We start from the raw sequence: 144,179 nt of genomic DNA, 5'->3' as shown, positions 1-144,179 counted from the left end.
ATATTTTTGTTCAAACCTTCAAATTAAACGTTACAATCTGCACTTGAATTCTGTTGTAGAGGTTTCATTTCAAATCCAATGTGGTGGCATGCAGAGCCCAACTCGCGAAAATTGTGTCACTGTCCAAATATTTCTGGATCTAACTGTATATATCAGGTCGATCGAAACACGTCCTCTCATCTATGGGTTTCCTGACCATGTTATGGACTTTTTAATATGTCTTAAATAAAGAATACTGGATTTTAAGAAAAATTTTGCGTGGACCAATTGCTGGAAAAACTCTTCTCCTTCTACTTCCAGGATTTGCCGACCTTCCTTCCTTGCAATATCCACTGCATTTGGGTCTCCTACTAAGCAGGTGAGCTGGACACAACTTTTTTGAATAGTGTAAGAAGGTATTCTTCATATGAAACAGATTATTTTTGCATGCTCCCCGGTATGTCCTGTTAGAGGAAGTCTTCCCTCGAAGCATTTTGTGTCGCACCATACTGGCTCTACCGGTCTGTGTGAAACTGCTTAATATCATCGGAAACCTGCTATCTAGGAAACATTGACCTACTCCTACAGTAAAAGTACATTCATATACTTGCACTCGCCGCGGGGGTAAAGTTAAACAAAGACTTGTTAAGACACAGGTAAGTATTGTACTTGGGTGAAGAAGTCGAGGGTCATATGACCCTATAGGCCTCGTCACACACAACGAGATTGCTAACGAGATCGTTGCTGAGTCACAGTTTTGGTGACGCAGTAGCGATCCCGTTAGCGATCTCGTTATGTGTGACACCTACCAGCGATCAGGCCCCTGCTGTGAGATCTCTAGTCGTTGCCGAATAGTCCGGACCATATTCTTCAAAGGCGATGTCCTGCTGGGCAGGACGCATCGCTGTGTTTGACACTGTGTGACAGGGTCCCAGTATCGTTACTGCGTCGTTGGTAAGATCTGACTGTGTGACATCTCACAAGCGACCTCCCAGCGACTTACCAGCGATCCTTATCAGGTGGAATCGTTGTCGGGATTGCTGGTAAGTCGTTGTGTGTGACTGAGCCTTTAGTAGTAATAGGTTTTGTTTGTTGTTTTTTTTCCCTTAAAGTCTGAGTTGTTTAACACTTTTCTTGGCCTTGGAGATATAATCGAAAAGATCTAAAGACGTCACATCCATGATTATTGTGCAGTAGAAAAGGCAGAATATGCTGACCTATTATGGAGCGTTGCACAGATTGTCACCATCAACTCTAATCTCTCCACTGGAGATGGAGGCGCCTATAGACACTAGACTAATTCTGGCCATATTGACGGGTTAAGACCAGTTTAATGTGCATAGGGGAGCCTACCGACCATTAGAGGAGATGTCGAATGGGCATGTCAGATTTTGGACTGACTATCGTGTTCACTGGCAACGTAAGGTTTGGAGGAGATTGCTGTTCGATCAATAATCAGTCGACACCACATTAATCAGACAGATATGGGGGCTTTCCAATGTAATTATCCCAGGCACAGAATCCTGGAAACCAATTAACCGATGAGCATGATTTTTAGAGTCTTATAGGAAACCTTTGCTCAGAAGTTTCCATTGGCTAAATTTGTATCTAGGATTAGTATTGCAAGGTAACAGCTGAGCCATCATACTGCCTAAAGAGCCAAAATCATCACATGGGGTTTGCTACAAGAAAAGTTACCAAAAGTGCTTTCATGTAAAATCTTAGAACTTTCATGTTTTCTATAATGGAGAAAACAATTGTAGTTCTCAGGTTTCCTGAATACAGGCCGCTTTACACGCTGAGACATCGCTCAAGCGATCTCGTTGGGGGTCATGGAATTTGTGACGCACATCCGGTCGTTTTAGCGATGTCTTTGCGTGTGACACCTATGAGCGATTTTGAATCATCATAAAAACGTATGTAAGGGGGTAATACCAATATAAGAAGTTGTGTATAGCACTGGTATTTAAAATTTAACCTTTATTAAATTCTCTATTAAAATTATATTAGGACCAATCAGGTGATACCACAAGGTAAAAAAACACAAAGTACAGATTGGATGTATACAATATATCCACAGGAGTTATGTCCAATTCCCTCACGGTCCTCCCGGTTCAGATATATACATCCAAATGATTAAAGTGACATTGTGAGGTCCTCTGCAGGCGCACTTTGATCTGCTCTGCTCAGGGCAGATCGAAGTATTGTAGTGCGCATGCACAGGCGGTCTTTAACCTTTCCTTGCACTTGAACATTAAAACAGGGCAGATCAAAGTGCGTCTGTACAGAAGAGCAATGTCGGCCTGGGCTGGATAGGAGGACGGAGATCACAGGAGAGAGGAGGCGCACGACTGGAGAGCAATGGCACCCATCTGGTCAGACCACCCCCTAGGTGAGTATTATAACTGTGTTTTTTACGTTCTACACAGCGACCTGGGCTCTTATATACAGTATTCTGGAATGCTGTATATAATTGCTCACTAATGGTGGTCACAGCTTATAATCAACAAGTCTAATGACGGGTTCTCATTTAAGTGCCAAGTTCTTTGCTATTACTCCTAGAGCATGATAAGATTTACTTTCATCTGTCTCTGCTAAGCCAATAAAAAGTGTGTGTGTGTGTGTGTGTGTGTGTGTGTGTGTGTATATATATATACCTCCAAATATATTCAATTTAAAGTTTGAAAGTATTTTTAGTGTGTAATTTTCTGCACAACCCCCGTCTTGCCAGACGCAGGGGCACTTGGCAACTCCAAGAGTTTGTGAGTCACTGCTAGCACTGATCTATCTCCTGGAAAACTAATGGATTGGACATTAGAAATCTGTCATCTTGATTCCTTCCTTATCTGACAATCTGTCGGGAGAACCTCATACACACTTGACTGTCGGATAATCCTGCCAATGTCCGTGGGTTTGGACAACTTTAGTCGAATATGTATGTGGCCTTTAGGATTTGTTCACATGCCAGTATATTCCATTGACAACCTCTGCAGATTGTCTATTTTGACAAGAAGTAAGACTGTATGCAATTTATTTTTACCGCTGAAGTGGTAGTCAGTAATAATGATTGGCGAGCAGTACAGTGCTTGTTAGTCGAGCTGAGCAGGTCAGACACTCGGAAGAGCTCAACGCGAGTAACAATTATAATGGAAGTCAATGATTGGACAGTTCGGCTTTCCACCCACATACAGAGCATTTCCAGGACAGTTTTTTGTTTGTTTTTTTTAATCCCCAGTGAGAGCCATTCAAAGACGGCAAATAACTCTCACTGTGGTGCCTGCACCCATCATTCAGTGAAGGGAGCCTGTGCTTTCTGTTCACTGTTTCAACGACACTCGAACGATCACCATGAGTACCCCAATGCCCAATTGAGTGCTGTCCATGCTTGCCCATCTTTAATCAAAATTCCCTGCCCTTAGTAATATACTTACCAGTTTGTCTTCTGCTCTTCCCGACACAGCTCTGGACCCGTTCCACCATCTTGTCACCACAGCTTTTGACTGACCAGAAGTCAGAAGTAACGGTTGCAAGCTCTCAATGGAGTCTGACAGCCTCACTCCGGCTCTGACATTGTGAAGTGACCTCTGTTGCACCCAGCAAACACAGTAGTGATCCGGCAGGTCACAAACAACAGAAGACAGAGGCTGGTAAGTATATTACAATGGGCAGGAAACCTCCATTAGTGATATTACTAGACTCCAGTGATGACGTAAAAGTGGGGATTGGAAAACTCTTAGGGGTACTTCTCACATAGCGAGATTGCTGCTGAGTCACAGGTTTTGTGACGTACCAGTGACATCATCTGTGATCTCGCTGTGTGTGACACTAAGCAGCTACCTGGCCCCTGCTGTGAAATCGCTGATCGTTACACATTGTTCTGGTTCATTTTTTGCTCGTTGGTCTCCCGCTGTGCAGCACACATCGGTGTGTTTGACGGCGGGAGACCAATGAGCACTGACTCTGTGTAAGCAGTGTACGCTGGTAACCAGGGTAAATATCGGGTAACTAAGCAAAGCGCTTTGCTTGGTTACCCGATATTTACCCTGGTTACCAACGTACACCGCTTAGCGCTGGCTCCCTGCACACGTAACCAGGGTAAATATCAGGTAACTAAGCAAAGTGCTTTGCTTAGAAATCCGATGTGTTCCCTGGCTACGTGTGCAGGGAGCTAGCGCTAAGCAGTTTACGCTAGTAACCAGGGTAAATATCTGGTAACCAAGCAAAGCGCTTTGCTTAGTTACCCGATATTTACCCTGGTTACCAAGCGCAGAGTTGCTGGTAGTTGGTGGCTGGTTGCTGGTGAGATCTGCCTGATTGACAGCTCACTAGCGACCATGTAGCAACGCGCCAGCGATCCTGACCAGGTCATATCATGGTCGGAATCGCTGGTACGTCGTTTAGTGAGACGGTACCCTTAATGGCTACCAATTCCTGATAATGGAGGTGAGGAGTGATGCATTCATGAATACAATGGACTCATGAGATCACAAGTCTCCAAGTCGGCAGTGAGAAAGTATTTCTACATAGAAAGCTATAGACCGATCACTAATACATGAAGTGGCTAATGATTGTCATTATGTTTAGCTGTCAATCAGAATGAAACTGCCAATTGTACAAGATCACACTGCCATGTACGGTATTTTAATATTCTATAGTTACCACAATCTACGTTTAAGTGAAATGTGTACGACCATTTGTGACACTTATTAAAAACAAAACAAAGTATTCATATAATGTGATTTAGTGGGATTCAGGTAATGCATAGGAATGTTATAAAAGGACTTAATGTAGCTATGTGGGCGTGTGGACCGCCCCGCATTACAATCACAACCCTGGTGTCTCCTTGGTCAGCGCAGGAAACGGTGATTCCATTTTACAGCATTTGAGTCAAGTTTACTAGATTACAAATAAAATCAGTGTTTAAGGAAGGAAGAAGTCACAGTTATATGTTCCAAAGTGCAAAGGAGGAGGAGAGAGTAAGGAAAAGTAAGAGGCTGAATAGAACAGGTCAACACAAGTTGTAGGGTGAGCCTTGCACAACAAAGGGTATAAACAAAGAAATATTACGTATGAAATGGCAGAAGCCGCGTAAGTAATTTTTTTTTTAACTTTTTAGTAAATGGTGAAAAAATACTATTTTTGCAAGAAATTGAAATAAGCCATGTAATTAATATCAGGAATGTTATGATTGAGAGGAGTATAGCAGAGTTTTGAGTACAAAGTAAAGTGTAAGCGGCATCCGTGAATTCAGTGTTGATGATAAAGAGCTGAACAACCCACGATAAACGTATAATAAACCATTCTGTGCTATTTTAGTTGTGTTGTTTGATCGGTGCAGATATATCTATATTGGATTTCTTACAAAATCACACGTACAACAAAGACTATAATCCAGCACCAGATTATGTAAAATCCTCTAGGTACCTTTTTTTCTCTTTAGTACGTTTGGTGCATTTTCTTTTGCAGTTTGAGCAACTTGTACTTGACGATTGAAATAATGGATAGAAGGAATATATATATATATATATATATATATATATATATATATATATATATATATAATTAGTACAGACCAAAAGTTTGGACACACCTTCTCATTCAAAGAGTTTTCATTATTTTCATGACTCTGAAAATTGTAGATTCACATTGAAGGCATCAAAACTATGAATTAACACATGTGGAATGAAATACTTAACAAAAAAGTGTGAAACAAATGAAAATATGTCTTATATTCTAGGTTTTTCAAAGTAGCCACCTTTTGCTTTGATTACTGCTTTGCACACTCTTGGCATTCTCTTGATGAGCTTCAAGAGGTAGTCACCGGAAATGGTTTTCACTTCACAGGTGTGCCCTGTCAGGTTTAATAAGTTTGATTTCTTACCTTATAAATGGGGTTGGGACCATCAGTTGTGTTGTGCAGAAGTCTGGTGGATACACAGCTGATAGTCCTACTGAATAGACTGTTAGCTGCTTTTTTCTTGCCCAAATACAAATTCTAAGTAAAGAAAAATGAGTGGCCATCATTACTTTAACAAATGAAAGGTCAGTCCACAAAATTGGGAAAACTTTGAAAGTGTCTCCAAGTGCAGTGGCAAAAACCATCAAACGCTACAAAGAAACTGGCTCACATGAGGACCGCCCCAGGAAAGGAAGACCAAGAGTCACCTCTGATGCGGAGGATAAGTTTATCCGAGTCACCAGCTTCAGAAATCGCAGGTTAACAGCAGCTCAGATTAGAGACCAGGTCAATGCCACACACAGTTCTAGTGTGGCGCCCTGGACTAGTCAGGTCGTCACAGGTACTACAACATACACCCCCACCCCGAGACAGGCACATCAGCCAGACACAAAATCCTTGTTGCCTCCCTCCAGGGGCTGATGTCCACACCAGGTGGGGTGGAGCCAGCTGGTTGGCCCCACCCACTGAGGAGTTCACAGTCCTGGAGGCGGGAAAAGGAAGGCAGACCAGTTAGGGAGGTGGAAGTGAAAGGAGTGAAGTAGTAGTGGAGGAGTAAACTGACCGTGTCTGGGTGTGTGGCCCGGGCACTAAGAGCAAGGTTGGCAGACGGTGGTGGCTGTCTGCAGGAGAGGCGAATCAGCGCGGAACCATAGGACCGGGGACGGGCGGTGGCCCGCCGGTACCGAACCGGGGAGCGGAGTGAAGCCAGCACACACAGGCAGGGCCTGCGGACCCCGACCAGGCTTGGAGTTGCCATTAGAGGTCAAATCCGTCAGTGACCGGAACCCTAGGGGTTTCCTAACAGCCAAGACCCGATTGAAGGCAACTGTCCGATAAGTAGAAGGAAATACAGCTACCGCCACAGCTAGAGTTCCAAGGGCCAGAGCCTGCGGGCAAAAGGGCTCCTCCGGCACATATACACGCAGGGGAGCGGGTTACCGGTGGGAATCCATCGGGACCGAACATACACAAAGGTGCAGGGAAAGGCAGCCACCACGAACCGTCCGGGAGAAGTCACAGCAGCCGGCTGCGGGACCCGTCCATCCAGCCGTTTGGTTTACCAGAGACTTGCGTACATTTGTGGCTGAGTGAGTACAACCGTGCCATCCGGCGCTGCGCAGTCCAGGCGACCCTGTACCTTGCCAACCCTGCCTCCCCGTCACCTCACCGGGCCCCGGGACCACCAACTCCTACCCACGGAGGGGGAAAACAACATCCCAGCTGCTCCCTACCATCGCTCCCGGGATCCCCGTCACCAGCAGCGGTGGTGCCCAACTTCACCACAACCCGTGGGTGACGTCACGGACCAAATCCCCAAACCAAACTACCCCCCTTTCACTCACGGGCGAAGAGCGCTGCTCGAGTCCCCGGATCCGGCCCACCGCTCGGGCCACTGAGCAGCCGCAGCAGTGCCGGACACGAGCGTTAGCGAGAGCGCAGCAGCGACGGCGTCCTCCCCGCCCGCGACACTAGCAGCAGACACATCTCTAGGACAACTGTTAAGAGGAGACTTTGTGCAGAAAGCCTTCATGGTAAAATAGCTGCTAGGAAACCACTGCTAAGGACAGGCAGCAAGCAGAAGAGACTTGTTTGGGCTAAAGAACACAAGGAATGGTCATTAGACCAGTGGAAATCTCTAATTTGGTCTGATAAGTCCAAATTTGAGATCTTTGGATCCAACCATCATGTCTTTGTGCGACGCAGAAAAGGTGAACGGATCGACTCTACATGCCTGGTTCCCACCGTGAAGCATGGAGGAGGAGGTGTGATGGTGTGGGGCTTCTTTGCTGGTGACACTGTTGGGGATTTATTTAAAATTGAAGGTATACAGAACCAGCATGCCTATCACAGCATCTTGCAGCGGCATGCTATTCCATCCGGTTTGCGTTTAGTTGGACCATCATTTATTTTTCAACAGGACAATGACCCCAAACACACCTCCAGGCTGTGTAAGGCCTATTTGACTAAGAAGGAGAGTGATGGGGTGCTACGCCAGATGACCTGGCCTCCACAGTCACCTGACCTGAACCCAATCGAGATGGTTTGGGGTGAGCTGGACCGCAGAGTGAAGGCAAAAGGGCCAACAAGTGCTAAGCATCTCTGGAAACGCCTTCAAGACTGTTGGAAGACCATTTCCGGTGACTACCTCTTGAAGCTCATCAAGAGAATGCCAAGATTGTGCAAAGCAGTAATCAAAGCAAAAGGTGGCTACTTTGAAGAACCTAGAATATAAGACATATTTTCAGTTGTTTCACACTTTTTTGTTAAGTATTTCATTCCACGTGTTAATTCATAGTTTTGATGTCTTCAATGTGAATCTACAATTTTCAGAGTCATGAAAATAAAGAAAACTCTTTGAATGAGAAGGTGTGTCCAAATGTTCGGTCTATATTGTATGTCTCCCATCCTGGTATACAGTGGGGAAAATAAGTATTTGATATTTTGCAACTTTTCCCACCTACAAAGAATGGAGAGGTCTGTAATTTTTATTGTAGGTATACTTCAATTGTGACAGACAGAATCCCGCCCAAAAAAAAGATATCCAGAAAATCACAGTGTATGATTTTTAAATAACTAATTTGCATTTTATTGCATGAAATAAGTATAATACAATAAGAAAACAGAACTTTATATAGGGTACAGAAGCCTATAATCCTCTTAATCTTTGTGTTAATGACTTCGACTTCGCCGTTTAATTGTTTCCCTGGCACCAGTTCTACTCCTGGCTCTCGCCCTTGATTAAATTCCTGATCACACTTGTCTCTTCCTTTTGGCTCGTCTCATCCTCAGTTCTCCTTATGACAGCAATCAGGTCCATTTTTTTTATTAGTGTAATGCTGAGTAAGGGTTACTGCCACATATCTGACTATTCTGAGAAACCAACCAATAAAGAAAATATTCTCTTGTGTGGGTGAATAGCTCAGAGATTCCTTAGGCTCTGCATTGCCGTTTATCTAGACTAAAAATGATGGGTACTTTGCACGCTGCGACATCGCTAGCCGATGCTAGCGATGTCGAGTGCGACAGTACCCACCCCCGTGGCACATGCGATATCTTGTGATAGCTGCCGTAGCGAACATTATCGCTACGGCAGCTTCACATGCACTTACCTGCCCTGCGACGTCGCACTGGCCGGCGACCCGCCTCCTTCCTAAGGGGGCGTGTCGTACGGCATCACAGCGACGTCACACGGCAGCCGTCCAATAGAAGCGGAGGGGCGGAAATGAGCGGGACGTAAACATCCCGCCCACCTCCTTCCTTCCGCATTGGCAGTGGACACAGGTAAGGAGATGTTCCTGGCTCTTGCGGCTTCACACACAGCGATGTGTGCTGCCACAGGAACGAGGAACAACATCGTATCTCCTATTGGTGCGACATTATGAAAATGTCTGACACTACACAGATCACCGATTTACAACGCTTTTGTGATCGTTTATCGGCGCATCTAGGCTTTACACGTTGAGACGTCGTTACTGACGCCGGATTTGCGTCACTTTCAATTTGACCCCGACGATATCGCAGTAGCGATGTCGCAGCGTGCAAAGTACCCCTAGTTGTGGCTTCGAAAATGCACATCTATCGCAAAGGATGTTGCATGGTGGAGAGCCGTTTATATGTTCTACACAATGTTGAGTAATATTGGTTGGTGGAACTTCACAGGGCAAACTATAATCTTGATTGATATAGTCAGTTTTTATGAACTTTTATATATAAGAATAAGGCTGCACATCAAACTTAGATAATGGTATAATGCCTCAAGCATATGGAAAAATATTGGAATATACAATGAAAAATGCTACTTGCTAATTTGAACATGTGAATAATGAATTGCATACCTGCTATGAATATTAGGAAAAAGGAGATATTTAGCAATCGCATTGATCAATGTAACTGAGCCCCAAAACCTCGTCAAGGTATATCTCTATATTGGGGTCCCTAGCTCTGTGACCCTAACTGTGTGTCATCTCATTGCAATTAAAAACTGCTATGGGTGGAGAGGGGTAACTAAGGACTTTCTTATATAGGAGATGGAAAAAACATGGCCGAAAGGGGCGGAGCTGTGTTCACATTCAGAAAAAAAACTACATATAACTGAATAGGATAACTGAAGTGAGCACTAATATATATATATGAGTGCAAGCCAAAAATACATACTATATATAAGAATAAGGCTGCACATCAAACTTAGATAATGGTATAATGCCTCAAGCATATGGAAAAATATTGGAATATACAATGAAAAATGCTACTTGCTAATTTGAACATGTGAATAATGAATTGCATACCTGCTATGAATATTAGGAAAAAGGAGATATTTAGCAATCGCATTGATCAATGTAACTGAGCCCCAAAACCTCGTCAAGGTATATCTCTATATTGGGGTCCCTAGCTCTGTGACCCTAACTGTGTGTCATCTCATTGCAATTAAAAACTGCTATGGGTGGAGAGGGGTAACTAAGGACTTTCTTATATAGGAGATGGAAAAAACATGGCCGAAAGGGGCGGAGCTGTGTTCACATTCAGAAAAAAAAACTACATATAACTGAATAGGATAACTGAAGTGAGCACTAATATATATATATGAGTGCAAGCCAAAAATACATACTATATATAAGAATAAGGCTGCACATCAAACTTAGATAATGGTATAATGCCTCAAGCATATGGAAAAATATTGGAATATACAATGAAAAATGCTACTTGCTAATTTGAACATGTGAATAATGAATTGCATACCTGCTATGAATATTAGGAAAAAGGAGATATTTAGCAATCGCATTGATCAATGTAACTGAGCCCCAAAACCTCGTCAAGGTATATCTCTATATTGGGGTCCCTAGCTCTGTGACCCTAACTGTGTGTCATCTCATTGCAATTAAAAACTGCTATGGGTGGAGAGGGGTAACTAAGGACTTTCTTATATAGGAGATGGAAAAAACATGGCCGAAAGGGGCGGAGCTGTGTTCACATTCAGAAAAAAAAACTACATATAACTGAATAGGATAACTGAAGTGAGCACTAATATATATATATGAGTGCAAGCCAAAAATACATACTATATATAAGAATAAGGCTGCACATCAAACTTAGATAATGGTATAATGCCTCAAGCATATGGAAAAATATTGGAATATACAATGAAAAATGCTACTTGCTAATTTGAACATGTGAATAATGAATTGCATACCTGCTATGAATATTAGGAAAAAGGAGATATTTAGCAATCGCATTGATCAATGTAACTGAGCCCCAAAACCTCGTCAAGGTATATCTCTATATTGGGGTCCCTAGCTCTGTGACCCTAACTGTGTGTCATCTCATTGCAATTAAAAACTGCTATGGGTGGAGAGGGGTAACTAAGGACTTTCTTATATAGGAGATGGAAAAAACATGGCCGAAAGGGGCGGAGCTGTGTTCACATTCAGAAAAAAAACTACATATAACTGAATAGGATAACTGAAGTGAGCACTAATATATATATATGAGTGCAAGCCAAAAATACATACTATATATAAGAATAAGGCTGCACATCAAACTTAGATAATGGTATAATGCCTCAAGCATATGGAAAAATATTGGAATATACAATGAAAAATGCTACTTGCTAATTTGAACATGTGAATAATGAATTGCATACCTGCTATGAATATTAGGAAAAAGGAGATATTTAGCAATCGCATTGATCAATGTAACTGAGCCCCAAAACCTCATCAAGGTATATCTCTATATTGGGGTCCCTAGCTCTGTGACCCTAACTGTGTGTCATCTCATTGCAATTAAAAACTGCTATGGGTGGAGAGGGGTAACTAAGGACTTTCTTATATAGGAGATGGAAAAAACATGGCCGAAAGGGGCGGAGCTGTGTTCACATTCAGAAAAAAAACTACATATAACTGAATAGGATAACTGAAGTGAGCACTAATATATATATATGAGTGCAAGCCAAAAATACATACTATATATAAGAATAAGGCTGCACATCAAACTTAGATAATGGTATAATGCCTCAAGCATATGGAAAAATATTGGAATATACAATGAAAAATGCTACTTGCTAATTTGAACATGTGAATAATGAATTGCATACCTGCTATGAATATTAGGAAAAAGGAGATATTTAGCAATCGCATTGATCAATGTAACTGAGCCCCAAAACCTCGTCAAGGTATATCTCTATATTGGGGTCCCTAGCTCTGTGACCCTGTGTGTCATCTCATTGCAATTAAAAACTGCTATGGGTGGAGAGGGGTAACTAAGGACTTTCTTATATAGGAGATGGAAAAAACATGGCCGAAAGGGGCGGAGCTGTGTTCACATTCAGAAAAAAAACTACATATAACTGAATAGGATAACTGAAGTGAGCACTAATATATATATATGAGTGCAAGCCAAAAATACATACTATATATAAGAATAAGGCTGCACATCAAACTTAGATAATGGTATAATGCCTCAAGCATATGGAAAAATATTGGAATATACAATGAAAAATGCTACTTGCTAATTTGAACATGTGAATAATGAATTGCATACCTGCTATGAATATTAGGAAAAAGGAGATATTTAGCAATCGCATTGATCAATGTAACTGAGCCCCAAAACCTCATCAAGGTATATCTCTATATTGGGGTCCCTAGCTCTGTGACCCTAACTGTGTGTCATCTCATTGCAATTAAAAACTGCTATGGGTGGAGAGGGGTAACTAAGGACTTTCTTATATAGGAGATGGAAAAAACATGGCCGAAAGGGGCGGAGCTGTGTTCACATTCAGAAAAAAAACTACATATAACTGAATAGGATAACTGAAGTGAGCACTAATATATATAGCAAGCCTAGCCAAAGATTATCTCGGAAGACAACCGTGGAGTATGCTATTTAATAAATTAAAGCTATTACCCATGAAAGAGAAAAAATGGTAATACTGAGTAATTCTACAGTGTGTCCCTAAATTATGGACACATAGCAAAAATACACATTTTCAAGAAATTAAATGTAATAACATTTTAATCAATTAGAGTATTTAAATTACATCTTGCAAATGATTTCCATCATTTCCAATGTAAAGGTTGTGTTATGGTCACCGAGGCATGGCGACCGTCCAGGGGTGGACCCACTGGACCGTGCACCGGACTCCCCCGAAGGAGCAACCAGCAGCGAAACCCCATACAGGGATTGTGAGGTGGTCCAAACGGAAAGCCTAAATGCACGGCAGCCAGGGTCAAAGGCGACAGACTCTTATGGACAGTTAGGGGTACTTTGCACGTTGCGACATCGCTACTGTGATGTCGTCGGGGTCAAATCGAAATTGACGCACATCTGGCGCCAGTAACGACATTGCAACATGTAAAGCCTAGATGCACCAATAAACGATCGCAAACGCGTCGTAAATCGGTGATCTGTGTAGTGTCGGTCATCTTCATAATTTCGCTGCAGCGACAGGTACGATGTTGTTTATTTACGTCCTGCTCATCTCCGCTCCTCCGCTTCTATGGGTCGCCTGCCGTGTGACGTCGCTGTGACGCCGCACGACCCGTCCCCTTAGGAAGGAGGGGGGGTCGCCGGCCAGAGCGACGTCACGGGGCAGGTAAGTGCGTGTGACGCTGCCGTAGCGATAATGTTCGCTACGGCAGCTATCACAAGATATTGCATCTGCGACGGGGGCGGGGACTATCGCGCTCGGCATCGCTACCATCGGCTAGCGATGTCTTAGCGTGCAAAGTACGCCTTAGAGTCACAATGTTCAGTGCTGGGGTTTTCAGATGTGGCGGCTCAGGCTTGGCCACACTATGGTGACGGCTCTGGTTTGGAGGCACTGTGGTATAAAAACAGACGTGGCAGCACCCTATGAGCACTTACTGAAGCCCTGCGTGTGGCCTGGAAGCAGGAAGAGGTTGCAGCAGACTCCAGGACAATAGGAGGGAATGGAGCTGCAGGATGGGTGAGAGGGAGAACGCCCCTGCTGTGGTCTGGGAGTGGTGACACATGGAGATACCATGCTGGGACCGGACGCCGCAGAGCTGCTGGACAGGTGAGAGGGGAGGTGCCTCCGCCGGCGTCTGGGAGTGGGAGCGCGCGTGGATGCCACGCTGGGAACAGGACAGGGCGCTACAGGTTGATGCACTTTGCAAAATTCACGTGTATGAATATTAGAAACATTTTTCTCGGATCTTTATATGAGCCTTATATGTAATTAATTTTATATGCAACTATCACACAAGTAAGTAGTCACTCCATATAACATTGATTAATAAAAAAGGAGTTTTTGACTCATGATAAATTACAAAAATATTTTTATTAACACATAGAAATCCAATGAAAACACACAATTATTAAAAATATCTAAGCAAGAATATTACAGGTTAGTGTACCCAGTTCCAAAAGTGTCAGTGACTAGTAAAAGGTCCAAAAAAGGTAAGAAATAAACCTCCCAGGTAAATACTAATCAAAAATTCATCCAATTGAATAAAGGGTTAATGAATTTATTTTTTTATTTATATATGCCAAAAGGGACTATGTCTCCGTATAAGTAACACACAAGCCCTTCAAGAATCACAATGACTAATGGAAGATCAAAGAGGGCTGATTCGCAAAAAAGGCTCGCAGATAACTATCAATGAAAGCCATCAAAGAAGGGAAGAAAGGGTTAAAGAACAAAGATTGCAAGGCTAAAGTGGGCTTTACACGCTACGATTTTGCTACAGCGATCTCGTTGGGGTCACGGAATTTGTGACACACATCCGGCCGCTGTAGCGATCTCGTAGTGTGTGACTCCAAGGAGCGATTTTGAATCATTGCAAAAACATCCAAAATCGCTCCTCGTTGACATGGGGGTCCTCTCCCAATTATCGATACTATCGTTTTGCCGTTGTTGTTCCTCATTCCTGCGGCAGTGCACATCGCTGTGTGTGACCCCCGTAGGACCGAGGAACATCTCCTTATCTGCCGCCGGCCACAATGCGGAAGGAAGGAGATGGGCGGGATGTTCGTCCCGCTCATCTCTGCCCCTCCGCTTTCATTGGGCGGCCACTTAGTGACGTCGCTGTGACGCTGAACGGACCGCCCCCTCAGAAAGGAGGTGGTACGCCGGTCACAGTGTCGCGGGCGGAGGAGGGGACGCTGCGCTCACCACGCTCAGGTCCGGCGCTGCTGCTGGTCGGTGGCTCGAGCGGTGGGCCGGATCTGGGGACTCGAGCGGCGCTCCTCGCCCGTGAGTGAAAAGGGGAATGGTTTTGGGGATTTATTGCCCGTGACGCCACCCACGGTTGTGGTGAGGTTGTGACACCACCACTGCTCTGGACGGGGATCCCGGGAGCGATGACAGGGAGCAGCTTGGGTGTTGTTCTTCCCCTCCGTGGGTAGGGGGTTGGTTGTCCCGGGGCCCGGTGAGGGAGGAATGGCAGGCGGGTTACGGGGCCTGGTGAGGTGCAGGGTCGCGGGGGCAGCGCGGTGCCGCACGGCACGGTGGTACTCACTCAGCCAATGATGAATGCAAAGTCTCCGGTAAAACAAACGGCTGGATGGACGGGTCCCACAGACGGCTGCGGTGGTTCTTCTTCCGGTAGGTTGGTGGTGATTGCCTTTCCCTGCACCTGTGTTATGTTCTCGGTTCTGGTGGCTTCCTGCTCCCCAGCTTGGATGGATGCTGAGGGAGCCCCTTTTGCCCGCAGGCTCTGGCCCTGGGAACTGTAGCCTTGGCGGTGACTGTTTCCCTTCACGGTTTGAGCTGTTGCCTTCAATCGGATCTTGACTGCTGGGAAACCCCGGAGGTTCCCTTCGCTAATGGATTTGACCGGTTTTACGGCGACTCCTAGCCTGGTCGGGGTCCGTAGGCCCTGCCGAATGGTGCTGGCTTCTCTTCGCTCCCCGATCCGGTACCGGCGGGCCACCGCCCGTCCCCGGTCCTTACATAGTTACATAGTTACTTAGGTTGAAAAAAGACCTAGGTCCATCTAGTTCAACCTTCCTCCACCAGTTCTCCATTTAGTCACTAAGTCATTTATAACCAACAATGTTTTGTGTACTGAGGAAATCATCCAGCCCTTTTTTAAAAGCTGTTATAGTATCTGCCATTACTACCTCTTGTGGTAGGGCAATCCACAGTCTGACTGCTCTAACTGTAAAGAACCCTTTCCTATTTAGGTGTCGGAATCGCTTTTCTTCCACTCGCAGTGAGTGCCCCCTGGTCCTTAGTACTGTCTTTGGAAGAAATAAGTCATGTGCCAGTCCTTTATATTGACCACACATGTATTTATACATATAAATGAGATCTCCTCTGAGACGTCTTTTTTTCTAAGCTAAACATATCTAACTTTTTCAACCTGTCATCATATGGGAGGCCTTCCATTCCTTGTAATAGTCTAGTTGCCCGCCTTTGAACTGACTCTAACTTCTGAATGTCCTTTTTAAAATGTGGAGCCCAAAACTGGATCCCGTATTCCAGATGTGGCCTTACAAGTGATTTATAGAGGGGTAACAATACGTTGGGATCACGGGATCTAATCTCTCTTTTTATACACCCTAAAATCTTGTTTGCTTGAGCAGCTGCTGCTTGACATTGAGTGCTGCTGCTCAACTTATTTGTAATGAGAATACCCAAGTCCTTCTCCTGTTCTGTAGTCCCGAGTTTACTTCCATTTAATGTATACGCAGCTATAGGATTACTCCGTCCTAGGTGCATTACTTTACATTTATCAACATTAAATCTCATTTGCCAAGTATCTGCCCATTCTGACATCTTATCCAGATCTTTTTGTAATATTGTACTATCCAGGTCAGTTTTTAATATCCTACATAGTTTGGTGTCATCAGCAAAGACTGACACTGTACTATCAATCCCATCCACAAGGTCATTAATAAAGAGATTAAAAAGAATCGGTCCAAGCACAGATCCCTGCGGCACCCCACTGTTGACTATAGCCCATTTAGAGAATGTACCATTTATGACTACTCTTTGTTTCCTATCTTTTAGCCAATTCCTTACCCAGTTGCATATAGTTTCCCCTAGTCCTTGCTTCTGGAGCTTTAGTATAAGGCTATTATGTGGTACAGTATCAAATGCCTTTGCAAAGTCCAAATAAATCACATCAACTGAATTACCAATATCCAGGTTTGAACTTACCCCCTCATAGAACCCCAACAGGTTGGTTAGACACGACTTATCTTTCATGAATCCATGCTGTTTGTCAGTTATCATATTATTTTCTGCAATATATTTTTGCATGTCATCCCTTAAAATGCCCTCAAAAACTTTGCATACTACTGATGTCAGGCTTACTGGACGGTAGTTGCCTGGATCTACCCTCTTACCTTTCTTAAATATCGGTACCACATCAGCAATCCTCCAATCCTGAGGCACCAACCCTGTTACAAGTGAGTCTAAAAAGATGAGATACAGCGGTCTGTCGATTACGGAGCTCAATTCCCTCAATATTCGTGGATGAATGCCATCTGGCCCTGGGGATTTGTCAATGTTTAATTTACTCAGACATACTTCATCTTGTGTTAAATTAATTATATCAGGTGGTGAACTTTGATTTTTCACTTGTTGAATGATCCCTGGTACAGTCAGTTCCTTGGTGAATACATATGAGAAATGCCTATTTAATATCTCAGTCTTTTGTTTGTCCTCTATAACTAACTTGTTATTATATTTTAAGGGGCCGATACTATCCTTTGTTTTCCTTTTGGCATTAATGTATTTATAAAAGATTTTTGGGATTTATTTTAATGTCATTGGCGATTTTTGTTTCAGTAGCTAGTTTTGCTTGTTTGATTTCTTTTTTAGATTTCCTATTGATATCTTTATACTTCTGAAATGCTATTTCTGTATTCTCAGCCTTTAAGATTTTAAATGCCCTTTGTTTTTGTTTTATTATACTTTGTACAGTCTTATTTATCCATAGTGGTTTCTTTTTATTCCTGGACATTTTATTACCAGAGAGTATAAGCTTTTTACAGGACTCTAGTAGTATATCCTTAAACTTACCCCATTTATGTTCGGTATCCCCAGTTATTATGACTTTGTCCCAATCTACACATTTAAGCTCTTCCCTTAATTTGTTGAAATCAGCTTTCCTAAAATTCCAGGTTTTAGCATTTCCCCTTTTGAAATGTTCTATTGAATATTACGTTGAAGCTTACCATATTATGATCGCTGGTGCCCAAGTGCTCCCGGACCTGTAGATCTGAAATTGTATCCGGTCTATTTGACAGGACCAGATCTAGCAAATTATCTCCCCTGGTCGGTTCACCTACCATCTGAGAGAGGAAATTGTCTTGAATAGTAGATAAGAACTTACAGCTTTTAGCAGAACCAGAAGATTCTATGTCCCACTGAATGTCTGGATAGTTGAAATCCCCCATAATAAGAACCCGATTATTATTATTAGCTGCCTTTTCAATTTGTTCCAGCATTTCACCCTCTATTTGTTGAGGTATGTTAGGAGGCTTATAGCAAACTCCAATTAGCATTTTTCCATTATTCCCCTCCCCATGTACATTTACCCATACTGACTCTACATTGTTGCTGTTCCCCTCAATGTCATCATACAACACAGATTTTAGGTTAGATTTAATAAATATACACACCCCACCACCTTTTTTGTCTTTCCTGTCCTTCCTAAATGTACTATAACCCTGTATGTTTGTCACCCAGTCATGGCTTTCATCCAGCCAGGTTTCCGTAATGCCCACCACATCATAATCCATGGTTGACATAAGAGTCTCCAATTCATTCATTTTGTTTGCAAGACTTCTTGCATTTGCCAGTAGACATTTAATCCTATTAACACCTTTATTACTCCTAGCCTCCCTACGTTCCTTGTATGTCCCATCCCCCCTAATCCTTCATTGACCCTACCGTCTCACTGTCTCTATCTGCTCTATCTCTCCCCTTATTTGCTCCACTACCCTCCCTCCCCCCCGATCCTAGTTTAAAAGCTCCTCCATCCGTCTGACCATTTTCTCCCCCAGCAGAGCTGCACCTTCCCCATTGAGGTGCAGCCCGTCGGTTCACGGTTCACGTCAATCAGCCCCTCCTGCAGACGGTCACCACCGTCTGCCAACCTTGCTGTATGTGCCCGGGCCACGCACCCGGACACCGTCAGTCTGCTCCGCTACCACTTCACTCCTCAACTCCAAAACTCATCTCCCCTCTTTTTCCGCCTCCAGTCCTCGGTGGGTGGGGCCAACCGCCTGGCTCCACCCCCTGGTGTAGACATCAGCCCCTGGAGGGAGGCAACAAGGATTTTTGTCTGACCTTGATGTGCCTAGCCGGGGTGTGGGGTGTGTTGTTGCAGTACCTGTGACGTCCTGGCTTGTCCAGGGCGCCACAACAGCGACGTCGCTATGCAGGTATGTGTGACGGGGGTGCGCGATTTTGTGCGCGACGGGCAGTGATATGCCCGTTTCGCACAAACGATGGGGGCAGGTTGCATGCTAGCGATATCGGTACTGATATCGTAGCATGTAAAGCCACCCTTACCCATAAGGAAAGTTCTCCCGTGTACAGACCACCAGAGCTCCACTCTAACGCGCGTTTCACTTGGTAAATACCACTGCTTCTTCAGAGAGAGGTGGACTTATATATGGAGACATAGTCCCTTTGGGAAAATATTAAATAAAAAAATTAATTAACCCTTTAACTACTGGGATGATTTTTTGATTAATATTTACCTTGGAAGTTAATTTATTCTTACCTATTTTGGACCCCTTTCTAGTCACTGACACTTCTGGAACTGGGTACACTAACCTGTAATTTCCTTGCTTGGATATTTTTAATAATTGTGTTTTTTCATGTGTGACTTATATGTGTTAATAAAAATATTTTTGTAATTTATCATGAGTCAGAAACTCTTTTTTTCTATTTTGCTTAATAATCAAAATTCACGTGTAGTCCACATTGCCGTCAATTTTAGCATATTCACTCTTGTCGTTCAATTAAGTTTGTTACATATGTGATTTTCATTGAGTACACCTTCTCCTTTAGCATAACCCAGAAAAAGAAGTCAAGGGGGCTAAGGTCAGGTGAACGATGTGACCACTCCATATGACCGCGTCTTCCAATCCAGTAATGGATATTGCCGTTTACCAATCTCTCTTATTACCATGGTGTAATAGGCAGGGGTGCCATCCTGGGGGAACTATTCAGGAAGTCCTTCACCTAAACTTTGAAGTTGTTAATTGATCTTTCAGCATGGCGAGATAAGTCTCACTTGTTCCATGTTCATCGAACAAGAATGGTCCCAACACATGGGCTTTCCACAAACCACACCATGATTATTTTTGCTCCTTGCTGTTTTGCATAATCAACAAAATATGAATTGTTTTGAGACCAGTATCAAACATTCTGTCTGTTAATCCCATTATTCACATAACACAGCGTCTTCGATTGAATCAAATGTTTTCATCCAATTATCATTTAACCATTCACACAAAATGATATTTAATGAGGTTCCTATGTGTCCAGACTTTAGGGACATCCTGTAGTTTACCAGCCGACTATTCATTGTGTGTACCTTTCAGAAAATATTACTTGCTCATTACAATATCTTAATTCACTGCTGGGGTCTGTGCAATAACTTGGTAGATTCCACAACGACTTCTAGAGAATATTTGAAAATTAACATTCATTGTTGCTTAGCAACATTATTCACTTATGGTTCCTTTGAGAAACAGACAATCCTGAGACTTGGGTTTGATCATCACGGCTACTCATGGGGGGGTCAGATGTCACATGGATATTCAGACTTCATGTGTATATAATGGTGGACTAAAATGTCACACAGTGGTTCAGGTCCAATGTAAGAATTCTATAACCCTAACCTATGGGCCATCCAATCACATGGATTTGTATTTTAAAGGGAATCTGTCACCAGGATTTTGCTTCCTCATCTGATAGCAACATAATATAGTAAAGGAGATTCTGAATCCAGCGGTGTATCACTTAGATTACTGTCTGAAGCTGTTCTGTACCATTCAAAGAAGTGACTTTTAAGAATGTAGCTGAGCCCAGGGAGCTGTTCCAGACAGACCAGGCTCTCAATAAAGATTGTGCATTTGACTGTCAGTTGTCAATCACAGCAGGGGGTGTGTTGGACTGCAGTACAGTGAGTTTCTAGTCCTGTAATGTTAATCACAGGGTAATAAGCCACTAGTTTACGTAAACAATAGCTGGCACACAGATAAGAGAAGCACAGTTGCTTTTTGTTTTTAACCCTTACAGTATGTTGTCCTCAGCTTACATAGCAAAAACCTGCTGACCAATTCCCTTTAAGAGAATTCTAATGCAATTGGCATTTGGCTCTCTTTTTTTATTTTTTATTTTTTTAGCTTTATCAAAAAGAAATATATATAGTAAGCTGTATCCTGCAGAGGCTGTTATATAGAAAATATATGATCATCAGCAATATATTCCTCCTCTAATAATTAATTCAGCTGAAGTTTCAGACATCCATGACTATCAACTCTGCAACTCTGGGACACATTCATTTGACAGAGGTTGTGATGATGAGACAATCCCTTTTAATGCAAAAGTTATAAATTTGAAATGTTAAAGGTAACACGTCAACTTGGAAAAACGCAATGTACCTGCAGGTTAAGCTACCTTACTGAAAGTGCACTTACTGGAAGAAAATATACGTATTTCATCCTGGGAGCCTCCTGCGTTCATTCTTAGAGGCGGTACAAGGAGTGATTAGTAGTGATGGGCGTATCTGGACTGTAAAGTTCGGGGTCCATAATGGATACATAGTATCCATGCACATACTCTGTGTTCTCGGGGAACTCCGTGTAACTATCTGGATCTGGATAATATATACATAAAAAAAAGAGAACAAATCAGGAGCGTTATACTTACAGAGTCTCCCACGCGGCGGTAACATTACGTATTACACCACTATAGGTATGCAGACAGTGTGTGTGATTCTAAGCAGTCATACAGGGTGGGGGCGCAGTCTGACTGCAACCAATCAGAAAATCTGGGACTGCCAGTGGGCAGGGAAAGCAGTGGATATGTCTGAGGATAATGAGCGGAACCGGAAGAAGTGTTACTGCTGCTCGGGAGACTCTGTAACTGTAATGTGCCTGCTCTAATCCCCTTCACCCTTTCTACCACCATTTTAAAGCACAATATTCGGGTCCCCATAAACTTATGTAGCGCTCCTGAACCCATCAGGGCACTACTAGGTACTGCATCCTGACAAAGATGCAGGGCCTACCCCCAGGGACCTGGAAGACCAGTACCGGTAACATCAAAACACATAAACATCCCCAGTTACCCTCTCCCAATCATGGGTGACTGACTAGTCCGGGACCCAATGGATGGCCACCCAGATGTGGAGCCAGTCCAGTCTACTAGCTGACAACCAGGTGAGAGGGGACGGACAGAGAGACAGAAGAGAGAGTCCGGTAGTGACAGTTGAAGGGGACGGTCGTGTCTCCAGATGGGGTCGTGTAGCAGTGGCCTAGGTGGCGTAGGAGAGAGGTTGCCAGGGAGGGTACAGTCAGGTACCCCAGGAACCAGAGCACCGACGGGGCACAGGGCCCTAGGTCAGGCGACAGCTTCAGGCAACCTGACAAATACCTGCACAGTGAGGGGACCTTCAAGGACCTCACTGACCCAAGAATCCGAGGGCACCAGCAGTAAAGATAGAGCCAGGGACCGGAACAGAACACCGACCCTATAGGGTTCACACTGCCCGCTGTATGGCCAGAGACTGCCGACAGACAGTAAGCGACCGCTAGATGCTCCAAGCCTCGGGGTTCCAGGGAAAGAAGCCACCAGGTTACCACACTGGCACTGGAACAAAAGGGACCAGGGGTCGAAACCAGCCGTCCTCAGTGCATCGGCCTCAACACCGCTGTGAGTAAACAACAGTTGCACTGCATCCCCATCGTGTGGTCTCCCTTCTTTCTGCGCCAGATCCCATCATCCACTCCCTGGGAGCCGGCCCTACTTGTGGAGGGCCTATCATCCAGGCTGCCATCACCATCAGCCCCAGTGGTAACAGACTGTGCAGTGGCTGTTCCATCACCATAACCGCAACCCGCAAGTGGCATCACGATATAAACTCTTTAACCTCCCCTGTATGTATTCCCTTTTAAAAAGCGACCCCCAGGGTCACGGAACCGGGCATCGGCCGTTACACAACCGTGACACAGCATCCCCGTACATATACGGCCCGGTACCGAGTACCCCATAGCCCTAGGGCGTCACACTTATATGGGGATAGTCATCCGGGCAAATAATCGGGATTAATTCTGATCCTGAACTGGGTTTTTTCTTTAATATCCGGTTGAACGCACCAATCCTGAATATCTGAATATTAACCTATCACTAGTGATTAGTCATCACTATACTCTGACCAGCGGCTGTAAGCACAGTCCATCTCTGCAGGACAGGCTATCAGTGTCAGGGCGTTCCAGCTGCCACCGCCACGTACATACCCAAATAAAAGCTAGTGGGTCCCAGGAGGAAAGTTGTTAATTTTAACCCAGTAGCCGCACTTTCAATAAGGCTACCCGAAAGTATTGTTACACTAAATACCTGCAAATTAACCCTATACAGTGCTGGCCAAAAGTATTGGCACCCCTGCAATTCTGTCAGATAATACTCAGTTTCTTCCTGAAAATGATTGCAATCACAAATTCTTTGGTATTATTATCTTCATTTAATTTCTCTTCAATGAAAAAAAAAAAAATTGTCATAAAGCCAAACTGGTTATAATTCCACACCAAACATAAAAAGGGGGTGGACAAAAGTATTGGCACTGTTTGAAAAATCATATGATGCTTCTCTAATTTGTGTAATTAACAGCACCTGTAACTTACCTGTGGCACCTAACAGGTGCTGGCAATAACTAAATCACACTTGCAGCCAGGTGACATGGATTAAAGTTGACTCAACCTCTGTCCTGTGTCCTTGTGTGTAGCACATTGAGCATGGAGAAAAGAAAGAAGACCATAGAACTATCTGAGGACTTGAAAATCCAAATTGTGAGGAAGCATGAGCAATCTCAAGGCTACAAGTCCATCTCCAAAGACCTGAAAGTTCCTGTGTCTACGGTGCACAGTGTTATCAAGTAGTTTAAAGCCCATGACACTGTGGCTAACCTCCCTAGATGTGGAAGGAAAAGAAAAATTGACGAGAGATTTCAACGCAAGATTGTGCGGATGGTGGATAAAGAACCTCGACGAACATCCACACAAGTTCAAGCTGCCATGCAGTCCGAGGGTACAACAGTGTCAACCTGTACTATCCGTCGGTGTCTGAATGAAAAGGGACTGTATGGTATTATACCCAGGAAGACCCCACTTCTTACCCCGAGACATAAAAAAGCCATGCTGGAGTTTGCCAAAGCTTACCTGAGAAAGCCTAAAACATTTTGGAAGAATATTCTCTGGTCAGATGAGACAAAAGTAGAGCTTTTTCGGAAAAGCCATCAATTAAAAATATAGTTTACAGGAAAAAAAATAGGCATTCAAAGAAAAGAACACGGTCCCTACAGTCAAACATGGCGGAGGTTCCCTGATGTTTTGGGGTTGCTTTGCTGCCTCTAGCACTGGACTGCTTGACCGTGTGCATGGCATTATGAAGTTTGAAGACTACCAACAAATTTTGCAGCATAATGTAGGGCCCAGTGTGAGAAAGCTGGGTCTTCCTCAGAGGTCATGGGTCTTCCAGCAGGACAATGACCCAAAACACACTTCAAAAAGCACTAGAAAATGGTTTGATAGAAAGCACTGGAGACTACTAAAGTGGCCAGCAATGAGTCCAGACCTGTATCCCATAGAACACCTGTGGAGAGATCTCAAAATGGCAGTTTGGAGAAGGCACCCTTCAAATCTCAGGGACCTGGAGCAGTTTGCCAAAGAAGAATGGTCTAGAATTCCAGCAGAGCATTGTAAGAAACTCATTGATGGTTACTGGAAGAGGTTGTTCGCAGTTATTTTGGCTAAAGGTTGTGCAACCAAGTATTAGGCTAAGGGTGCCAATACTTTTGTCTGGCCCATTTTTGGAGTTTTGTGTGAAATGATCAATGATTTGCTTTTTGTTTCATTCTATTTTGTGTTTTTTCATTGCAAGCAAAATAAATGAAGATAATAATAACAAAGAATTTGTGATTGCAATCATTTTCAAGAAGAAACTGAGTATTATCTGACAGAATTGCAGGGGTGCCAATACTTTTGGCCAGCACTGTATATGCAGGTAAATGGCATTTTCCGAGTGGACGGTTTCCCTTTCAGACACAAAAGGCCAGGTCCATGATCCATTATGGTGCCACCCATTAATTCCTAGGCTCCACACAGTTTGCGGTTATAAAATTGTTAGATGTCTCAACAATGACGAGAGTCACAGATACTTTTGGTTATTCATAATACAGAACAAATAACCAGTGTGTAGACCATAACTGTTCTTCAGTCATAAGCTCAAAATATAGTTGTGTAACGTTTGCAGGATGATGTCCAATGCCATTGGTATAAGTAGAATTGGCTTTTTATTTTATTTATTTTTTTTTGTGCATGCTGATGCTAGTCTAAGCAATCTATTGTTTCTCCCACCAGGGCCATGTTATGAATTATTGCAAGGTGGAAATAAATGATATTATTTGAGTTCATATTTTATTCTTGCCATAGTGTGAAATGGATCACCAGAAAAAGACAACTAAGGTATGTCACCCAAAAGTCTGCCCCCTGAGGCTAATGTCATATTTATCAAAAGTATCAATTCAGCATAGTGGCCCTGCTGAGCTGGGGCACTGCATAGCATTATGTATAGGAGACAGGATTGCATCTGAAACCTGCACATGTTTACTTTGGATCCCTGTCACGGGGTGTCATGGGGTATGTAATGATGGGACAGGTGGCCCTAGGCTGGCCCTCAGACTGGGGTCCCTGCGCTGTCCCTTATCTCAGAGGTAGGTTTGACGGTAACCAGATCCGAGTCTCTAGCACAACCCTAACTCCTGTCCCAGCCCTCTTCTGTTGATTGCTGTGGGTTCCAGCAGTCGGAAAAAGGCAAGAACAGCTCTCGCAGTCAGTGACGGAATGAATGCATCAGGGGTCGAGTCGTACATCAGCCTCAGTGTAATGGGGATAAAAGTTGTACATTTTGCCGATCAGTACAGACCCCCACTGATGAATAAGTTATCACTTATCCTTAGGCCACGTTCACATTTTCAGTAGTTGCTCTGTTTGTTACATCAGAATTTGTAGCCAAAACCAGGAGTGGGTGAAAAAAGCAGAAGTGGTGCCCGTGTTTCTACTATACTTCTCTGATTTTACCACTCCTGGTTTTGGCTACAAATACTGATGTAAGATATGACTGACCAAATACTCAACATTCACACGTGGTCTTAGAAAAATTGATTACTTGTTTTTTGCGGAGAGACTTTGTAAGTGCATATTTGCTGCTGTGTAATAATCACAGGACAGGGAGGGGTTAAATGTTCAAGTATTTAATCTCTATTGGAAATAAAGAATCCTCCCCATATTGATGTCAAAGAGAAAAAGTGACCTCCATACACAACACAATCCACTATACCAAGACCAATAATACCACATACAAGGGAGAAATACTGTCACACCATGACCAGACAACATAGTGACTGGATAATACCACATACACAATGAAACTGCCCTAACCAAAGTCACCAATGACCTACTAACCGCCAAAGCCAAGCGACACTGCTCTGTCCTCGTCCTCCTGGACCTGTCCTCTGCCTTCAACACAGTAGACCACTCCCTCCTACTACAGATTCTCTCATCTCTGGGCATCACAGACTTGGCCCTATCTTGGATCTCCTCATACCTAACTGACCGAACTTTCAGCGTCTCCCATTCTCACACCACTTCCTCATCTCGCCCCCTATCTGTCGGTGTCCCCCAAGGTTCAGTTCTTGGACCCATGCTCTTCTCCATCTACACCTTCGGCCTGGGACAGCTCATAGAGTCCCACGTCTTTCAGTATCATCTCTATGCCAATGACACACAGATCTACCTCTCTGGACCTGACGTTACCTCTCTAATAACCAAAATGCCACAATGTCTGTCTGCTATTTCATCCTTCTTCTCTGCGCAATTCCTAAAGCTTAACATGGACAAAACAGAGTTCATTGTCTTTCCTACTCCTCACTCAACTTCTCCAACATGCCTTTCCATCAAACTTGATGGTTGCTCACTCTCCTCAGTCTCACAAGCTCGCTGCCTTGGAGTAAAGGGTGCTTTACATGCTGCGACATTGCTAGCGATGTTGCTGCCGAACAATCCCTCCTTCAAGGGGGAGGTGCATTCGGCGTCACAGCGACGTCACAGCAGCATCACAAAACGTCCGCCCAATAGAAGAGGAGGGGAGGAGATGAGAGGCCGGAACATGCCGCTCACCTCCTTCCTTCCTCCTTTCCGATGGACTCAGGTAGGATGATGTTCGTCGTTCCTGTGGTGTCACACACAGCGATGTGTGATGCCGCAGGTAACGACGAACAACCTGCGGAATGAAACACCAACGACATTATGATTAGGAGCGACGTGTCAACGATCAACGATTTTTGCCTTTTTTGCGATCGTTGATCGTCACTCCTAGCTGTCATACACTGAGATGTCGCTAACGACGCCGGATGTGCGTCACAAACATCGTGACCCTGATGATATATTGTTAGCGATGTCGCAGCGTATAAAGCACCCTTAACCCTCGACTCTGCTCTATCCTTCAAGCCACACATCCAAGCCCTCTTCACCTCATGCAGACTACAACTCAAAAATATCTCCCGCATCCGTGCTTTCCTTAACCAAGAATCAGCAAAAATATTAGTGCATGCCCTCATCATCTCCCGCCTCGACTACTGCAACCTCCTGCTCTGTGGCCTCCCTTCCAACACTCTTGCACCCCTCCAATCTATCCTAAACTCTGCGGCCTGCTTAATCCACCTCTCCCCTCGCTATACCCCAGCCTCGCCACTATGCCAATCCCTTCACTGGCTTCCCATCGCCCATCAACTCCAGTTCAAAATATTAACCATGACATACAAAGCCATCCCCAACCTGTCTCCTCCTTACATCTGTGACCTAGTCTCCCGGTACCTACCTGCACGCAACCTCAGATCCTCACAAGATCTCCTTCTCTACTCCTCTCTTATCTTCTCTTCCCACAATCGCATACAAGATTTCTCCCGTGCCTCCCCATACTCTGGAACGCTCTACCTCAGCATATCAGACTCTCCCCTACCGTGGAAAGCTTCAAGAGGAACCTGAAGACCCATCTCTTCGAACAAGCCTACAACCTACAATAACCCTCAATCCAGTACACTACTGCACAACGAGCTCTGTCCTCACCTATTGTACCATCACCCACTCCCTGTAGACTGTGAGCCCTCGCGGGCAGGGTCCTCTCTCCTCCCTATACCAGTCCAGTCCATACCTTGATCACATATTACAACCACATACAAGGATCAAATACCATCACCCCATGACCAGACCACATAGTAACCGAATACTACAATAATTATCATGAATAAAACCCACAATACTAATAAGGCTACGTGCGCACTATGATGTTTTTAAACTTCTCAAAAACGCTACATTTTTGACCGCAAAAAACGCACCTGTGGCAAAAATACAGTGGTAAAGACGCATGCATTTTTACCGTGTTTCGGAGCATTTTTGGCTGAGTTTTGCTGCGTTTTTGATCACTGTGTTTTGCTGCATTTTTCCAATGCATTGCATGGGTGAAAAACACAGTAAAACGCAGGAAAGAATTGACATGTCCATATTTTATTTTTTTTTTAGCTCAAAACGCAGCTAAAAAAGCTGTGTGCAGACAGCAAAAATGAAAAGTCATAGACTTTGCTGGGGAAGCAAAGTCATGCAGTTTTGAGCCCAAAAAAACGCACCCAAAAACGCTGTGAAAAACGCTCAGTGTGCAGATAGCCTAACACTAATTACCATTAGCGCTATTATACACAGGAGCTCTGTATATAGTGTCGGTGTACAGGTAATACAGTGATCACCGATTACATTATACACAGGAGCTCTGTATATAGTGTATAGTGTGTGTACATGTAATACACAAACTTACCAGTGACGGCTCTAGTTGAAATTATTCATCTTCGCTTTTCATCTGGTGCTGACCACCTTCACTTGTTCCTGCTATGACTTGACTCTGCAGAAAATATCACACAGTCACCTATAGCCAATCACTCCCAGAGCACATTCTACATTTTTTCCTCAATTTCTACACTACGTTAGACTTTTGTTCCCCCATGGAAGACAGTATCCTCAAAATTAAATTATATTACAGCAGTAATAATGTCCACTAATTTGCCCCTACAGTAATTATGTCCACCATAAACCAATAATGTATGTTCCTCATTCTGGCCCCATATAGTAACTATGTCCCCCATCCTGGCCACTTTTATTTAATAATGTCTCCCATCCTGGCCCCCTTTATTTAATAATGACTCCCTTCCTGGCCCCCTTTATTTAATAATGTCTTCCATCCTGGCCCCCTTTATTTAATAATGCCTCTCATCCTGGATCCCTTTATTTAGTAATGTCTCCCATCCTGGCCCCCTTTTTTTAATGTTTCCCATACTAGACCCCTATGATACCCCATCTTGGGCCCCTATGTTCCTCCATCCCAGGCCCCTAAACTGCCCCATTTTGGGCTCCTTTATCCACTACCCTGTCCTGTCACAGAGGGAGGAACAAAAAGATTCTTACCTTCCTGTGCTCCCCGGCGTCCTTTTGTGGCTTCATATCCGGCACAGTCAAATGTCCACCCCACCAATCCGAGGCCGAGTCAGAGCGTGGTGCATAGCAGTCATGTTAAAAGATGTAATGTAGGCACAGAGACATGCACACATATCCAGATGCACTGATATGCACACATATGTAGACACACATACATGCACACCCACGCAAACACACACACATATGTAGACACAGACATACGCAGACACTCAGACAAATGCATGCAGACTGGCATACTGACATATGCAGACACAGAGATATGCAGACAAATGCAAAGACATGCACAGACATGCAGACAAGCTTACACACTCAAACATACGTAAACACACAGGCATGAACATGAAGACATGTACACATATGTGGAAACAGAGATGTGCACATACACACTTACATACATACACACACAGACTTGCTGACACAAACAGACAGGCACACATACACATAGGCAAACACAGACATGCACACACACAGAAAAATGTACACATGCAGACAGGTGGACGTAGATAGACACATGCACATGTTCACACAGACACACACATGAATGCAGACATGCACACATATATAAAAACACAGACAGACAGATGCATGCACACATACAGACATGCAGAAAAACACAGCCAGGCAGATGCACGCACAGAGACACACATACGTAGACATGCACACAGGCAAACACATGCACAAGAATGAACACAAGCACAGGCATGCACACACATGTATGCACATACATGCACACAGAATGCAGTCAAGCCTGTTATGAACTGGTAACCGTGGATGATCACAAAAAATCCCATTAGTCAGGAAAAAACAAAACCACAAGAGTAGTTGGAAACTAAGCTGACCACAATCCCCTATCTATCAGAGAACACTAGAAGTAGCGTGGGATATTCCTAACGCACATAAACACCTCGTCACTGCTGGAGAAACTTGCTACACCTCGAAGATAGAAATGAGGAATCCTACCTTACCTTGGAGCAGTCCCCAAAGAAATAGCAAGCCCCCAACATGTAAACGACGGTGATGTAAGAAAACAAAATTCACAGATAGAAAATATAGATTAGCAAAGGTGAGGCCCGGCTTACTAGATACAATAGGACAGGAAAGATAACTGATTGCAGCCAGCAAAAAATCCTGCAAAAAATACCAAACTCCTGATAGAAAAAAGACCTGAGACCACTATATCAGGTACTCTTGTCCCAGACACTTTAAATAGAACTGCAGATATAATGGGAAGTAACAAAATCACAGAACAAATAGTATTCTAAAGTGTAAATAATCTAAACAAGAACAAGGAGCAAGCTCCCTTTCTTACTGAAGGAACTGCCCTGCTCACAAAAGCAGAGAGACAGATCCTCACAAACAAGAAATCAAAACACAGAACAAAATGGAATAAGCAGAAACACCCTTAAGTGCAGTTCTAGCAATTAAGCATAGAAACTAGTAAACGTATCTGGAGTAGATTCAGGCACAGAATAAATGGGAGAAACTGAAGGGAAAACTCCCAACCATCTTCAGAAGCAGCAGGAAATATTTATCACCGGCGGCCGCCAGGCAGAAAGTGCTCTCCTAATTACACTAGGCTGATCTGCAATAGGACTTCCTGAGTTCCTAATTAATTCCATCACCTGTTTGAGTCACAGACTCAGACTCAGCTCCACTACCATTCCTGGCCACCAGAGGGAGCTGCACACCAGCACCCACTTGAATGACATTCACAACATAGGCCCATGCACAGACAAGCACAAATACATAGACACACAGGCACACACATGCACAGACAAGCAGAAGAACGCAGACAGGCACATGCTCTAATGTATAGACATACATACAGACACATGTACACAGAGTATACTCGTTTATACAAAATAAGTCATATGAACATATATATATATATATATATATATATATGTATATAATATATATATATATATACATACAGTATTAGAGGGGTTCTTACCTTCCCCCGGCTTGTCTTCGGTCCGGCCCACAGGCTCCACTGAAGATCCTCTCTGGCGGGAAGCAGCTGTGCAGGGCACGGTGCTTGACATCACAGCAGACACGGCCGCGTCTGTTAACTGTGAGCTTGCTTGGGCCGCACATGGACAATAGCAGGCACAGTGCAGCCCTGGCCGACATAAAATCAAGCGGCCCTAGCACAGCTGCTGGTGGAGCCGCCCGGGGCCCCGGCACTGCTGCTGGTGGAGATGCCTGGGGCCCTGACACTGCAGCTGGTGGAGCCGCACAGACCCCCTGCTTTAGCACCGCCCGCGGTTACCAGCCTGGGGCCCTATGTGAAGCACGGGTGGCCGCTAAGGACCTGGGGCCTACCAGGAGATCCCCCGTCACCCCGGTGGCCCAGTCCGAACCTGGTGGAGTGGTGCTTTAAAAGGGTGAGATAAATCTCACTCTGATTTTATACACCTACATCTACTTCATGACTTACTTAGAGGCTTAAAGGGTATGTGTTGATAACATTTCCCTTAGGCTAACAGAGGTAGTGCAGGACAGGACAGTGTAAAACCTTTCCATGGATAGATTGGTGCCCCATTGTGCAGATTATTATTATTTATTTATTTTTTTAAATATGAAAATGTAGGCTTGTGGTGCAATCAATCAATATGCCCGATAATGCAGAAGGGGCACTAGATAGTGGTATAGTAGATGTCCATGGAAAGACTTTACTCCCCTATCCTGCATGATCTCTGCTATCCTAGAGAAAATGTTATTGACACATTCCCTTTGGGGACATTACAGATTCCCTTTGACCCTATATTTGCAGATTAATAGTGCTTAATCTCCACTTCAAAGCCACGTGTACACGTTCAGTATTTTACATCAGTATTTGTAACCTGTAATAATGTACTGAGAAATGGAACATGGCTGCATAATTTGGTAATTAGACAAGAGCTACCACTCAACATCTGGCACCTGTTCAGCTAGGACCCCCTGGTGTGAACAGGTAATTGAACTGGTACATTTGCTGTAAAACAAACAACCCCTGGGCTCTGTGTATACAAGGCTTGGGAAGCTACACTTCTGTCACCTCAATGGATAAACCTTCCAAGCTTCAAAGGTCTGATGGACTGACAACAAAGCCAAGTTATGAATAATTGATTTTTTGTGAACAGCATAGATCCTTACAGTTATGGGAGACACATTTTCAGCACCGTGATCACAAAGGGAATTACATACATGTTCTTGTATAACTATGCGGTCTACGGATGAGCCCAAAATTAATATTGGCCTCAAGGATGGGGTTAATTCCTCCATATTATCTACGGAAAGCTAAAGTCATAATAGGAAATATGGTGGTAATATCTTGCTCCTGGAACATTTTCTTTTTGTTTATCTCTTTTATTTTATGTAACTGTATATTCTTTTTTGTTTTGTCCCCTTTCATCTTTTATATATACTTATAAACACTGCCTACTTTTTAGATTATATAACATTAAATAGATTTGTTCCTCTTTCTTTTATAAACCGCATCCCTGAGGTCAAACGTTACCAGTGATGGGTGTTCAATCGACCTGTATAAACGATTGATGGTGGCAGCTAGTTTTTCTTAGGTTATTGTGAAGTTTAGCAGTGACAGTACCGAAATTATATACATAACATATATATATATATATATATATATATATATATATATATATATATATATTCCATGCATTGGGATCAGGTGTTATATCTATACGTTCACTGTTTTAATTGCCCAATAAATCGGCACACTAGGGAAAGCTGCTGTCGGCTCTACCATCGATCTTCAGTCAATTGCATATTGTCCTGACAGTACCAAAACCAGGAGTGGGTGAAAAATGAAGAAGTAGTGCCCATGTTTCTACAATACTTCCGCACTGATTGTTCCACTCCTGGTTTTGGCTGCGGTAAAAAATCTCACCAAATACTGAATGTGTATCGTGGCAATATACTGAAATAAAGCTGCCCAGGCACCACACTGAAAGCCTCGGCAGTGGTAGTAAAAGAACTTTCCTCTACCCAGCAGCCTCCAGCTTTCAGTCATGTTGTGCAGATGCAGCATGCAATCAGTAGGGGGCACCAGATTGTGGACACATTATCTGTATATTTTTATGATCCCACTGTTTGGAGACCCGGAAGTCCACTGTAATTTCTACTTAAACTGTAAACCATTTGCCCTTTTCTGCCCTCATCCAACATGGAGCCACAGGCCTCGCCCCTTCCCTTGGTCCCGATTCCGTGATGACGTCATGACGTCCACGGCGGTTTTAGGCGACGTTTCCACCCAAAGTACCCGGACGTAACGGCACGAGGCTCCGCCCAGCTTCTGCGTGACGTCAAGGACCCCCGCCTCCCTCCTGCTCCTCCCAGACACCGCTGCCCGCAATCCCCCTGGTCAGAGGCTGCGGCTCAGTGAAGAAGCGGCGGAGAAGTCAGCAGCCAAGCGGCGCCTCGGGCACAGCGGACGGAGCAGCGGCGGCAACAACAAGTCAGCAGCGGCGGCCAGAGGAGCGAGCGGACAGCATGGTGAGGCCGCACTGCGGAGAGGAGAGGGGGAAGGGAGAGGAGGAGGAGAGGGGCGCCGGGGCTGCGTGCTGGGCCCTAGAGTCCGGACACCGCCATCACTGCTAATCAGTGTGTTATATACATACATACATATATATATATACACACACACACACATACATACACTGCAGCGGGATTAGGAAACCCACACTGTGTCTGATCACTGCAGAGCCTGCTGCAGCCTGTACATACATGTATATCATACACACTGCAGCAGGAGCCCGAATGAGCAGTATGTGTATACAGTATGTATATATAGATTTACATACGTGCACACATACATATATACATATAAATGTGTGCATGTATGTAACAGCATATATGTATATACATACTGATCACTGCGGATGTGTAAAATAAATATATATATATATTTGTATGTGTATACGTTGGGTGCAGTATAATCTATTTTTGCAGCATGTGTTGGTATCACCTGTATACAGGTGTATATACCCCGTGGTTGCAGTTTTACCTTTGTGTATGGCTGTGTACACTGCTTTGTGCTGCTGTCTGTACACAGACCCCGGCATTGTGGTGCAGTGTATATGTGGCTATGTATGTGTATATGTATATCTACACACACATGGTATACTTCATCAGTATAATCTGTTCCGCAGTATATAGATGTGTATATACCCCGCACCTGCTGTATTCCCTATGTGTTTGGTGGTGTGTAAGTCTTTGCACTGCTGTCTGTACACAGGCCCTGGCATTGTGGTGCAGTGTATATGTTGCTGTGTATATGCACTATTACACATATAGATGGGGTATACATGGATGTGTATATAGATGTATATACCCTGCGGTGTGTATACGTCTTTGCACTGCTGTCTGTACACAGACCCCAACATTGCGGTGCAGTGTAGTGTATATGTTGCTGTGTATATGCACTATTACACGTATTACACATATATATGGGGTATTCATGGATGTGTATACACTGATCAGTATATAGATGTATATACCCTGCGGTTGCAGTCTTCCCTATGTGGACAGCTGTGTATTCGTCTTTGCGCTTCTGTGTGTACACAGACCCCAGCATTGTGTTGCAGTGTATATGTTGCTGTGTATATGCACTATTACACATATATATGGGGTATACATGGAGGTGTATATAGATGTATATACCCTGCGGTTGCAGTTTTCCCTGTGTGAACAGCTGTGTATACGTCTTTGCGCTGCTGTCTGTACACAGACCCCGGCACTATGGTGCAATGTGTAGCTCGGTCCCAGTCTCCCACTCACAGACAGTGTGGGCTCCTGTGGATTTTTTTTTTTTGTGACCTACACCCCGTCTCTGTTGATGGTGGTGGCTTTAGCTGTTCTAGGAGCCCTTTAACCCTTGGCTGATGTGGACCCTGGCTGCAGCCCCTCCTGACACATGATGGCACGGTGGTGGGGGCTTCTTCCCTGCCGGTTCCCTTTCCTCCTCTCCTCCCTGTTGGGGCTGAGCACGTCCATGCTGCTGTCTAATGCACTGCAGCGTTTGTGGATTTACAGACTAGAAATATTCATTGCACAGAAATAAATTCCCTGGGAAATCAATATCCTGAGTAGGAAGGGGTTAAAATGTGTCGGATTTGTGCAGAGGAGGAATCTGTAATGAGGCTTATTTGCTGATTAGTGCCGCTACACCCCCCCCCCCCCCCTCACCTCCAGCACTCCTCATTCACCCGGGGGCTTTTAATTATGGCTGCCCTGGATTGCCCATGCTCCGTCCTTTCCCTGTGACTGATCCGGTGTCTCCAGGGTCCCCCCCCCCTGTGACTGATCCGGTGTTTCCAGGGTCCCCCCCCCTGTGACTGATCCGGTGTCTCCAGGGTCCCCCCCCCCTGTGACTGATCCGGTGTCTCCAGGGTCCCCCCCCCCTGTGACTGATCCGGTGTCTCCAGGGTCCCCCCCCCCCCTGTGACTGATCCGGTGTCTCCAGGGTCCCCCCCCCCCTGTGACTGATCCGGTGTCTCCAGGGTCCCCCCCCCCCTGTGACTGATCCGGTGTCTCCAGGGTCCCCCCCCCCCTGTGACTGATCCGGTGTCTCCAGGGTCCCCCCCCCCCCTGTGACTGATCCGGTGTCTCCAGGGTCCCCCCCCCCCTGTGACTGATCCGGTGTCTCCAGGGTCCCCCCCCCCCCTGTGACTGATCCGGTGTCTCCAGGGTCCCCCCCCCCCTGTGACTGATCCGGTGTCTCCAGGGTCCCCCCCCCCCCTGTGACTGATCCGGTGTCTCCAGGGTCCCCCCCCCCCCTGTGACTGATCCGGTGTCTCCAGGGTCCCCCCCCCCCTGTGACTGATCCGGTGTCTCCAGGGTCCCCCCCCCTGTGACTGATCCGGTGTCTCCAGGGTCCCCCCCCCTGTGACTGATCCGGTGTCTCCAGGGTCCCCCCCCCTGTGACTGATCCGGTGTCTCCAGGGTCCCCCCCCTGTGACTGATCCGGTGTCTCCAGGGTCCCCCCCCCCCCCTGTGACTGATCCGGTGTCTCCGGCGTCCCCCTTCCTGGCAGGATTTTCCGCTCGCCCACCAGAGCAGTCTTCTCTCCGTTTTGCTGGTCTGGCTGCTGCTATGGGTGGGCAGGGCGAGCGGCTTCATGTGTCTGGGCACGGCTTTACTCCAGCGCTGTCTGAACATGCTGCCTGTGCCCAACTGAGCGTGGTATCTGGGGAGTGTGAGCGGCAGAGATGCCACACCGCCTGATAATAGGATTAAAGGTGAAGGCTGCTGTCAGGAAATCCCAGCACGTCCGCTCTCATTACTCTCCTGAGCCCCGGAGTCATTCTACCAAGATGATCACCACTTGCATTTTTGGTTCTGCTTTGTGCTGTTGGGCAAAGATGCCATCCCCCAGGAAGCGTGCCTGATGCAGCATCTCCATATCCCCTAAACCACACCCCGTACCGGTGTGCCCCACTAACGTGCCTGTCGCAGGCCTCTAGCCCCCCGCCCCCCCCTCCTAAACTCCCACTCAGCCCCCTGAAGTGCCTGCCACACAAGACACCTCATGCTACCCAGAAGGGGCCTGTGACAGTTGTCGCCCCCTCACCCTCATGGGGTGTCCGGTGTACAAACTCGGCACTGAGCTTTGGGCTGAGGTTTTGCCAATTCTGCAGGGTTTGCAGACCCCCTATCCATCTATAGTGGGAGCTGCGGCTGTGTAAGGGAATGTTCACACTGAGCTTGGTGTTCAGTCTGGGGTTTTTGATGGACTTAAACACCGGGGTCAAAAAATTAAGGTGCCTGGTAGATCCTGACGAGGGTCAAGGCATCCCTCTGTGTGTTATAGTTCATAACCCACTGCCCCTCGGCAGCATGTGCTAACGCCTGGCTTCCAGTGTGTGCCCAGTATTGGATGGCTGGGTGTATACCCTCCCAGCAGGTCTCAGCATTTTGCCTTTGAATTTAGGGGAGGCGCAGTGTGCCTCTCGGACGCCGGTGTGCATACACCCAGCATCAGGGATGCTCAATGCTGAGAGGCACCAAGCCATGCACATGCGCAGCTTGGTATAGAGATGCAGATGATTCTGAACGTTGTAAACCATGCCACCGTGCAGACAGGGACGTGATAACCTGCTAAGTGGGCAGATTAGTCGGGGAACTGCGACTAGTCACTGCGCTCATTAGTATCTCATAAATGGTCTTTAGGAATGCATGCTCTATATCTATTCTACTATATGCTGGGTTAGTTAGGCCGGGATTATAGATACTGGCACAGAACTGCTTGTGCTTCTGGATGCCCAGGCAACCTGACAGGTTCCCATTAAAATATTTGGGTCCATTATAAGTGCACAGCTGATGTGCCTGCAGGCCCGCCATAGGGTGAACTGAGCGTGCCTTGTACCGGTCTCCACAAGGAGCTGGCGGGTAAGTTGCCTGGTCTTTTTCTCCTTGGCCGCTTATGTTGAAGCATAGTTTGGCTGTGCTCACTATAGATTGGAAGATCAGACCTGTTCATATTCAGGATGATTGATCCTGTTTGTTTAGCCAGAAGATAAAGCTGTTGCCAGTCATGCCAGGACGTCATGCTATCTCCCACTTCCCATTAAAGGGAACCTGTCACCAGATTTGATGACTATAAGCCATGGCTACCACCAGTGAGCTCTTGCATACACTATTTCAGAATACTGTATATAAGAGCCCAAGCCACTGTGTATAATGTAAAAAACACTTCTTATACTCACCTAGGGGGCGGTCCAGTCTGATGGCTGTCGCTGCTCTCTGGTCCAGCGCCTCCTCTCAGCTGCGATCACCATCCTCCTTCTTATGAGGTTCATGTAGGACGCGTCAGGCACATCATACACACAGGCCGGCATTGAGGTCCTGCACAGACGCACTCTGATTTGCCCTGCTCAGCACAGATCAAAGTATTGTAGTGCGCATGTACAGGCGGTCTGCAGCCTTTCCTCGCACCTGCACATTATTGTACTTTGATCTGCCCTTACAAAGGCAAATCAAAGTGCACCTGCGCAAGACTGCAATGTCTGCCTGTGTGGATGATGTAGGCCTCGTCATCCATACTCTGCTGGGTAGGAGGAGGACTGGGATCGCAGCAGATACATCGACGCCCATCGGACCAGACCACCCCCTAGGTTAGTATAAATGTTTTTTATGTTATATAAGAGCGGAGGCCACTCTGTAAACAGTAATCTGGAATAAGATCCCACTGGTGGTGGCTGCAGATTAGTCACCAATTCCCTTTAAAATCAACAGGCATGCTTGGTCAGACAGGCAAGCGGAAGTCGGTGGAACATAGAGCTGGAGTGACAGAGGCTTCAGAGCTACCTTAGATTTTCACCCTCATTTGTATATCAATTCAAGCCCTGATTTCTTGGTAATGGAGGAGTGGACTGGTCACGTAAAGGTCTTGCTGGAATTGTCTTTGAAAGTGCTACATGCTCATAGTTTAGAGGTGAAATTCTGCAGACAGATTCCCTTTAAATGCTTCATTCTATGATGGCATATAAGGCACACAATCCTGGTGGAGGAAACAGGGTCTCTTTAAAGGGAACTAGTCAGCAAGATCATTCTACAGACACCTGTCAATCATGCTAGGCAAGGAAGCCGCCGCCCAGTGGACACTTCTGCCTGAGCTTTGCACAGTGATTTTGGCATCATAAAGGTTTTTCCCACAATTTATCCACAGAATAGGTGATAAACATCTGGTCCCTGCTGAGACCACCCACTAATACCTAAAAATGAGGTCACAAGTAGTGATCTGCAGTTTCAAAGGTGCGGGGATTCCGGGTGTTTGATCTAGATCTGGCACGCGAGAAATTAAAAAAAAAAAAATTTAAATAAAGAAACCAACCTCATACTTACTGAGGCTCCAGCGCACCTGTACACTGCTTCTGTGGCCTCCCTGTGCTGCTCATCTTTGCTCATACATATGCACTGCTTTCCCCGCCCACCGGCCGATCTGAAGTCTGTGATTGGTTGCAGTCAGACGTGCTTCCAGCCTGTGTGACAGCGTCTGCCTGCAACCAATGACAGGTGCTGTCTGCGGGTCAGAATCATGATTCATGAAGCAGGGGGCTCAGTCTGAGCAGAGGAGCACACATCATCGCGCTTATCCTGAATCTTGTGCTCCATGCAGCAGGAGGCTCAGGAGGAGCACAGGAGGACACATCGTGAGCGCAGCTCATCTGAGTCCCCTGCTGCATAACCCAGGAGGCTCAGGATGAGCAGAGGAGGACACCTCATCGTGGGTGCAGAGATCTGATCATCCCTTCCACCCCCCCCCAATCTAGGGATCTCACCCCCAGACCGCCTCTTCTATTATAAACAACTCCATGCCCACGTGGACTTGGAAAAAGAGTGTTTATTCTACATCGGGCTCCATTTTTAACATGCTCCATCATGTGACAATTTACATCATACCTGGAAGGAGCCCATACATTCTAGCATGTACCTTTTATTTTTAGTGCACGATCTAGATGCACGCAGCTCTGGAAGTAAATGTGTGACCTGGAAGCAGCTTCCCGCCATGACATGGAGCTTCACCGTGTACACTTCTTGCGCTCCTATCCCCCTATCTCTTCCACTAACAGTTTTAATCACCAGATTCTGGTTCCCTAGACTTATATGGGTACCGGATTCCGGACCGGAACTGGATTTTTACAAAAAAAATGATCAGGTCCCAGTTTTCTGCGAGTCCGCCCATCTCTAGTCGCCAGCCATCACGGCTTGACCGGTCACAGGGAGGAAGGTTGGGTTAAACCCCTTCATTGCTCAGGAGATTTATCACCGGTGACATTTTATGGAAATATGAAGGTTCAGTTCCTCTTTGTGCATTGTGTGCATTGTATGAGCTCCTTTTTATTTCACTGTGTATATCTGCATATGTGATTATAAAGGAGATAAAGGCTCAGCTAGGAGAGAATGATTAGCAGACGTAAACGGAATATGAACACGACTCGTGTTACCTATAGTTCAGGAAATTCTCATAGCTGGAAAGGTAATCCCGAGACCTGTAGTGCTGGTGATCAGCGCTCATGGTGGAGAATAGCTGTGAAAATGGAGCTTACAATGGGCGGTACCGCTATTAGGTATCAAGGGGCCAACAGGACCTAATCCATTGTGGTGTTTCCTTGAACTTCTGGGAGAGAAAATCCACCACTCACTTGGCTAGAAAAGTCCCCCGCTAGATAACTATGAGGAAAGCCTACTCGTCCAATGGCCCCCGTTGGCCATGGATTACCCTGCTGGAGTGTATAGAGATGTACTCTATCTAGACAGCGGGTGCACCATGTAATCACATTGGCCAGGTAACTGCAGGCCTGTAGAAGGCCTTTTTATTTGAGCTAATGCAATAGATCCTTTCCTGTATGGCTGCTTATACACAGATGATCACTGATTGGGACCACCCACCAGACTAGGATAAAAAGAAGCTTAAGTGGCTTAAAAAATTGAAAAGACACTTTTTTTTTTCTTCTTCCTCCCATGACTTTTAATTTCAGAGGAGTCTCAAACAGGACGTCACAGTAAGCTGGGGCTGCACTCACTCCTGCAACGTCTATTGACCCTCCTGAAGCAGATGTCATCAGGAGGTGGCGCTGCAGTTACTTATAACATTTTCTTGCATCGCTGCCATCTAAAGATGTCCTGGATCTATGATGATAAAAGCTGTGGGAGAGGCGAGTGCAGCAGCGGCATTCTGCTGAGTCTTCTAACTATGAAACTGTTAGGGGGTGGAGATAGAAGCAGGGTGAGTGACACCAGCGCTAAACCCTTGATGATAATTTGTTTGAGGACGGTGATAGAAGCTGTGGGGTGAGGCTCACTGCTATTTACTTTTTGCATCCATCAGACGATGAATAAAGTGTAGCCTTTTGTGGTGGCGGGGAGGGGTTGGGGTGGTAGCTTTACAAAATGCTAAAGAGGCAGGAATAAAATGTGTGGACAGGGTTTCATTTATAAGCTTTTTTTTGTTCACTATTCTTGTTTTTTGGGGGGAGAAACACTGTTCTGCTTCATTGACCCCTTAGTAAAACAACTTTCTGGTAAAGAGGACTACTGGAAAAGTTTCACTAAAGCCCTAATTAAAGGAATGGCTGAGATGGCGAGATCTGTCACCAGCTTTTGGCTTCTCCATCTGAGAGCAGCATAATGTAGGAGCAGAGACCCTGATTCCAGCAATGTAACCTTCTGGGCTGCTTGCTGTCATTTTGTTAAAAATCACTGTTTTATCTGCTGCAGATCTAACAAGTTCTCATCTGAGCTGTGTATAACCCCGCCCACACCACTGATTGGCAGCATTCTGCCCATATACAGTGTATACAGAGCTGCCAATCAGTGGTGGGGGTGGGGTTATACAGAGCTCTGGACTACCTGAAAGCACGCCAAGTAGTCCTCTAATGATCTCTTGCTGATTAAACTGTCATTTTATCAAGACACTTGAAGCAGCCCCAGTAAGGCCCCTTTCCCACATCATGTTTTTGCAATCAGTCACAATCTGTCGAATCTTTAAAAAAACGGATACGACGTCTGATGCTGCTGGATCTGGTTTTTTTTTCTCATCGACTTGTATAAGTGACTGATTGCGACGGATGGCCTCACGTTTCATCTGTCAGATCCAGCAAAAAATGTTTCCATTCATCGACGGAGATGACAGCCAAAGTAATGTTTTTGTGTACGTCGTATGTGGCGCATCAGTCGCTGTCCGTCATTTGGTAGAATGGAAGTTTATGGGCGCAGGATCCGTCGTCATCCGTCAAATGACGGAATCCGGCGACTGATTCATTTTTTTTTTTTTTTTTAACTGAGCGTGCTTCAATTTATTATTTTAGCCCCAAGCTAGTTGGATCCGTCGAGAAAATGGATTGTGACTCATGACAAAAAACTGGTCTCCAGTGCAAGGAATGGATATTCCAGTAACTGGAATGGGAATTATGCCTTTTACCTATTCAAAGGGGCTGTCCACCTTTTTAAAAAGCAATTTCAAGAGTAGGTATCATTATAAAAGAAACTGAGCAAACCCTTAATACTAGAATTGCTCTATTGGTACCGGATGTAAAGACGTCACAACCGCCAGACGGTGACCTCAGCGAGCAGAAGTGATGTCACAACCGGACACTTTTGGAGCAGCAGCTCCGAAGAGGTTTGATATTCTATTTTTCTTTTTTTTTTTATCCTTTGGCCCCTTTTTGTAAAGCAAGGGGGGGGGAGAATAAGTGTTCTCCCCTTACCATGGGTACTGGTTCCAGTGGTGAATGATCTGTGTCCACCTAGTAAAGAGCAACTTATTTCAAATGAGATCACAAAACCTTTTTTACTTATGAACCTAAAACGCCTATAAGGCTATGTGCGCATGTGTGCGCTCTGCACCGCACACAAGAGCTCCGTTCTGAAGCGCCTGGTGCCTGCAGAATTCGTGCACGAAAGAAGTGACATGTCACTTCTTAGAACGCGCGTCTCGGGCAGCAGCCGAATCGCTGCGTTCTAATACACCATGTGCGCACGTCTCATGAACAATCTTCATAGATTATGCTGGGGACGCAGGTGCAGAACGCAGCGTAACTGTATGCAATACGCACACGTGCGCACATAGCCTTACAGTGAGCTGCGTGTATATAACCGCACAGACATGGAGACAGTGACTTTACCGTTCTGTATCTCTTATGACTTACAGGCTGCCAATAATTCTCCTTTTTAATGTTTTCTATTGCCAGTCTTCTGTTTTTAATTATCTGTGTATTTCCCACATCCAAAGCCAAAACCCCTTGAATAGGTGTAATGTGGCGGGATTCTGTTATTAGGCAGGTTTGTGTGCCCTGGCCTCCAGGGCATGTCACCTCTTACCATAATAGGCGGTGCACCACTTTGCAGTATAATTGTACATTTTGCTGCCTTGTGTAAACTTGCAGATAAACATGTTTATGCCCTGCAGTAACCCGCCGCGCTGCACCTCATTGTGTGTGCTCTGCTATAGCTCGCTGGGCTTCCCTGATGGATTTAAGACCATAAAGATTCTATAGAAAAGTATTTTTTTTTGTGTTTTTAATAAAGCATTTAATAGAGGAGGAATTTAGAATGTGCTGAGTAGAGGGTGGTCCACTGCTGGATTCCCCTTAGGCTATGTGCGCACTAGGCGTTTTTTTCACGCTGCGTTTTTATGTGCGTTTTTGTCTAAAAAACGCACCCGCGGCTAAAAAAACGCGGCAAAAACGCATGCGTTTTTGCCGCGATTTGGTGCGTTTTTTGCTGCGTTTTTGCTCACTGCGTTTTTAATCAGTGCACAATGCCATTAAAGATTGTTGATGAAAAAAAAAAAAAAGGTCTGATGTCATTTCCTTCTTCAAAATGTTCATTGTATGCAGGAGAGCAGACAGCAGCTGCAGAACTACAAGTCTCAGCATCCTCCATTCACTAGTGTATGCAGGAGAGCAGACAGCAGCTGCAGAACTACAAGTCTCAGCATCCTCCATTCACTAGTGTATGCAGGAGAGCAGGCAGCAGCTGCAGAACTACAAGGCTCAGCAGCCTCCATCCAGGACTGTATGCAGTTTTTTGCCCAAAAAGAAAAAAAAATGACATGGGCTTCGCCATATTTTTGTATGCTAGCCGGGTACAGCAGGCAGGTACGGGCTGCCCCCAACCCCCAGCTGCCTATTTGTACCCGTCTGGGAACCAAAAATATAGAGAAGCCCTTTTTTTTTAATTATTTCATGAAATAATTAAAAAAAAAATGACGTGGGCTTCGCCTAATTTTTGAGTCCAGCCGGGTACAACTAGGCAGCTGGGGATTGGAATCCACAGTGCAGGGTGCCCATGCTTTCTGGGCACCCCCACTGCGAATTGCAGTCCGCAGCCACCCCAGAAAATGGCGCTTTCATAGAAGCGCCATCTTCTGGCGCTGTATCCAACTCTTCTAGCTGCCCTGATGCCGGGTGGCTAGCTAGGTAATAATGGAATTAGGGCTAGCTGTATATTATCAGCTAGCCCTAAGCCCGAAATTCATGGTGTCACGCCAATATTAGACATGGCCACCATGAATTTCTAGTAATGATAAAAAAAAAACACAACACACAGAAAAATATTTTTATTAGAAATAAAACACAACACAATTAGTGACTCCATCTTTATTGAAATAAACCCCCCTCCGCAGTAATCCTGGGTCAGAGTCCCGCGCCGTCCAATCAGGATCCAATATCATCTGATCGGTTTGCTGGAAGGCAAAGCGATCAGATGATGTGTCAGGATCAAGTGCCTGAATCCCATCACACATCAGCTGATTGTATAAAAGCCGATTATACAATCAGCTGATGCATCAGTAGAAAAAAAAAAAAAATAATACTCACTTATGTGCTGTGGTGATTACCGGCAGCTCCTGGAGCGATCGATTGGACAGGAGTCTGATCCTATACGATCGCTGCCGGAGCTGCCGGTAATCAGCTGATGAAGTCCCGTGACGGCAGGATCAGCTGATAGCCGGCCGGGCAAGAAAAAGCCGGCGACACCGCGATCAGCTGATGCGTCAGGTGACTGCATCAGGTGATCAGCGCCAGGTCCTGCAAGCAAGGTCCTGCCCCGGGGAGACTGCACACAGCCAGAGCGGCGGGACCGGGAGGAGATGGGAGCGGGCATTGCACCGGACCCTGCAGACAGGTGAGTTATATGACATTTTTTTTTTTTTCTACTGTTCACTTTGGTTTTCGCCGCTGCCTCCACCTCCCGCCCAGACATGGCGCCGCACGGAGCTGACATGCACAGGACGGGAGGTGGAAGCAGCGGTGACGGTACCGGGAGGATTCATGCTTCTGTGTTTACCAACAGAAGGAATCCTCTTCCTGTACACGTCACTGTAGTGCCCACCCCTTGCGTTTATAGCTGCGTTTTTAGTCATAGAAACGCGGCTATATGCGTTATTCATTGCGTTTTTAACATCTCATTGAATTCAATGAGTGAAAAACGCAGTGGAAAACGCAGAAATAATTGACATGCTGCGTTTTTGTGGTCACCACAAAAACGCAGCTAAAAAAAACGCTGTGTGAGGACAGCACTTCTGAAAACCCATTGACATTGCTGGGGAAGCAATGTCACTACTAGCGTTTTCAGCACAAAAACGCGGTAAAAAAACGCCGCTAAAAACGCGGCAAAAACGCCTAGTGCGCACATAGCCTTAGAGGTGAGAAAAACTGATATGCAAAGACCTTGGCTGGTGCTGCTTAAATCCTTAGTGCTGCATTCCCCACTGGGCTGCTGTTATTAAAGGGATCCTGATCAAACCACGAGCAGATCTGGGTGTATATTGCTAATCCCTGCCTAACAGTCCCTGTATACTCTAGCATAGATAAAGAGATCTTTAGAAAAAGTATTTCTAAAGATACTTTATCATATGCTAATGAGCATGGGGACTAGTCCCCTGGGTGTTAGTTGCCCTGGCTACTTGGCTTCATTAGCATGTTAGTACGTCCCTGTGGGTGTGCTAACATGCTAATGAATACGCTGGGCTACAGGATGTTTTCACCCACGCCTCCGCTGCAAACGCCGCCCGACGCTGGATTTCAACTCTGTATGCATGATTCCGGAGTTTGGGTCATGTGCACTATGAAGCCGGGTACACATGTCCTGGCTTCAAACTGAAGTAGTGTGCATGACCAAACTCCTGGGGTCATGCGCACTGAGCCGAAATCCCCCGTCGGACTCAATGGTGGCGGAGAGGTGAGTGAGATCGTGTGACGCTGCATATTCATTAGCATGATAGCACACCAACAGGGGCGCTCTAACATGCTAATGGAGTAGACTGGCATAGGGAAGCAACGCCCAGGGGACTAGTCCCCTTGCTCTAATTAGCATACAGTAAAAGATCTTTAGAAATACTTTTTCTAAAGATCCCTTTATCTATGCCACTAGACGCAGGGAGGGTTAGGCAGGGATTAGCAATATGCACCCAGAACTGCTCATGGTGCTGGGTGCATATTGGACCTCACAGGTTCACTTTAAAATCTTTGAGGCAGCCACTGATTAGCTGCAGCGTTTGTGATGCCCCTGCTGGACTTTGACCCCATCAGAGTGGAAGGGGGAGGATGCACAGAGTATATAGACGATGAGTAGAAAATAAATGACCCTTCTCTCTGTCCATTAATACAAGGTCTATGAAGTAGTAGACATCTTTTAGGCCTCCTTCACGCATTCATGTCTCCAATACTGTGACATCAGTTTTCACACTGACACACACACATTAAATTCAATGGGTCTGCGCACGTTTCACACGTGTCCTTGTACTCCCCATCTGACATCCGTTTTCTCTTGGCAGCATGATGTGATCCATGTGACACATACCAGAGAAAACACTGGTCACATCAAAGTAAAGAATTTATACTCCCCTCTCTCCGGCGATGCTGTTGCTTTCGGGCCCGCTCATGAGGCTCATGCATATTCCCTGCCCTCACCGCGGACCCGGAAGTAACAGCAGCGCTGTAGACAGGAGCACTGGGGACAGGTAAGTATACCAGGTCATGCTGTCCGTGAGCTATCCATATGTCACACGGATATCACAGGGACAATTGGTCGGACCTTGACAACAAGCATCCCTGAATTCTCTGTTTTGACCCTTACAGCATGCTGGCTTCAGCTTACATAGCAAAAACCTGATAACAGATTCCCTTCAACGAGAACTATATGGATGGATAATTTAAAGGGCTTATGCAGTTATCTAACATTAGGATGGGCCATCATTATTACATCAGTGGTGGTCCCAGAACGGAGTGCCCTCCGTTGTTTACCAGGCACAGCTCCATATTGTGGTAGCAGCAATGATTGGTACCCGCAGTTCCCTTTTTCTACTTCACGCCCTTCAATGGCCCTGAACGAAAATGCTGGCCACAACTAAGGGTACAGAACGGTCTGGTAAACCATGGGGAGGATGTGGCTCGCCCTGTATACAGCGGATCTGTACAGGTGCCAAGAGTCAGACTCCACCAATCTAACATTGATACTATTGTCCTGAGGACGCGTCCTAAATAAAGATGCCAGCTAATCCCATCAAGTGCTAAATTCATGTACAAAATCTTGGTACAAATATTCTATAAAAATACTGAATGTTCTACTTTAAATCTGTTCACACTGATACTTGCGTCTTTCAGAGAGGCCTGTCGTATGGTTTCCGACCTTGACTCTTTAAAATAAGGTGACTGGACAGAACTCCTCTCTACTCAAAGGGGTTGTCAAGTCACAAAAGACTGATCAGCTGTCCTTAAGATGGGTCCCTGAGATTGGCGGGGGGGGGGGGGGGGGGAGGGCAGACATCCATGCCCCCATACTGATCAGCTGATTGGCAGCGACCAGAGGTGAGCACATTGAACGGAGCTGCAGTGCAATGACCTATGCTTACGGACCTTAAATGTTTGGACAGTTGTCATCCTTATGTTGGGGTGACTGGAGTCAGACGTCCCTGCATCTACAGTTGAAACCAGAAGTTTGCATTCATTATCTAAAAAAAAAAAAGTTTTTTTTTTTTTTTTTTTAAATTATCTGGCATGAAATCAGAATAAACCTTTCCCGTTTTAGGTCAATTAGGAACCAACATTATTTATAATTTGCCAAATGCCAGAATAATGAAAATGTTTTAAAGCATTTTTATTACCTTCTGCAAAGTCAGAAGTTTACATACACTAAGGCTAAGTTCACACATCCTGTGTTTTCAATCCGTCAGGTCCGTCAGCAACGGATCAGTCATTTTCAAGATGTCAACTGATGCAACTGATGTTTTTCACAGGATTCCTTTCACAGGAATCCTGTGAAAAAACGGATCAGTTGCGTCCGTTACATCCGCTGTGCGTCCGTTTTTTGACGGATCAGTCATGATCCGTCTGTGTTTGGGACAGCCCAGTGGGCGTGCCAAGCATGCTGGGCATGCTCAGTAGAGCATGACGGAATCCTGCGCTGGATTCCGTTGTAAGACGGATTACGACGGAATCCAGCACCATAGACATGCATTACAAGCTTGACGGATGGCGACGGATTCCTGCGCGGCGCGTTAATTTTGACGGCCCGAAAAACGTTACATTCTGCGTTGCTCCCCGCTCGGCGGTCAGTCAAAAACGACGGACCGCGACGCAGCGGATGCAACGCAGGGTCATCAGTCGCAATCCGTCGCTAATAGAAGTCTATGGGGAAATACAGGATTCCTGCAAAATATTTTGCAGGATACCGTAATTCCCCAAGGCGACGGATTGTGACTGATGCAAAACACAGGATGTGTGAACTTAGCCTAAGAGTACTATGCCTTTACCCAATATGTAACAGCCCATATGATGTCATGTCTTTGGAAGCTCCTGATAGGTTTATTGACTACATCTGAGTTAATTAGAGACACACCTGTGGATGTATTTTAAAGCACACCTGAAACACACTGCTTCTTTGTGTAGCATTATGGAAAGTCAAAAGAAATCAGCAAAGATCTCAGGAAGACAATTGTGGATTTGCACAAGTCTGGTTCATCCTTGGGTGCAATTTCCAGATACCTGAAGGTTCTTCATTCACCTGTTCAAACAATTATACCCAAGTACTGTAGAAACAAGATGGAAACGTCCAGCCATCATACTGCTCAGGAAGGAGACTGGTTCTGTGTACAAGAGATTGAACGTGCTTTGGTCAGACATGTGCATATCAACCCAAAGAACAAAAGCAAAAGACCTTGTGAAGATGCTGGCGGAAGCTGGTAAGATTGTCATTGTCCACAGTGAGTACCGTATCAACATGGGCTGAAAGGTCACTCTACCAGGAAGAAGCCATTAGTCACTAAAAACATTAAAAAGTCAGATTAATGTTTGCAAATGCACACAGAAACAAAGACCTTAATTTTTGGAGACCTGTTCTGTAGTCTGACAACTAAAATTGAACTGTTTGGCCAATGATCATCATTCTGTTTGCAGGAAAAAGGAAGAAGCTGTAAAGTCTAAGAACAACATCTCAGCTGTGAAACACGTGGGCGGCAGCATCATGTTGTGGGGTTGTAGGAGGGACTGGTGCTCTTCACAAAATAGATGGCATCATGAGGAAAGAAGATTAGGTGGCAATACTGAAATAACATTTCAAGACATCAGCCAGGAGGTTAAAGGCCCCGTCACACTAAGCAACATCGCTAGCAACATCGCTGCTAACGAACAACTTTTGTGACGTTGCTAGCGATGTTGCTGTGTGTGACATCCAGCAACAACCTGGCCCCTGCTGTGAGGTCGTTGGTTGTTGCTGAATGTCCTGGGCCATTTTTTAGTTGTTGCTGTCCCGCTGTGAAGCACAGATCGCTGTGTGTGACAGCGAGACAGCAACAACTAAATGTGCAGGCAGCAGGAGCCGGCTTCTGCGGAGGCTGGTAACCACAGTAAACATCGGGTAACCAAGAAGCCCTGTCCTTGGTTACCCGATATTTACCTTTGTTACCAGCCTCCGCCGCTCTCACGGTCAGTGCCGGCTCCTGCTCTGTGCACATGTAGCTGCAGGACACATCGGGTTAATTAACCCGATGTGTGCTGTAGCTAGGAGAGCAGGGAGCCAGCGCTAAGCATTGTGCGCTGCTCCCTGCTCTGTGCACATTTAGCTGCAGCACACATCGGGTAATTAACCCGATGTGTGCTGTAATTAGGAGAGCAGGGAGCCAGCGCTCAGTGTGTGCTGCTCCCTGCTCTCTGCACTTGTAGCTCCGTGCGCTGGTAACCAAGGTAAATATCGGGTTGGTTACCCGATATTTACCTTAGTTACCAAGCGCAGCATCTTCTGCGCTGGGGGCTGGTCACTGGTTGCTGGTGAGCTCACCAGCAACTCGTGTAGCCACGCTCCAGCGATCCCTGCCAGGTCAGGTTGCTGGTGGGATCGCTGGAGCGTCGCAGTGTGACATCTCACCCGCAACCTCCTAGCAACTTACCAGCGATCCCTATCGTTGTTGGGATCGCTGGTAAGTTGCTTAGTGTGACTGGACCTTTACGCTTGGGTAGAAATGGCTCTTTCAAATGGACAATGACCCATAGCATACTGCCAAACTGGTTATAAAGTGGCTTAAGGATAACAAAGTCAATGTTTTGGAGTGGCCATCACAAAGCACAGATCTCAATCCTATTAAAAATGTATGGCCAAAGCTGAAAAGGCCGGTGCGAGCAAGGCGAACTACAAACATGGCTCAGTTACGCCAGTTCTGTCAGGAGGAATGGGCCCAAATTCCTACCAACTATTGTGACAAGCTTGTGGAAGGAGATCCAAAATGTTTGACCCAAGTCATATAGTTTAAGGGCAATGGTACCAAATACTAATGAAATGTATGGAAACTTCTGACTTTGCAGAAATTAATACAAATGTCTTAAAACATTCTCTCATTATTCTGGCATTTTGGAAATATAATTTTGGTGTCTAACTGACCTAAAACAGGTTTATTCTGATTTCGGGTCAGATAGTGAGAAAAACCTGCAGATGTGTCTTTAGATAATGTATGTAAACTTCTGGTTTTAACTGTAATATTGATAACTTGGACATGTTACAAATGTTTGTTTTTTTTCCCAGAAGTGTCTACTTTTTCCCCAGTGCTGATCTCCCTGATTTGCGTTAATTAATTATAGCTTAGAGCAGTGTTCCCCAACCTGTCCTGTCATCGGTTTATTTCTAATCTACCCCTCCTCGGTCATACTTGTGTATGTATTAAAATATTTACCGACCGCTTCCTCCTTCGGACTGAAAGTCACTTTCTCACTGCTGGTTTCCGGCTCACGTCGAGACACTAATGGAATTGCATTGAGAAAAGTGACTTCCAGTCAACACAGTATTTAAAGGGAACCAATCATCAGGATTTTCGAGTATAAGCTGCAGCCAGTGCCGTACTGGCACTATCATGCACAGTGTGTACATACCATTGGGGTGCAGCTCGGGTGTTTAGGCAGTGAAATTCATCTTTATAAAGTTTGAAATTTCGTGCACTTTTTGATTGACGTGTGCACCTCTGTGTTAATATCCGGGCGGGTTATGCAGGAGTTCCCCGCCCCCCCACCAGCCTGTTCCTCCCTCTCTCCTGATGTCCGGGCGGGTTATGCAGGAGTTCCCCGCCCCCCCACCAGCCTGTTCCTCCCTCTCTCCTGATGTCCGGGCGGGTTATGCACGTGTTCCCCGCCCCCCCGCGCCGCCTGTTCCTCCCTCCCTCCGGCTGAATGTAAAATGCTAATCTTCAGAAACATGGCGCCGGAGTGGGCCTCTGCGCATAGCGCTTATCTCCGGCGCCATGTTTCTGAAGCCCGCATTACACAGCTTGGTGTCTGCAGAACAGCTGATCGGAGGACGCGATCAGCTGTAGCTATGACGACGTGCCGCCTCAGGACACCGGGCCAGGACAGGAGCCTGCCAGCGACATCGGCGGTCAGGTGAGGTAAGTTCACAATGGACTCACATGACCCCGTGACGGCAGTGCTGCGAGACCCGGTCACGGTAGTGATATCGGGCGGCACTGTCTTCACGGGGTCAGGTGAATGAAATTACTAGCACCTGTGATGTCATTGCCCCAGCAGGCACGCACACATTATACACACACATACACACACTATATATATATACACACACCCACACTGCTGTGTGTGCGCCCCTGCGTTGACCTGGGCTCACCTTCTGAGTTCCAGGTCACTGCAGGAAAGCACTCACAGCTGTGCGTGTGTATAATGTGTGTATGCGCGTGTGTATAATGTGTGTGTGCGTGCGCGCGCGCGTGTATAATGTGTGCGTGCGCGCGTGTATAATGTGTGTGCGTGCGCGCGTGCGTGTATAATGTGTGTGCGCGCGTGCGTGTATAATGTGTGTGCGCGCGCGTATGTGTGTGCGCGCGCGTATAATGTGTGTGCGCGCGCGTATAATGTGTGTGCGCGCGCGTGTATAATGTGTGTGCGCGCGCCGCGCGTGTATAATGTGTGTGTGCGCGCGTGTATAATGTGTGTGTGTGCGCGCGCGCGCGTGTATAATGTGTGTGCGCGCGCGCGTGTATAATGTGTGTGCGCGCGCGCGCGCGTGTATAATGTGTGTGTGCGCGCGTATAATGTGTGTGCGCGCACGCGTGTATAATGTGTGTGTGTGCGCGCGCGCGTGTATAATGTGTGTGTGCGCGCGTGTATAATGTGTGTGTGCGCGCGCGCGCATAATGTGTGTGCGCGCGCGTGTATAATGTGTGTGTGTGCGCGCGCGCGTGTATAATGTGTGTGTGTGCGCGCGCGCGTGTATAATGTGTGTGTGTGCGCGCGCGCGCGTGTATAATGTGTGCGCGCGCGTGTATAATGTGTGCGCGCACGCGTGTATAATGTGTGTGCGCGCACGCGTGTATAATGTGTGTGCGCGCACGCGTGTATAATGTGTGTGCGCGCACGCGTGTATAATGTGTGCGCGCGCACGCGTGTATAATGTGTGCGCGCGCACGCGTGTATAATGTGTGCGCGCGCACGCGTGTATAATGTGTGCGCGCGCACGCGTGTATAATGTGTGCGCGCGCACGCGTGTATAATGTGTGCGCGCGTGTGTGTGTGTGTGTGTATAGTGTGTGTGGTGTATAGTGTATAGTGTGTGTGTGTGTGTGTGTGTGTATAGTGTGTGTGTGTGGTGTATAGTGTGTGTGTGTAGTGTATAGTGTAGTGTGTGTATATAGTGTGTGTGTGTATATAGTGTGTGTGTGTATAGTGTGTATAGTGTGTGTGTATGGTGTGTATAGTGTGTGTGTATGGTGTGTGTGCGCGCGTGTGTATAATGTGTGTGTGCGCGCGTATAATATGTGTGTGTGTGCGCGCGTATAATGTGTGTGTGTGTGTGTGCGCGCCACTCTGCTGGGGCAATGACGTCACAGGTGGAAGTGAGGGGCTGCTCTCACAATCAATGGGGGACTTTTAGTTCTGCATTAAAGGGGTGGTTCACCCATTTTTTTTTTTTCCCCAATGATCAGATGATATTGGATCCGGATTGGACGGCGCGGGACCCTAACCCAGGATTACTGCGGAGGGGTGTTTATTTCAATAAAGATGGAGTCACTAATTGTGTTGTGTTTTATTTCTAATAAAAATATTTTTCTGTGTGTTGTGTATTTTTTTTTTTTATCTATCATTACTAGAAATTCATGGTGGCCATGTCTAATATTGGCGTGACACCATGAATTTCGGGCTTAGGGCTAGCTGATAATATACAGCTAGCCCAAACTCCATTATTACCCGGCTAGCCACTCGGCATCAGGGCAGCTGGAAGAGTTGGATACAGCGCCAGAAGATGGCGCTTCTATGAAAGCGCCATTTTCTGGGGTGGCTGCGGACTGCAATTCGCAGTGGGGGTGCCCAGAAAGCTTGGGCACCCTTCACTGTGGATTCCAATCCCCAGCTGCCTAGTTGTACCCAGCTGGACACCAAAATTAGGCGAAGCTCACGTCATTTTTTTTTTTAAATTATTTCATGAAATTCATGAAATAAAATAAAAAAAAAAGGGCTTCTCCTATATTTTTGGTTCCCAGCCGGGTACAAATAGGCAGCTGGGGGTTGGGGGCAGCCCGTACCTGCCTGCTGTACCCGGCTAGCATACAAAAATATGGCGAAGCCCATGTCATTTTTTTTTTCTTTTTGGATAAAAAAATGCATACAGTCCTGGATGGAGGATGCTGAGCCTTGTAGTCCCATGCATGACAAGTAACAGTGTGGATTTTGGCTAAGTTCACACACTGCGTTGTTTTATTTAAGCGGTGTTTTTGTGCGTTTTTTTGCGTCAAAAAACCCCAAAAAACCATACGTGGCAAACAACAGACGCGTTTTTACCGGGTTTTGGTGCGTTTTTTGCTCTGTGTTTTTATGCTTTTTTTTATCAGAGAAAGATTGTTGAAAGAAAAAAAAAATAAAAAAGGTCTGAAGTAATTTCCTTCTTCAATATGTTCTTCATTCTCCACTAGTGTATGCAGGAGAGCATACAGCTGCAGAACTACAGGGCTCAGCATGCTCTATCCAGGACTGTATGCTGGAGGGAGAGGCAGGGGGAGCAGAACTACAAGGCTCAGCATCCTCCATTCACTAGTGTATGCATGAGAGCAGACAGCAGCTGCAGAACTACAAGGCTCAGCATCCTCCATTCACTAGTGTATACAGGAGAGCAGACAGCAGCTGCAGAACTACAAGCCTCAGTATCCTCCATTCACTAGTGTAAGCAGGAGAGAAGACAGCAGCTGCAGAACTACAAGGCTCAGCATACTCCATCCCGGACTGTATGCAGTTTTTTGCCAAAAAAGAAAAAAAAAATGACGTGGGCTTCGCCATATTTTTGTATGCTAGCCGGGTACAGCAGGCAGGTACGGGCTGCCCCCAACCCCCAGCTGCCTATTTGTACCCAGCTGGGAACCAAAAATATAGAGAAGCCCTTTTTTTTTTTTTTTTAATTATTTCATGAATTTCATGAAATAATAAATAAAAAAATGATGTGAGCTTCGCCTAATTTTGGTGTCCAGCCGGGTACAACTAGGCAGCTGGGGATTGGAATCCACAGTGCAGGGTGCCCATGCTTTCTGGGCACCCCCACTGCGAATTGCAGTCCGCAGCCACCCCAGAAAATGGCGCTTTCATAGAAGCGCCATCTTCTGGCGCTGTATCCAACTCTTCCAGCTGCCCTGATGCCGGGTGGCTAGCCAGGTAATAATGGAGTTAGGGCTAGCTGTATATTATCAGCTAGCCCTAAGCCCGAAATTCATGGTGTCACGCCAATATTAGACATGGCCACCATGATTTTCTAGTAATGATAAAAAAAAAAAAAAAAATACACAACACACAGAAAAATATTTTTATTAGAAATAAAACACAACACAATTAGTGACTCCATCTTTATTGAAATAAACCCCCCTCCGCAGTAATCCTGGGTTAGGGTCCCGCGCCGTCCAATCCGGATCCAATATTATCTGATCATTGGGGGGAAAAAAAAATGGGTGAACCACCCCTTTAATGCAGAACTAAAAGTCCCCCATTGATTGTGAGAGCAGCCCCTCACTTCCACCTGTGACGTCATTGCCCCAGCAGAGAGGCGCGCGCGCGCACACACACACACATATTATACGCGCACACACACACACATTATACACACGCGCGCGCGCACACACATTATACACACACGCGCGCACACACATTATACACACACTATACACACACACTATACACACACACACACTATATACACACACACACACTATACACACACACACACACTATACACACACACACACACACACACACTATACACACACACACACTATACACACACACTATACACTATACACACTATACACACACACACACACTATACACACACACACACACTATACACACACACACACACACTATACACTACACACTCACACACTATACACACACACTATACACATACTATACACACACACTACACATACACGCGTGCGCGCACACACATTATACACGCGTGCGCGCACACACATTATACACGCGTGCGCGCACACACATTATACACGCGTGCGCGCACACACATTATACACGCGTGCGCGCACACACATTATACACGCGCGCGCGCGCACACACATTATACGCGCGCGCGCACACACATTATACACACGCGCGCGCGCGCGCACACACACACATTATACACGCGCGCGCGCGCACACACATTATACACGCGCGCGCGCGCACACACATTATACGCGCGCGCGCGCACACACACATTATACGCGCGCGCGCGCACACACACATTATACACGCGCGCGCGCGCACACACACATTATACACGCGCGCGCGCGCGCACACACACATTATACACGCGCGCGCGCGCGCACACATTATACACACGCGCGCGCGCGCGCACACATTATACACACGCGCGCGCGCGCGCACACATTATACACACGCGCGCGCGCGCGCGCGCACACATTATACACACGCGCGCGCGCGCGCGCACACATTATACACACGCGCGCGCGCACACATTATACACACGCGCGCGCGCGCGCGCGCACACATTATACACACGCGCGCGCGCGCGCGCACACATTATACACACGCGCGCGCGCGCGCACACATTATACACGCGCGCGCGCGCACACATTATACACGCGCGCGCGCGCACACACATTATACACGCGCGCGCGCGCACACACATTATACACGCGCGCGCGCGCACACACATTATACACGCGCGCGCGCGCACACACATTATACACGCGCGCGCGCGCACACACATTATACACGCGCGCGCGCGCACACACATTATACACGCGCGCGCGCGCACACACATTATACACGCGCGCGCGCGCACACACATTATACACGCGCGCGCGCGCACACACATTATACACGCGTACGCGCATACACACATTATACACACGCGCATACACACATTATACACACACACACAGCTGTGAGTGCTTTCCTGCAGTGACCTGGAACTCAGAAGGTGAGCCCAGGTCAACGCAGGGGCGCACACACAGCAGTGTGGGTGTGTGTATATATATATAGTGTGTGTATGTGTGTGTATAATGTGTGCGTGCCTGCTGGGGCAATGACATCACAGGTGCTAGTAATTTCATTCACCTGACCCCGTGAAGACAGTGCTACCCGATATCACTACCGTGGCCGGGTCTCGCAGCACTGCCGTCACGGGGTCATGTGAGTCCATGGTGAACTTACCTCACCTGACCGCCGATGTCGCTGGCAGGCTCCTGTCCTGGCCCGGTGTCCTGAGGCGGCACGTCGTCATAGCTACAGCTGATCGCGTCCTCCGATCAGCTGTTCTGCAGACACCAAGCTGTGTAATGCGGGCTTCAGAAACATGGCGCCGGAGATAAGCGCTATGCGCTGAGGCCCACTCCGGCGCCATGTTTCTGAAGATTAGCATTTTACATTCAGCCGGAGGGAGGGAGGAACAGGCGGCGCAGGGGGGCGGGGAACACGTGCATAACCCGCCCGGACATCAGGAGAGAGGGAGGAACAGGCTGGTGGGGGGGCGGGGAACTCCTGCATAACCCGCCCGGACATCAGGAGAGAGGGAGGAACAGGCTGGTGGGGGGGCGGGGAACTCCTGCATAACCCGCCCGGACATCAGGAGAGAGGGAGGAACAGGCTGGTGGGGGGGCGGGGAACTCCTGCATAACCCGCCCGGACATCAGGAGAGAGGGAGGAACAGGCTGGTGGGGGGGCGGGGAACTCCTGCATAACCCGCCCGGACATCAGGAGAGAGGGAGGAACAGGCTGGTGGGGGGGGCGGGGAACTCCTGCATAACCCGCCCGGACATCAGGAGAGAGGGAGGAACAGGCTGGTGGGGGGGCGGGGAACTCCTGCATAACCCGCCCGGACATCAGGAGAGAGGGAGGAACAGGCTGGTGGGGGGGGCGGGGAACTCCTGCATAACCCGCCCGGACATCAGGAGAGAGGGAGGAACAGGCTGGTGGGGGGGCGGGGAACTCCTGCATAACCCGCCCGGACATCAGGAGAGAGGGAGGAACAGGCTGGTGGGGGGGCGGGGAACTCCTGCATAACCCGCCCGGACATCAGGAGAGAGGGAGGAACAGGCTGGTGGGGGGGCGGGGAACTCCTGCATAACCCGCCCGGACATCAGGAGAGAGGGAGGAACAGGCTGGTGGGGGGGCGGGGAACTCCTGCATAACCCGCCCGGACATCAGGAGAGAGGGAGGAACAGGCTGGTGGGGGGGCGGGGAACTCCTGCATAACCCGCCCGGACATCAGGAGAGAGGGAGGAACAGGCTGGTGGGGGGGCGGGGAACTCCTGCATAACCCGCCCGGACATCAGGAGAGAGGGAGGAACAGGCTGGTGGGGGGGCGGGGAACTCCTGCATAACCCGCCCGGACATCAGGAGAGAGGGAGGAACAGGCTGGTGGGGGGGCGGGGAACTCCTGCATAACCCGCCCGGATATTAACACAGAGGTGCACACGTCAATCAAAAAGTGCACGAAATTTCAAACTTTATAAAGATGAATTTCACTGCCTAAACACCCGAGCTGCCCCCTGATGGTATGTACACACTGTGCATGATAGAGCCAGTACTGCACTGGCTGCAGCTTATACTCGAAAATCCTGATGATTGGTTCCCTTTAAGCTATCAGTTCTGCACTCGCATGGTCAAGAAGCAGATCGGGACTGTGCTGGGAAACAAAAACCGCCATCAATAAGTATTTTAATACTTGCACTATGCAGATTATAAAAAGGTAATAGAAGCATCCATACAAGCTTTCATTGAGGATTTTTACACTAATATTGGCCGCATACAATAGATGTAAAGTGGACAAATCTGCTTGATGGGAGCAGCCGATTGTCCTCTAATGGAAGATCTTAGGAAAAGGATTAGCACACTGGATATCAGCGGCTGAATCCTTCTGTTCATACTACTGAGAATATATGCATGCTCAGTTGTGCCGAGAGTGCATAGTGGCTGAAGCTGGTGACCTGAAGGTGGTAATGTGTTTGGCAAGCCTACATTCCAGTAATTTCTTATGTCCCTGGTGTGACAGGAGGATTGTACTTGGACTATCCCTGGGGAGCGCTATGGTAGAGCTGGACGCCCCGGAGATGCCGCAGCGCTGCCTCCAGCCCACACTCTTTCTGACTCTCGGATGTGATGGGTTTTCCCACACTTCTCAGATTAGCACCAGAAGGTCTATAAGCAGAATGGAAAAAGGCCTGTAGAATAGGCCATATTTGTCTTCATGGCCTTGTGCCAGGAAATAATTAGCGGTGGCAATTGTTATCTTGCACACCTCTGTGTGTATGAATGGTAGACGGTAAACATCCCAAGGCCCGGGCTCTGCCGCTTCCTCCAGTGTTTACACTGTCAGGATAATACCAAGGTCAGCGAGCTCACATTTCCCTACACAAACAAGACTCCATGTGAGCAGCAGATGGACACGCTTCAGGATTTCTCATCAATATAGGACAGATTTGTTCCTTTCTATTGCCCCCTTGTCCTCCTGTTGTGTTTAGTCTTTAGTTTAGTCTTTTTAAAGGCAACCTGTCAGGGCTCAGGGCCGATCAAAGTGCGCCTGCGCAGGACCTCTCTGTTGGCTAGTGTAGATGACGAACGCGTCATCTACACTAGCTTCAGAAGGAGGACAAAGATGGCCAAAAGAGGAGGCGAAGACCCGGAGAACAGAGAAGCCCATCCGACCAGTCTGCTCTGCACCGATTGTTAGGTAAGTATTATGGACATCTGGTGACAGGATCCCTTTAAGCTTAGTCTGAGTTCACACTTGCTGATCTGATGCCATTATTGGCCAACTATCAGCTACACGTAAACCATTCCAAGGTGGTTTTCTCGCCTCTTTACACAGGCTGACCACACTCAACAGGTGCACAAAGCGATTGGCATAGGGGTGGGTTACTTACAACCAGGAGCGCCAATTTACCCCCATTCAATATTTCTGCATTAACATGCTCACCACACTATTGAATCCAATGTCCGGCACCTAACTGGCAGGATCTCCTATTTCCCCCACCCCAGTATACTGGCATCCAGATCTGCTGTTCTGTGGGGGCTTCTAGCAAGTTACTATCTAGATGCCTTCTCTTTATAGCCATTTTCTAGACCTGAAGCTAATGCACCAAGCTGGCAGAGAGCCGTGAGCCACACATCATGGCCCCGAGAGCCACCTATGGCTCCCGAGATTCGGTGTATACCAGCTGTTCCGGTCATATTCCATTGGTTTCCATTAAAGGTCTGGGGATTTTGGTGGCAACACTAGTGCTGAAACCTGCACTGTTCTAGCCATCCAAAATGGAAAAAAGCCCAGTGGTCTCCATTAAAGGGATTATTCATCACCTTTCACTTCCACATTGGGATATGCTACTGACTTGGTGGTCATTGGCTGTTTGCCAGGTTTTAGTACCGTAGTTACTGTTTAACTTACAGAAATTGACACCTAATAAAAGTTTAATGCTTTAGAGACCAAAAATAAGAAAATCCAGCGACTGGAATGTAGGGACTATGTAAGCTCATCAGTCCAACAGATTACTGTCATAGCACATTAAGAACAATCTTCAATTAAGAGAAATATCTCCCAGATAATTTGTAGTTGTGCACGTGTCTGATCCTGATAAGGCCTAAGATACATGGTGTGAAAATCGGAGCGAGTACGATGCGATAAAACATCGCATTCAACTTGGACCAATATTACTCTGTGCCAGCACCCATCAGCGATTTATTTTTTCAGCCCTAATCGGACCGAGAAAACAGTCGCAGCATGATGCGGGTGCAATGCGATCCTGTTTCTCTCTCACCCATTTAAGTCTATGGGGCGAGAGAAACATTGCACTGCACTTGCAGTACACTGGTGTACCGTGAGTGAAGAGCGAGAATGGCAATAGCTGGCAACGGAGGAGAGAGTAAGATACATCCCTACCTCCCTTCCTCAGTGCCGGCCCGGCCCTCGCAGTTGTGGTCCGATCGGAAGATCAGGCCTCAGTCAGTGACACTCAGCTCCTGCTGTGCTGCCAGCGTAAGCAGAGTGTCATGCGAGGATCGCAGTAGTCCCTGTGTGGCCACAGCCTAAATCTTATGCCGGGCACCAAGCAAGTATCCAGCCGATACCACCCTGGTAATGCTTCTCGCCTCTATACATTTGTTTCCTTCTATTTTAGTAACCTTTATAACCCCTGCCACTGTAATGAGGGACAAATTTTACTTGCAACAGTCTGAAAAGAACATTGATTGTAATGTGTGTATTTATAGGGTATTTGGATGTATATTCCATCAGACAATTCATGGGAAGGGGGAGGTAGATCACACAGAAGTTCTACATCTCTTGGTCCTTTTTAATCTTGGTTTACAAGGCTCGCTCTTCAGGTTTTTACACCTCTAAATGGTCCTGCACTTTTAAGGGTATGTGCGCACGTTGCGTACTAGCCCAGCACCGTAAAAGGTACGCTTCAGAGCGCAGCTGAAAAGCTCCGTTCTGAAGCGCATGGTGCCGGCGAGAACATGCGCTCTGCCTGCAGCTCCTGCCATAGACAGAGCAGGAGCTGCCGGCAAAGCGCACGGAAGAAGTGACATGTCACTTCTTTTTGCGCAGCTCTTCGGCAGTAGCCGAAGCGCTGCGCTCTAAAACGCCACGTGCGCACGGCCCCTGCACAATCTCCATAGACTGTACAGGGGACGCAGGACGCATGCAGTTACGCTGCGCTACAAAGCGCAGCGTAACTGCATGAATTTACGCAACGTGCGCACATAGCCTTAGGCGGGCTTTGCACGTTGCAACATCGGTAACAATGTGTTACCGATGCTGCAGCGATAGTCCCACCCCCGTCGCACGTTCGATATCTAGTGAAAGCTGCCGTAGCGATTATCGCTACGGCAGCTTCACATGCACATACCTGCCGTGCGACGTCCCTCTGGCCGGCGACCCGCCTCCTTCCTTAAGGAGCGGGTCGTGCGGCGTCACAGTGACGTCACACGGCAGGCGGCCAATTGAAGCGGAGGGGCGGAGATGAGCAGGATGTAAACATCCCGCCCACCTCCGTCCTTCTCATTGCAGCCGGCGGCAGGTAAGTTGAAGTTCCTCGCTCCTGCGGCTTCATACACAGCGATGTGCGCTACCGCAGGAGCGAGGAACAACATCGCACCTGTCGCTGCACCGGCATTATGGAAATGTCGGAGGCTGCAGCGATGATACGATAACGACGCTTTTGCGCTCGTTCATCGTATCATCTAGGATTTACACACTACGACATCGCAAGTGACGCCGGATGTGCGTCACTTTCGATTTGACCCCACCGACATCGCACCTGCGATGTCGTAGTGTGCAAAGCCGCCCTTAGGCCTTTTGCAGCCATAGCTAATCTACCTTTATATACAAGTCACTTACATAATCTATTGACGACTTTCCTATTTTTGATTTCATATATGCTGCTTAAAAAAAAAAAAAAAAAAAAAAAGGATCCCTGAAATCACATCAGATCTGCATTGGCTGATTCAAGGAGAATTTTTACTGACCTAAATTGTTTGAGAAATGACAATGTTGAATCAACGTCTGTGGAAACCAAAATCGACCAACTCGGAACTGGCGTCTACATCACTCTATAAAAGACAGTAAAAATGTAAATCACCGTCTGATCTGCTTTGCATGAATGTTATGCCGGCAGCTCCTGCTGCGACTGTACGGTGTATGGCCCCACATGCCTGCACGTTCCTGACATCGTCTGAGCATGTTCCAGATGACAGCGGATGGTGTCCTGGGGGATCTCCTCTGACCTGGAAAAAAACATCACTGAGCCCTGTACAGTCTGTGGCACTACTTGGCGTCTGACTCACTGATGATGTCCCTCAGGTTCTCCGCTGTATTCAGATCTGGAAAACGTGAAGACCAGTCATTTACATCACTCTCTTCAAGATTGACAAACTGCCTGGAAACCTGGCCACAAGAGGCCGAGCATTGTCCTGCACCAGGAGGATCCCAGACCCACTGCACCTGTAACATCTAACATTGGCTCTGAGGATTTAATTTCTGGACCTAAACTTCAGTCAGTATTGTTCGAGGTTGGTGCAACCCTCCATGTGATGGCCAGACCATCACAGGGCCATCGCCAATCAGCTCATACTGGATGATGTGCAACGCCATAGGGCTCACATCTGCCCCATGTGCTCCGTATGAACCTGCACTCATCTGTGACGAGAACTGGGCACCCATGGGTGATCTGCAAATCCTGCTTAGCGCCAATGGAGCTGCTTGGTACTTACAGACACTGTAAGTAAGGTTTTGCAGCAGCAGTATGGCCGTGTTTCTTGGAGGGGCTGAACTACTATGCAACCTGGAAGAGCCGATTGTACCACCTCATGCAGACACGAGCAAAACTAGGAACCGGAAGGAAAAGCAGAAAGTAATTGTCTGGAGCCACCAGCTACAAAACCGTTCCCTTTTGGGGGTTGTCTTGCTGTTGCCCCTCTTGAAAACCTGTTGTCACCAGCTTTGGTGCAAATGAAAGTGACTCCCTAATCTCATGTTGTTCCGAACTGGTCTGAGTGATGTCCCTAACGTTGAAGAACTTTTTACCAGTCCATGCACTAGATAGCTGCAAACCATGATTCGGCTATCACTAGCATACACAGGAGCACTTGTTCGGCCAACAACTTTGGTGTTTCTATGAGAAAGCTATGTACTGGACATGGCCGGCTGCATATCTCAGGGAAACCAAGGTGATCCAACTCTTTCCTGACAGTCTGCGGGCACCTGTACACATTAGGCACATTAGTCAGCCAAACCCGGATATCAGCGGATTCGGACGACTTAAAATTAACTAACCTCCAGGATTTTCCTATATAAACTAAAGCCAGTGCTATACTGGCACTATCATGCTGATTCTATACATACCTTTAGTTGTCAGATTGGATGTATAGGTTTTGAAATACAGGCAAATAAAGTTACAGAAACGTACAACTTTTTCATTGGCAGCAGCTGCTGAATAGCAAAACCCCACCCACATATTAGCTATCTATTGCCACCTCTGTCTGCATCTCTGTAGATGCTAGACCGAATAAGCTCCATTTCTAACATGCCCCAATCACGTGACAGAAATGACTTCTACCTGGAAGGAGCCCATACAGTTTAGAATTTACAGAGGTCAGGCAGCAGACAGAGGCGGGAATAGATAGCAAAACCCCACCCACATATTAGGTATTCAGCAGCAGCTGTACATTTCTGTAACTAGCCTGTATTTCAAAAAGCTTACTGTTATGATCCAGAACCATGGAAGATCACAATAGATCATTGGCAAAAAAGGTGACAAGAGCATTGGCAACTAATCTGGCCGCCATCCCCTTACTAACCATCAACACTAGAAGTAGCTGAGGGGTGAACGAACATCCTATGCACCCCGAACCCACCCGGAGAACGAACTATCCTAAAGGAAGGAAGGATGAATAACTCTCTGCCTCAGAAATAGACCGCAAAGGTATAGCAAGCCCCCCACATTCAAAGACTACGGTGATATAGGAACACACAATACACAGATAATGATAGGATTGCAAAAGGTGAGGCCCTACTGACTAAATAGGACAGGACAGGAAAGGGACTGATGGTGGCCAGAGAAAAACCCTACAAAAATCCAAATACCTGATAGTACAAAAAGTCCTCAGATTGCACGATCTGAACTCCGTCCTATATCAGGCACACTTGTCATACCAATGAACAGAAAACAGGAACAATTACAAATTCAAGAAGCAAGAAACACATGGACTTATAGGAGTAATACTCCAAACATAGATGCAGGGAGCTTCTCTGCTAAGCACAAATAGGGAATATTCCTGCAAGCTAATGAACTGACAATAACCACAGTAAATGACAAACCTAGATAAGCACAAAACATAAGAAAGAACCAAGCACTTATCTGGGGTAGATGTGGTCTGGAGCAAGATGAGAAGGCTGGTAAACTAAAGAACAAATGACAACCGGCTCAGACTGCTAGCAGACCAAGGTTTAAATAGGCAGAGAGTTAGCAATGGAAACGCCCATTGCTCCAGCACACCTGGTCTCTGTCAAACCATTCCTGGCCACAAGAGGGAGCCTCACAGCAGCCAAAGCAGAACTGACATTCACAACAGCTTACATCCAAACTGACAACTAAAGGTATGTACAGAATCAGCCTGATAGTGCCAGTATAGCACTGGCTTTAGATTATATATGAAAATCCTGGTGGTTGGTGCCCTTTAAAGCTCCATTGCAGCGGGATTTTTTTTAACTACTGGAGTGCTGCTTTTATTCTCAGGTCACTGACCCCTGGACTTATATTTTCCTTCCTTCCGGTTTCATCATTTATTGGCACAGCTCCCGTTGGTCTCTGGCGCTTTGATCTACCGGTTCCTCTGGTTTTGCATTGAGTTGTGACCTCCAAGATGACTCCATAAAAGTGAGAGCCTCGTTCTGCCCTCATAGAAATGCATGGAGAAAAAAAATCCAGCATCAACAAGTCAGTCAGGCGTTAAAAGATAGCTTTATTTTTTTCCATTTAAAAACAGTGATGCCAAAAATTATATATTTTTAAAGCTTGTGAAGACAACAGACTATGGTCTACGCATTTCGAGCAGATAATAATAATAATAATAATTTTATTCACTTATATAGCGCTATTAATTCCACAGCACTTTACATACATTGGCAATACTGTCCCCATTGGGGCTCACAATCTAGAGTCCCTACCTGTATGTCTTCGGGTTCCTCCCACACTCCAGAGGAAACCCACGCAAACACGGGGAGAACATACAAACTCCTTGCAGATGGTGTCCTTGGTGGGATTCAAACCCAGGACCCCAGCGCTGCAAGACTGCAGTGCTAACCACTGAGCCACCGTGCCGCCCATATGACTTGCTCTTGGTAAACATTTTGATGCTCGGGTGGTTGATACTCGTTTAGACTACAATGGAAGTTAATAGGGAACACAAGCAATTTTTGGAAGATTTTGTAGAAAAATGCTAGAGTTCCCCACTGACTTCCATTATATTCTGTGAATAAGACCAGAGCATCAAAATGCTTGTTACATGCACCGAGCCGTTCGCTCTTCACTACTTGTCACGTAACTTCTGGTCAGTCACAATGGCGCTGCGGGACTGGAGAGGTGTCTGTAAAAAATGAAAACGGAGGGTGAATATATGGTTGGGGGCAGGGATTTGGATTAAAAGCACCACTCCTATGGGAGAGAAAAAACCCAAAACACTGGAGTGGTGCTTTGACTAATATGTTTGGGGCCTCCAATGTTCTCTTTAAAGGGAATCTGTCACTAGGTTGGCGACTATAAGCTGCGGCCCCCACCAGTGGGCTCTTATATACAGCATTCTAACATACCGTATATAAGAGCCCAAGCCGCTGTGTAGAGTGTAAAAATCACTTTATAATACCTAAACGGTCGCTGTGGTGGAGTTGGGCCATATGGGCATCTCCTTTGTCTGGTGCCGGCGCCTCCTCTTTTGGCCATCCTCGTCTTCCTTCTGAAGCCTCTGTGCATGGCGCGTCCTACGTCATACACACTCGACGATCCCGCTCAGGCGCTCTACAATACTTTAATCTGCCCTGCTCATGGCAGATCAAAGTGCACCTGCGCAGGACCTAAATGCCGGTGAGTGTGTATGATGTAGGACGCGTCATGGATCCCAGCTTAAGAAGGATGACAAAGATGGCTGAAAGAGCAGGCGTCGGTGAACGAAGATGCCAATATGACCCAACTCCACCGCAGCGACCGTTTAGGTGAGTATTATACGTTCTACACAACGTCCTGGGCTCTTATATACGGTATGTTAGATTGCTGTATATAAGAGCCCACTGGTGGTGACCGCAGCTTATAGGCCCCAAATTTGCTGACTGGTTCTGTTTTTAATTTTTTATTTTTTTTGAGCAGTGCATATACTAACCAGACGCTCCCTCCTCCCCTATTATGTCTCTTGCCTCATAATCTCCCGCCTCGACTACTGTAACATCCTCCTCTGTGGCCTCCCTGCCAACACGCTTGCCCCTCTCCAGTCCATCCTTAACTCTGCTGCCCGACTTATCCACCTCTCTCCTCAATACCACCCCGCTTCTCCTCTCTGCATGTCCCTCCACTGGCTTCCAATCTTCCACCGTATCCAATTCAAACTTCTAACACTGACCTACAAAGCTGTGCATAATCTTTCCCCTCCGTACATCTCCGAACTACTCTCCCACTACACTCCAACACGTCACCTCCGGTCCTCCCAAGATCTCCTCCTCTCCTCCTCTCTCATTCGCTCCTCACACAACCGACTCCAAGACTTCTCCCGAGCATCCCCAGTCTCCTGGAACTCGCTGCCTCAACACGTCAGACTATCCCCTACCCTTGCAAACTTCAAACGGAACCTGAAAACGCACCTGTTCCGAAATGCCTACAATCTACAATGAACTCGCTGCCGCCCGACCACCGTGCGGAGCTGCCGCCCGACCACCGTGCGGAGCTGCCGCCCGACCACCGTGCGGAGCTGCCGCCCGACCACCGTGCGGAGCTGCCGCCCGACCACCGTGCGGAGCTGCCGCCCGACCACCGTGCGGAGCTGCCGCCCGACCACCGTGCGGAGCTGCCGCCCGACCACCGTGCGGAGCTGCCGCCTGACCTACACCCCACCTATTGTCTCCTCCCCATAATCCTATAGAATGTAAGCCCGCAAGGGTAGGGCCCTCTTCCCTCTGTACTAGTCTGTCTACTGTAACTTGTATACGTATTTTGTATGTAACCCCCTTCTCATGTACAGCACCATGGAATTAATGGTGCTCTATAAATAAATAATAATAATAATAATAATATCTGGCTGTGTATTTCTCGCGTCTTGTGCGTTGGTGGAGCGACTCCTTGCAGTACGCGCTCGGGTTTATTCTCTGCACCCACCTGCAGGATAGTAACAATAAACTATTCAGGGAATGCCCGATGTCTCCGCAGCGGCATACAGCGCTGTGCGAACACTGCCGGCATCCAGCAGACGCAGTAAAGAGCTGTGAAATAGCTCTGGAGCCACAATCTCACTTATAGAACAGTTTACCCTTTATTTTTTTTTCTTTCTTCACTATCTTAGTTGTCTATATTCCAGTCCTCGCAGTGCGTGTATATGAAAAGCACAAAGTGGGAGCCAAATATAAAGGGAGAGGACAGTTTTGTGGTCTGGCACCGTGCCACTAAAGACTAGTGACCATTTAATTTGCAATTTGATTTTGTCATTACCAATGGGAGTTTACAATTTACGAACTTGAGAACCGGCGTCTTGTTTTAGATGGCCTTGAGTAGCTGCTAACTTGGGCGTCCCCCAACTAATGACAGATTACCGGGTCATTCAGGTTTCAGTATTAGTGATGTGCTGAGCAGTTTTTACTTGTTACGTTACAAGGTGTACAGTGCTAGATGGGGGAGGGAGGGGATTGTATTTTTTTTTTTGTTTTTTGTTTTTTGTTTTTTTTGGGGTGGGGGTGTAGAGTCTACCAGGTTTGGAGTTCTTGCTAGATCGGCACGTGCCATAATCAAACGTCGTTTTCTTAACGCTGCTCCTATCTGGTGCTGTCAGCAGTTTTACAGGGTCAATGTTTCTGACACCTGAAGGCTGCAGCTAAGCTGACACTTCTTGTAGTGCTATTCATAGATGAACTGTGGTGGAGTAGTTAAATGTTATCTTGTTGGACTGGAGCTGACACGAAGGGGTTAAAAATCACTCAGATGTGTGAGGAGTCTAATTTAGCCAGAAGGTGCCCATACTAGCTGTCACCAATTTCTCCTGATTCTTTCATACACTTGAACACCAATTGAAAATGGATCGGCCGAGCATTCACATGAGAGGGGCGGAGTGCTGGAGAGGGGCGGAGTGCTGGAGAGGGGCGGAGTGCTGGAGAGGGGCGGGGGCGGAGTGCTGGAGAGGGGCGGGGGCGGAGTGCTGGAGAGGGGCGGGGGCGGAGTGCTGGAGAGGGGCGGGGGCGGAGTGCTGGAGAGGGGCGGGGGCGGAGTGCTGGAGAGGGGCGGGGGCGGAGTGCTGGAGAGGGGCGGGGGCGGAGTGCTGGAGAGGGGCGGGGGCGGAGTGCTGGAGAGGGGCGGGGGCGGAGTGCTGGAGAGGGGCGGGGGCGGAGTGCTGGAGAGGGGCGGGGGCGGAGTGCTGGAGAGGGGCGGGGGCGCTGGAGAGGGGCGGGGGCGCTGGAGAGGGGCGGGGGCGCTGGAGAGGGGCGGGGGCGGGAGCGCTGGAGAGGGGCTGGAGAGGGGCGTTCCGCTGGAGAGACGCGGGGGGAGGCGAGGCGGGAGCAGATTATCTCCTGGACCTGGAAAAAACATATTGGGCATTGTGAATGTAAATGCCCAGTCTCCCTACAGCTTACCCTGTGTCCTCTTTGTGTACGGGGCCTTCCGAAATGATTTGATGGCCTTCGTCCACATGTATTTGTAAATATGGCACATATCCCAAACATAGTCACCTATTTACCTGATGGGAGGGCAAGAGAGTGTGTGTAATTTGCCTACTTCCGACCATATTCCGACTAGACTGTGTCCTTCCTTGTTTAATACACTTGCTTTGGGTGAGGTCGCACCCGTCTGGTTAGCATGTGACTGAATGTATGTAAATTGCACATTTGCAGTGATGTGCCTGCCACTCCTGGGCCCTGGAGAGTCCTGACAGTGTGCGCTGTGCGTGTAACATTCACAAGTCTAGTCATTTAGTGACTGCAGACGTATAACCAAAGGCCAGACTACTCCTTTAACACTTCTAATGCTTGATGGTATTTTTTTAGCCACATTCAGTATTTGGCCAGTATTTTACATCAGTATTTGTAGCCAAAATCATGAGTGGGTGAAAAATACAAAAGTGGCGCCCGTGTTTCTATCCTACTTCTCTGTTCCTCTCCTGGCTTTGGCTACAAATAGTGACCATTAAATACTTAGAGAATCTGTCCGCAGGTTTTTAATACCTCATCTGAGAGCAGCATGATGAAGGCAAAGAGATCCCGCATCCAATGATGTATCACTTAGATAAGTGTGCAGCCAGTCGTACCGAACACATACTTAACAAAAAATGTCAGTGTTCGGAGTTTGGGTACTTTATGCTGGCCACTTGAGTGAGGATTGCTGTGCTCGGGTACACTCTGGTACACAGCCGCTTGCAGTGTTGGAACGGCTCACACTGGGGGAAGCAGCCGTGTGATCAGATGTAATGTACAAAAAAAAAATGGAAAAACCCTAACCTACCTCCCCATTAAGTAATCTGCCTATGGCTGGCTGCATGTGGATGGAGAGCCGAATGTCCAGAGACTGCCAATGAGGTTCAGGTCCAGAACTTTATCTAGACGGCAGAACCTGAACTTTCACGGGTCTGCGTCTCTCTAGTGCTGGACTGCAATGCAGGGGACATTTCAACAAACATGGCAAATAGATCATAATTCTGTTTTAACCCTTGCAGCATGCTGGCTTCAGATTACATACAAAAACCTGCTGACAGATTCCCTTTAATGTTAACATGGCCATACCCAACATTTTTTTTCACACCTGCTTAAAGGGAACCTGTCACCAGATTTGGCAACTATAAGCTGCTGCCGCCACCAGTTGGCTCTTATATACAGCATTCCTGAATACTGTATATAAGAGCCCAGGACAGGGCAGATCATAGTATTGTATTGCACCTGCATGGGACCTCACTGCCGGCCAGTGTGCATGACTTAGGATGCGTCATACACCCAGGCTGCAGAAAAAGGAGGACAAAGATGGCTGAAAGAGGAGGTACCGAGAACGGAGACACTCATCCGACCATTCTGTACCGCACCAACACTTAGGTGAGTATTAGGCTATGTGCGCACTAGAAAAGTGATTTTTCTCAAGAAAATTTCTTGAGAAACTTTTGGGAATTGAAGATTACCGCACCTGCGGTAAAAAAACGCACCAAAACCGCGGGAAAAATGCATGCGGTTTTGCTGCGTTTTTTCCGCAGGTTGGTCCCTGTGTTTTTTTTTTTTATGCTGAACTGCAATAAATAATATAGATAATAGATAATCGATAGACAGATAATGGATAGAGGGGAAAGATGGATAGATGAAAAGATAGATGAGAAAGACCTATATAATGTCCCACCTCCCTGCATATTCTAAGCTGGTACCCTTTAGTGACTTTCATGTGGCACTAAAGGGTGCCTAGCCTTGTATTTAGCCAAAAAATAAATAAATAAAAATGACGTGAGGTCCCCCCATCTTTTGTAGCCAGCTAGGGTAAAGCAGATGGCTGCAGCCTGCAGACCACAGCTGGCAGCTTCACCTTGGCTGGTAATCCAAAACAGAGGGCACCCCACGCTGTTATTTTACATTAAATAATTTAAAACAAAAAACGTGGGTTTTATTTGAAAAAACACTCCACATTCCCTCTTTCACCAATTTATTGACAAGAACAATCAAATCCTGGTCCAGCGTAATCCAATAAGGGGGGGGGGGGTCCCATGACGATCCATACCATAGTCACTGTCTCAGTCAATGAAGAACAGAAGGTTCCCCATTGGCTGGGAGAGTAATGCAGTAACCTGAGCGAACATCAATAGGTAGGTCAGCCCAGGTCACTGCCGGGGATGACGAGCGCTGCCATCAGGAGGATAGATGAGATCATTACCTGCAGTGATGATCTCCTGCAGTCCTGCCTTCAGCGCTGTCACTGCCTTCTATGCCCACCGCGTTCTCAGCTGTATCGCGAGAGCCCATGACGTCACCGCTAGTGACAGTCTCGGGCCGCGGGCATAGACGGCAGTGACCGCGGTAACGTCAGGAAGCAGGAGATCGTTACAGCAGGTAATGATCTTATCTCACCTCCTGACAGCGGCGCCCGTCATCCCCGCGGCTGCACGCACTGCTGTGTGTCAGTGTCTGCCTGCGCTGCAGCGTGACAAGCTGCTGATACTGCGGGCAGACACTGACACACTGCAGGGCTGGCGGGGCTGGAGCGGGACACAGACTGCACGGGCATCTGGAGGTCGCACGGAAGTGCTTCTGTGCAGCGTCCAGGGAGTGTGACGTCTGTGTTTACTCTGCTCCGCTTCCTCTTCTGTCATAATGACATCACTTCCTGCAAAACCGCAGGCAGCGATGTACATTACTGCAGGTAAATCGCGGCTATACCGGGGGTATACTGCACATCATTTGCTACCTGCGTTATACCCCCGGAATTTCGCGATTAGATTACAGTGAATGGAGTGAAATACCGCAGGTACCTGCGGAAAAGAAGTGACATGCACATTTTCTCAAGAAATTTTCTCAAGAAAATCTTCACAAAGAATTGTCTTGAGAAAAAAAATGCAGTGTGCACACAGCTATTTTTTTTTTCCCCATAGGTTTTGCTGGGAAATGTCTGCAGAAAGATTTCAAACATTTCTGAAGAAATTTCCGCAGCAAAACCACGGGTAAATCTGCGGGTAAAAACTCCTAGTGCGCACAGGGCCTTATAAAGTGTTTTTTACATTCTACACAGCGACCTGGGCGTTTATATACGGCATGTTAGAATGCTGCATATAAGAGCCCACTGGTGGTGGCTGCAGCTTCCAGGGGACAAATCTGGTGACAGGTTCCCTTTTAAAACCTTTGCACAATGCCTGTGTGTTCTCAAATAGTTGTATGTTCTAACTTATCACGAATGGTGAAAGGTCACAACCATAGGAATGGTTCTGTATGTAAACGTGTGTATGTATGTATGTATGTATGTATATGTGTATAGATAGATATGTCCTGTATCTTACATAACATGAAGACATTACAGCTTACCCCAAGAATCTCCCCTGACTGCAAAGTACATGTTACTGAGACACTGCTGTGAAAGGGATACGTGAGCATTGCACGGGGAACCCTGAGCGCTTCACACGCCATAGCTTCACTACTCGCATGTCTGGTGTATTACAGGATCCCTGTATTCCTCACTTCTCATTTATATCCATTCACTGACTGAAGTTCACACCTTCTACCGTAGTACCAAAATTAAAGCTTAGCAGATTTTTTTTTTTTTTTCAAATTCATTCATTGATTCATTCATTCCACAGTTTTTTGTCAGAATGGCCATAGACACAATGGCCTGCTCGAAGAAGAAAAAGAATGAATGAATATTATATAATTGTGTATGTATATGTATGTATATGTATGTATATGTATGTATATGTATGTGTATGTATGTATGTATGTATGTATGTATGTATATATATATATATATACATACATACATACATACATACATACATACATACATACATACATACATACATAATATATAATAATATATATATACATATAATATATACACACACAATTATATAATATTCATTCATTCTTTTTCTTCTTCGAGCAGGCCATTGTGTCTATGGCCATTCTGACAAAAAACTGTGGAATGAATGAATCAATGAATGAATTTGAAAAAAAAAATACTAAATCTGCTAAGCTTTAATTGTGGTACTACAAGGTGTGAACTTCTTCTAATCTATCTATCATATGAAAAAGTTTGGGCACCTCTATTAATGTTAACCTTTTTTTTTCTTTAACAATTTGGGTTTTTGCAGCAGCTATTTGTTTCATATATCTAACTGATGGACTCAGTAAAATTTCTTGATTGAAATGAGGTTTATTGTACTAACAGAAAATGTGCAATCTGCATTTAAACTAAATTTGACAGATGCATAAGTATGGGCACCCTTATCAATTTATTGTTTTGAACACTCCTAACTACTTTTTTCTGACTTACTGCAGCACTAAATTGGTTTTGTAACCTCATTGAGCTTTGAACTTCATAGGCAGGTGTATCCAATCATGAGAAAAGGTATTTAAGGTGGCCACTTGCAAGTTGTTCTCCTATTTGAATCTCCTATGAAGAGTGGCATCATGGGCTCCTCAAAACAACTCTCAAATGATCTGAAAACAAAGATTATTCAACATAGTTGTTCAGGGGAAGGATACAAAAAGTTGTCTCAGAGATTTAAACTGTCAGTTTCCACTGTGAGGAACATAGTAAGGAAATGGAAGAACACAGGTACAGTTCTTGTTAAGCCCAGAAGTGGCAGGCCAAGAAAAATATCAGAAAGGCAGAGAAGAATGGTGAGAGCAGTGAAGGACAATCCAAAGACCTGCAGCTTCATCTTGCTGCAGATGGTGTCACTGTGCATCGGTCAACAATACACGCACTTTGCACAAGGAGAAGCTGTATGGGAGAGTGATGCGAAAGAAGCCGTTTCTGCAAGCACGCCACAAACAGAGTCGCCTGAGGTATGCAAAAGCACATTTGGACAAGCCAGTTACATTTTGGAAGAAGGTCCTGTGGACTGATGAAACAAAGATTGAGTTGTTTGGTCATACAAAAAGGCGTTATGCATGGAGGCAAAAAAACACGGCATTCCAAGAAAAGCACTTGCTACCCACAGTAAAATTTGGTGGAGGTTCCATCATGCTTTGGGGCTGTCTGGCCAATGCCGGCACCGGGAATCTTGTTAAAGTTGAGGGTCGCATGGATTCAACTCAGTTTCAGCAGATTCTTGACAATAATGTGCAAGAATCAGTGACGAAGTTGAAGTTACGCAGGGGATGGATATTTCAGCAAGACAATGATCCAAAACACCGCTCCAAATCTACTCAGGCATTCATGCAGAGCAACAATTACAATGTTCTGGAATGGCCATCCCAGTCCCCAGATCTGAATATCATTGAAAATCTGTGGGATGATTTGAAGCGTGCTGTCCATGCTCAGCGACCATCAAACTTAACTGAACTGGAATTGTTTTGTAAACAGGAATGGTCAAATATACCTTCATCCAGGAACTCATTAAAAGCTACAGGAAGCGACTAGAGGCTGTAACTTTTGCAAAAGGAGGATCTACAAAATATTAATGTCACTTTTATGTTGAGGTGCCCATACTTTTGCATCTGTCAAATTTTGTTTAAATGCAGATTGCATATTTTCTGTTAGTACAATAAACCTCATTTCAATCCAGAAATATTACTCAGTCCATCAGTTATTAGATATATGAAACTGAAATAGCTGTTGCAAAAACCCAAATTGTTATAAAGAAAAATGTATGTATGTATGTATGTATGTATGCTCCCCTACCTGCGATCACATGAATCCACAACAGGCATTATTGTGGTCTGTGATTACACTAAGCGAGATGTCACTGTTCCAACATTAGGACCACTGCAGACTGATTGGCTGCAGCGTTGGAGTGACTGAGTGACTTGGGCAGGTCCCAATCAGCTCTGCTGATGTCACCTACTAAGTAATCGCAGACCGCACCAATGCTGCTAGAAGTATGAAGTCTCCTCCTGTGTTGAGTCGACTTCACAGTTTGTATGTGACACTGGTGAACGTTTAATATGAGGCTAGTTTCACACTACGTCTTTTTAACATCCGCTGAAAACGTTTTTTTAGCGGAAGTACGGATCCTGCTTTTACAGCAAATAACGTATGCAAACGCATATGTTATTTTGCAGGATCCTGCACTGGATGTTTAGGGGCGGGCATTGGAGTCATGTGATCGGGAGTGAGGGAAACTAGACTGGGAGGAGGCTTCTGACAGCTGCAGACGCTGGTAACCAAGGTAAACATCGGCCTTGGATACCCGATATTTATCTTGGTTACGAGTGTCTGCAGCTGCTAGGAGCAGGGCTGCCTGCACGCGTAACCAACGTAAACATCGGGTAACTAAGAGAAGTGGTTACGCGATATTTACCTTGGTTACGAGTGTCCGCAGCTCTCAGGTGGGGGAGAGAGGAAGGGGGAAAGACAGAGAGAGAGAGGGTGAGGGAGGGAGTAGAGAGATAGACAGATCACGCGAGACTGGTTCTGGGCATGCTCAGTACTTTCTGGGCATGCTCAGTACAAAAGCAGGATCCTGTCTATCAGCACGCCAGCGTTCACCTGCGTTTGCGTGCGTTATAGTCAGGATCCAGTAATTTGCAGTATTTGGACGGAGCTCAAAAACGCTACAAGTAGCGTTTTTGAAACATGTTAAAAAACTGCAAGTCACTGGATCCTCACTATAACGCAGGCAAACGCAGGTGAACGGATGTTAACGCGAGTCCATTGCAAATGCATTGAAATGAAAACGCATTTGCACTGGATCCGCTTGTCCGCTAAAAAAACGTTAAGGACGGATGTTAAAAAGACGTAGTGTGAAACCAGCCTTACTTGTCAAAGATCTGTTTCCTCATTGTGAAGTCCTGTAAGTGACCCAAGGACTTAATAGAGATAAGTAGGGAATACCTTCTGTACAGGGCATGTTTCTTGTAGGCATAGTTTTGCTGTCATTTACAGTTTATATATAGTAGACTTCACTTCTTGGTTTAAAAAAAAAAAAAAAAGATTATTTTTTTTTTATTCAAAAATACAATTTCTACACGCTAATAATAATAATAATAATAATAATAATCTTTATTTCTATAGCGCCAACATATTCCGTAGCGCTTTACAATTCAGGAGGATCATATACAAACAAGTAACAGTTGTAGAAATACAATATTTAGAGGGAAAAAAAAATACAACCCTGCTCGTGAGAGCTTACAATCTACAATGAGATGGGGGGGAGAGGCAAGGTTCAAGTGCTTATTTACAATGACAATCCAACCATCTCACGGAAATGGGGCTGGATAATGGTTTCCTGGACCAGTGGGCCCGAGCCTTGAGATGCCTTTGGGTGCCATGGAGTTTGATGTGGAGCTATGTTGAGAGGTTGTAGAGGGACTATGTGAATCGAATCTGATTAGGGAGTGTGATAGGCCCCCCTAAAAAGATGCGTCTTTAGGGTGCGTCTGAAGCTGAGTAAGTTGTGATTTGTCCTAACTTCTTGGGGTAGAGCGTTCCAGAGGGTTGGTGCAGCTCGGAAGAAGTCTTGGATCCGGGAGTGGGAGGTTCGAATTAGTGTGGATGTTAGTCGAAAGTCGCTTGCAGAGCGTAGAGAACGGGTGGACTGATAGACAGAGAGGAGGTTGTAGATGTAGGGGGGTGCTGCACTGTGGAGAGCTTTGTGGGTGAGAACAAGCAGTTTGAATTGGATCCTATGATATATGGGCAGCCAGTGCAATGACTGGCACAGAGCAGCGGCATCCGAGTAGCGGTTAGCCAGATAGGTGACCCTGGCTGCTGCATTAAGGATTGACTGTAGAGGAGAGAGTCTAGTTAGGGGGAGACCAATTAATAGAGAGTTACAGTAGTCCAAGCGAGAGTGGATCAGGGCCACGGTGAGGGTTTTTGTCGTTTCCATTGTGAGAAAGGGGCGGATTCTAGAGATGTTCTTGAGGTGCAAGCGGCAGGTGCGGGCAAGAGATTGTATGTGGGAGGTGAAGGAGAGATCAGTGTCAAGTATAACCCCCAGGCAGCGGGCTTGCGGCCTAGGACTTATCGTTGTGCCACACACAGAGAGGGAGATGTCAGGTTGAGGAAAGTTGGAAGATGGAGGGAAAAGAAGAAGTTCAGTTTTGGAAAGGTTAAGTTTCATATAGAGAGCAGACATGACATTGCAAACTGCAGTCATGCAGTCACTTGTGTTCTGTAGTACAGCGGGGGTGAGCTCAGGGGAGGAGGTGTATAGCTGTGTGTCATCAGCATAAAGATGGTACTGAAAGCCAAATCTGCTGATGGTCTGTCCAATTGGGGCAGTGTAGAGGGAGAAAAGAAGAGGGCCAAGGACTGAACCTTGAGGGACCCCAACAGTGAGAGGAAGAGGAGAAGATGTGGAGCCAGCAAATGATACGCTGAATGAGCGGCCAGAAAGATAGGATGAGAACCAGGAAAGAACAGTGTCCTTTAGGCCGATAGAATGGAGCATAGAGAGAAGGAGATGGTGGTCAACAGTGTCAAAGGCAGCAGAGAGGTCAAGAAGAATAAGCAGAGAGTGGTCACAGTTACGTTTTGCTGTCAATAGGTCATTGGTCACTTTGACAAGGGCAGTTTCTGTTTAGTGTAAAGGGCGGAAGCCAGATTGTAAAGGATCTAGAAGAGAGTGAGTGGAGAGGTAGCGGGTGAGACGAGAGTAGACCAGGCGCTCCAAGAGTTTGGAGATGAAGGGGAGATTAGAGACTGGTCTGTAGTTGCTTGTGCAGGACGGATCGAGAGAAGGTTTTTTTAATAATGGAGTAATGATAGTGTTTGAGGGAGGAGGGGAAGATACCCGAAGAGAGAGAGAGATTGAAGATTTTAGTTAGGTGACTGGCGACAACCGGAGAGAGAGACTGGAGTAGAGGTGTGGGGAAGGGATCAGTAGGGCAAGTTGTAGGACGAGAGGAGGATAGGAGCCTGGAGACTTCCTCCTCTGTGACTGGGTCAAATGTGGAAAGTGAGCTGGATGGGATATGGGGAGGGATGGGATTCACAGGGCTTTGTGGCTGGGAGCTGATCTCTTGGCGGATGTTTTTAATTTTCTCTGTGAAATGCGAGGCCAGGTCATCAGCATGAAGGGCTGTGACAGGGGTCTGTACTTTGGGACTGAGGAGGGAGTGAAGGGTGTCAAAGAGTTTTTTTGGATTGTTGGCAAGTGAGGAAATAAGGTTGGTGAAGTAGGTCTGTTTGGCGAGGTGAAGGGAATAGTTATAGGTCCTTAACATGAACTTGTAGTGGATGAAGTTTTCTGGTGTGCGGGTTTTCCCTCCATAGGTGCTCGGCACTCCTGGAGCATCGCTGAAGAAGTAGAGTTTGGGATGTGAGCCAGGGCTGTTTTACTCTGTGTTTGGTCTTTCTGAGGGTGAGGGGTGCTACTTGGTCTAGCGTAGTCCTGAGTGTGTCATTGTAGTGCTTTACAGCCAGATCGGGACAGGAAAGTGAGGATATAGGGGACAGTGATGTGTGTAAAGAGTCTGAAAGTGTCTGAGAATCGATGGCCTGTAGGTTTCTGAATGTGTGATTGGTCGGAGTGTGCTGGGACGGACGAGGGTTTGTGAGCTTGAAGGAGAGGATGTTGTGGTCAGAGAGGGGAAGAGGTGAGTTGTCAAAGTCAGAGATTGAGCAGAGGCGGATAAAGACCAGGTCAAGGGTGTTACCATCTTCATGTGTCTCTGAGGATGAGAGCTGTGAGAGGCCAAGGGAGGTGGTGAGAGATAGAAGCTGGGATGCAGAAGGGGAGGAGGGGCTGTTCCAGAGCTTTATTAAAGGGAACCTGTCAGGTGCAATATGCACCCAGAACCACGAGCAGTTCTGGGTACATATTGCTATTCCCTGCCTAACAGTCCCTGTATACACTAGCATAGATAAAGAGATCTTTAGAAAAAGTATTTAAAGATCTTTTATCGTATGCTAATGAGCAAGTGGACTAGTTGGCCCCATTAGCATGTTGGTATACCCCTGTGGGTGTGCTAACATGCTAATGAAAATGCAGCGTCAGAGGATGATCTCACTCACCTCTCCGCCACCATTGCGTCCAACGCTGGATTTCGGCTCAGTGCTCATGACCCTGGAGGTTTGGTCTTGCGCACTACTTCAGTTTGATACCCAGCAAAGATAAAGCTCCACAGCTGGGGGCTGGTATTCTCAGGCTGGGGAGACCCATGGTTATTGAGCTCCCAGCCTGAAAATAGCAGCCTGGAGCAGCCCAAGATTGCTGCATCCATTATGCAGTGTGTCCACCCATATCCTGTCCACCGCCATTAACTTGAGAACTGTGGCAGCTATAGGCATAGAAGTGGTGTCTAGGTATAATAAAGTAGCCTTTCGGTACGCAATGAAACCTCCTATAGCGCCACCTGGTGGAAAATGGAGTTAGCTTTTTTTTATCTCAAACAGAACGAGAGAGAAAAAAGTGAATTACAAAGTTGTAGGGCATCGTCAATTTAATACGAATTAACACCTTGCATACAGAAATGCTATGATTAGAACGTGTAAAACTCACAAGGCTGCGGACATGAAGCGATATCTCATGGAGACCTTCCTACAAGTCATTGGGTATGGTGGCTGCGTGGAATGGCCTCCACGCTCAACTGACCTGACCCCATTGGACTTCTTTCTGTGAGGTCACATCAAACAGCAGGTGTATGCGACCCCTCCACCACATTGCAGGACCTACGACGACATATCACAGATGCTTGTGCAAACGTGTCACCTATCATATTGCACAACGTGCAGCAAGATACAGTATGCTCGGCCTCACCCAATGGTCTTCTTCAGCTATTCACAAAGATGGCCACACGCTGGACCTCCTCTTCACTCGTCTGTTTCCTATCTAACCTCTCAAACTCTCCTCTCCCCCTATCTGACCACAACCTACTCACATTCTCTTCCCTCTCTTCTCTAAGTACACAACTCCCCTCCACAATCTTTCACACCCCTGGAGAAATCTCAATCACCTTGACTTACACTACCTTTCTCAGTCTCTTTTCCCTCTTGCAGACATCACTTCTTCACATGATGTGGATGCTGCTGCCACTTTATACAACACCATGCAGCTCTCGAATCAGCTGCCCCTCACACACACCAAAACCCGCACAATCAACAGGCAACCCTGGCACACGAGCCAGACTAAAGAATTGAGACGGGCTTCCAGAATTGCTGAATACAGATGGAAGAGGTCTCATTCCACTGAGCACTTCATTACATACAAACAGGCTCTCACTGCTGCAAAACAAACCTACTTCTCATCCCTCATAACCTCTCTATCCCACAACCCTAAACAGCTCTTCAACACTTTCAACTCTCTCCTCTGTCCCCCAGCACCACCTCCCTCTCTTCTCATCTCATCTGAAGACTTTGCCTCTTTCTTCAAGCAGAAGATTGACATCAGAGCAAGCTTTGGCCCACAATCACCCCAGCCACTCCTCACAACTACTCGGCCTTCTGCCTCCAAATCCAGCTTCTCTACCATGACAGATCATCTTTCCACTCTACTTTCAAGATCGCATCTCACAACCTGACTGCTTGATCCACTCCCATCCCACCTCATTGCCAATCTCACCACAGTCTTCATCCCAACCCTAACCCATCTCTTCAACCTGTCACTAACTGGTGTATTCCCTTCATGCTTTAAACATGCCTCCATTACACCCATCCTCAAAAAACCCTCCCTTGACCCATCCTCTGTCAAACTATCGCCCTATATCACTTCTTCATTATGCCTCTTCCTTATGCCTCAAAACTACTGGAACAGTATGTCCATCTTGAACTGTCCTTGTACCTCTCTTCCTACTCCCTCTTTGACAGGTTACAATTTGGCTTCTGACCCCATCATTCCACTGAAACTGCCCTAACCAAAGTCACTAACTACCTACTAACCGCAAAATCCAATCGACACTACTCTGTCCTCCTCCCCCCTGGACCTGTCCTCTGCCTTTGGCGCACAGTAGACCACTCCCTTCTACTACAAATTCTCTCGTCTCTGGGCATCAGACTTGGCCCTATCTTGGATTTCCTCATACTTAACCAACCGAACTTTCAGCGTCTCCCACTCACACCACTTCCTCATATCGCCCCCTATCTGTCGGGGTCCCCCAAGGGTACAGCTCTTGGACCCCTGGTGTTCTCCATCTACACCTTTTGCCTCGGACAGCTCATAGAGTCCCACGGTTTTCAGTATCATCTCTACGCTGATGATATGCAGATCTACCTCTGTGGACCTGACACCTTTTTACTAACCAGAATCCCACAATGTCTGCCTGCTATTTCATCCTTTTTTCTCTGCTCGATTCTTAAAATTGAACATGGATAAAACAGAATTCATTGTCTTTCCTCCTCATCACTCAACTCCCCCACCTGACATATCTATCAATGTCAATGGCTGCTCACTTTCCCCAGTGCCACGCGCTGCCTGGGAGTATCTCTAGACTCTGATCTCTCTTTCAAGCCACACTTCCAAGCCCTCTTCACCTCCTGCCGCCTCCAACTCCAAAATATTTCCCATATCTGTACACTCCTTTCCCAAGAACCTGCAAAAACCCTAGTACATGCCCTTATTATCTCCCGCCTGGATTATTGCAACCTCCTGCTCTGTGGCCTCCCTTCTAACAGTCTCGCACCCCTACAATCTATTCTAAACTATGCTGCCCGGCTAATCCACCTGTCCCCTCGCTACTCCCCGACCTCTCCTCTCTGCCAATCCCTTCACTGGCTTCCCATTGCCCAATGACTACACTTCAAAACCCTAACCATGACCTACAAAGCCATCCACAACCTGTCTCCTCCCTACATCTCTGACCTAGTCTCCCGGTACTTACCTGCTCGTAACCTTCAATCCTCACAAGATCTCCTTCTCTACTCCCCTCTCATCTCCTTTTCCCACCATCGCATCCAAGATTTCTCCCGTGCCTCCCCCATACTCTGTAATGCTCTACCTCAACACATCACTCTCGCCTACCTTCACAAGCTTCAAAAGGAACCTGAAGACCCACCTCTTTAGACAAGCCTACAACCTGCCGTAACCCTCAGTCTGATATAGCGCCGCACAACCAGCTCTACCCTAACCTACTGTATCCTCTCCTATCCCTTGTAGACTGAGCCCTTACGGGCAGGGACCTCTATCCACCTGTACCTGTCTGTGTCTTGTATTGTTTGATTATTGTACTTGTCCCTATTATGTATACCCCTTTCACATGTAAAGCGCCATGGAATTGATGGCGCTATAATAAATAATATGCTGTCCAGAGTCCAGATATGCATTGCAGCTGACGGTTGCCACTTTCAGCATCAAAGTTAAATGAGCGCCATATGCGTGACCAGCATTCAATGTTTTGGGGGGGGGGGGGGGAGGGTCATGGGTTTCATATCATAGCATTTCTGCATGCAAGGTGTCAACTCGTATTGAATTGATGATGCCCTACAATTTTTTTAATTCATTTTTTTTTCTCTATCTCGTTCTGTTTAAGGAGATAAAAATGCTAACTCCGTTGTTTTCCACCAGGTGGCGCTATAGGTGGTTTCATTGCATAGCGCATGGCTACTTTAATATACCTAGACACGACTTCTATGCCTATAGCTACCCCCGTTCTCAAGTTAATGCCGGTGGACGGGATATGAGTGGACACTGTATATGACAATCCCAGCACTTTTACCTGGCTCTTCCCGATTTTGCTCTGGTGCGGTGGCAATCAAGGTAATAAGGGGTTAATATCAGCTCAGAGCTGCCACTGAGCACTAGATTAGTAATGGGAGGTGGCTATGCCCCCCCATTATTTATTTGAAATAATAAAAAAAAAACTCTCTCCAGTTTATTAACCTCAAAAACACCCCTGTAGGTCTGACGTAATCTACATGAGGTCCCACGGTGATTCAAGCTCTGCTACATCTGACATTTACAGTGCGCGATCATGGAACATAACTGCCCACTGTGGACATCAGGAAAAAACTGTGGAAGAAACAAGCGCAGAAATAGGGTCTTATCTGGTAGACAAAGGTATGCACAAGTAAAGACAGGTACTCACCTGCTTCAGTTGTGACTGGCACAACTCCAATATAAGCATATAGGCTGATAATGCAGCAGTGGTCAGCAGCAGCCCCGATACAGAATTTGCAGATAACAGGATGGCTGGGAGAAAAACGGGTTAAATGCTGCGCTAGAAAACCACGATTCTGATGGATAGAATAAATCCTTTCCTTTAATGGCACAAGTCAACGCGTTTCGAAAGCATATCCGCTTTCTTCATCAGGACAAGACAGTACAAAAAAAGAGAACAGTATGACAAGCGTTGCTGCACGGTGAGAGATATAAAGCCTTGAACAAAGTGAGTGGACACGTCATCCGGATTGACGTCAAAGAACCAGTGACTCATTGCCACGTGGAGGTTTTCAGTTGAAAAGAAAAAAAAGGAGAAAAGAGAAGTGGGAGAGAGAAAAAAAGGGGTTTATGACCGTGATTAAAGATAGGGTGTAACCGGTTACACTTACTGAAGTGTTGAATATATGAACAAATTTAATATAACTAGGACAAAGAGAAAAAAAATTTTTTGTGACACTGAAAAAAAGACATAAATTATCGTGAAAAAATATAAAAATATATATATAAATATACAAGTGTACAAAAAGTTTTTTGTATATATAAATGTGTATAATTTTGACTTGGCAATTTTTTGCTGTGAAAAAATAAAAATGTAGATAAATATGATATATTAAATTGATGTGATGTATTTAAATTGATGCGATATATTATGAAATGTTAAGAGGATATAATAAAAAATTAATAAAAAAGATGAAAAAGATGTATGTCTATTAGATTATACATATATAACTATACCTATGTGTAAAAACTTTTTCCTTTAAAATATATATGACAAGTGTGAATATAATGCAAATGAAAAAATTCACATCGGCTAGTATATTTAAGTGTGTATGGGAAAAAAATATATATATTCGTGCTCTCAACCAATGCTTATGAAAAATGATGAACAAAAATCCTTCTGTCCCATTGGAAATGTAAGCCGGTGTGTTAGGAGAAGCAGAACCGCTGCAATAGTGGATGTGTGAGGCAGGGGTGAAGAAAGTTCAAGCCACATCGTGAGAAAAAATGTACCGAGCAGGCATAGGCAGGCACCGCTCAATACACTACGATAGTAAGTATGTGAAGCAGAGGTGAAAAGAGTTCAAGCTAGATCGTGGGAAAAAAATCTACTGAGCATGCGTAAGCAGGCACCGCTCATTATTGTCTGACCCCACTGCCAAAGGAGATGCTAAGGCAAGGCGTGGGAAAAAATGAAAAAACGCATACGTGTATGGAAAAGAACGTCTGAATAAAACATCAGAAATACCAGAGGAACAATTTGTAACTACTGCATATAAACAAATGCATTAGTGCAGGGGGATGCATACTAGTGAAACAAAGAAAGAAAGCAAGGTGCAAGCAGGAAATAAGAGCCGATTAAGTGCGCTCCCGACAAATACAAGCGTATATATATATGCATTATGATCGCATTACACAATTTAAAAACATGCACAACCCAAATAGAGAAGATATACAATAAGAAGAAAGACGATTTTGCAAGTAAAATGACAAACCAACATGCATATATCTATGTGTACACTCTTATTAGTAAAAAGTCTGTTTAGACCATAGGAAATGGGGGCTATAAACATGGTACAGTTTGCAAATTAAATAAAATATAATATATAGTGTATACATATAAAACTTGCTATAAAAAAGAAATATTGGCTATTAAAATTGGCTTCGTAAAATTGGGCTGCATGCTGATATTAAGAAACAAATAAAGGAATTATTCATCAATAAATAAAAATATATATATAAAAATAGTTTTTAATAAAAAAATTTTTAATTAATTAAATACGATGATAATAAGAAAGATAAAAATTAAAAATTAATAATTAATAAAAAAGATCCATAATTTCATTAAGGCCATGGGGTTTTAGAGTATCAAGCTTATGTATCCAATATGTTTCCTTTTTGCTCAACAATTCCATTCTATTTAACGCATCTGATGGAATTTGTTCAATAGGGGTAATTTTAAAAGACATTGTCTTACCATGAGATAAGGTATTGTCAAGACATTGTGCCTTATCTCATGGTAAGACAATGTCTTTTAAAATTACCCCTATTGAACAAATTCCATCAGATGCGTTAAATAGAATGGAATTGTTGAGCAAAAAGGAAACATATTGGATACATAAGCTTGATACTCTAAAACCCCATGGCCTTAATGAAATTATGGATCTTTTTTATTAATTATTAATTTTTAATTTTTATCTTTCTTATTATCATCGTATTTAATTAATTAAAAAATTTTTTATTAAACTATTTTTATATATATATTTTTATTTATTGATGAATAATTCCTTTATTTGTTTCTTAATATCAGCATGCAGCCCAATTTTACGAAGCCAATTTTAATAGCCAATATTTCTTTTTTATAGCAAGTTTTATATGTATACACTATATATTATATTTTATTTAATTTGCAAACTGTACCATGTTTATAGCCCCCATTTCCTATGGTCTAAACAGACTTTTTACTAATAAGAGTGTACACATAGATATATGCATGTTGGTTTGTCATTTTACTTGCAAAATCGTCTTTCTTCTTATTGTATATCTTCTCTATTTGGGTTGTGCATGTTTTTAAATTGTGTAATGCGATCATAATGCATATATATATACGCTTGTATTTGTCGGGAGCGCACTTAATCGGCTCTTATTTCCTGCTTGCACCTTGCTTTCTTTCTTTGTTTCACTAGTCTGCATCCCCCTGCACTAATGCATTTGTTTATATGCAGTAGTTACAAATTGTTCCTCTGGTATTTCTGATGTTTTATTCAGACGTTCTTTTCCATACACGTATGCGTTTTTTCATTTTTTCCCACGCCTTGCCTTAGCATCTCCTTTGGCAGTGGGGTCAGACAATAATGAGCGGTGCCTGCTTACGCATGCTCAGTAGATTTTTTTCCCACGATCTAGCTTGAACTCTTTTCACCTCTGCTTCACATACTTACTATCGTAGTGTATTGAGCGGTGCCTGCCTATGCCTGCTCGGTACATTTTTTCTCACGATGTGGCTTGAACTTTCTTCACCCCTGCCTCACACATCCACTATTGCAGCGGTTCTGCTTCTCCTAACACACCGGCTTACATTTCCAATGGGACAGAAGGATTTTTGTTCATCATTTTTCATAAGCATTGGTTGAGAGCACGAATATATATATTTTTTTCCCATACACACTTAAATATACTAGCCGATGTGAATTTTTTCATTTGCATTATATTCACACTTGTCATATATATTTTAAAGGAAAAAGTTTTTACACATAGGTATAGTTATATATGTATAATCTAATAGACATACATCTTTTTCATCTTTTTTATTAATTTTTTATTATATCCTCTTAACATTTCATAATATATCGCATCAATTTAAATACATCACATCAATTTAATATATCATATTTATCTACATTTTTATTTTTTCACAGCAAAAAATTGCCAAGTCAAAATTATACACATTTATATATACAAAAAACTTTTTGTACACTTGTATATTTATATATATATTTTTATATTTTTTCACGATAATTTATGTCTTTTTTTCAGTGTCACAAAAAATTTTTTTTCTCTTTGTCCTAGTTATATTAAATTTGTTCATATATTCAACACTTCAGTAAGTGTAACCGGTTACACCCTATCTTTAATCACGGTCATAAACCCCTTTTTTTCTCTCTCCCACTTCTCTTTTCTCCTTTTTTTTCTTTTCAACTGAAAACCTCCACGTGGCAATGAGTCACTGGTTCTTTGACGTCAATCCGGATGACGTGTCCACTCACTTTGTTCAAGGCTTTATATCTCTCACCGTGCAGCAACGCTTGTCATACTGTTCTCTTTTTTTGTACTGTCTTGTCCTGATGAAGAAAGCGGATATGCTTTCGAAACGCGTTGACTTGTGCCATTAAAGGAAAGGATTTATTCTATCCATCAGAATCGTGGTTTTCTAGCGCAGCATTTAACCCGTTTTTCTCCCAGCCATCCTGTTACACTGTGGACATCAGGCAGAGACTGAGTGCTGACGTCACTCAGCGAAGTTGCAGTCACAGCTTGAGGTTCTCACGGCACTCCACCTGTGACCGCAGGTAACCTGAGATGGGGTCACTGAGTTCAATGAAGCACCCTGAGGTCAAGTTACCTTGCTTTGCTACTTTCCTCATCAGGGCAGATGTACTTCAGAGAGGAATATCCCATCCTCCATAACCAGAGGTAGAGCATTATCTGACATTAAGACTTCATCGATAATATATCCTGCCCTTTACATGGTGGTTTAATATTCCCTTCACCTATGATGGTGAGACGAAGCTGCATGCTGGACCCTTGGCAGAATGTTCAAGGATAATAGAAGTGTTTGCATATTTTTTTTTTCAATGTTGATATACTGTTTTATACTACTAATATATAAAAGCTAGAAGGCCCCTACAGTCGCCTTGCTTTTCATACTTTGTGTGAAATGCGATTGGTCAGCAGCGCCCGCTGTAAATAATATTGGGATTCACGCCTCAGTCCAGGGCCATGTTTATGAAGCGTTCCCATATAGGTGCGGGTTGTCAGTCCACAGAACTTGCTGCGTATGTGCAATCCCTTGGCCTTTTGCACAGATTTGAAAATTGATACGCGAAGGGGAATCCTTTCACATAAGAGGATCTCTCCGGCCTCTGGGGCGGGGGCCGTCTGCGCAGACATCTGTTATGTCACTTACACAGAAGTTACATAGCGCTGCATGGTCTCTGCATGGTGAAGCACAAACTGAAAGCCCTACACCAGATGCATGAGAAAACTCCGTGATCACGACGTTTGGTAATGCTAGAATTTTATTTTTCTTGGCAGGAAGTGAACTACTGCCGAAAAAATAAAATTCTGCCATTTTATTTACATCTTACAGGGTTTGTTGCTTTACCTAATAAATCCTTGTAATAAGTACAGATGGGAGTCCTCGTTACTATAAAATATATTAGCCTTGAGCCAGGCCGTGAAATAGTTGTAATCTTTAATGGGCAACATACATGTATTGATACATACATTTATTGCTACAAGTAGAGGGCAGTTGGCAGAAACCAGGTAGTGATGATCTTCTTGTGATCTTGACTGTATGCGGCATGCTAAAATCCACCATGCTGGTTCTTTGTTTTGCCTAACAGATCTCTGGGCTAGCTTGGCTTACCCCCACACTCAAATACTGTTTCCTCGAAAATAAGACCTACCCCGAAAATAAGCTTTAGCATGATTTTACAGGATTTTTGGAGTATGCTTGAAACATAGACCCTACTCCAAAAACAAGCCCTAGATTGTCAGGGCCGGCTTTAAGGGGAGTCAAATTGCACAATTTCTCAGGGCCCCCCACTCTTGGGGACCCTCGCAGTTTTATTCCAATGTTGATTGTTTAAGGACCTTTTTGGTAACTTCTCAGTCATGTGACATGATGAAGTCAAAGGTCTAAATTGTAGGAGTCTAAAAAAAAAAAACTGGACTGTAGAGCTGAGCCACCCCCCTGGCGTTCAAGTTCGGTTCGTCGAACGGAGGCCCGCCCCGTTCGACGAACCACTTGAACCCCGTTGAAAACAATAAAAGGCAAACACATAAAAACACATTATACATGTACACATACAGTTAATAAACATTACCATAACACAGGTCCCCACGACGCGTCCTGCACTCTGTCTCCCGCCGCTTTTCCTTCTGATAATCACTGCATCCTCCCGGTAACCAGCACTGATGATAGGACCTATCGTGACGTCAAAATAGCATGTGACCAGTCACGTGTCTATTCTCTCATTGGCTACAGACTGGTCACATGGCTAGACGTCATGCTAGGTCCTGTCAGTGCATCGCTCCGGTACGCGGTGATCGATCCAGCATCTCCGTGTACTGGCGAAATGCTCTTGCACATGGTCGGCTTCCCCGTTCCTGCATGTGTGCGCTCTTTACAGAGTCAGCCCACATGCAAGGACTGGTTGCCACAGCCGGTGAATAACGGAGATCACCATTGCTATAACAACCCGCTTGTCACCGGTGACGTCACCGCTTACAGCCCGCATCTTCTGCTCACTCACTGAGTGAATAGACTGCTCGGGAGCAGCAGCGTTCTTCCTCCCATGCTGTGCTGTCTGTCAAACTTGCCTGACATTAAGAATCTCTGGCTTAATACTAGCTAGTAAAACAAAGCTGGTATTAACTCAAGACTCAACAGCCCTGAAGCCACCCGGCTTCAGGGCTGTTGGAAGAGTTGGATACAGCGCCAGATGGTGGCGCTTCTATGAAAGCGGGGGTGGCTGCGGACTGCAATAAGCAGCAGAGGGGCCCAGAAAGCTTGGGCCAACTTGTGCTGCGGATTCCAATCCCCAGCTGCCTAGTTGTACCTGGCTGGACACAAAAATGGGGCAAAGCTCATGTCGATTTTTTTTTTTTTTTTTGTTTTTTTTTTTAAATTTCATGAAATTCATGAAATAATTATAAAAAGGGCTTCCCTATTTTTTTTAGTTACCAGCCGGGTTCAAATAGGCAGCTGGGGGTTGGGGGCAGCCAAACCTGCCTGCTGTACCTGGCTAGCATACAAAAATATGGCGCAGCCCACGTCATTTTTTTTTTTGGTGGGCAAAAAACTCCTGCATACACTAGTGAATAGAGCATGCTGAGCCTTGTAGTTCTGCAGCTGCTGTCTACTCTCCTTCATACAGACAGGCAGCAGTCAGCAGCTGCAGAACTACATGGCTCAGAATACTCCATCCAGGACTGTATGCAGGAGTTTTTTGCCCCCCCCCCCCTCTAAAAAAAAATTACGTGGGCTTCGCCATGTTTTTGTATGCTAGCCAGGTACAGCTGGCAGCTACGGGCTGCCCCCAACCCCCAGCTGCCTATTTGTACCCGGCTGGGAACCGAAAATATAGGGAAGCCCTTTTTTTTTTTAATTTTCATGAATTTCATGACATAATTAAAAAAAAAAAATGACGTGGGCTTCGCCCAATTTTTGTGTCCAGCCAGGTACAACTAGGCATCTGGTGATTGGAATCCGCAGCTCAGGGTGCCCAAGAAAATGGCGCTTTCATAGAAGCGCCATCTTCTGGCACTGTATCCAACTCTTCCAGCTGCCCTGGTGACGGGTGGCTCGCTGGGTAATAATGGGGTTAGGGCTAGCTTTATATTATCAACTGGCCCTAAGCCCGAAATTCATGGTGTCTTGCCAATATTAGACATGGCCACGATGAATTTCTAGTACAGATAAAAAAAAAAAAACACAACACACAGAAAAATATTTTTATTAGAAATAAAACACAACACAATTAGTGACTCCATCTTTATTGAAATAAAGAAACCCCCCCCCCCCCTGCAGTAATCCTGGGTCAAGGTTCCCGTGCTGTCCAATCCGGATCCAATATCATCTGATTGCTTTGCCTTCCAGCAAACCGATCAGATGATGTGTCAGGTTCAAGGGCCTGAATCACATAACACAGCAGCTGATTGTATAAACTGCTTTTATACAATCAGCTGATGCATCAGTGCAAAAAAAACAAACTACACAGTTCTGCGCAGACTCCTGTCCGACAGCAGCAGCTGATAGTTTAGCCGGGCGGTAAAAAGCCGGCCTCACCGCTCGACTAATTGTGTCAGCTGATGCTGTCAGGTGACCGCATCAGCTGATCATCGCCAGGTCAGAGCGAGAAAGATAGAGAGGGGGAGAAGAGAGGGAAATGCAGCCTCATTACGTGAACTGCTCCGATTTTAGAGGGGTGTCCCGCGGCTCACATCTGATGTCCGGCTCCTCCCCTCAGTGCATAATTAAATTAAATTATAAATAAATAATTTAAAATTAAAAATAAATTAAATTCTTTACCAGGGCGGCCGGGACTTGAACTCGTGAACTAATGCTTCTTAGGCGAGAGCTCTATCCATTGAGCCACTGGCTCTAATAAGAAACCTAGGCAGATTTGGTAATCTTTAGCGCTATACTTCAGTAGAGAATCTAGAAGCACATTCTTCAGCTGCAAGGATGGATGGATGGATGGATGGGCGGGCAAAAACCGGCAGTACCGCACTCATCACCACACACACGCAGGCACTAAAACCACCATCATCACCGCAGGCACTACAACCCCCATCATCCTCCCCTCAGTGCATAATTAAATTAAATTATAAATAAATAATTATAATTTAAAATTAAAAATAAATTAGATTTTTTCCCACGACGGATGGGACTTGAACTCATGAACTAATGCTTCTTAGGGCTGCTTCTCACTTGCGAGTTTCTCGCAGTAGAGCAATGTGAGAGAAACTCTCATTGGAATCGGACACATGTTAGTAAATGATTCAGCTTGCATTTGCGTTTTTTTTTTTTTTCTCAGTCCAAATCGGACCGAGAAAAAAATCGCAGCGTGCTGCTTTTTTGCGAGTTTCTCACACCATTTGTCTCAATGATTCCCTATGGAAGCGTGTTTAAAGAAGGATCACACACGCACATCAGCGTTCCTATTTGCGAGTGTGGCAGTAACTTTGGTCATTCATTATTCAACGGATGATTGTGACAGCACATTTCGAGAGGTTAAATAAATGACACATGTGTAATCTCTTTTACCGTGTTTCCCCGATAGTAAGACGTAGTGGGGGTTTTGGGGGGGGTCGGCTAATGTAAGATGTACCCCGAAAGTAAGACGTAGTAAAAATTAATTTATTTTTTTTTCCTCTTTACAGTACAGTTACAGCGGCCGAGCGCTCAGCTGAGCGCCCTGACATGCCGCCGGCAAAGCGCTCAGCTGAGCGCCCTAACATGCCGGTGGCCGAGCGCTCAGCTGAGCACCCTGACATGCCGCCGGCATGTGACAGCTCTCAGCTGAGAGCCCTGACATGCCGGCGGCCGAGCGCTCAGCTGAGCACCCTGACATGCCGGCGGCTTAGCATTCAGCTGAGAGCTGACACATGCCGGCGGTCTGGCGCTCAGCTGAACGCCCTGACATGCCGGCGGCTTAGCGCTCAGCTGAGAGCTGACACATGCCGGCGGTCGGGCGCTCAGCTGAACGCTCGGCTACCGAGAAATGTTGAAATGTTGCAGTAATGTTGTCCGTGGTCCATCAGGACCATGGACAACATACAAAATCACACAGCCTCAGTGCCCTCATGTGCAGCCGCTGGTGGTTAAGTTTCCTTAACTTGGGCGCAATCGCGGCAAGTCCCCATACGGTACATTGCATGGAGACTTGCTGCGATTGCTGTGGGATTTTTTCCAATATAAGACATACCCCGAAAGTAAGACATAGTGGCACTTTTGGGGGTAAAAAGAAAGTAAGACACTGTCTTACTTTCAGGGAAACACGGTAGCTAATTAAGATGTTGCAGGAAACTAGCATCGCAAATGCGACACACGCGTCGCACACGCGAGCAAAAAGGATCGCAGTTGCGTTGAAATCGGTCCTAACGTGAACTAAAATCAGCCGAGTTTTTTTCAGCCCAGTCGGACCGATTTTACTCACATAGATGTGTTTCCAGCCTTAGGCGAGAGCTCTAACCATTCAGCCACTGGCTGTAATGAGAAACATAGGCAGATTTGGTAATCTTGACGTCTGCATTGCAGACTGAAGTCTCCGCTGACAAAGCGCTACACTTCAGGTGGTACGTGGAGAGGACACAGCGATCGTGTTCTACGGTGCTCCCTGTGTCCTCTTCATGTAGCAGACCTGACAGTGTCGTGTGGATTACTTCGGACCTGGAGGGGTATTTGGGGATTTTAATAAAATGGTGAAAGAGGGTGTTTTTTTTGTCTTTTATTCCAAATAAAGGATTTTTCGTTGTTTTTCTTTACTTTCACTTACAGTTTAATCATGGAAGGTATCTCTGGGAGACGCCTGCCATGATTAACTCCTTATTACCCCGATTGCCACCGCACCAGGGCAATTCGGCATGAGCTGGGTAGAGTCCCAGGACTGCCGCATCTAATGGATGCTGCAATTCCTGGCGGCTGCCTGCTGATATTGTTAGGGTGTTGGGCTCCCCATAATGTGGCGCTCTCCATCCTGACAATACCAGCCTCCAGCCATGTGGCTGCTATCAAATATGGGGGGAACCGCATTTTTTTTTTTTTTTATTTTAATTTATTTATTTTACTTCACGATATAGAGCCGCCCACCGGCGGCTGTGATTGATTGCAGTGAGACAGCTGTCACTCATCGTATGGGTGTGTCTGACTGCAACCAATCATGGGCGCCGGTGGCACAGAATAACTAATTGAATAATGAAGCGGCAGCCATTTTCAAAAGAGGAAATGCCGCTGGAGATTTGTGACAGCCGTGTAGCGAGATGCCCGTGATCGGTGAGTTGCAAAGAGAGGGATTGTGCTGGGGACGCAGAACGCATGCAGATACGAAAGGTGCGCACATACTTACTGTGAAAAGTCACGCTTTTGGTGCTCGAACCATTCTTGAACGTAACTCGAACTGCCGAACTTTTACCAAATCGATTGAGTTAGTTGAACCACTCGAACCCATCCCCAAACACCCCCCCCCCCACCTTCAAAATCACTCGAACATGAAATTGGCGAACCTCGAACATATCTCATCTCTACTGGACTGGAGATAGCCTGGTACGCAGAACAGGGAGAAGAGAGCGCAAACTGGGCAATTTCACAGGACCCCCCATTCTCCTAGGGGCCCCAGCATTGCTATCCTGATAGGTTCATTTTAAGTAGTCTTATCAGGTGCAATATGCACCCAGAACCACCAGCATATGCAGCCAGGTGATCCAAAACCAATGAAAAATAATGTAGAGGCTGCGGCACAATGCCATGACTTTCAGATATAATTCCTGTTAATGAGAGTAAATATCATTTTATATTAAGACTACATTTAAAAAAATAAATAAAAATATATGTAAATTTACATATATATAGTACTTTCAGCAGCAGACTTTATCCACTATTAGTTAATGCTCAAAACGTTAACTGTGCTCTCCATCTGGCCAAACAAGTGTACGTTACCAGCCTCCTTACATCACTAGCAAACAATCCAAAATGGCTCCTCCAGTATTCCACTCCCTCCTGAGCTCTAAAATACAGGCCCTGGTCACCAACCTCCACACGGACTATCTGGCCACTGATTTCCTACAAAAAACGAACATCGGTCAAGACATTTTTGCCCAATTCCCCCCAGAGCTTGGATTCCCCCTCCCTCTTGCTTTCCATTTTCGAGCTGGTCATAGAAGTGACCAGGCTTTTCTCACTTCTTCTCACCCTGCAAGGTGCACCAGTGACCCTATTTCACATCTCTTCCAGTCCCTGTCCCTAGCTGTCACTACCTACATAAAAAATTTAACTTTTTTTTTTTTTTTAATCCAGTATCTTTTCTTCTTCGTTTAAGGAATGCAGTCATAATCCCATTTTGTTTAAAAAAAAAAAAAAAAATCCCTTGACCTGAACAGCGCTGCTAACTACAGAGCGGTCTCTTATCTCCCCTTTATCTCTAAACTCCTGGACCGCTTGGTCCAGTCTTGTCTGATCCGCTATCTCTCAGATCACTCTTCTTGACCTTTTATAATCTGGTTTCCGCTCTGTGAAACTGCCTTTTCTAAAGTCTGTAATTCCTATTAACAGCAAAATCCAGTGGCCACTTCTCCCTGCTGGTTCTCCTGGATCTCTGTTGCATTCGCCACACTGGATCACCAGCTCGTCCTCGCCACGCTCCACACTATTGGCCACAAAAACATCGTTATTTCCTGGTTCTCCTCCTATCTGCTCCTTCACTGTATGTTTGCGGACTCTTATTCCACTCCTCTTCCTTGGTGTTCCTCTAGGCTAGGCCCCCTCCTTTTCTCTATACACCGCACCATTGGACAAACAATCAGCAGATTTGGTTTCCAGTATCCTCTCTATGCTGATAACACCCAATTATACACCTCTTCTCTTTAACATCAGGTCCTCCTTATATCTGAAACTGAATCTCTCCAAAACTGAAGTTCTCCTGTTTCCTGCCTCTACTAACAGACCTATACCCAATATTTCATTTACCTTTAGTGGTTCAACCATAACTCCAAAGCGCTGCACTTGCTGTCTTGGGGTCATATTTGAGACAGAACTTTCCTTTATTCCCTACATCCAACTACTCACTCGCTCATGTCACCTGCATGTTGAAAACATCTCCAGAATCTGACCTTTTCTCACCTTTGAAACGGCAAAAACTCTTACTATGGCTCTAATGCATTCTCATCTGGACAACTGAACTCTTTAATGCAACTCTCCCTCTAAACAAACATTCTCCTCTTCAATCTGTCTTGAATACTCCAGCCAGGGTCATATTTCTGTCCAGCCACTTCACAAATGCCTCCACCTTGTGCCAGTCATTACACTGGTTACCCATCTGCTACTGAAAACAATAGAAACATCTCACCCACAAAGCTCTTCAGTTCTGCACCACCTTATATCTATTTCCTAATTTATATCCCCCTACTTTTGCCCTCCATTCTGCATCTTATCTAAGATGAACATCCTCCATAATCCTAACCTTGCATCTGTCTGTCTCCAAGACTTCACTCGTGCTACTCTACCTTTCTGGAATGCACTACCCCACACAATCCAACTAATATCTAGCCCCCATGTTTTTAAGCGTACTTTAAAAACATCTTTTTAGACAGGTCTATCATACATTATATATACATTATAAGCATGTTTTGCCTGTTGCGCCCCAATCCCCCCCATTACTTTAAAGACTCTAAGCTAGATGAGAGGACCCTCGCTCCTCCCTGTAACTGCTTAAAGGGGACCTGTCACGTCCCCTATGCTTTACAACCCAGCAGCATTCATACCTGTATGCCCAAATTCCCTGCATAACCAGCTCTGTATAATGCGATTCACTGAGATATGAATGGGGTTGTTTTTGTTTATTTTTTGTTTTTTTAATAACAAAAGGGCCTATAAATTACTGTCCCTATGCTAAATAGGGCCTTGACTAGTCGAAGGGGCATTGATTTCCATGACCCATCGTCACCGCCTGCTAATGGAAATCTTGCGCATGCGCACTGTTCATTTCGGCCATGTCAGTGTGCCTCCAAAAGCAGGATGGACGCTTCCCAGCTACATTAGGCACACTGTACATGACTAGAAGTTCAGGAGACGAATCACATACACTTTTTCTGAACAAATTTTCATGTGCAGTGCACCGCACTTTAAACCTGGAAGTATCCATTCTGCTTCAATGGCAAACTGATGTACCAAAGGGGTGTGATAGCATATCAAGAGGGACGACTAGTCTCGGGAACTAACACCCCTACGACTAGTCAAGGCCCTAATTCGCATAGGGAAAGTGAGGTTTATACGTTTTGTTTTCTTTTTTTAAATTTTTTTATAAACCTTCATATTAGTGCATAGCTTTATACAGGGCAGGTGAGGGAGGGAATTTGGGCATACAGGTATGAATGCTGCTGGGTTGGAGGGCGGAGGGGACCTGACTGCTTCCCTTTAAATTGTGTTACTTTGTTTTGTCTGTACATGTCCCTGCTAAATTGTAAAGTTCTACAGAATACGTTGGTGCTATATAACATTATCATTATTAGTTATTAAAAATGTAATTCTACCCACATGAAACAGCTGTGCACCCAGGCGAGAGAGATTTGGTACTCTGTGCGGGACACGTGTAAGGCTACTTTCACACCTCCGGTTTCTGCAATACGGCACTCTGCAGAAAAACCGCAACCGTTTTTTTTGCCGCCGGTTGCGTTTTTTTTTTGCATAGACTTACATTAGTGCCGTATTGTGTCGCATGGGCTTGCGTTCGGTCCGGTTTTTGCCGCATGCGGCAGATTTAGCCGATGCCGCGGCCGGACAGAACGTTCCCTGCAACGTTTTTTGCTCCGGCAAAAAAAACCGCATCGCGCCGCATCCGTCCACTGCTGCGCATTTTCAATGCATGCCTATGGATGCCGGATGCGGCGCGATGCGGAAAAAATCGCATCCGGCCGCCGCATGCGGTTTTTTCCACTGCGCATGCTCAGTAGTGTGCCGCAACCGGAAAAAAAAACGGACCAGCCGCATGTAAAAACTTATGCAAAGGATGCGGTGTTTTCGCCACATTCGTTGCATAGGTTTCACAGCCGGATTGAGCCGCAGAGCTCAAACCGGATGTGTGAAAGTAGCCTAAGACATTTATGGCCCAGCCACCAGATGTGTCCTTTGTGGTATTGACTAATATGCAAAAGAGAGGAAGTATAGAGCTTTTGACTTTATTTTTTAATGGTGACCATTTCTTTTTCTTCTTTCAGGGAAATGAAGCAAGCTACCCGTTGGAGATGTGCTCACACTGTAAGTAACGCGTATATTTTTTTTCCTAGGTTTTTGAGTTTAATGGTCCTTCTAAAATAATCAATGCAGGATAGAACAAGCCAGCGATCAACTGATTGTAGAAGGTCTATCTATTCTTGTAGCAATCGGCAGTCCTTGCTGTTTGTCCACATAAATGAGATTCAATACGAATAATGTCACAATCTCACAAGACTGTTTCAAAGGGTTTTTCAGTTTTCACATAAAGTGCAGTTGCTGTGTAAATGAAGTTACTACATTATATCTACAGGTAAGATGTTTGGTGAATGAGCACCTATATTGTGGCTTCTGAGACAGATATTATGTAACCCCTTCACGACCGGCCGATTTTTGCACGTTTCGTGTTTTGTTGTGTTTTTTTTTTTTTTTTTTTTTCCTCTCCCCGCGTCCCTTCTGAGAGCCATAATTTTTTTTTTCATTTTTCCGTCAATATAGCCATATGAGGGCTTGTTTTTTGCGGAACGAGTTGCACTTTTAAATGAAACCGTGAGTTTTACCGTATAGTGTACTGGAAAACTGCAAAAAAAAAATTCCAAATGTGAAAAAATTGCAACAAAAGTGCAATTGCACAATTGTTTTTAAAATTGTATTCATTGTTTTCACTGTATGGTAAAACTGATGTGTGGGTATGATGCCTGAGGTCTGTGCGAGTTCGTAGACACGTATAGGTTTACTTTTATCTAAAGGGTTATAAAAAAAAAAAATGTCCCAAAAAAGTTTGTCCCAAAAAAATGGCACATGTTTTGCACCATTTTACGCAACCTGTAGTGTTCTAATTTTCGGGATGTATGGCTCGGTGATGGCTTATTTTTTGCGGCTCAAGTTGACTGTTTTAATGATACCATTTTTGCACAGATGCTGTGTTTTTATCGCCTGTTATTGCATTTTGTGCAAAATTTGCGGCAACCAAATAACGTAGTTTTGGTGTTTGGAATTTTTTTGCCGCTACGCTGTTTACCGATCAGATTAATTGATTTTATATTTTGATCGGGCATTTCTGAACGCAGCGATACCTAATATGTATATATTTATATATTTAATCCTTTAATTTTCAATGAGGCAAAAGGGGGGTGGTTTGAACTTAAGTTTTTTTTTTTTTTTTTTTTATTCTACTTGTCCCCCTAGGGGGCCATAAGGATCAGCTGTCTGATCAGTCATTCTTTTCTCCCGATCAGAGCAGCACTGCTCAGATCAGGAGAAATGATCGTCTCTTGTAACCTGCAGTACTCGGCTGCTGATTACAGTATTTGAGTCATGTGAGCTTCCTGTGCTACCATTACAACCATCGGATCCACGTGTTCATGTCATGTGACTTCCGGTGGTGAGTAAACCTTTACCGCAATCTCCAATGGCGCTGTCACATTTTGACAGCGCTATTTAAGGGGTTAACAGGTATGGGTGGATAGCGATTCCACTCGCTCCTGCAAAACACACGTCAGCTATATAAATTGGCTGCCATGCGTGCGGACACTAAACACCCGACTGCCCGCGTTAGCTGGCGGGGTTAAATACTAAGACCTCTAGGACATAACTTTAGTGCCCGCGGTCATTAAGGGGTCACAGCAGATTTGTCACAAGAACATGGCATGCCTGTGTAGTGTAACCAATTTCAGGTTCATTAAAGTGAATCTACCAGGAAGATCAACCCCCACCCCCCCCTCCCCTTCCATAAGCAGTTTGTATGGGTATGTAGGTCATGGTAACCTGAATAAAATGATTTGTGCGATCTGATGTTATGCCAGAAAAATCTGTTTTTCATAGTTTAAGAGCTCATTTGTAGATTTGAGCTGTATGTAGATTTGCCTGAGAACCTGCCTCCAGAGCTTAGTGTAAAAATGAAAGTGGCCATTACCAATGTAAGACATGTAATGACTGACTGATCTGATCTAGGTCGGAAGGGCCCGCCGGGGGCTGAGGGTGGGGTGGGCCTGCCGGGGGCTGAGGGCGGGGCAGGCCCAAAATTGGTGGCAGGGCCGGGGTGAGCCTCTGTGCTTCAGCTTCCAGTTCACAGGCTGTCCAGAGTTTATATAGCAAGTATATTAGAAGATTGTAATATGGAAGTGTATGTATATTTATGTTTTGAAGGGGTTTTCCAGGTCTCTGATTTTGTTGGTCTAACATTAGCACAAGTCTTCAGCATATACCTAAAACCAGAAAACCCCTTTGGGCTAATTTGCAACTAGTGGATTTTGTAGATATTCTCTTTATTGTGAGAAACGGGTGCTCCGTTCTCCTGCAGCGCCACCTCTGGAAGATTGAAGCGTTACATTTCTTTCTTTTGGCTGATTACACACATTGTTGATCCCCCTGACCCCTCTAATAACTTAATTCCCTAATTCAATATCTAGAAAATCAGAAACTTTGACAATGTCTTCATATATTTTATTTTTATTTTTTTTTGGTGGTTCTTGGTGAGTGGCCTTGTCCTTGTAGAATTGTTTTCCGGGGGAAATCCTCATCCACATGGCAGAGTGTAGAAGAGCCTTCCTTTTTATGAATTTGTTCAGTATGCTGGAATACGTGTGTCTATGTATATCTTCAAGGGCATTGCTTGTGTAATGTGAGCCCGGAGATGGAAATAGAAGCCGTGCCTTCAGCGTTCAGTGCTGCGGTTATGCATCAAACACTTTTCTCCTTGTAGTCTGCCATTTCTGTTCAGACAATTGTTTTCCCCTGATTTAAGAAGAATCGACAAGAGTTAAAGGCGTCTTGTAAACTGCTCGGCTCTCGGCTGCTTGTTATCAGCGCAGAATGTTAAGGTGGTGTCACACATAGCGACGACGACAACGACGTCGCTGCTACGTCACCATTTTCTGTGATGTTGCAGCGACGTCCCGTCGCTGTCGCTGTGTGTGACATCCAGCAACGAGCTGGCCCCTGCTGTGAGGTCGTTGCTCGTTGCTGAATGTCCTGCTTCATTTTTTCGTCGTCGCTCTCCCGCTTTGAAGCACACATCACTGTGTGTGACAGCGAGAGAGCGACGAAATGAAGCAAGCAGGGAGCAGGAGCCGTCGTCTGGCAGCTGCGGAAAGCTGTAACCACTGTAAACATCGGGTAACCAAGGGAAGACCTTTCCCTGGTTACCCGATATTTACCTTCGTTACCAGCCTCCGCCGCTCTTGCTGCTAGTGCCGGCTCCTGCTCTGTGCACATGTAGCTGCAGTACACATCGGGTTAATTAACCCTATGTATACTGTAGCTAGGAGAGCAAGGAGCCAGCGCTAAGCAGTGTGCGCGGCTCCCTGCTCTCTGCACATGTAGCAACGTTATGATCGCTGCTGCGTCGCTGTGTTTGACAGCTAAGCAGCGATCATAACAGCGACTTACAAGGTCGCTGTTACGTCACAGAAAATGGTGACGTAACAGCGATGTCGCTGTCGCTATGTGTGACACCAGCTTTACTCTATGTGCACGCTTTCTACAGTCTGAGCTCATCGGCACGTGCTGCCTATCACTGAGCAAATCAGTAGTTTGTAGATTGATTGATTGGATCGTTTGTCAATGTCAGCAACTCACCCCCTGTAAGGAGGATGTGCTGTGAGAAGATGCATGCTATATAGGGACAGCGCCATTTTCCCCATATAGATCAGTCTCTGAACGGGACATTATATTAGCGCTGGCTGACTTGTATATAGCCTGTCGGCACTCTGTCTAAACACAGCCCATCAACATATTACTTAAGCCTTTTTATGGAGGAACGCTAAATATTGTGCACGTTTGCTCCGCGAATTGATAATGGCTATTTCCCTGTAAGTAACCATTTCAATGAGGCCAAAGCCAGTCTCCATTTATAAGATTACTAGCAGGACGTCCAAATATATGTCTGACTCTCTAAAGCCTCCCCACGCTCATTTTACTCCCATACTCTCCCTACCTGCGCGTGATTGCTTCATAGATTTCTATGCAGCTGTCGTGCTTAGGTTGGGAAACGTGTGCCCAGTTCAAGCATTGTGGTTTGATTTCAGACCAGTTTTATACAGTCGTCTGAATGCACCCTAATGTATATGGGGGCGCAGGCCAGCTTTTAACCAGGGTAGATGTCAGTCGAACATGTCTGGCGTCAGACTGCCGATTTGCTCCATTCTTCCAGAGAAAAAGTGCCTACAAAGATGTTCGTAGTAGTGATGAGTGAGCACTAACGTGCTCTGTACCCGTTAAGAGCTTTTGGATGAGTGTGACCCGAGCCCCCGAGTATAATGAAAGTCAATGGGGGACTCAAGCATTTTTCCAGAAGACTTTTCAGAAAAATCCTTGAGTCCTCCATTGGCTTCCGTTATACTTGGGTCCTTGACTCGTACCCATCCAGGCATCCAACGGCTCTTAATGAGTACCGAGCGCCCTGGACATGATGGTGCTCACTCATTACTAGTCTGTAGTGTTCTCGTAGATAAAACTGGAATGTTGGGCCTAGCGGGTTCTCCTCTGTATGGGAGATATGGCTAGCTGTTGGCCTACCGGCATCCTAATGTACATTGCCGGCTTATCCCTGGTTTACTGTTTATACTCTAGTATAAGCAGAGTTTTTCACCCCATTTTTTTTTTTCTTTTATGCTGAAAACACACCTTCTCCGCTTATACTCGAGTGAGGGTCACCAAAAAAATTATTCTCGCATGTCCTGTCTTCACACAGTGTCCTCTTACCTGCTTCTTGTGGACCGCAGGCACATACACCCCTCGGTGATTGTGGCAGGGGCTGCCGTCAGCGCTTTACTTCACTTGCATGATTTCCACTCCCGCAAAGCATTCAACAGAAGTAAAGCGCAGACAACAGCGGCAGCCGCAATCTCCAAGGGGGTCTATGTGCCTGTGGGCTGCAAGAAGCTGGTACGAGGACACTGCAGGAATGGAGAACAGGTGAGAATGTTTGTAAGGGTGTATGTGAACAACGGCATAAAAGGGGACAAGAAGGGGACCGGAATGAAGACATTACTGAAGAATGGGGCACGTTACTAGAGGGCACATTACTACAAAGGACAATATGGGCACATTACTACTAGTAGCTGCTGCTTTTCCCACCCTAGGCTTATACTCAAGTCAATGTCTTCCCAGTTTTTTGTGGTAAAAATAGGTGTTTTGGCTTATACCCTGGTCGTCTTATGCTTGAGTATATACAGTAATTTACACACATGGTAAAAATTGTTGGCACCCCTCGTTTAATGAATGAAAAACCCACAATGATCACAGAAATAACTTGAATTTGACAAAAATAATAATAAACTATGAAAATGAACAAATGAAAGTCAGAAATTGCTGCTTTTCTGCTATCACAGAATTAAAAAACAAAAAGCCTCATGAAATAGGCCCGGTCAGAAATGATGGTTCCCTCCTTAACTTAACCCCTTCAGCCCCGAGGATTTTGCATTTTTCCGTTTTTTTTTTTTTTTTTGTTTCCTCTTTCTTCCGACAGCTGTAACTTTTTTTTTTCATTTTTCCGTCAATCTTGCCATATGAGGGCTTGTTTTTTGCGGGACGAGTTATAGTTTTAAATGGAACCATAAGTTTTACCATATAGTGTACTGGAAAACGGCAAAAAAATTCCAAGTGCGGAAAAATTGCAAAAAAAAGTGTTTATTGCACAATAGTTTTAATGATATTTTATTCACCATGGTCACTATATGGTAACATTGATGTGTGGGTATGATGCCTGAGGTCGGTGTGAGTTTGTAGACACCAAACATGTATAGGTTTACTTTAATCTCAGGAGTTAAAAAAAAAAATTAACAAGCTTGTCCAAAAAAAGTGTTGAACGTTTTGCGCCATTTTTCGGGATCTATGCATCAGTGACTACTTATTTTTTTGCGTTTCGAGCTGACGTTTTTACCTGTACCATTTTTGCGCAAATGCTACATTTTGATCGCCTGTTATTGCATTTTGCACAAAATTTGCTGCGACCAAAAAACGCAATTTTGGCGTTTGGTAAATGGCGTATCAGCAAAAAAATTCCAATCAGATTAATTGATTTTATATTTTGATCGGTCATTTCTGAACGCGGCAATACCAAATATATGTATATATTTTTATTTTTTTAACCCTTTAATTTTCAATGGGGCGAAAGGGGGGTGATTTCAACTTTTTTTATTTATTTATTTACTAGTCCCCCTAGGGGCTATAGTGATCAGCAATCATCTGATTGCTCTGCCATATCTCCAGATCACAGCTACAGAGCGAAGATCTGCAGATATGCTGCATTACTTTCAATGCCAGCTGTATTCCGGCATTGAGAGTAAATGACTCATGTTAGCGACAGGCATCGTCACATGACCCTGTGCTACCATGGCAACCACCGTAAGTCACGTGATCATGTCACGTGACTTTCGATGGGGGCAGGGTAAGTCAGGGTAATGGCGGCGCACATATACATCTCGCTGCAAGATTTTGGCAGCGAGATGTAAGGAGTTAATAGTCGTGGGTGGAAGCGATACCACCCGCGACTAGCAGGCACACATGTCAGCTGTTGAAAACAGCTGACATGTGCGCTGATTGTCGAGGCCTGCTCATGGCAGGTGGCGGGGATTAACCGCACACGATCCATGACGTACCCAGTACGTCATGGGTCATTAAGGGGTTAATATTTTGTTGCACAAACTTTTGAGGCAGTCAAACGATTTCTGTAACGGTCAATGAGATGTCTCTGCCTCTCGACAGGTATTTTAGCCACTCCTCAAAACCAAACTGCTCTGTCTCCCTATATACAGGCCCACTGACTGATTCCAAGATTGTAGACACCTGTGATGCTACCGTAATTAGTGGATATACCTTGATGTAACGGAATCCGTCCGAACCCCCCAACAAAACATATTTCGGACACATGCGCTGACTGGGCCATTGACTATAATGATGCAGATGGAGTCAGCGTGTGCTCTGTCGGGCACCATTTTGTCTGCTACGCCTGGGTGTCCGCCTGCAGAAAGCGTATATGGCCCAAAAAATGGTGCTCGTGAGCACACACACTGACTCAGTCTGCTCCATTAGGCTATGTGCGCACGCTGCTTTTTTTGGCCGCGTTTTTCGGGTGCGTTTTTGCTTTAAAAACTGCATGACTCTCCTTCCCCAGCAAAGTCTGAGATTTCATGTTTGCGGTTTGCACATTGTAGTTTTTTTTTTTTTTTAGCTGCGTTTTTGTGGTGACCACAAAGATGCAACATGTCAATTCTTTTTGCGTTTTTCAACCATTGAATGTAATGGAGAAAAACACAACAAAAAAACACATCAAAACGCACAAACGAATGCTTTTTGGTGTTTTTGCCGCCAATGCGTGTTGTGTGCGGTTTTTTTTTTGGGAACAAAAACGCAACTTTGTGGTCAGAAAAAAAAAAAAAATGCGTGCGCACACAGCCTTATAGTCAATGGCCCAGTCGGCGCATGCGTCCGGAACACGTGTTGAGGGGTGTTCGGACAAAAGCTCTGATGGGACCACTGAACGGAGGTCAGAACGCAATGTGAAAGCGGCCTTAGCCGTATTGGGTTGTCGCTGCAGAAAGCTGTACCTGATCACCAGTGACGGGGCCTAGATCTCAGGATCACATGGCTAACATCTAATCTGCTGTGGTGCCGAGAGTTTGTCCCCAAATGAGCAGTTGGTTGCCCAACTTAATGCTTAACCAAATCAACCCCCACAACCACCCCCCCCCCGTCCCCCAAGAACATTTTGATTAATATGCATGTAATATCAACGCTTTCTTGTGGCTGACACACTGGAAAGACTATAAAGAGTATAATTATTGCTTTTCTATGACTACACAACAATAACCAGGTTCAATAGTAAAATGGTCCCGACTAGTTCCCGGTACAGAAACTCATAACCCCTTTTTAATCCCTTCACAACATCCAGCGTACATGTACGGTGCAAGTTGCAAGCATATGTATGCAGCTCACCCCATACCCGGTCGGTGATCGCTGTGTGTTAGTTAGCACCTGCCTCAAATCAGTGGGATAGGAGTACCTCTCCACCCGCGAATGTTAAACACACACCAGCATGGGGGCACGCTATTCTAAGCGCCCCTCGGCCCAGCCATAATATGATCGCAGGTCGCCGATGGGTTGCTATGACAGCAGGGGGGTCTGCTGAAGACCCCGATGCTTGTGATAGCGACGCTCCTTTAATACCTAATGATATTTAAGAAGGCGACCCCCACCAATATTAAAAAGGATCACCTTAACATGCCATATAAACTGTCAATACAGATAGAGGGTATGTATATCAAATGGGATTAGCCAAAATCAACTTTATGAAATATAGTACAACAAGCCAAAGAAAACCAATCGGAGGCCCTGTGCGCACACTGCGTTTTTTGCTGTGGTTTTTGCTGCAGAAAAGGTGCGGTTTTTGTCCATAACCTTTCTGCAGTCCTTCCCCAGCAAAATCTATGGGAAATCCAAAATGCTGAGCGTACACTGCGTTTTTTTTTTTTTTTTTTTTTTTTTTTTTTTTTCCCTACAGATTTTGCTGCAGAATTTCTGCAGCAAAAAGAAGCAGAATGTCACTTCTTTTCTGCAGGTACCTGTGTTTTTGCCCTAGATAATGGTTAAAAACCGCAGGAACCAACCTGTGGAAAACCACAACAAACCGCGGTAAAATCGCATGCGGATTTCCGGTGCGTTTTTGGTGCGTTTTTTTTTTTTTTGCTGTAGAATTCTGCCAGAGGGTGCAGATTTTTCTTAAACACAAATTTCTCAGTGCGCACAGACCCTAAACCATTTTAAAAAAAATTCTTGTAATAATACAAGCCACATATAAATCATAATTGAAAAACTACCGCGCTAACTGGATAAGTGGGAAAAGGGAGTGAATGGGTAGACCTAAATCTAGGTATACAAATATGGAGACACAGCAGGGAATTAGTAAAATGTATACTGATTGATTGTATAATAATTTAAGATAAAACACAAAATTTAAAAATTATAGATAAAAATAAAACAAAAAACCTCTGCGTGGAGGTATTATTGAGAGGGTCCTGGTGAGGAACGTAGGGACCGAAGGGGAGACTTCCATCCAGTTACCGCTGTAGTTTTTCAATTATTTCTTCTTTTGGACAGGTTTACACGGATATACTATACACAAAATCTGACATAGATATATATCAGATTGGAAAAAGCTCAAGAAATCATGATATAAAAATTATTTTTTTTTGTCTAGAGTATTTTTAAAATAATTTTATATATAAATTGTAGTTCCACAATACAATACCCAGGGACATGGAAATAGGTCACAGAAGCAAAATGGTAATGTCAAAAAAATTTGATTACGGTAATTGCACGTTAACCCGGAATGAGATTGACATATCTTATTACAATGTGTAAATATATACGGTAATTCAAATAAATGGGCCCATCATATAAAGTGCATATAGTGACCAGTAATATAAAGTATCTTAGTGCTGTGCAAAAAGTGCTAATTCATGAATTCAATTTTGAAAAAATAACATAACTACCAATATTGATCAATTATATAGATACTAGAAGGTGGCCCGATTCTAACGCATCGGGTATTCTAGAATTTATTGTGTAATTAATGTATGATTTTTGTTATATATATATCGATGTTGTTGTGTGTAGTTGCCAGTGTTTGTGTAGGGCGCTGTAAATGTTCTGGGTGTTGTGTGAGAGCGGTGTTGTATGTGTGTTTGTGCAGCGCTGTGTGTCTGCAGCGTTCTGTGTGTGTGGTGCTGTGGGTGTGGAGTGTGTGTGTGTGTTTTGGGGGAGGTATGTTTTGTGCAGTGTGTGTTGCGCGGTATGTGCGTATATTTGTTTATGCCGCGGTGTTTGGGTGTTGTGTGTGTGCGCGGCGTTGTCTGTGTGTGGGTGTCTGTGTAGGGCGGTGTTTGTGGTTCCCAGTGTGTGTGTGTGTGGTGTGTTGTGCGGTGCGCCTGTGGCGCTGTGTGTTTTGGGGGGTGGTGCGCACCCCCCATCGTGCTCCATCCCTCATGCTGCGCACCCCCCATCGTGCTCCATCCCCCATGCTGCGCACCCCGCATCGTGCTCCACAGTCACACATCTGATCGCATACACTCACACCCCACTTCTCCCTGTGCCCTCCGGTGGGCGATCCCAGCAACTGTGCTGCACGCCGTGCTCCTCTGCCTTCTGCCAACACTCACAGATCCGATCGCATACACTGACACATCAGAACACACGCACACATCCGATCGTATACACGCACACATCCGATCGCATACACGCACACACACACTCACAACATCCGTAGATACCACATGCTTCCGGCCATGTGATCCTCCGGCAGGTCCTGGAAGGTCACTGCACGCACAGTATCGCTGCCGAGAAGTAAGCGATATCACTGGATGTTGTGAGTGTGTGCATGCAATCTGATGTGTGTGAGGTGTGTGTGAGAGTGCGTGTGATCTGATGTGTGTGTTTGTCTGTTCTTGTGTGTGTGTTCCACCGCTGCAGGACCTTGATGCGCTCACCTGCTCCCGGTCGGCATCTGGTGAGTATGACTGCGGGGTCTTCTTTCTTCTGTATTCTCTCTTCTGGGGGTGCCCGCTGCCTATAATGAAGTGTCTTGCAGTGTCTTTAACTCTTTCACCGCTGCATGACACTTCATTATTGACCGCAGCGTATGCCGGCTCCCTGCACATGTGTACTAGGAGCCGGTGTTCGCTGGTAACCATGATACACATCGAGTAACTAAGGGAAGCGCTTCCTATAGTTACGCGATGTGTATCATGGTTACCAGCGTACACCGGCTCCGTCACGATCCCAGCATTGCAAGGTTATGTCCACCGGGGGCGGGGCAGAGTGTGCCAACGTGTGGCGGGGGCGAGCGGGCGAGGCGTCGGCGTATGCCGGCTCCCTGCACATTTGTACCGGGAGCCGGTGTACGCTGGAGCGGGCGATGCGTGCTGAGGGCCGGGGCAAGCGGCTAATCTATGCGGGGGGGTGGGGCCAGGCCGAGGCGAGCGGCCAATCCGTGGGGGGGCGGGGCCAGGCCGAGCCCAGCGGCCAATCCGACAGTTGTCACTGAAATGACACTGTCACGGTGACACAATGTTGGAGCAAGACAGACAGACTAAGGCATAGATAGATAGATATGATATAGATAGATACTAGATTCAGCTATATCAGTATAGTGTTTAGTAATGGAGATAGACCATATTCAATTATAGTATTGAAATGTATTAACAACGGGTTAAAGTGTCAAATGCTATATACCAAGACTGGGACTGCTAGTTCCTCAGATCCATGTCTTATGGCCATAAGGTGCTGCTAATGAGCAATTCACAGTCAGATAAATATCGTAGTAAAGGTAATAACATTACTTACAACTGATCGTGATGTCCATGTCCCTCTACCCCAACGTACGTTTCGCCTCCTCTTCTTCAGGGGTCGTACGTGGACCTTGCTAACTGCCTGCAGCTTTCATTCCCTCCCCCCCCCTTCCTTTTTATATTTCACAGATATTATCAGTCCTGTGTCCCCTCCCTGGCATCACCTCCATATCCCCAGAGTTAAAGAGAGGGGAGCCAGCACGATCTGAAAATGGCATGCATCATATAAAAAGTGCAAATTCGCAGATTTATTCTAACTGTGCTATAATATAAATTGAGATTTTTAGCAAATAATTGATCAATTCCTTGAGCCACCCCTGCCAACTTCACGGCAAATCTCAATAGGGGGGGTCCTACTCTACATTCTGTATTTCATGTGCCATGCGGCCTCCTAGATAAAGTTAAAAGCAGAACCATAATGGAGCACACATACCTGTAACCTGTGTATATATAACCGCTTCTATGTTGCAAAAGAAGAAATTGTGGATAGAGGCCAGCCCAGGTCTCAGCATTGAGATTTGCTGTGACGTTGGCAGGGGTGGCTCAAAGAATTGATCAATTATTTGCTAAAAATCTTTTTTTTTTTTATTTTTTTTATTAAGTACAGTTGGAATAAATCTGTGAATTTGCACTTTTTATATGATGCATGCCTTTCTCAGATCGTGCTGGCACCTTTATCCCCAGAGTTGAGTATAGCCCCTTTCCCATTCCTTGTGGGAGCGGCTAGTGTCCATCTTTATAACATATAAATCATGTCCGGTCATAATAAGAGCTTGCTACCCCCAAACGGCAAGTAACAAAATCCTCAGATGGTAAAGAATAACTGGCAGATTTAAGGCAATGCTATAATATGAAGGATAAAGTCAATGAGAGGCTGGAAAGGATGCAATCAGCAGTGTAGGTATGCCAAAAACATATGTACAAAGGACATTTACCTATATAAATGTGTTGCAAAAGAACATATGTACAGGCACCTCACAAATGTGACGATAACTACCATAAAAATGTCAGGCAAATGGGTAAGAGTGAATAAAAATCACTCTACAAGCTACTAGTACAATGAATCTCAACCTAAAATAAAGATATACAAAACTGGGATCATCAGGTAGGAGCAGAAGGGGCAAGGACCCCACGCGTATCGCCGCTGAAGATGCGGCTTCATCAGGGGCAAGTATAGGCAATATTTTATAGACTATACCTGCTCCTGATGTATTTAATTTTTCTATGCATTTATTCCAGTTTTTGAAACTGCATTTTTAATGTTTTTTTTTCTCTTCGACCGTGCTCCCAATAAAAATCCTAGAGCATAAAAATGCACAGTGGGCTTGAGTTTTTGTAAAAAGTACATCCATTTTGTCTGAACTCTTTGCTTTTTTTTGTATAGCAAAAAGTCTGCTGCAAAAATACTGTTAAGGTTATCTGCACAGGCTATTTATTTTTTTCTTTTCTGTAGCAGAAAAATTTGCTATAAAAAAAAAAAAAGTGTAGGTAGAAAAAATTGTGTACATTTTCTTGCAACCCCCCCCCCCCTTCATTTCGGTGAAAACCAAAGCATTAACATGCTCGCAGATTTGTGGAAAAAATATACAGCAATTGGTTCAAATATGCAAGATGTTTTAAAAAAATTGTTTACCTTAACCCCCCCCCCCCCCACCACCCTTACTGTCTTCCATTGTGAACAAGCCCTTAAAGAAATAAATTCAGCATTTATGCTTCCTGGGAGCATGGCCTCTGCTTTGACAGTCATTTCTTTTTCCCCATCATGGAGACAACCGGGTGAAAAATATGTATGGCTTCTCTGGTTAAAGGGAACCTGTCAGGTGCAATATACACCCAGCACCACAAGCAGTTCTGGGTGTATATTGCTAATTCCTGCCTAACCGTCCCTGTATACACTAGCATAGATAGAGATCTTTAGAAAAATATTTATAAAGATCTTTTTTACCGTACGCTAATGAGTACAGGGACTATTCCCCTAGGCGTTAGTTCTCCGGCCAGTCTGCACCATTAGCATGTTAGTACACCCCTGAGGGCGTGCTAACATGTTAATGAATACGCAGCATCAGAGGATGATCTCACTCACCTCTCCGCCGCCATTGCGTACGACGCTGGATTTCGGCTCCGTGCACATGACCCCGGAGTTTGGGTCATGCGCACTACTTTAGTATGAAGCCGGGACACGTACACCCGCTTCATTGTGCGCATTACCGAAAGACTAGCTCCCCTGTACTAACCTCCTTAAGCTAAAATTAAAGAAAAATGGAACAGGCCCTAGATAATACCTAGAGGGCTAGAGTCCTTACCCTTTCTGTGATGGTGACATGGTTGGGATACGATATGACGTTCCAGTGGCTGACTCTACCTACCTAACCTTTTGAGTATGCTACTCTAGGGACAGTGGACCAAAAATCCAAAAGGAATTGACCCTACTGAAATCTGGAGTCAAGCTTTCTTGTTTTGTGTGTACTCTTATTTGGAATCAAAATTATGATTAAGCAAAATATTAAAGCTCCGTGGGATTGGATATTCTCTCTCGGTACTTTAAAATGTCCACCAGTTTTCCAGCCGATGCTAAAGTGGAGTCTATCGTACTGACCGTTCGATTCCAACTTTATTTGGTTGAAATCCTGTTGGTGGACCTGGCTCCCTAACCTTTCATGATCAGTTTTTTGGTACAACCTAGATAAGTCTCTAAAGACCTTCCTGAAGAGAGGCACTAGAACGTTTTTCATGGATCTGGATGCCATATTCTATTGGAACAGAAGTCCAACGGTAAAACGCGCAGATAAAGCTGTGCCAAATTGGAAAAGGAAAGTGTTTTTGTTTTTTTTTTTGTTTTTTTGTTTTTTCGTTTCTTCTCCTTTTAATACCAATCAAAGATTCTTCCTCCTTCAGACAATGACACAAGTTGTGTGGTGGGAGGATGAGGTTAAGATCAACTTTGAGATACGCAGTCAAAGGATAGCAAGTCACCAAAGGAGGTTATCGTACAGACTTGTTAACAGTTCCCCTTTCCAAATTTGTCACAATGTAGTCTTCATCTAGAATCTTTTGGAGTGAATTTTATTTACTTTGGCTGCAATTTGTCCTTCACCAGTAGAGGGATGGGGTAAGAAAATCATTACTCCAAAGCCTGTCTTGGTAATGAAAACAAAACTGGGAAATCCGGCATGATCATGAACCTAAAGGCCCAGTCACACTAAACAACTTACCAGCGATCCCAACAATGATACAACCTGATAGGGATGGCTGGTAAGTTGCTAGGAGGTCGCTGGTGAGATGTCACACTAAGCGACGCTCCAGCGATCCCACCAGCAACCTGACCTGGCAGGGATCGCTGCAGCGTTGCTACACGTGGAAGCATGCTGCGCTTGGTAACTAAGATAAATATCGGGTAACCAACCCGATATTTACCTTGGTTACCAGCGCACACCGCTTAGCGCTGGCTCCCTGAACACCTAGCCACAGTACACATCGGGTTAATTACCCGATGTGTACTCTGCTACGTGTGCAGGGAGCCGGCTTCTGCGGATGCTGGTAACCACGGTAAACAGCAGGTAACCAAGAAGCCCTTACCTTGGTTACCCAATATTTACCTTCGTTACCAGCGTCCACCGCTCTCACACTGCCAGTGCCGGCTCCCTGTTCCCTGCACACATAGCCACAGTACACATCGGGTTAATTACCCGATGTGTACTCCAGCTACATGTGCAGAGAGCAGGGAGCCGGCACTGGCAGTGTGAGAGCGGCGGACGCTGGTAAGGAAGGTAAATATCGGGTAACCAAGGTAAGGGCTTCTTGGTTACCTGCTGTTTACCGTAGTTACCAGCATCCGCAGAAGCCGGCTCCTGCTGCCTGCACATTCAGTTGTTGCTCTGTCGCTGTCACACACAGCGATCTGTGCTTCACAGCGGGAGAGCAACAACTAAAAAATGGCCCAGGACATTCAGCAACAACCAGCGACCTCACAGCAGGGGCCAGGTTGTTGCTGGATGTCACACACAGCAACATCGCTAGCAAGTTGTGCCTCAGCAGCGATGTTGCTAGCGATGTTGCTTAGTATGACGGTACCTTAATTCCCCTAAAAATGTTTAAGTCTACACAAAGTTCACGATGGAGACTATGAAATTTAACAAGGAAATATTTTGATGTTAACTATATAGACTTGATATTAAGTATATCTGGGAAGATGATGGGAAACTTTCAACAGTTTCTGTGGTTTGCTCTTTGAATTGGTCATGAGCCTGACTGTACTCAAAGGTCCGCTCTTCAGAAACTCATCAGCCCCCTTGAGGGTTTATCAGTATCCTGGTGGAAGCAAACTAATGCAGGACTTCACAACGAATATTCCTTACTTGGATGACGTCATCCTCGTTGGCCATTTTGAGGACAAGTTGTGAAACTTTGAGGCAGCAATCATTCTCCATTGTCTGGGCTGGCTGATCAACCGTGACAAATCTGTTCTTCAGATTCCAAGAAGGTCGTCTTTAGAACTCTGACTCTCAAATGCAGACAGTTTATCCTTCAGGACCCCAATCTTATCCCTGTAAGAGTTGATCAGAAATTGTCATCGTCTGCACTTTTCCTCAATTTGAAACTCCGTATCAGTTCACATTTCCAAGCATTTTTGTTGTAACCTGATCCCAATTTATGCAAATCCTAAAAAAAAAAAAAAAAATAAATGGTATCCTTTTCCAAATAGATTTAAATACACTTGTGTTTGGAAACAGAGGTTAAAAGAAAACCCAAGCTCAAGTCCTAGCTAAGACGGTGGCTTTAAACCCCAAATCTGTCCATATTACTTCCTTGGCCCTTTAATAAAGCTCATCCCTACAGATGTAAACGGGTGGGTCTTCAAAGCTCAAATTTCAAACCGATAAATGGGCAAATATCTACAAGAGTCTGGAAGTTTATTTTTAAGCTAGCTTAAAAATCGTTGTTCTTAGCAGAACACGTCCTGTTCACTCAGGATCACATGCTGCTGAGAACAGTGATGGTCTGTGCACCTTGAGCGATCGTTTTCTGCACTTGGAAATGCTATATGCCTAAACTATCTTTATTAGGAACCTGCCTCTTGATTGATGCTGCCTAAACCAGGAGCAGCATGAATCTGAGCCTGGCTTCGTGCCTGAAGCCAAGTGTATTATTTTCCGGAATTGGTCTGATGTTTCAGAAAAAATAGTTTGAAGACTGGACTAGTCCGGTGCCACCTCTGGCCGGCTTTTACAAATGCCGTTGGGGTGATTGACAGGACTTCCCGTGTGTGTACTTGGTGAGAGTCCTGTCAATCACCTGGTGTGGGGTGGAAATAAGCCTGCCGGTGTCGGTGCCGAACTAGCCTACTCTCTGCCTATGGTCAACGGACAGATATTCAGGTGCTCCAGCATTTCACGGATACATATTCCTGGCTGGAGCTACTTGGTCAGTACCTTATTCATGCTACCTGAGACTTGGGCAGCATAAAGTGACAGATTGTTTTAACCCCTTCATGACCTATGACGTACTGGTATGTCACAAGTCGTTTCTGTCCCTTTTTAATGTGGGCTTGCACAGGAAGCCCGCATGTTTTCCCGCACGGAGGCTGATCTGATCAGCTGACATTTACGGGGATTGGAGATAGTTAAAGGTGTAGTCACATCTTTAAAGCACTATCCCCATATGTAGTAGGTGTAATAATATTAGCAAATCCCTCCAATTAGAAATGGGGTATAGTTCTCCTGATATAGCCATGTTTCTTACCTTCTTACCTCATGTTCAGGGCATTGCAGGACTTTGTATCCATGGTTACGACCACACATATAGTTGGTTAGTTGCTCATGCTCGTAACCATGGATATGTAAAGTCCTGCAATGCCCTGAACATGAGGTAAACGACAGTGAATCAGAAGAATTATACTAAATTTATAATTGGAGGTATTTGCTAATATTATTATTACACCTACTACATATTGGGATAGGATTTTGGAGATGGGAATTCTGCTGTTAATTTCCTGACAGCGGTATGTAACGTGCGCCGGTGGGGAGCACTCCATTCCCTGCTACCATTGGTAATCCTGTGATGTGATCACAGGGTGCAGATGAGTTGTCATGATGTAGTCCTTGTGAACACCAGTTGAGCTCAGGTGTTCATAGGAACATAGCATTTGGCGCTGTGCAGAGCGGCGTTGAAGCATCGCTTAGTACAGCAGAAGCGACTGGACTGTCAACTTATTTAAAAAAAAATAAAAAATAAAATATGTATGTATGTGTGTGTATATCTATATCTCTCTCTCGCGCTCTCTCTCATATATAGATATAGATAGATACATATAGATATATATATATAGATATATCTATCTCACCCCTCTTTTTGCCCCATTGAGAATAAAATTAAGAGAATAGGTTTGGTGTCACTGCATTCAGAGATGCCCGATTTTATCAAAATATAAAGTAATCTGATCAGTATAGGGCAAAATGAAAAGAAAAAAAAAAATCAAAGTCAGAATTACATTGCAATAAAATGTAATAACAGGTGATCAAAACATCGCTTCTACCCAAACATGGTATAAAAGAAACGTCCGCTTAGGTCGCAAAAAATGAACGTGCAGAATGGGAAGCAGCGCGCCAGGATCAGTTACGGTGCAATCACACCGCTGCCCGACGCGGGTACTCACCCCATCCATCCTGGCGGGTAACAGGGAAAGTGCAGCACACAGCATATGTTGTGAGCTGCACAAAGATGGCGCTGATCTCCTCCCTCTGCTGTGATCGGGACGGTCCAGGGGGCGTGTCCATGTCACAGCAGACGCCTTCTCTATGTTAAGTAGTCCGACCACGGTCTTCTATGTCCAGGAGGCTGTCATAAAGGAGGCGAGTTACTATCGTTACAAATGCCAAAGCCATTATGGCAGCCCCCATTGCCTTCAGTAAAACTAGAATTAAATAAAAAAAAAAACCAAAACTGAATAAAAATTGAATTTAATTTTATATTAAAAATACTTGATTTCATAATCACTAATCAAAAAAAAAAAGCGAGAGACATTACCTTTAATCCTCTGGTTGAAATGAAGCTTACAAGTCATTGTTCTCCACAGCACACGGTCCTATGTAACCTGGAAATGTGCTGCCAACACTCTGATTGTAGCTGTGCGCATGAGGGCGGCCTGTGCAGACCAGCTATTATCGCCAATGCTTCATGGTTGCGGCTTGTCTACATGTAGCCTAACCTCCAGGGTTATTCATAAAAAAAAAAAAAAAGTACCAAGTTATAAACCGTGCACAGAACATCTAGAATAGTATAGTTTCCTACCGGTCTTTCTTGTGTGTTTATATACTTGAGCTCGATATCCCTGTGCTCTGGGCAGCTTTGACATTTGAGGATTCTGGAGTGAAGTGCATGTATGAGTTTGAGTCTAACTACGATCACACGCTTGGTCTTTGCTACAGAAAGATCTGCTGCAAATGCTTGAGTGTTGGCAAGTAAAATAAGGGCAAAAAAATTGGCTACTTTTTTTTGCCTTTTTCCTTTTTGAATGAGTAAAAACGCTGGAAGAAATGCTAACGGGATTGACCGGTTACAGATTTTACAACGCTTTGCTTCAAATCTGTAAGGATAAAAAGCAGCATGAGATTTCAGAAATCTCCATTCACTTTGCTTGGGACAGTAAAATGTTGCATGTTTTTGTTTGTGGCAAAAAATGCAGCACGTCAACAAACTAAGGCTACTTTCACACATCCGGATTTTTGCTCTGCGGCACAATACGGCGTTCTGCAGAAAAACCGCAACCGGCTTTTGTAACGCCGATTGCGGTTTTTTTTGCATTGACTTACATTAGTGCCGCATTGTGCCGTAGGGGCTTGCGTTCGGTCCGGTTTTTGCCGCATGCGGCAGATTTAGCCGATGCGGCGGCCGGATCGAACGTACCCTGCAACGTTTTTTGCTCCGGCAAAAAACACCGCATCGCGCCGCATCCGGCCGCTGCGGCGCATTTTTCAATGCATCCCTATGGAGGCCGGATGCGGCGCGATGCGGAAAAAACTGCATCCGGTCGCCGCATGCGGTATTTTCCACTGCGCATGCTCAGTAGCATGCCGCAACCGGAAAAAACCGGACCGGCCGCATGTAAAAACTGATGCAAAGGATGCGGTGTTTTCACCGCATCCGTTGCATAGTTTTCACAGCCGGATTGAGCCGCAGGGCTCAAACCGGATGTGTGAAAGTAGCCTAAGGCTTTGTCTACACGCTGCATTTTGAGTGCATCTTTTTTCTTGTGGTTCAAAAAACGCTTGAAAGAACACATGCATTTTGCCGTGTTTTCGTTAATGCGTTATTTTTTTTTTTTGTTTTTTTAAAGGAGAATCACAATATGATAGGATAATAGCTAGAATAGATAGAAATACCGTATTTTTCGCTTTATAAGACGCACTTTTGTTCCCCCTAAATTTTGGGGGAAAGTAGGGGGTGCATCTTATAATCCGAATATACGGGGGGGGGGTGTGTCTGTGTGTCTGTGTGTCTGTGTGTCTGGGTGTCTGGGTGTCTGGGTGTCTGGGTGTCTGGGTGTCTGGGTGTCTGGGTGTCTGGGTGTCTGGGTGTCTGGGTGTCTACAGTGCCTACAAGTAGTATTCAACCCCCTGCAGATTTAGCAGGTTTGATAAGATGCAAATAAGCTAGAGCCTGCAAACTTCAAACAAGAGCAGGATTTATTAACAGATGCATAAATCTTACAAACCAACAAGTTATGTTGCTCAGTTAAATTTTAATAAATTTTCAACATAAAAGTGTGGGTCAATTATTATTCAACCCCTAGGTTTAATATTTTGTGGAATAACCCTTGTTTGCAATTACAGCTAATAATCGTCTTTTATAAAACCTGATCAGGCCGGCACAGGTCTCTGGAGTTATCTTGGCCCACTCCTCCATGCAGATCTTCTCCAAATTATCTAGGTTCTTTGGGTGTCTCATGTGGACTTTTAATCTTGAGCTCCTTCCACAAGTTTTCAATTGGGTTAAGGTCAGGAGACTGACTAGGCCACTGCAACACCTTGATTTTTTCCCTCTTGAACCAGGCCTTGGTTTTCTAGGCTGTGTGCTTTGGGTCGTTGTCTTGTTGGAAGATGAAATGACGACCCATCTTAAGATCCTTGATGGAGGAGCGGAGGTTCTTGGCCAAAATCTCCAGGTAGGCCGTGCTATCCATCTTCCCGTGGATGCAGACCAGATAGCCAGGCCCCTTGGCTGAGAAACAGCCCCACAGCATGATGCTGCCACCACCATGCTTGACTGTAGGGATGGTATTCTTGGGGTCGTATGCAGTGCCATCCAGTCTCCAAACGTCACGTGTGTGGTTGGCACCAAAGATCTCGATCTTGGTCTCATCAGACCAGAGAACCTTGAACCAGTCTGTCTCAGAGTCCTCCAAGTGATCATGAGCAAACTGTAGACGAGCCTTGACATGACGCTTTGAAAGTAAAGGTACCTTACGGGCTCGTCTGGAACGGAGACCATTGCGGTGGAGTACGTTACTTATGGTATTGACTGAAACCAATGTCCCCACTGCCATGAGATCTTCCCGGAGCTCCTTCCTTGTTGTCCTTGGGTTAGCCTTGACTCTTCGGACAAGCCTGGCCTCGGCACGGGTGGAAACTTTCAAAGGCTGTCCAGGCCGTGGAAGGCTAACAGTAGTTCCATAAGCCTTCCACTTCCGGATGATGCTCCCAACAGTAGAGACAGGTAGGCCCAACTCCTTGGAAAGGGTTTTGTACCCCTTGCCAGCCTTTTGACCTTCCACGATCTTGTCTGATGGCCTTGGAATGCTCCTTTTGTCTTTCCCATGTTGACAAAGTATGAGTGCTGTTCACAAGTTTGGGGAGGGTCTTAATTAGTCAGAAAAGGCTGGAAAAAAGAGATAATTAATCCAAACATGTGACGCTCATTGTTCTTTGTGCCTGAAATACTTCTTAATACTTTAGGGGAACCAAACAGAATTCTTGTGGTTTGAGGGGTTGAATAATAAATGACCCTCTGAATAAACTTTTCACAATTTAAAAAAAAATAATAATAAAAAAAGAAATAACATTCTTTTTTGCTGCAGTGCATTTCACACTTCCAGGCTGATCTAGGCTGATGATAGATACATAGATAGAGATATATATGTATGTATGTATATATATGTGTATAATATTAATATATATATATATATATATATATATATATATATATATATATATATATATATATATATATATATATATATATATATATATATATATATATATATATATATATATATATATATATATATAATATATATATATAATATATATATATATTATACACACTCTAGAGTCCAGGGGGGGTGGGGGCAGATTTGGAGCGCTGCTGGGGGCTGGTGAAAGCATCTCCTGCTCCCGCTCATATAATATGAACTGCCCCCCCCCCCCCCCTGTGTTAGATTTGGCCCCCATGCTGCTGCCCATAGTAAAATAAAAAACTCTCTACCTCCTCCAGCGTGTCTCCCAGGTCTCCTGCTGCCGCTGTGATCAGGCACACAGAGATATCACTCTGCCGTGCCAATCACATGACCGGCACCGAGAACCAGGAATTGCAGGAGCTCATCAGCACGGAGGTAGACAGGAGGGAGGTCAGCACTGGACAAGGTAAGAAATGAGTGTTTTATTTTACTATGGGCAGCAGCATGGGGGCCACATCTAACACAGGGGGAGGTGTGCCATCCATAGGGGGCCATATCTAACACAGGGGGAGGTGTGCCATCCATAGGGGGCCATATCTAACACAGGGGGAGGTGTGCCAGCCATAGGGGGCCATATCTAACACAGGGGAACGTGTGCCATCCATAGGGGGCCATATGAAACAGCGGGACGTGTGCCATCCATAGGAGACTTGTGCCAGCTGTAGGAGACATTATGCTATCTATGAGTCCTATTACAGCTGTAGGGGATATGTTCCAGCGCACGGGGATGTGTGTCATAAATAGGGGACGTGTTCCATCATTAGGAGACGTGTGCCAGCAATAGGGGACATGTGGCATCACTGGGGGACGTGTGCCAGCACAAGGGGGCTATATTCAATATAAGGGGGCCATATCCAGATTAAAGGGGCTAATTTTAGGATAGGGGGGCTATGAGGGGCATATACCCTTTATGATTTGTTAGATGAACACTGGCATTATAAGACGGACCCCATTTAATATTATATATATATATATATTATATATATTATATTTTTTTGTTAATTGTTTATGTGGGGGTTCCCCCATTTTTCATATCCAGCACAGGAACAGCAACAGCTCCGGGCTGCAACCCTCAGCTGTCTAACTGGTTATGAAAAATGGAGGGGATCCCACCCTTTTTTTTTTATTTTTTTTTTTTATTTGATTTATTAAAAGAAAAAAAAAATGATTGGAAGGGCCATTGTTATTTTTCCCTCTCCAGCCTAACTATAGCAGCCTGCAGCTGCCCCAGAAGTGGCACATCTTCAAAAACGCAGCCAAAAGATATGCACTGTGCAGACAGCAATCTAGAAATCTCATACACTTTGCTGGGGGAAGGAAATGCATGCATTTGGGTGCATCTTTGTGACCACAAAACGTCACCAAAAACGCAGTAAAAGATGCCGCATGCGGATATAGCCTAATAGATGTTCTGTTCTAAACCTACTGTGGCCACAAGAAGGAAAAAATTGACAGAAAATCACCCCCATCTTACATATTCATAGGCACTATGAAAGGGGTTTTCCCAAAGTGGACATAATACCTTTCCCATTATCACTGAGGGCACCACCTAGCACAGGAGTTTTGAGCCCCAACAGCTCCACATCTTTAACTCTGCTCTGATTGGGGGTGGGCGTGCGCTGCTGCTTGGATTGGTGGGGGGGCGCCTCTGCTCTGATTGAGGGTGGGATGCACATCACTCCTCTGAGGCGGTGCCGCTTCTCGGGGGCAGGTTCGCACATCGCTTCTCTGATTGAGGGGGAGTTCGCAAATTGCTGTTCCGATTGGGGGGTGCACATCGCTGCTCTGAGTGAGGTGGGGTGCACATCACTGCTCGGGGAGGGGGGGGGGTTCGCAAATCACTGCTCCGATTGGGGGGTGCACATCGCTGCTCTGAGGAGGGTATTGGGGGGTGCCTTCTCTCTGGGAGGAGGCATCGCTGCTCTGATTGGGAGAGGGGGGTAGTGCGCGCCTGCTCTGGTTGGAGGGATTGTTTCTTAGGTGGATCCTTCAGCCCCGTGGTATGTAGCTGCACTGCACATGCTCAGAGTAATAATTTATACCATTTCTCAGGGAGGGGGCTGGTGATCATCCATCTAGCCTCCTCCTGTGGGAAAACCTGTCCTTAGCGCACACCTGCTGGGACCTGCGGCTGCTCACAGGACACATTAGTGTGATGTTACAGTACATGGTATATGAGCACAAGTGTAATATTTTGGTCCTGTTTGGCCAAGTTTGGATTTTCAAAAAGGTTTTTGTACAGAACGCCACTACTTTCCCCCTAGACTTCCCCGGCTCCCCGGTTGCAGTAGTGGTGATCAGTTTCCTGATCACTGGCCTTGGCGGTGATGTACCCATGGTCTGCATGTAACATCCAGCACCAGCACGGACCAACCGAGCAGTGAGGAATACTGGGCAGAGGTCCCCTTTAAGTAGCCCCTGCCATCTCTTGATAGCGCGGCTTTCATGGTGTATTGTAGGTCACAGATTTGCATCCTGCGGTTTAGTAGGTCTTTTATTTTGGGCTGTAGTCAGTGTGGGATGTGCGCTCGTCTAGAGTTGCATTTTACCCTTTAAGCAAAGTAGATGAGTTTCTCTTGCGCTCATTCACAACGCTGTGTGCGTGAAATGTCCGGTGATCTGCTTAGCTTGTCCACATTAATTATGCCATGTGATCGTATGGCATTAAAAGGGCATTAGCAGCTCCTTTCTGCTGAGGCTGGGATTCTGCAGACTTCTCGGGGAGCCTCGGATTTGGCTGTTATGGCGAGTGCAGGGAGAAAGCTCGGTAACTGCAATCATCATTTTACGTTCTGTCAGCAGAGATCCGGGGACGGCGCTGTCCTCCACCGGCTTGTTACACTTCACTGCTCCTCCTAATAACAATGTTCTCTTCTCTTCCAGTTGATGCTGATGAGATCAAACGGCTGGGAAAAAGGTTTAAGAAACTTGACTTGGACAATTCTGGATCTCTGAGCGTGGAGGAGTTCATGTCGTTACCTGAGCTGCAGCAGAATCCGCTCGTCCAGCGAGTAATAGACATATTTGATACTGACGGCAATGGAGAGGTCGACTTTAAAGGTAAGGGTGAAGCCGTACACCCGTCTTCACGGGACACTGAATGCACCTGTGTGTTATGATCCTCCCCTCCATTAAGAATTTATTTTTTATTATTTTATTATTTGTTACAATGCAATCCCTTTATAATACATGGACATAGTTATCGTTATTCCTTTAAAAAAAACAAAAAAAAACACAAAACAAATGGCCGGTCAACCTGAATTAATAATCTCCCAGATGCTTAAGTTGGAGTAAAAGGGCCAAGGTGATTTGCAGCCTTAAGACTCTTTAAACATAAGACCTATTTGGCACTGTAATGCTCCAGACGTCTGCCTGTATACAGAATATAAACTATTAAGCCCCATGTCAGCCGGACGCTGTATAAACTTTACATGCTGATCACTTAACGTGGATCTGTAAGGCTTCAATACTGTAGAAGGCAGAAAAATATTGTTTTTAAAGGTTTACTCCCATCTCCAACATCCTATCCCAATATGTAGTAGCTGTAATAATAGTAAATGCCTTCAATTAGAAATGCAGTGTAGTTCTCCTGATTAACTATATCACCTACCTCATGTGCAGTGCATTGCAAGACCTTAGGCATCCATGACCATGCATATAGTTATCATAACCATGGAAACCTAAATTCCTGCAATGCCCTGAACATCAGGTAAGTGAAATAGGTAATCAGAAGAACTATACTACATTTTTAAATGGAGTTATTATTTTTTATTTTTTTTATTATTATTATTATTATTATTATTATTATTATTCCTAATACATATTGGGATAGGATCTTGGAGATGGAAATACCCTTTTTTAACTTTTTTTTTTTTTTTCATATTTTCATAAAAAAACTCTTTTCACTTCCTTTTTTACTTAGAGTGACAATGTTTATACAGCGGATGTTGTATTGTTTGATTTCAGATACCAGATTTATTCACTTTAATAAAACCCCTATTCAGTCCTTGGAATCCAGTAGTTCGGTAGCATAATAATTATATTATAGTTTAATCATTTTTACGCATTTGGCCCTTATGGCTGCACAGATACTGAATTATCAACCTCTCTAATGTAGTTGCCCTTGAAAGTAGATCTGTACACTTTTCCTGCCCACCACCACCTCCCCTCATGGGGTGTGTTTATATAGAAGTGTATGTATGTGTGTATATCTATATGTATATTATATAATATAGAACGCATGTTATTTCATGAAGATGCCATTTGTTGTTCCTTAAAGGGAACCTGTCATGTAGAATATGCGTTCTGACCGGTCAGCAGACGCATGTGTGCCCTAATTACACCTCCCTACCCATCCCTGTGTTATAAAATTGTGTAATATGAAAGTAATAAAAATAGTTTTATTACTTCCATATTCCCCATGTAAATAGCAGAGCTCGTCGCCCCATGGGTGTCGCATCGCCCTGTGGGCGTATGCATACTTTCCATGGTATCATGTCCCTGTGGATTCACGAGTGATGTCCCCCGTCTGCACCTTCAGATCCTCCTTGCGCACTTACCATTGCCGCAGCGTTTTCCAGGTGTTCACTCGCCGGCTTCAGACGCGCTCTGTGCATGATCAGACTCTTCTGATCATGTGCAGAGCGCGTCTGAAACTGACAACGATCACCCGGAAAAGGCTGCGGGATTGGTAAGTGTGCACACGCGGGATTCTGAAGGAGCAGACGTGACGTCGCACATGTGAATCCATGGTATCACGCCCACAGGGCAATGTGACACCCATGGGGCGACGAGCTCTGCTATTTACATGGGGAATATGGAAGTAATAAAACTATTTTTATTACTTTCACATTACACAATTTTATAACAGGGATGGGTAGGGAGGTGTAATTAGGGCACAAATGCATCTGCTGATAGGTCAGAACGCATATTGTACATGACAGGTTCCCTTTAAAAGAGAATCTGTCACTAGGTTTTTTGCTCCCCCATCTGAGAGCAGCATAATGTGGAGACAGAGACCCTGATTTCAGCGGTGTCACTTACTGAGCTGCTTGCTGTCCTTTTGATAACTGATCTGCAGCAAAAACAGTGATTTTATTTGAATGTGGAGCTCTATAACCCCGCCCGAACCACTGATAGACAGCTTTCTGCCCATATACAGTGTACACAATCTGTGCTGAGCTATATAGCTCATGAATACGCTGGACTACCTGGCAGCACACCAAGTAGTCCTGTAATGATAATCCACTGCTGATTAAACAGGGATTTTTATCAAAACTACACTAAGCAGCCCAGAACGTGACACATCGCTGGAATCAGGATCTCTGCCCCTACGTTATGCTGCTTTCAAATTAGGTGGCAAAATCCAGTTAACAGATTCCTTTTAAGAGTCGTTGCTGCCGGTTCTTGTTTTCTTTTTAGATATATATGTATATAAACTACATATTAACTTTTGAGGGGATTCCCAACTAAAGCTGCCTGAAGAGAATGGCATGGTTATAATTTTTAGTTGCGTACCGGCTTTTGCAGACAGCAGCAGTTAAAAGTTCAGAAAGACTGAACACATGCACAGCAATGTCCAAAACAACGTGCTGTGCATAATTTCTGTCATCTTTAGCAATTCTTTTAATCTTTCTCAAACAGAATCTAATTTGAAATTGGGGTAGTATGCATATACCCTTACACAAACCTGGGGGAGACGTTCTTCATGGGGACGGGATGATAATACCAATGTTAGTTGTGTTTCCATCAGCTCATGTAAGCGAGCACCCGTCTACCTTGTATGTAGTCAATTGGCGGCCATTAACATGGGGGATCTAATTGTCTGAATGCAACCGTATTGAGAGCTTTATGGTGTATTGCCGGTCTCAACCACAGCAATAAAGTACTGTGTATATATTACCGGCAATTTGTAAAAACAGGCATTCTATAGAATACCTAGGCAATGTATACAATGCTGGAAATGGGTCGTCAAAGTATGAAATACATGAGATGTTCATACTTTTCCTAGTCAATCTATAGAATACCTAAATGACAAAGAGGCAGAGTGTAGAATACTACAGGGGTGATCTGTCCAAAAGTAGGGGGACAGAGCAGGCAGCAGCGGATCTGTGACACTGGCTCAGTTACCCTTAGCATTAAAATGCCATTCTAGCCTCCTGTGCTGCAACAAATAGTCAGAAATGACAATTTGGACTCCTTTATTTCCCAGCAAAGATATCCTGTTGTTAATTTTACATTTCTTCTTTCACGTTTTTGACTGTTTGTTACTAAAGACTGAGGAATGACACTTCTGTTTCTTTGTGTTTTTCCCAGTAATGATATCCTGTTCATTTAGGATTTCTTCTTTCATTAGTTTTTTTGACTGTTTGTTACTAAAGACTTTTCCAATCTGGGCATTATATCAGACTTTGCCTGAGCAGTTCTTGTCATTCCTTATAATACCTAGACATTTTATGTAATGCCAGGGAAAGTATAGAACAACGCAGATATTCCATACCTTACCTGAAAACGACAGGGATTGTATACATTGCCTAGGTATTCTATAGAATGACGGGTTTCCATACATTGCCTGTAACACATACACTTGGCATACGGCGGTGACCTTTCTGGTACATGGTAATCTTTTGAGAACGCAGCACTGAGTCCTTTCCGTTAGAAAACCGAGAATGGAGGCACCGACCTAGAACCCCCCCCCCAGGGTTCATGATAAACTCCCTCCCCACTTTTTGTTCACCTTTAAATTTAATTGGCATGAAACCATATTTTATATTTTCTTCTGCTCTAAATCTGGGATAAGTTTTATTTTCTTAAGCAGCTCTATGATGCCATGGAACTAATACTAATGCCCTCTCCAATTATCTGGTACATTTTTCCTAATTTTCGATTTTCTTTGCAGAGTTCATTGAAGGAGTGTCCCAGTTCAGCGTGAAGGGTGACAAGGAACAGAAGCTGAGGTGTAAGTGCTTGCCACATTTGTATGGTCCCAGGCGCAATTACCTACTGCAGCTCCACCTCTGTAAGAGGTCATTTGGAGGGTCCATCTTGTTTCCGGTCACTGTATTAAAAAAAAAAACCAAAAAAACCCAAAAAACCTTTTATAAGGATTAGAACATTTTCTTTTCCACCTGAAATCTCCTCTGGTCAGCAAGCTACTTCTTGATATGGCAGTTCATTAATGTGAATTGCATTCCGGTATACAACTGGGGGTGACAGGAAGCAGATCGTAATGGACCCTTTGAGAGGGTGCTTCCATTCCAGTAAGTGATGGTATAGTGTTAGGATACTACACCCCAAAGACCCAAGACCTCCTCTGATCCTTGAACTGAAGGGGCTTTTCCTTTTTTCTTCTGCCTTTTCCTGGATACCTGTTGCGCTGAGCCTCCACATCAGCTCATTTTCGGGAGCTTAGGGAAATCAGACAATAAAAGTCGGGTTATGCCATCTAATGATTCACACCTAACCATATGCCATCACTTAGGAAGACCCCTTGAATTTGATCATATTTTGCTTAACTGCCTTAATTTTTTCATAATATTCCCCCCTCTCCGCCTCAGATTTGGTTCTTGCTTTTACCATTCATTTTGGTCAGTCTGAGCCAGTTGTCTGTGCGACCATGATACTACAGTTTCCATAACCCTTGTATGCGGTCAGGGTTGTATCACCTCCTGTAATCTGATGTCCTGCACTTACTAGTTAAAAGCTTTGCAAATAAGAGGATAAAAAGCCTCCTGTAAACACTGCACCTAGAGATCACTTTTGTGACATATTTTGGTCTATAAGCAAAAGCCTTGTAACTTTGAGGTTGGCCACTACTTTTTTTCTTTCTATTGGTAGCCTAAACTTTGGGTAGGCCGTCAGTCTCTGGTGGTAGTTTAGCACCACCACTGATGACCTGTTACCGGCGGCCGGATGTTATTGGATGATGCTAGAACTCAACAGACCTCTATCGAGGCTGCAGCTGGATAATAGAGATCCACCTACCATTCATTGGCATACGGGGTGGATCTGCAGCACCTGACTGTGGCCTCTATAGTAATGACAACGCAGATGTTTCTACATCATCCAGTAACAGCTGATCGGCGGTGGGTGCCAGGTATCTCACTCCTACCAATCAGATATGGATGGCCTAGCCAACGGATGGGTCATCAGTAAAGTAGGGGCTAGCCTCTTTAATGTAGGATTATTTCTTTTTTCCATTTCAATCATTTTGCGTAAGGTGATGGTACGCAGGAGTCACGTAATGTCCTCGTTTCTCCACAGTTGCTTTCCGTATATATGACATGGATAAGGATGGCTACATCTCCAACGGCGAGCTCTTCCAAGTATTGAAGATGATGGTGGGAAACAATCTGAAAGACACCCAGCTACAGCAGATAGTAGACAAAACGATTATCAACGCAGATAAAGATGGAGACGGCAGAATATCTTTCGAAGAGTTTTGTGCTGTAAGTTGAGCTCCATATCTGCTCGCTGCGGTAAACCTAGATATAAGCGGCATGTCCATTTAACTGATGATTGAGCGGGTGCGAGCGATCCTGGAGATGTTCTCTGCTGGAATTTTCAGCGTCTCTGATTTCAGGCATCAGGCTTAAGTGACTTGGTTACAAAATGTTGGGAGTAAAAATAAAGGATCTCTTTGCTTTTAACTACTACTATCCTCACCCCTACAAGTAGTGGCCTCCAAACGAAGTCTTACCTTGGGAAACCAGATCAGGCGAGGACATCTGTAAAATTGTGAGCCCTGGGATTTGCTTATTAATGTGAAACTTTTATATTTTAATAATCCAGGTCAAGGCTCTGAACATTCTGCCCTCGTTATCTTTTATGAAGGAGCTTTGCAGAATAGGACACCACACATTATACAATAACCATGATGCCTCGAAGCATTTGCCTTTTTTTTTTTTTTTTTATAAGATTTCATGTGTCCACAATTTAACGGGTCGTTTTCTGATGATCTCTAGTTATCTACTGTTTATTCCCTGAGACGTTTACCTTGTTTAGATTAACCCGTGTAATGGATCGCCAACAAATATGGTTGGGAAAAAACAGTCTTTGGTTCCATGTTATTGCCAGTAATTGAACTCTGATTAGTGAGATATTCTGCAATATCGATTACACAGTTTGTGTCTGATCATACAGGGTCTGATAATACCACATCTCCTGGGCAGGGGAGGAAGTATAAAAGTATATGGGATCGTACATGATTCTTTTTGTGAGGTAAAACATTTCCCTGCCTCAAAGAATTATTGTGATCCCGTGTTGTAATGTCTGTTCTTCTCTTGCCCAGATAATGTGGTATGGTCAGAGCATGTCCCTGTAAGGTCAGACACTGTCATTACACAGTACACAGCAGGGGAACCTATACTACTCACAAAATGTTATTGATATTTGGCTTTAGGGTGAAATTTTATGTGAACCGGAAAACATTCACGCAACAGTGATACTTTATCATGAAAACGGGGAATTTATAAGTAGAAGCATACAGTGGGGATTTGCTCATCTCGAGCAATTCTATTGAAACAAAAGCCACCAACAGTGGTGGGTATACCCCCCAAAATTTCAGTGTTTCAGTAACTTGTCATGTGGCCTCCAGCATCAATTACAGCTGACAATGATGTTTCCTGCTGTTCACAAGTCAAGTTAATGTCTACTGACACATCCCACTCTTCTTGAAGGGAAGCCCTCTGGTAAATGGTTTTCTGAGGTACAGAGTTACGAGCCTCTACACAGTGACTCTGCTGGTCCCATAGGTATTATATGGGATTCGGATCTGGAGAAAGTGCAGGCCACTCCATTTAAGGTACCACAGTCTCCAGTAGCCGTTCCCTAATGAGGTGACCTCGATGAGCTGGAGAATTGTCCACGAAGATGAAATAAGGCCTATGTTGTTCATGCAGAGGAATAATGACTGGATCAATGATGATATTCCAGTAGTAGGGGCTGTCACTGTACGATTCACAAAGTGTTAGGCAGTTCTGTAATGACTAGACACACAGGCCCACACTGTAACACCACCAAAAGCTCGTCTGGTGACAACAGTGGCTGATACACAGCGCTCTCCTTGATGTCTCCAACATAATTAGTGGCCATCATGTCTGCTCCGCTTGAATAGACTTTTATCAGTGAACAGCACTGAGGCCCACTGGTCCCTCTCCAGCATAGATGATGCCTGTGCCTGGTGGTGTGGTCAGGTACCTTGCAGGTATCTAGTACGCAGACCATGCTGATGCAAACTGTTTTGAATCGTCTGACGTGTCTCTTGGGTGCCTCTCAGCTCCCATAAATGTGCCTAGAATTGTGTGGCATTAATCATCCACTTCCGAAGGGCATTGTTGACAATGAAGCGGTCATCAGTGTGGGATGTGGCCAAAGGACTTTCTCTTCTATGCCTTTTTGTGAGTCTTCCAGTCTCTCTGTATCTCTTTACAACCTGATGACACTCTAAGCTCAGTGGCCACTTCCATCTTAGAACATCCTTCTTAACGCCTCGCAATGGTGCGGTACTGCTGATCAATTGTTAGGTGTCCATCTAGGTTCCATGATGTCAAAATAAAAACAGCATGATGAGGGAGGAGGACGGTTTAATACCAATTCCAATGGAGTCCTTAACTTTATTGGGTGATTAAATGGATCAAACACCAGTTGTGAATTTTACCATTAAGCTCCTTGTTGAATAAAAGCAAAAAGTACTGAAACATTGAACAGTTGGACATGTGCATCCAAAAGGGTAGAGAAGATCACATTAAGTTCACTCGAAAAGGTTAGAGGGCATTTTAGGATCATCCTGAAAATTCACCTGAAAGCCAAATATCCCTAACTTTGTGAGTAGTGTATATGAGATTAAGGGGTACTTTGCACACTACGACATCGCAGCTGCGATGTCGGTGGGGTCAAACCGAAAGTGACGCACATCCGGCGTCGCTGTCGACATCTGAGTTTGTAAATCGTTTTTGATACGATTAACGAGCGCAAAAGTGTAAAAATCGTATAATCGGTGTAGTGTCGGTCATTTCAATAATGTCACGGCAGTGACGGTACGATGTTGTTCCTCGTTCCTGCGGCAGCACACATCGCTGTGTGAGAAGCCACAGGAGGGAGGAACATCTCCTTACCTGCCTCCCGCGGCTCACGCCGGCTATGCGGTGGGCGGGATGTTTACGTCCCGCTCATCTTCACCTCCCCTCTGCTTCTATTGGACGGCCGGCCGTGTGACGTCGCTGTGACGCCGCACGACCCACCCCCTTAGGAAGGAGGCGGTTCGCTGGCCAGAGCGACGTCGCAGGGCAGGTGAGTGCATGTGAAGCTGCCGTAGCAATAATGTTCGCTACGGCAGCGATCACAAGATATCGCAGCTGCGATGGGGGCGGGGGGACTATTATTATTATTTATTATTATAGCGCCATCAATTCCATGGCGCTTTACATGTGAAAGAGGTATACTACATAATAGGGACAAGTACAATAATCATAAACAGTACAAGACACAGACAGGTACAGGAGGAGATAGGTCCCTGCCCGCGAGGGCTCACAGTCTACAAGTCGACTATCGCGCTCGGCATTGCTACCATCGGCTTGCGATGTCGTAGTGTGCACAGTACCCCTTAGTCTACACAGGAACATGTTTTGTAAAACGCATCCAATTGTGACTTACTATTCCAAAATCTGTTGATTGAAATGAACTTTGTGGCAGAGCTCCTGTAAAGAATGTTTAAAATGTCTCAAACAATGAGTGTGTTGTGATGGTTTTTCTTGTGCTTTGTCATACAGGTGGTAGGAGGTTTAGATATCCACAAAAAGATGGTGGTGGACGTGTGACTCCTCCAAGCAGCACCCGACACTCCTGCTTTCTTCTCCATCTCTGAAGATCTGCTCAAGACGTCCAGCAACCGCTCTCTGTGTATTTTAAATGGAAGTATTTTTCTCTGTGAAGCCACATTTTCCAACACGAGCCTCATGAAGCCAACTTAAGTGTTATTGAACTTTGTAACTCTCTCAATAACTCAGTGTAGCACTTTATAGTCTGAAGGACAGCGCAATGGGGAAGAGCGTATCGGCGTGACGGAGAAAAACAAGGGAGTTGGCTTATTTTTTTAATTTATATATATATTTTTTTTCTTTTCGTCTTTTCTAACCAGGAGAATATAAATGGCTTTCTACGTAGTAATTAGGTGGGCTTTAAATTGAGTTACTTGAGTAAAGAAAACAAACCTAGAGTAAAAAATAAAATAAGTGCCAAGCAGAACATAAGCCGCTCAATACCTACATCTAAATCCTTACTTTTATTTCACACTGTTTTATATATATATTTGGTAGAAAAATGTATACTTTTCTGCTGGGTGTCTGGTCAGTGTGTATTGTTTCTTGTAATATAAGTCCCCCACCCATTATCTTTAAAGGTTTTTGTACATTAACTGGTTGAACAGTTTCTTCCTGTTAATCTACTTTACACTTTTGACTTTTTTTTTTTTTTTATTTCGACAGGAAATGTGTTTTTTTAATTTATACATGTTTAATATATTACCAGGGACTGTGTCTCTTGCTTCTTAAAACCTAGTCGAATGTTACTGCCAAGAAGAACCCTTTCTAACGCATCTAGCAATCCTGCTGTTATATAGTTGCCGAAGCAAAGCCACCACCTCGTTATGGCGGGTAACTGGTACACCCTACGATGCCCGGTATCCGAAACAAATAAAGTCAAAGTTGAGAATTGGGAACTAAATCCGCCAATTGAATAGAACAAACTACTGCAGGCAGCACAACTGGTAATATTGAAATGGATATATGTATATCGGCTGTAGGAGAGGATATCTGCATTTCCGTAATCCTTGTGAAATGAAGCTATATTGTCTAGTCTGTTCTTAGTTACTACACCGTGTGATATAAAAGTAGAGGCATACATACATATTTTTTTTTTTTCTTTTTCTGCTGTGGTACTGTTGGCTGCATATATATACACACACACACGCTTACATAGAATATTTTGAATCTCACCCACGGTCGTTTTCTATCGGGTCTGACGAATTATTCAAAAATTAAATTGCGGGGGGGTGGGATAGGGGTTGGGGTGGAGTGTCTGCCTGCCATAGCTGCTGTTCCTTCAACTGAGTGCTGCACATCATGGGCTCTGTCTGTGCGAGAGAAATCGAGGTGCTTGGTGTCCTTGCATGACATGGAGTTTTGCATGTAGATCGATTTTTTTTAAATGTTCCTCTTGTTTACATAATTTGCATTATATATAAATATATATAAATATAAAAGAAATGTTGCCAAACTTTGGTACATGTTGATGTTAACAATAAAAAAAAATCTCCATTTCATGTAAGTTTTATTTTTATTTTTTTTCCTCCGGATCAGTCTGTGGTTCATTATCCCAGCCAGTGGTCTTCTGTTCCAGTGTCAGCTGCCATGTGCTCTGCGCTTCAAGGGGGATAGTCTTTTTGTGATTTTTTTTTTTGTATATACATTGTGTTAAACTGAACATTTTAGCATATGCTTTCTATTTCTAATGCTTGTGCATATCTTGGCTGACATTAAATTAGCAATCCGTTCCTTTTATTGGAGATTTTTTTTTTCTTTTCTTACGTTTGCGTGGGGAAATGGTTAATGTTGAATGTTTTATTCCCTCTGCATGCTATATAAATTGTAGGAAATTAGACTTCATACTGTATGAATAAAGAAATGGAACTTGTTACTTGCTTTCTGGCCTCCTCTTATTTGAAGTGTCTAATATTTCTCTTTTCAAAGTACTGTTTTGTCTTGTGTTTTACTACTTTTAGGCTATGTGCACACGTGAGATTAAACCTGCGGAAAATCCGTGGATTTTCTGGATTTACCAGATAAATCTGCAGGTTTCAGCATGTACAGACACTCCCCATGTTATCCTATGGGACATGGGGAGTGCTGTGTCCATGCTGCGGATAAGTGCGGCTGCGGATGTCCCGCAGCGGCACGTACCGTATTTTTCGGACTATAAGACGCACCCTGGTTTTAGAGGAGGAAAATAGGAAAATAAAATTTTAAGCAAAAAATGTGGTCATGACACAGTTAAGGGGCGAGGATCTGCTGCCTACACTGTTATGGGGGTAATGTCCCCAAATTCTCTACTAAGGTGCCGTATCCTGGTAATGATCCTCCTGCCTTGTATATACAGTATGTGTCCCTCATCCTGCTATATACCGTCATCCTGCCATATGGCCGCATCCTGCTATATACTAGCATATGGCCACATCCTGCTATATAACCCATCCTGCTCAGATTATGACCCCATCCTGCTCAGATTATGACCCCATCCTGCTCAGATTATGACCCCATCCTGCTCAGATTATGACCCCATCCTGCTCAGATTATGACCCCATCCTGCTCAGATTATGACCCCATCCTGCTCAGATTATGACCCCATCCTGCTCAGATTATGACCCCATCCTGCTCAGATTATGACCCCATCCTGCTCAGATTATGACCCCATCCTGCTCAGATTATGACCCCATCCTGCTCAGATTATGACCCCATCCTGCTCAGATTATGACCCCATCCTGCTCAGATTATGACCCCATCCTGCTCAGATTATACCCCCATCCTGGTGTATGGCCGAATCCTGTGGCACATAAAAAAAATAAACGTTCATACTCACCTCAGCTCACCTTACTCCCTGCAGCATCACTCGTCCTCCGGTCTGTGTCAGCGGCAGCGCCGCTGAGTGGTGCCGTCCCCGTTACCCTGCTGCATCGCGATCATCTGTGTCTGTGGCGGCTGCGTGTGGACACGTGCGCACAGCGATGACGTCATCGCTGTGCGCGCCGCTAGTCTCCACCCAGCCGACGGCACAGGAGATGATCGCGATACAGCAAGGTAACGGGGATGGCTCCACTCAGCGGCGCTGCCGCTGACACAGACGGGAGAACGAACGATGCTGCAGGGGAACGGTGAGTACTGTACACTGATTCACTGCACCCCGCGCTGATGATGATGCACGGGGAGCAGTGAATACAGCCGCACATGATCACTCCAGGCCGTAGTTGTCAGGGGTGATCATGCGGGCCGGCTGTTTATCCCCCGCCCATCATCCCGCCCACCTGTCAGTGCCTGCTTCAGCGCTGAGGGATGATGGGCGGGGGATGGGCGTGCATATTAAATGAGCGGGTCCCCGTGGTCACGGCAGGCTGCTACAGCCTGCTCGTGTCCCCGATGACCCGCTGTACCGCAGCACCCTCATTCCCCGCAGCCACATTCAGACCATAAGACGCACCCCCCACTTTCCCCCAACATTTGGGGGAAAAAAGTGCGTCTTATGGTCTGAAAAATACGGTAATTGCATGTCAATTATTCCTGCGGAATTCCAGGCCCTCCACTATGGAGATACAGGGCGGGACTTCTGCAGGTAAGCCACATGAATGTCCGCAAGTTTTCCGCAGCTATTTCGCTGTAATGCCGCAGCTAAAAATAGCTGCGGATTCCGGCGAGCAGCTGCGGGAAACCTGCGGACGTACCTGCAGCTATATCCACAGGTACAAACTGTAGTGGGCACATCGCCTTAGGCCCTGTGCGCACGCTGCGGATTTACTGCAGATTTTAGTGCGGATTTGCCGCAGAAAATGTGTCTAATATTTCTGCAGCCATTTCCCCAGCAAAACCTAATGGGTATAAAAAAAATGCTATGCGCACACTGTTTTTTTTTTTTTTTATTATACCTGGGGATTTACCCGCTGAATTTCCGCTGCGGAATTTAATCTACATGTCACTTCTTTTCTGCAGGTACCTGCAGTTTTTGCCATAGATATGGTAAAAATCCGCAGGGACCAACCCGTGGGGAAAAAACGTGGGTGCAAATTTTTCTTAATAAAAGTCCATTTTCTAGTGCGCACATAGCCTTACAGATGGATTACAGCCTTGTCTAGACCCCATGGGGCCCACGTGGCCATATATGGTCCCTGTGTGTAGTAGCCCTGCCTCAGGTAGACACCACTTTACAAGTGCATCTCCCAAAAGTTAATTTATTTCAGTATTTCAATATAAAAAGGGAAACGCATATATTATATAGTCATTACACACAGTGATCTTTTTCACGTGTTTATTTCTATTAATGTTGATGATTATGGCTTACAGCCAATGAAAGCCCAAGTCATTATCTAAGAAAATTTAGAATAATTACCACAAAACACCTGCAAAGGCTTCTTAAGCATTTAAAATGGTCCCTTAGTTAAGTTCAGTAGGCTTAAACAATCATGGGGAAGACTGCTGACTTGACAGATGTCCAGAAGGCAGTCACTGACCCACTCCACAAGGAGGGTAAGCCACAAAAGGTCATTGCTAAAGAAGCTGGTTTTTCCGAGTGCTGTATCCAAACATATTAATAGAAAGTTGAGTGGAAGGAAAAAGTGTGGTAGAAAAAGGTGCACAAGGAACTGGGATAACCGCAGCCTTGATAGGATTGTTAAGAAAATTCAAAAATTTGGGGGAGATTTACAAGGAGTGGACACTGCTGGGGTCAGTGCTTCAAGAGCCACCACACAGACATATCTAGGACATGGGCTACAAGTGTCACATTCCTTGTGTCAAGCCATTCATGACCAATAGACAACACTAGAAGCGCCTTACCTGAGCCAAGGAGAAAAAGAGCTGGACTGTTGCTCAGTGGTCCAAGATGTTGTTTTCAGATGAAATTAAATTTTGCATTTCATTTGGAAATCCAGGTCCCAGAGTCTGGAGGAAGAGTGGAGAGGCCACATTCCAAGCTGCTGAGGTCTAGTGTGAAGTTTCCACAATCAGTGATGGTTTGGGGAGCCATGTCATCTGCTGGTGTAGCTCCACTGTGTTTTATCAAGACCAAAGTCAGCGCAGCCATCTACCAGGAAATGTTAGAGCACTTCATGCTTCCCTCTGTCGACAAGCTTTTTAGAGATGAAAATTTCATTTTCCAGCAGGACTTGGCACCTGCCCACACTGCCAAAAGTACCAATACCTGGTGTAATAACCACAGTATCACTGTGCTTGATTGGCCAGCAAACTCGCTTGACCTGAACCCTATAGAGAATCTATGTGGTATTGTCAAGAGGAAGATGAGCGACACCAGACCCAACAATGCAGACGAGCTGAAGGCTGCTATCAAAGCCACCTGGGCTTCCATAACACTTCAGCAGTGCCACAGGCTGATCGCCTCCATGCCACACCGCATTGATGCAGTAATTCAGTCAAAAGGAGCCCCGACGAGGCATTTACTGTTCAGACTTTTCATTTGGTGCCAACATTTCTGAACGTAAAATCTTTTTTACAGTTGGTCTTATATAATCTAATTTTCTGAGATAATGACTTTTAGGTTTTCATTGGCTGTAAGCCATAATCATCAACATTAACATAAATAAATACTTGAAATAGATCCCTCTGTGTAATGACTCTATATAATATATAGGAATAGATCCCACTGTGTGTAATGACTCTATATAATACATAGAAATAGATCCTCTGTGTGTAATGACTCCATAATATATAGTGATAGATCACTCTGTGTGTAATGATTCTATAAAATATATAGGAATAGATCAGTGTGTGTAATGACTATATAATATATAGGAATAGATCAGTGTGTGTGTAATGACTATATAATATATAGGAATAGATCACTGTGTGTAATGACTATATAATATATAGGAATAGATCACTGTGTGTAATGTCTATATAATATATAGGAATAGATCACTGTGTGTAATGTCTATATAATATATAGGAATAGATCCTCTGTGTGTAATGATTCTATAAAATATATAGGAATAGATCAGTGTGTGTAATGATTCTATAAAATATATAGGAATAGATCAGTGTGTGTAATGACTATATAATATATAGGAATAGATCACCCTGTATGTAATGACTCTAATATATAGGAATAAATCACTGTGTGTAATGACTAATATATAGGAATAGATCACTGTGTGTGTGACTATATAATATATAGGAATAGATCACTGTGTGTGTGACTATATAATATATAGGAATAGATCACTATTGGATTAATGAAATTAACTTTTTGAGGATATTCTAATTTATTGAGATGCACCTGTACCTTTTATGTAAACCAGAGGCAAGGAATGTTTTGGTTTTTTTTTTTAGGGCCAATGATAATTTGGATATTTATAGCATTATTTGCCGCCATTAAAATTTAAACTTAAAAACTGGCCTGCTAGATTTGGTCAAACAAAGGGAATTTGTTACCAGGTTTTAGCTCCCCCATCTGAGAGCAGCATAAGGTAGAGACAGACCCTGATTCCAGCAATGTGTCACTTACTGAGCTGTTTGCTGTCATTTTGATAAAAATGTTTTCTCTGCTGCAGATCTAGCAGTTATACAGAGCTCATGAATATTCTGGACTACCTGCAGCACGCGAAGTAGTTATCTAATGATGATTTACTGCTGATTAAACAGTGATTTTATTAAAATTACAGTAAGCAGCCCAGTTAGTGACACAGGGTCTCTCTTCCTTCATCATGCTGCCCCCTGCATTAGATGGCAAAACCCTGGTGACAGATTCCCTTTTAACGTAATGGCTTGAAAAAGATGCTGCCAGCACCTCAAGCACTGCAACCCCCAGATATCTGCCCAGGGGCTAGAGAAAATGAAAACAAGTGGGGAACCTGTGGCCTGCAATGTCAAGAAACTGCTTTCTCACAGCATGGCATTTGTCATGAACAGCCGGGGAAGTCGCTCAGAAATCTGCAGCTGTTCACTGATTTGTCACAACCACGACTACTCTCTAGCGCCCCCTTGTGTGCAGGCCACTTCTGGTACTGCAGGACAATGCATAAGATGAGGCTGCTGAGCTGATGATGCCAAATATTGGCGGTCTCACAGCAAGGGTAAATGTATATATCACCGATTCCCGCTAATGGAATATATATATATATATATATATATATATATATATATATATATATATATATATATATATATATATATATATATATATAAAATAATATATTACACACCCCTTTGAACCCTTAATGATGGCACTCCAATACTTTTCCGGGATAGCTGGGGACCCGTTTCAGATAGCATAAGGCCCTTCAGGTTTATTGGATTCGTATATAAAGCATGAGGAAAGAACTATTACATTTTTATATATTTAATCCGAAAATAGGCAGTGTTTAAAAAAATATATAAGAATTTACAAAAGGGAACAATACAAATACAGCATAGTCAGTTACATAAAATAAAAGGTATAAAATGTGAAACTTACTAAGCTTGTGCCATAGACGTGGTGTCTACTTAGGGAGGGACTCCAAGAGAAGAAGATGGTAGAAGAATGGCCAGCATCACCCTTCATGATGCCCTCCAAGTACTGACTGAGCCCCCCAGACAGGAGTTGTCTCTTATGCCCTAGGTGACCCCCCCCCCTTCTCTGTGACATCATTTTACAATCTCTTGTGGGCTGTGCTGTGATGTTCACAAAGTTCCATAATTCTAGGGTTTTTCATATCTTTGCCCCTGGGCCACACAGGTGAAAGATAGTAGCGTCATATTTTATATCGAGTTTACAGTTACATTGATACCAAACACAACGCCTCTAGTACAATTTCCTGGCCAATACTAATTTGTCGTGATTCCGGCGATCTCCCAGTGGAACTAGATGGTGCGCTGGGTTCCGCACGACACAGGGATTCTGGCAATATGTTTGTCATTTTTCTAGCATTAACGCAGCGCTTAAAACCTGCTTTGGATGTTTTCCTGCCAATAGCACAAAGGATTGTCTTTCTCTGCAGTTTTGCTTTCTGTAGATATACCATCACCCATGTCATAAATACGTTAAACTTCCAGGCCGATCAGATAATCGTCATGACGATCTGTGGCTGATGGTGGAAACAAGGGGGGGTGACGGCTCTTCCACAGTTTTACATGACACCTCCCCCTTTTTGAGGTAGCATGGGAGATTGGCAAATCAATAGTCTCCTAAGCCTACCTCGCTGGCATCACCCTGCCGGGACAACCCGTCAGCGTTGCCATGCTCAACACCCTTCCTGTGTTGAATGGTAAAATCATACTGCTATAGTGCCAAGCTCCACCGCAGTAGCTTACCATTGTCACCGGCCACCTGGTGTAGCCAGCTGAGAGGGTTGTAGTCTGTTACTATGGTGAAGTTGCGTCCATATAGGTAGGGCTGCAGCTTCCGCAAGGCCCACACTAAAGCGAGGCACTCCTTCTCCACAGTGGCGTAGGCCACTTCCCGGGATCAAAGCTTGCGGCTGAGAAACACAACCGGATGCTCTTCTCCCTTCCCATTTATCTGGCTGAGTACTGCACCCAGGCCATATGCACTGGTATCTGTCTGAACTATGAACCGTCGGGTGAAGGCTGGAGCTTGTAGGATTGGGGAATTGGCGAGGGTAGCTTTCAGTGCTCTGAAGGACCGTTCACAGTCATCTGTCCAGGTGACTACTTGCGGTAGCTTCTTTTTGGTGAGGTCCGTCAATGGGATTCATGGACCACTACAGGAGCAGTACGTGGTCCAGAAGCTGAAGCGGGAGGAGCAGGAGAACGGGCTGTACAAAGTCCGCTGGAGCGCCTTCACCTTCAACTGGCTCATTATGACCGTGAAGGGCACCAATTAGAATAAAGGCTCAAGTTATAAACAGTTCCGGATAGATAGAGGATGGCATCTACACCCTGTTTGGTTCAAAGCTGCAATAAAAAAAAAAAAGCAACATGGGGGCATGAAATTTCAGAAATCCAGTCTACATTACTGGATCTGGAAAGTGTAGAATTTTTTTTTTTTAACCCTTGCAGCATTTGGCTTTTTTCAGGACTTTGATATTAATGGTCTGTCCAAGATAAAGCGCTGAAGATCAGTGCTGATACTTGGCGCACCCATGATCAGCTGTTTGAGACTGATGTAGACACAATTCCGAGCTCTGGCTATCAATGACAAAATTCTGGGGAAAAAAAAACCTTTTTAAAGCACAAAATTATTTTGTATCAATATAAAAAAAAAATGAAACTTTATACAGAGCATATAATTCAGACGGGAAACAAGCGTTGTGTGCACTTAGCCTTAAGTGTTTCTGCAGTAGTGACCCTATACTACAGTTAGGTCCAGAAATATTTGGACAGTGACACAAGTTTGTTATTTTAGCTGTTTATAAAAACATGTTCAGAAATACAATTATATATATAATATGGGCTGAAAGTGCACACTCCCAGCTGCAATATGAGAGTTTTCACATCCAAATCGGAGAAAGGGTTTAGGAATCATAGCTCTGTAATGCATAGCCTCCTCTTTTTAAAGGGACCAAAAGTAATTGGACAAGGGACTCTAAGGACTGCAATTAACTCTGAAGGCGTCTCCCTCGTTAACCTGTAATCAATGAAGTAGTTAAAAGGTCTGGGGTTGATTACAGGTGTGTAGTTTTGCATTTGGAAGCTGTTGCTGTGACCAGACAACATGCGGTCTAAGGAACTCTCAATTGAGGTGAAGCAGAACATCCTGAGGCTGAAAAAAAAGAAAACATCCATCAGAGAGATAGCAGACATGCTTGGAGTAGCAAAATCAACAGTCGGATCTATTCTGAGAAAAAAGGAATTGACTGGTGACCTTGGAAACTCAAAAAGGCCTGGGCGTCCACGGATGACAACAGTGGTGGATGATCGCCGCATACTTTCTTTGGTGAAGAAGAACCCGTTCACAACATCAACTGAAGTCCAGAACACTCTCAGTGAAGTAGGTGTATCTGTCTCTAAGTCAACAGTAAAGAGAAGACTCCATGAAAGTAAATACAAAGGGTTCACATCTAGATGCAAACCATTCATCAATTCCAAAAATAGACAGGCCAGAGTTAAATTTGCTGAAAAACACCTCATGAAGCCAGCTCAGTTCTGGAAAAGTATTCTATGGACAGATGAGACAAAGATCAACCTGTACCAGAATGATGGGAAGAAAAAAGTTTGGAGAAGAAAGGGAACGGCAAATGATCCAAGGCACACCACATCCTCTGTAAAATATGGTGGAGGCAACGTGATGGCATGGGCATGCATGGCTTTCAATGGCACTGGGTCACTTGTGTTTATTGATGACATAACAGCAGACAAGAGTAGCCAGATGAATTCTGAAGTGTACCGGGATATACTTTCAGCCCAGATTCAGCCAAATGCCGCAAAGTTGATCGGACGGCGCTTCATAGTACAGATGGACAATGACCCCAAGCATACAGCCAAAGCTACCCAGGAGTTCATGAGTGCAAAAAAGTGGAACATTCTGCAATGGCCAAGTCAATCACCAGATCTTAACCCAATTGAGCATGCATTTCACTTGCTCAAATCCAGACTTAAGACGGAAAGACCCACAAACAAGCAAGACCTGAAGGCTGCGGCTGTAAAGGCCTGGCAAAGCATTAAGAAGGAGGAAACCCAGCGTTTGGTGATGTCCATGGGTTCCAGACTTAAGGCAGTGATTGCCTCCAAAGGATTCGCAACAAAATATTGAAAATAAAAATTTTTTTTTTGGGTTTGGTTTTTTTGTCCAATTACTTTTGACCTCCTAAAATGTGGAGTGTTTGTAAAGAAATGTGTACAATTCCTACAATTTCTATCAGATATTTTTATTCAAACCTTCAAATTAAACGTTACAATCTGCACTTGAATTCTGTTGTAGAGGTTTCATTTCAAATCCAATGTGGTGGCATGCAGAGCCCAACTCGCGAAAATTGTGTCACTGTCCAAATATTTTTGGACCTAACTGTATATATTGCTTCTTCCAGTGGCTGGACTGAGAATACTGAAAAATCCATTGCCTCCTATCAATCTGATAGTCCCATTTTACGGTTTTGTTATGAATTCCTATCATCAGAAAATGACCTGCTGTTTAAACAATATTAAAAAAAAACTTTGGCCATATTTTTTTCCCCCAATTGGCTTTCATAAAAGATTTTAGTTTGGCTTCTACAGGCTTACATCACTGGCTGCAGAACGAGGGTATGGAGAATCTGTGAGTTGGTTCTGACTGCGTTTATATAGCTAGCTGTCTCTTTCTCAACTTCCTACTAATTTTTCACCACAGACCACATCAAAGTTTATCTGAACTTTGATGTGGTCATACATCAGCTGCAAGGTGCTCAGAAATAAGACAGATCTTGGTTATAAACTCCTTGTCAGAGCAAGCTCCCCGATAGTTACTTCAAAGGTCCTATAAAAGCCAAACTGCAAATTTTTTAATGGAATTACAAAACAGATTAAATCCACTGCATAGTCACAGAACTTGCTTACTGCACTATCCCAGAGAAGTCATAATTTATTTTTTCCTTTCGCCACGACAGCACCCACGAGAGAATGATCCGCCCCCTTCAGGACAGGAAACCTACAGATAAAAAGGGGCGGTCCCCCTCCCTCATCAGTTGGTTTCCTGTTCTGAAAGGATCGGAACCTACCATACCTGGGTCTAGGAGTCCGTGCGGTGTCTAAGGGAACGGCGGAGCTCAGGATTCCAGAAGCACGGTCGGTGGAGCTCCCCTCGTGGACTCCATCCTCCGGTGCACCCCGTCCTCTTTCCCTAGGCTAGGCCTTGTCCTCCGGGGAAATGACGCCTGCAGGACCGCGCCGGTAAGTAGGCTGTTCGTGGTATAACGGTGACTCTCCCTGTGCTGCGTGGTTTCCAGCTCCTTCCGGGTTGCGGAGCATGTGCAGGGGGCGTGTCTGAGAACTGCCACGTCAGCTCACGCGCGAATTCCTGCAGGGACCCGGAAGTGAACGGACACTTCCGGGGGAACGGATGGCTTGGAGACTCGTGGATTCCTCCTGACAGTACAACGTGTCTGGGACTTGCGGTAATCAACTGGCCGGTGAGTTGCTGTGTGCGGTGAGTCTGGCGCTTCCCCTGCACCACGTGCTTACAGTAACGTGTACGCGCGCGGGGGGGCGTGTCCGGGACTTCCTGCGTCAGCGCTCGTTGCCACAGCGTGACCGGAGCTGCAGGAGTAGTTGGGGAGCGCACAGCTTAAGAAGCGGACTTCCTTTCTATTAGAAGCTTCTACAAATCGAGTGATGGGAAGTCCCCGCGCCTCCCCATCCCAGGACACTTCTCCGTCCAGGGATGCTGGACGTAAAGACTCAAGTGACACCAGGAGTTCCACGGGTCGTAAGAGGACCGAGGACTCTGCATCCTCCAAGGACCGGACAAATCGTTCGTCCCCTCCTCCAAAGCCGGTATCCGTTCTTTTTCCTGATATGGGTGAGTGAACTTCGTGAATGTTGCCCTATACTGATGTTCCCTTCCGGTTCTGTTCCAGGGCCCTAAGAAAAGTATCGCTAAAGCTAATAATAAGGAGTGCCCACTGTGTGCCTGTCCCCTCCCAAAGGACTATATGCAGAAACTTTGTAGGTCCTGTATCCAAGCTATTCGGGGGGAGGCTTCAGCTTCTACCAACCCCCCTCCGGATCTCAGGGAACTGATACGTACAGAAATTCAGGCTTCTCTTCAGTCCCTGCACGGGTCTAAGAAAACCAAGAAATCTCACCGCCAGCATGATTCCCCCCCGTCTTCTGACTCAGCTGACAGCCAGAGTGATGCTTCTTCAGCCTCTACCTCATCCTCTTCTGACGAGGCTGGAAAGGCGTGTTTCTCATTGGATGGGATGGACACATTAGTAAAAGCCGTTCGATCAACCATGGGGATTGCAGAAGAAAAAAATCCCCAAATCTGCTGATCATACCTTGTTTGCTGGTCTCACTCAGAAGAAAAGGAAATCCTTTCCTGTAAATGAGGCCCTAAAAACCCTTGTTCGCAAGGAATGGCAGAAACAGGATCATCGTGGGTTTCTCCCGTCTTCTTCAAA

At 45.1% G+C, this 144,179-nt stretch overlaps 1 protein-coding gene across 1 annotated transcript; it reads left to right on the top strand.

Moving 5' to 3' along the window:
* Window positions 1-33,990: 33,990 nt before the first annotated feature.
* On the top strand, window positions 33,991-133,063 carry PPP3R1 (protein phosphatase 3 regulatory subunit B, alpha). The gene is made up of 6 exons (XM_075339271.1): window positions 33,991-34,183; window positions 97,798-97,837; window positions 122,255-122,431; window positions 126,270-126,329; window positions 127,634-127,818; window positions 131,140-133,063. Exons 1-6 carry the CDS (start codon window positions 34,181-34,183, stop codon window positions 131,185-131,187), a joined length of 513 nt encoding a protein of 170 aa, XP_075195386.1. The 5' UTR covers window positions 33,991-34,180; the 3' UTR covers window positions 131,188-133,063.
* The last annotated feature ends 11,116 nt before the right edge of the window (window positions 133,064-144,179 follow it).

This window comes from Anomaloglossus baeobatrachus, chromosome 3 (assembly GCF_048569485.1).
Source record: "Anomaloglossus baeobatrachus isolate aAnoBae1 chromosome 3, aAnoBae1.hap1, whole genome shotgun sequence".
Taxonomy (NCBI): Eukaryota; Metazoa; Chordata; class Amphibia; order Anura; family Aromobatidae; genus Anomaloglossus; species Anomaloglossus baeobatrachus.
Note: the sequence above shows the minus strand (reverse complement) of the source record. Positions and strands in the feature narration are given on the sequence as shown.

Excerpts from the sequence above, each read along its gene's own strand:
- PPP3R1 (XM_075339271.1), top strand. Across the intron at positions 126,330-127,633 it reads CAAGGAACAGAAGCTGAGGT|TTGCTTTCCGTATATATGAC; the intron begins GTAAGTGCTTGC and ends GTTTCTCCACAG. Across the intron at positions 127,819-131,139 it reads CTTTCGAAGAGTTTTGTGCT|GTGGTAGGAGGTTTAGATAT; the intron begins GTAAGTTGAGCT and ends TTTGTCATACAG.